General features: G+C 40.1%; 1 long non-coding RNA gene across 1 annotated transcript; it reads left to right on the top strand.

The window, feature by feature from the left end:
* Window positions 1-30,460: 30,460 nt before the first annotated feature.
* On the top strand, window positions 30,461-86,478 carry LOC309672919. Its single transcript, XR_014269271.1, has 3 exons — window positions 30,461-30,512; window positions 70,190-70,620; window positions 86,446-86,478. It is a non-coding gene; the product is annotated as an uncharacterized lncRNA (long non-coding RNA).
* The last annotated feature ends 57,701 nt before the right edge of the window (window positions 86,479-144,179 follow it).

Raw genomic sequence — 144,179 nt, 5'->3', positions numbered from 1 at the left:
CACCTTGAAGTGTTTAAAAAATATGGCTCCATAACATGCTGAAGGATTTATGGGATAGAGCAATTAGAAGAACTGGAGAAACCTGTGGACAGATGCGAGAACTACACCACATTGTTGTTCCTCCAAACCCAAGAAACAGAACCTCATGTCTTTGATGCTTAGCTATCTTCTTATGTATTTGAACATGTGGGGCCAGACTCTGAACTAGAAACTGAAAGTACCTTCTCTGATGTGCAGCAGCAGTCTTGATGCTTCAGTTTGGAGTGTTTAAAACTTCTTCTGCCACATCAACTGCTGTATTTTTCTCCAGTATCTAAGCACAGTAGTTTCTGGCTTGTTAGCTGCCAGTATTCTACTCAGAGTAGGATATTCTGAGGAAGGGTACCTTGATATACTCATATATTATCTTCTTTTGAAACTTTTTAACAAACAAACAAAACCAAAATAGCTAGACAAGCATGAATGGAAGACTCCCCAGATCCCCATTTCACCTCTCATTGAAAAGTCATTAAAGTTGTGCCTAGTCAGCAAATCCAAAATCTCGCACCTGTTTGCCAGATAGAAACCAGCTGCACTGTATGTATATTATTTAACCCATCTGCAATTTGCATACCATATGCAGTACCAGTTGTTTAAGTTGCTTTGCTTAAGGTGCTTTGGGATATTATGTTTTCATTGAAGATGAAAGGTCGATGCAATAGAGCAAAACTTGTAGTAAGGCTTTGTGATATCCGTATCTTGAAGTCATGAGATTATATAAGGGTAGAATTTTTGACTTGCAGAGGTTTTATTTCTTTATTTTTCATTTCAACAATCCAACCCACTTTTTTGGTCTAAAAATATATTTCACCTCTTAGCTTATTTCTTCATTGCCTTTGATTAGGTCATGACTGATTGAAGCAAAATGAATTCTTCTTGTTTTTCTTTCAAAATAATTAGAAAAAGACAAGTTCCCTAGGCAGGACAGTCTTTTGGAATCCTCTTCATTTAATGCACATGGGACATTCCTGTGATATGAGTTCATTTTGAAAATGTTTCTCTTCCTTCAAAACAGAGCTGCCATGTAAAACCACTTTCCCTTTTTGTGAAAATTATTGTCCTCTGAAGTGTCTGGAATCCTGAAGCTGAAGACACAGAAAACTGTTCTTAGAATCATAGAATCATAGAATCAGTGAGGTTGGAAGGGACCTTTAAGATCATCAAGTCCAACCATTAACCTACCCTGATAAAAACACCACCACTTCTAAACCATGTCCCTAAGCACCTCATCTACCCTTTTCTTAAACACCTCCAGGGATGGTGAATCCACCACCTCTCTGGGCAGCTTATTCCAATGTTTAATAACCTTTTCAGTGAAAAAATGCTTCCTAATATCCAATCTAAACCTGCCCTGACATAACTTGAACCCGTTTCCTCTCGTCCTATCACTTGTCGCCAGGGAGAAGAGGTCAGCTCCCATCTCTCTAAAACCTCCTTTCAGGTAGTTGTAGAGGGTGATAAGGTCTCCCCTCAGCCTCCTCTTCTCCAGGCTAAACAACCCCAGATCCCTCAGTCGTTCCTCATAAGGTTTGTCCTCCAGACCCCTCACCAGCTTCTTGTCTGCAGTCAGCCTACTGGCATTTTCTGCCGCCCTCCATTTTGTTCACATACATTGGCGAGGCTACTATAGAGCTTTTCACAGCCTGTCAGGTAAGATCAGATTTACTGCAGTGACAATCTGAAATGGCACGAAAATATGGACAGTGCTAGAGAAGTTACATCCTAGGCCTCTAGTACACAACAGGAAAGGAGCGGAGTTCAAGCTGAATTTCATACTGGATAGCACAATACTTGACACTCCTCATTATATCTAATATTATCTTCAGCAAAGTTTTCATTAAGCTGTAAAAAGTACTGATTATAAAATAGTACATTTATTTGTGAGATACAATCAAAAAGGAAGGGTGAACTGTGAGGTTGGTAGACTTCGATTCAGGTTTTGGTTCTGCTCTAGATTTACTCTGTATTCTTGGGGAAGTTGCTTATTTTCTGTGTGGCTATTTTTCATACTGTAAAAAAGTAGAAACAGGAATACTTGTTTTCTCTTTACACTTACCCACCATGACCAAACTGGTGATACTCTGTTACTTACCCTGTATGTATGATGCAGCTGTAATCTTTAGTCTATGGCTTGAGGTTATCTGTCAAACTGTAGAAAAATAGCAGAAGCTAATCTTGGAGATTCTGAGTGTTTCCTAACACCGCCAATTCCATATCACTACTGTGGAAATTGGGTTATCTCACAAGATGAGAACATAACTGATAAAATCTTAAGAGATTCAAAGAAATTATACCCCTGGTGCAGTAATTACGATCTGGTGATTCTTAGAAACTTCATATTGTGCTGGCTTTTCCTCTTTCTTTCCTGGTGCTAAATTATGCTGAACAACCATAAATCCTTTCCTGAAATCTGCTTTGCATATAAGGAATTTCTAAGTGATTATTGCAGAGCTGTTTGTCAAGAAGGGAAGAAGCAGGTGATCTGCATAGTAGTGAGTTGGTTCATGTGACAACCCTGGCATTAAATATGGGCTTGGTGATTCAGCACCATTAAACAAATTCCAGTTTATTAATAGGTAATAAGCAATTGCTGGAGGTATGTCTCAGTCAGTATCTTTCTGCAATAGAATAAACTTCATCTCTGAAGTTGCTCAGCTTAGGCAAAAATAAACTCCATTTAAACATTTTGTTTCAAAAAACTCATCCTATTATAATTTACAGCAAATCCTTCTAAAACTTGCGTTAGAAGTAGCAATCATTATTCAATACCTATTATTTTATTTTCACAAGAAAATCTTTGAAAAAGCTTTTCCTATTTAAAAGCCAGTTTCTACTCCATACAGTTTATTCTTGGTCTCCTTGTACAAGCACAGAGTAGTAGCTTCTGCTATGACACTGGTACTTTCTTAGAAAAGACATTTGAGTTAAACAGAAGGGCAAACCAAGGTCACTGGCATTATATATCTACAGCGAGCTTTAAGAAATGAGTCAGACTTACAGATGGAAGGATAGTTTGCCTTGTCATGAGAACACACATCTTCAAAAGGTTCATGCTTTGGAAAAATAAAGTAAAAACCATAAGGAACCACTTAAGGAGGCTGCATAAATAATTTGCCATTTGTGAGCAATATATGCAAAACGATAGGACTGCAAGGACTGTATTTGATGGAAAAGCTTCTAACCATTTAAACTGCCATCCTGGTGTTTATTACCTGAATCACCTCCGGGAGTCTGATAAACACCTGTGATCTGCTGGTAATTCAGGAAAGGAAACAGCACTCTGCATGACCTGCTTTTTTTCTCTCAAGCAGTCATGGTGTAATAAACAGTGTACAGTGATTCTGAACATGCAAAGAATATATTTAGACAAGTTAAAGCTACTATTCTTGGTCTAATGCTTAACAAAGCTAACAGCAGAAAGTAAATGGTTTAGCACCTTAATATGGTATACACAGAAATGTAAGGAGAGAGCAAAAGACAATAGGAGTTAGTGGTACTTGGAAGGCAATTCAGTCATTTGTTTTAAAAATGAGAGTAAATGGTAAAAACCTTAAAGAGAAATAGGGAAGAAGCAGGGCTTTCTTTTAACCTATGCATTTTAAAAGTTACTACCTGACCAGTAAAGTAATAATTTCCTGGAAAGCAATATTTAAATATATCCATCATCATTTAGATCTTGGACACATACTTAAATATTATTGATTATTTGCAATTGTGTGCATCCATGTGTAGGTATATTAAACAAAAAAGAAGTAATGGTAGCATGTCAGTGATTGGGATAAAGTGCAAAAGTGGAACTGGAGTGTCTAATTACTAGTTCTTTGTGCTTTTTTCTTTTTTAATTAAGAAAGCCGCAAGCAAATTATAGACACCCAGTTTATAGCATTGCAATCTTACAGGCTTGCTCTCATGAATATGGTAATTTTTTATTTTATGCCCTCTTGAGATGTCTTGTTAAAAACATTTTATTGGTGATCCTAAAATTCAGTAAATTTGAAGCCCTTGGCACCCTGAAGATAGTTAAAGTTCTTCAAAAAATGTCAGCAATAAATATTTGGCAAATATAAAGAATATGCACATTTTCCCCAAGTGGGTGATATATTTTTTTCCCAGTTCTTATAGTCAAGTGATGACACTGCAGTTCAGAATATAAGTGCATATTGATATTTTCTTCCAGAAACTGCATGTGTTGCTTAGAGAGTGCTTCTTCCACAGAGTTATTTTTGTGCAGACACCTGGAAGTGGTTACATACTTGCTCCAGCTTGCAGACTAGTTTTGGACAGTCAGGTGTATATATGAGCAAGTGGTCTTTATTTGGAGCAATTAAAACTCTAACATTCTCTTCTCTTGACATGCAATTACTAGGGCTCTGCTGTTCCCACTAATTGCTCTTGCTGGGGACATTGGTGAGGAGCCAATGATTTTGATGGGTAGTGGATTATCATTTTTACTCTGCTACCTGAGAAAAAAATCATTTGCAAAATCCCATGTGTAATTAGCAAGACTCATGATTAATTGTCCTGCAAAATTAGCTTCACTGTTGCTTTTATTTTACTGCTTCAAATATTAATTAATGTTAACTCCTTTCCTTCAGTTCTAGCTTTTGAATATTCAACGTGGCTTTGAAAAATTAGTCAGGGCTTCTACTTGCATTAACATGCTGGTGCTTTGATTTCTGAATAAGTATTCTGATTTAAAAGATCACACTTGGGTCATAAATAATTTTTATAGGAGGACAAACAAAGCATCAAAGCATCATGGGAAGGCATTCATGCACTAACTGAAAGTAAATTGTTTCAGTAATGATTCATTCCCCCAGTGCTTTTGGGGAAACATCAGCAAATATGCAAAACACTGCATTGTGTGGGGCAAAACAATTATTTAATGACAGCAATCAATGTATATATTTTCAAATAAGTAGCACAGTGAAAGAGGTAAAAATAATGGTGGAGTAATACCATTTTAGTACCAAATTGTCCTTTAAACTTTGGGTGGTTGCAGTATTTACTCTCTGCATTTCTATGAATTACACGTTCTTCTGTTTGATGGTGTAAGGTGGAAAATGCCAAGTGTCTATACTTCAACACTACCTGTCTTAGTGCTCTCAAAACTCTCATGTGCTGGGTGTTATGACTCTGACAGGGTCAGAAAGCACAGAAAGGACCTAGTGAAGACTGTTCTTGGGTCACTGTAACGCTGACAGATTGAATTCATGGGACAGCTCATTAAAACCAGCAGTAAGATGTCCCAAGACCCCAGAGAGACTTGGCTTCTGTTTTAGCCGTGTTTTCATTATGCCAGGTTAGCTCACACAACTCCTCACAACAGAGCTCTTTGCCAAGAACTACCAGTTCCTCCCAGTACAGCTGTAGCACTATCTGTAGAGCACTCCTGCATAGCAGTTATAAGCTTAATTTTGCCCCTGCATCGGTCTTTGCTGTATTTCTTCTCTGTTTTCAACATGAGCTAGATGAGTTTCTTCATAATTCATCAGAAGACCCCTTGCCCTCCTAGATATTCTTCTCAATATGCAATAATCTCACTGTAATCTTGTCATAAAACTCAAAGTTGGTCACTGGAGAGAGCAGTAGGGGTGAAGGTGACAGCATGGTGTATTGGGCAACATACCTGGCTTTGTTATCAAACGTAACAGGAGAATCAAATTTGGGAAAATCCGGTTCACTCGCTCTTCTCATTAAAGTGTACAGCTCTTCTGGCAGCTTTTGTCAGACTTTTGTAATGAAGTGCAAGACCTAGGAAGCTATAGCTATCTTTTATTTCGTTTTTTGTTACTTCAGACTTCTGTAACTGAGGACTGATTTTTAGCCTTGTATGCCTGTAATATGACATTACAGCCAGTTTGCCTGTTTTCTCTACAGCAGTTCTGTTCTCCACATCCCCACGTATGAAATAACCAAAGAAACTGCTTTCTCATTGCTTGAAAATCAGTGCTTGCCCAAAAGCTATGCTGGTAGTTACACCATTGAGCATTTTGCTGTTTGCAGAAACTGCCTCTAGTCTTGTCATGCCACCTGTTTCCGATGACATGGCTTGTTCATGTGGGAGTGTGTGTATCACAAGGAGAGCAGCATTCTTCCATTAAACCATGTGGTTGATTTTACTTGCCTTTACTTGATCAAGTGAATGAGTTCTTTTAACTGTTTTTCTAATATTGACCTAGGAGATCAATGACAGAAAAATAGTGTTACCTTTATGGCTGAAATTAATTAAAAATCAGACCTGAATCTGACCTTTGTCTTGGTCACACTGTCCACAAATAACGATTCTAGAATTCTTTACAAGGTCATTAAAGAGCTTGTGTCATCCTTCACAAAACTTTTTTTATACTCTTTTCAAGTCTCAGCTTTAATGATGGGCTTCGGTGTACAAGCCTCTTGCCCCTCTTAATAAGCTCAGACATGTCCTTCTCTTCCCTAAGCTAAAAAGGTAGGCATATTAATTCAGAATTTCTGTAGAGCCTGAGAATGTCTTCATAAATAAGTGAAAAACAAGAAATAGATTCCAGTCTGGATCCAAACAGCAACAAAAGTTTCACATTTTACTTGGATCTTTGGGGATCTTTGAACAAATAAAAGGCTCTGTGAGTCTTCTAATGTTCATCTGTAATTGCTTAGTCAGACTAAGGTGCAACCATGAAGCCAAAATCGATTCACATGCTTTTCTAATTTCAGCAGAAACAGTTATGTATAGTAGTGGTTGGAAAGAAGGAAACAGGAACACTTGCAGATGTGTATGTATAGGATGCTTGCTAGCAAAATTCTAATTTTGTCTCTGTCATGTGCTCTAAGAAGCCTTTTCTAGACGGAAAAGTACTGTCACCTATTCTGATAAGAACACATCGTTCTTCCTGTGCAATCATAGCTATATGGACAATGTTTTCTGAAGTAGTAAATGGCCTTTTGCTCTTAAATACACTATTTTAAAAAGTCACTTACTAACTGCGTTATAGCCCCTCAAACACTGATAACATGCTGCAGTGCTCTACCTGAGAATAACTGAGGGATCTGGATCACAGGTAGGGTCTGAGGGAAGGGGGCTCATTTGGGAATTTAAATTCAGATTTGGTCCTTTAGAAAAATGAAGGCTTTTGTCTACTAAACTGATAGAAATTAATGAAACGCAAAAGAGAAGCTGAGATACAGAAATTATAAAGGTTGAGACCTTTCTGTTTCCACAACTATCACATTTACTGGTCAAGTGTCCCCAGGGGCAATTCTCCAGGGGCAACTGGTTTTGCTGCAAACTTGAAACAGAAGAAAGAAGAGAGATCAGTTAATCTTCAACCTTAAAATGGAGCAAGTAGTGCAATGCTGGCACAATCTTCCATATATGAAAGATTTCATAAGTCTCCTGCATCAACAGACTGCCATGTTGAAGTTCTAGACTGTATGTGATGCTGCACTCTTCATCTTCCAGTGATGCCCACCACCCCTCAAAGGCAAAAACTATACACTCATTGGGTTTTCTGAAATGCCTGTACACTAATGCGTGCAGCATGAGGAATAAACAAGAGGAGTTAGAGATCTGTGTGCGGTCACAGGACCATGATCTCATTGCAATTACTGAGACGGGGTGGGATAGCTCACATGACTGCAACACTGTCATGGAGGGCTACGTTCTCTTTAGGAAAGATAAGCCAGCGGAGCGAAGTGGTGGAGTCGCTCTTTATGTGAGAGAGCAACTGGAATGTATTGAGCTCTCCCTGGGAGCAGACGAAGAGCAAGTTGAGAGCTTGTGGGTAAGGATTAAGGGGCAGGGTAATATGAGAGACACTGTTGTGGGTGTCTATTACAGGCCACCTTATCAGGATGGGGAAGTTGATTAGGCCTTCTACAGACAGGTGAGAATCGCCTCACAATTGCAGGCCTTGATTCTCTTGGGGGACTTCAGATGCCCTGGTATCTGCTGGGAAGGCCACACAGCTGGGCATGTATAGTCCAGGACGTTCCTCCAGTGCATTGATGATAACTTTTTGACTCAGGTGTTGGAGGAGCACAGCAGAAGAGGTGTACTACTGGACCTAGTATTGACAAACAAAGAAGGACTAAGGGAGGATGTTAAAGTTGGGGGCAGACTGGGATGCAGTGATCATGAGAAGACAGAGTTCAGGATTAAGTGCAGTATACACAAAATGACAAGTAGGGTTGAAACTTTAAACTTCAGAAGGGCTAACTTTGATTGCTTCAAGGAATTGCTTGGACAAATCCCATGGCAGAGGGCTCTAGAGGGTAAGGGGGCTTAAGAGAGCTGGCTGCTATTTAAGCATCGCTTCCTCCAAGCTCAGGATTGGTGCATCCCGAAGAGCAAGAAATCAGGCAAGGGAAGAAGGAGACTTGCATGGCTGAGTAGGGAACTTCTGAAAAAGCTCAGGTGGAAGAAGAGAGTTTACCATAGGTGGAAGAAGGGGCTGACCGCTTGGAAAGAGTATAAGAATGCTGTCAGGGTATGCAAGGATGAAACAAGGAAAGCCAAGGCAGCCTTGGAATTGAACCTGGCAAGGGATGTCAAAGCCAATAGGAAGGGTTTCTTTACGTATATAGGAGACAAAAGGAAAACTAGGGAAAATGTGGGCCCGCTGTTGAATGAGACAGGTGCTGTGGTGACAGATGATGCAGGGAAGGCGGGGTTGCTGAATGCCTTCTTTGCTTCTGTCTTCACTGTTTGGGCCAGTCCTCGGGAGACCCAGATTTTGCGGGTAACAGAGAAAGTCTGGAGGAAGCAAGACTTTCCCTTGGTTGATGAGGAACAAGTTAGAGATCAGTTAGATAAACTGGATATCCACAAGTCCATGGGGCCTGATGGAATGCACCCTCGAGTGCTGAGTGAGCTGGGGGAAGTCATTGCTGGGCCGCACTCTCCATCATCTTTGAAAGGTCCTGGAGAACAGGTGAGGCGCCTGAGGACTGGAGGAGAGCCAATGTCACTCCAGTCTTCAAAAAGGGCAAGAAGGAGGACCTGGGGAACTACAGGCCAGTCAGCCTCACCTCCATCCCTGGAAAGATGATGGAACAGCTTGTTCTGGGTGTCATCTCAAAGCACCTGGAAGAAAAGAAGGTTATCAGAAATAGTCAACATGGATTCACCAAGGGGAAGTCATGTCTGACAAATCTGATAGCCTTCTATGATGGTGTGACTGGATGGGCAGATGAGGGGAGGGCAGTGGATGTTGTCTACCTTGACTTCAGCAAGGCTTTCGACACTGTCTCCCACATCATCCTCACAGGCAAGCTTAGGAAGTGTGGGTTAGATGAATGGACAGTGGGGTGGATTGAGAACTGGCTGACAGATAGAGCTCAGAGGGTTGTGGTTAGTGGTGCAGAGTCTAGTTGGAGGTCAGTGACGAGTGGTGTCCCTCAGGGGTCAGTACTGGGTCCAGTCCTGTTCAATATCAATGACCTGGATGAAGGGATAGAGTGTACCATCAGCAAGTTTGCTGATGACACAAAACTGGGAGGAGTGGCTGACACGCCAGAAGGCTGTGCTGCCTTACAGCGTGACCTGGACAGGCTGGAGAGTTGGGCAGAGAGAAACGTTATGAAATTCAACAAGGGCAAGTGTAGGATACTGCATCTGGGGAGGAATAACCCCATGCATCAGTACAGGTTGGGGGCTGACCTCCTGGAGAGCAGCTCTGTGGAGAGGGACCTGGGAGTCCTGGTGGACGACAGGATGACCATGAGCCAGCAATGTGCCCTGGTGGCCAAGAAGGCCAATGGCATCCTGGGGTGCATCAAGAAGAGTGTGGCCAGCAGGTCAAGGGAGGTCATACTCCCGCTCTACTCTGCCCTGGTGAGGCCACATCTGGAGTACTGTGTCCAGTTCTGGGCTCCCCAGTTCAAGAAAGGCAGGGATCTGCTGGAGACGGTCCAGCAAAGGGCTACAAAGGTGATTAGGGGATTAGAACATCTCTCTTATGAGGAAAGACTGAGGGACTTTGGTCTTTTTAGTCTAGAGAAAAGAAGATTGAGGGGGGATCTTATTAATGCTTAGAAATACTTAAAGGGAGAGTGCCAGGAGGATGGGAAGTCTTTTTTCAGTGGTGCCCACTGATAGGACAAGAGGTAACGGGCACAAACTTGAACAAGTTCCATCTTAACATGAGGAGGAATTTCTTTACTTTGAGGGTGGCGGAGCACTGGAACAGGCTGCCCAGAGAGGTGGTAGAGTCTCCCACTCTGGAGACATTCAAAACCCTCCTGGACGCCGTCGTGTGCAACTTGCTGTAGGTAACCCTGCTCTGGTGGGGGGTTTGGACTAGATGATCTCTAGAGGTACCTTCCAACCCTGACCATTCTGTGATTCTGTGATTTGAACATGAAATTCTACAGGAGCAAGTGGCTTCAAGTTTAGAATCATAGGCACACTAGTCATTATCCAAGTTTCTGTATTAGCAGACAAATGTTTTGAGAGACTGAATAACTGATTTTGCAAGGATCTGTGTAACTACAGCTGCTTAGGGAAATTTAAGGGCTGGCAGAATCTGGCTTTAAAAAAAAAAAGTAAAAAAGTTCAATGCCTCAATAGTCTTTCACTATATTAATATTTTTTTTTCCCATGTTTGCATATAACATCCATTTCACCGAGTGGGGATTTGCTTTGGTGATTATTCTGTTGTTTGAAGGCCAGATTCCATTCTTAGTTACTTTTTTTGGTTTGTTTCACATGAGAATGTAACTTTAATAGCTGTGGGTTTGGCTGTGCTATATAAAAACACAGGTTTTTGAGAAGGGTAACCATAACCCTATGTTGTGGAGGGTGTGCAGAGTTCCAGCAGGCACAACGCTGTCTCTGAGCCGCCTGCTGCATTACAAACTCACTGAGTAGCCAAACCAACCTATCGGCAGAGAATCATGACCTTGGCTTTCTCTTCTGAACAAGTATCCCTTTAGCTTTTTCCACTGATTAGCACTCTGCTAGATACTAGCCAGAAATACAAGTGTTTCAAGATTTTTAACAAATAAAAGAAATGACTGTTTGATGTGTGGGGAAGGGCAGAGGGGAAGGAAAGATTTTCACATGTCTCCACCTCTTAGAATTAAATACGGTTTCTTCCTTCAAATTGGCCTCTGCCAGGAGGCTAAAATACCCTGAAGGTTAGCTACAGCACTATCTGCTGCTGAGATGGTATTTACTGGATGATGAATATATTAGTTCAAATTTAAATTGATTCTATGGAAGGGTAATGTTGATACCATATTTACCGCTGTGTTTCAGTAGTGTAGACCAATCATTAGTGTGGAGAGAGTGGGAAGAAAATAACTTAAAGGTGACACTGTCTGAAATGCAGGAAATGAACAGTGCTTTATAAATAATATATTTCTTCTGTTATGTTAATTTTTCAAAATAAACTTAAAGTTAAGTGTAATATTCGATCACTAGGTGCATCTATACTAGCATATTATTAGTCTGTTTAGTCACATCTAGAAATATGTACTTCATATTTGTGGTTGCCAAAGTAAATAGAAATCAATGAAAGCAGCAAAAGTGCTGAAGTAATTTCAATAAGTGAAGTGCTCATTAATTTAAATTTCACACTTGACATTGTTACAGACTAATCATAGAAAATAAGACATTGACTTCTAAATATTGTCTAAGACACGCAACTTTATTTTCAAAGTGGTATTCACATTAGAAGGAAAGACCTCTGACTGCAGCAGTTTAGGCAGATGTTAAGGATATGGTAAACTTTCTCAGAAGCCTGAAGTCCATTCATATGGATGACATAAGCTTGAGGACTTAGCAAGCAAACAATATTGAGACACTGGGACTGAACATGGTCTGAAACATCAAAAAGCTCTTCCTGCCGTTTTCAAACATCTAAAAATATGTGTGAAGCCTGTTCACAATTTAATGGGAGATATACAGAGAGCTGGGGGTGGTTATACAGGAAATTAGAAAAGCCTTATCCCATCAGAGTGAAATAAATATGCCACGGTATAAGAAAAGTAATCGGAGGGGTGTGTCAGTTCTGTTGATGTCAAGCAGGTGTTCATACATCAGAATAAACATTTATAATTGGTATTAGCGACAAGAAAGTGTTTTGAATTATACTGAAGAGAGACATCTAACTTGTCCCTCTCCCTCCTTTTTCCATTTAAAAAGAAGATTGGAAAATGCTATTTCCCCCAGCTATGTTTTCCAGGGTAGACTGATCCTTTGCTCACCTGCTTTTCTGTAATATATACCAAATCACATTTCATAATGCAGGATGCAATAGAAGTAACTCAGAAGGAAGACTACATTGCAGTTACAGTAAGTAGCTTTACTTGTAGATAATGGGAAGCAGGTAGGTGATTGGTGAGTTGGTGATTTCTGATTGATAGGTGGAAGGATACCATCTCATTTCTGTTTGTTGTCTAATCAGTTCCTTAGTCATGAAGAGCTCCCATTCACAGAGAAGGAATGTACTTCCCTCTCCCTCCCTTGAGAACATCCTCTGTGTTACAGTCTTCAAGATAATTCAAAATTCTTTAGCACCCCAGACACAGATGCTGTGAGGGTCATGGCACACAGATCCCTTATTGTCAACCCTTTTAAAAGAGTTAAGTCAATTAACTTTGCTCAGACTTGCTCAGAATGCAAGCCCCTGTCTAGTGTTTAGTCCACTGTAAATAAGATGCTACTAACCGTTGTGGAAATCTTTTCTGATCTGTTATAGGGATCATGACTAGAAGTTTAAATCTTCATCTTGTGGTGCGTCCACAATATATTTGAGAGCACAGGTATTTTTTCCTGTTACGATCTCTTGCTTAACACTGGAAAAAGTCAGTAAGAGTGGTAAGAAAGGGATGAGAACATGGTGTGCATCTGAATGCACTGCTAGGATATCTTAAGTCTAGTATTTACTCAAATCTTTAATAATGGATACAGTATTTCCTGATCAAGAAGCAGAGAACTATAAAAATGTACATGGTGTTTAAGTGCCTTACCACATTACAGCTCTGGGGCCTACTTTTTCACCAGATTTCAGTATAAATTTGGATAAATTATAATGATATCAATATGAATTGGAGACCAAATCTAGCTCAAAATTTCACCATCAAACTAATTTTACTGATTTGGTTCATATTTCTATTGATTTTTGGTTTGACCATTTTGAGTTGACCTTTTCCATAATAAAATTTCAATAGCAATTTTGACATTGGATTTGCATGCTTTTTGAGCTTAAATTTGTGGATAAAACTGTTAGACCCATTAAGCCCATGGTTGTTTTTATCTTTGCTTAGTAGAACTTTAAGTTACTATGTAGAAACTGTCCATTTTACAAGCCTGTTTATTTTCATTCTGTCATGAAATGATAGTAAAATGGGTTTCTTTTGGAAGCGTTCAGACAATATTTCTAACACAAGATTACATTCAGAAAGCAAGCTATTACATCGAATGGAACAGTTCGGAAGGTGGTATGCCAAAGGGCTTAAATCAATGCAAGGTGGTGGTTTGCCTTCCTTTTTGACAAATGTGCCTTTGGGAAATAAGTATGTGTGTGTTATAATTTGCAAGCCACTGTAGTTTTCCTCATAAATATAAAAAAAAAACCTTCCCTTTTTCCCCATGAATTCCTTATCGCTCCTCTTTTTCCTTCAGATTCTTCCAACTAATATTAAAAAGAAAAGCATTTGTAGTAGGAAACCCAGAGACATATCATTCATGGTTTAAATATTATGCCAAAGATGAGATTTATTTTACTGTTATTTTTCATCAGTTAATGTTTCTTTGTGGGAAAAGGCAGAAGAGTCCAGTTCTACCCTTCTGATTGAAGTCGTGGACCTTTTCTGACATTCATGTGGAGTTATATGTGAAACATTGACTGACTGTCCATGTTTACACAAGGGTATGTATTTGAGGCATCTGTCCTCTGCATCCCTGAATAAATGTTCTGGTCTGTGACAGCACTGGGCTTGATGAGGAGGAAGAAGGTTGGAATAAGGGAGCCTTGGTCCTCAAGCCCTGGCGTTACACTACCGCTCTTGTCAGTTAGGTCTAATACTTCAGCGTGAGGTAGTACTTCTATCCCAAAGTTTGGTTCATGAAAACTAGTTTTTGTGCCATGTATCAGCTTTGACAACACATTCTCTTTGTACAAAGTGTGCAACAGCTTCAGTACCCCTAAAATAAGAGTCTGGAATGAAAAGGGGTGATGCAGAGTGGGTAGGAATAGGAGAGGCTTTGGTGGAGACAAGATGATCTGAAACATCTGCAAGTAAAGGTAAGCAAACGGCTACGGGGCAGGGGGACAAGTGGGGAATGTGTTCAATTAGATTCCGCTTCACATTAGGGGACTATCATTTCATTTTATGGCTTTGTTGACAATTCTCTCATTTCTATTGACATCATCAATACTATCAGATGGAAGAACAGTTCACTAACAGATGGCTTTGTACCATTTCCAGTATGGTACCCAGCATATCATGTTACATTTTCCTGCTTTCTGTAGTGTATTTTACCTTGAGGAAGTTGTGTAAGAATGCATTTAACTGGGGATCCTATGTAGCTATCAGTGGGCCATAAGGCAATAAACAAAGCTTGGATAACATTTTGCGAACTAATTAATGAAGAAAATAAATTAATGTGTTTCGAATGTACTTGTTTGTTTATTTTTCATTTACTTTTTCAATTTCCTAGAATGGAAATCATGTCTCTTGATTGGAGCGCAGTTCCAAATGAAACGGGGAAAAGGAAGACCATGCCACTGCATGGTGCGCTAAAGAGTAAGCTAAAGCGCTTCTAAGTCCTTTCTTTCTCCCTTGTAAAACTGCCCAGGCTACTAATGGTGGAGCAGCTAAGGGTGATGTGATTTCAGGGCATGCAGTTTTGCCAAGGTGTTGGTGGAGCTCAAATAGGATGGTGAAGCTCCTGTGTTTCAAGTACAGTTATGGAGAGTCCTCTGGTCATTTAAATTGGTGAATGAATGAAGGCTGTATACATACAAACAACCGAGGTACAAATTCATCAGCCTAGTTAACAAGGACCTGTGGGTTATGGCTGTAAATGGGACACTTGTTCAGTGAACTTAATAGTACTATACTATCCTAATGTCCATGGAATCCTTGGTAATATGTGGGATGCTGGAAACAAGGTCAGACTGCATAATCTGGGAGCAGTGGACATAAAGGAGGTGGAAACCCAGATAGTAGAATGTTTAAAGGGAAATTTAGATATCCATTGAGTTACAGAAAATGTGCAGAATCCCTAAATTACACATTGTGAACTATAATGAAGAATAATGCCTTATTTTCTTTACTAAAATCTCTAGATATTCCAATGAATGAAATGTGGTATATTTTTGCTGACATCGTGCAAAAACTAAACCAATATATTTGTCAGAACTTATTGACATGTTGCTGGATTTAATGGCATGCACTCCTAAGTAAGAAAATATCTGGAGTTAACAAAGCAAGATTTTTTCAGTACTCAGATGACTGCATTCCCTTGTAAATTTTAAATTGATTGAGAGAAGTACATGTTGTTAAGTTCGGAAAGAAGCCACTTTAATAGAAGCCAAAGAAGCTGGAATGTCAGCCCTGAGGAGCTTTATGGAGAAGAGCAGATTAATGGCGCGTGTATCAGAATTCTAAGAAGCACCCCTAGTGCTTTTGGTTTTTTTGGTCATGTTTCAGTCTAGTTCCTAACCAGGTTTTCTTTTTTGCTTGTTTTAAATTTTGTTTTGTTTTGTTGTCCCTGCCAGATGTTTAGACCTGCAGTAAGTCAGGCAGCCTACAAGCTGTGTTAGTGTCTTTCTTCCTCAGCTAGCGCTGATTAGTATCCAACTGGAAGGTTAAAAGGTTGCTGAACCTCTTGAAAAAGGTAGAAGATGTATAGTCATCACCCACTCCACTTGCCAAATACATATCCGAGAATACAATTCTTCTTAAAATAAAACTTTATGGCAAGCTGTGTCTTTTTTAGTATGGGGATCTGAAAATAAAACCACTTAGGCACTTAATATAGGCTTAGGATACTAACTTTAATCATCTTAAAAAGCAGACTTCTAGACTTATTATTTTATTACTGTTTGACTCATCCTTCTGTTAGTGACTTTACAAAGTAATTAATAATGGTTTATAAAGTCATCATTATGATTGTGCCTGGTACTGTGCTATTACTTGCTGATTTCCCTCATTTCCACTCTTTACAACTAGGACAACTAGGATGGGAAGGTATTTTGTTTTCTATTCTTCTGCCAGTTTAATGTTTAAATACTTTTAAATTTATCTGATAATTTATAGGTAATTTTGACACTTAGAGAACACTCTGCTACCTGTATTATCTCACTGTGCAAGTAGGGCTGGAACCTTTCCTGTGAAGGATCTATGCCTGAGATCTGCCCATCACTAAGGTTTTAAGGCCCGATGGTATGCTGAGGTATAATTCTCTCTAGTGGTTTTGGCAGAGGTTGCTGTGGATGGTTCCTCTGGAAATAGATGCTGTGGATGCCCATGAACAGGAGGAAGAGGTTCTGTAAATTTAATGTCTATATTCATAATCTTTGCATTTACTTCCAGTGTGTCACAGTATTTTTATGTCTAAATTAATGTATTCTCCTTATAGATAGTTTTTTCTGCTGTATATCTAGACCTATCACATGTTTTTTTTATGTTCTATGTAAAACCTGGCAATGCACCTGACTGAGTAAAGGCTCATCGGTTGATGACAAAACTAGGCCTGTGGTGCCAGCAGTTTCTGACCATTCTATTCAGCCCGATAATATAGCTAACACTAGCAGCTTCATATACTTGGTCATCTGCACAAAAAAGCCCTCATAGAAGTATGCTGTTCAGTGACACACTCGGCTCCCAAACCTGCAGTACTCGGAATCAGTGAAAATGCTGCTTGAAGGAGGACTGCACACTTGGGCTTTGTGTGAAACAACTAAGAACACTATGATAAGATTAGTAGGATAATAGACTACTAATAGTATGCAGTAGTAGAAACCAAAGGTTGGGGGGTCCCTTATATCCTAGATATCAGATCTTAGGAAATTGTTGCCAGAGGATCTTGTAGTTACTTACAGTTTACAGTGGCTAAAAAAGGGGGTGGAGGTGTCCATGGGAGAGACATTCATTGATGGTTAGTAAACGTGTAAGAACCACCTCTCCTTCAGAATGTCTCCAGTCTGAAAATAGGAGGAGGCTGGAGAATACGGGGGGAAGTATGTTTGTCCTCTTCTTATTCTTCCATAGGCATCTGCTTATGGCCTTGGAGGCAGATTAAAACAGTAGCTGGACCTGCTGAGCCAAAGCAGTATGGCTGTTCTGAAACACAGTGGAGCTCTAATAATTAAACCTTTAAATAGCAACATGCTAATAGGTTTTCTGGTGTACAAAATGAGAAGAAAATCTACCTTGCCCTGTTGTAAGATGGGTTTGGTGCATTTAAGTCACTTTCTCACTGATTTTTACAAGATGATGAACTTACAAGCGGAAATTCTTTTAAGCCATAAATACCATGCATGCTGTCATGCCTAGAAGTACAGATAAAGCCAATGGGATGTTAAAAACAGTTGAGGTGCATTCTTTCTCTACTTGGTTCACTCAGATGGAACTGTCTGCTATCAGTTTGGGCGTACGGTGTTTGACCCTTGCTTGTAGATATAAATGAAATAGAGCTCCTATCACTTAGTCACAACGCACTGAATAACAAATTTGTCCACAGCAGGTGACCTGAGAAGTGGAGGCTTAACCTTACATGGAAGCCTCTGAAGTTTCTTGCATCTGCTTTATCTCTGTAAACAATCTCCAATCCTTCCCCATCTTATTCATTACAGACAAGGCTTCTGGGACTCTATGGTTGCAGACCTGTTCTCGGAATTTTATATTCTGTTACACACTTCTTGATTTTGTGGGTTTTTTTGCATTATGTGGCTCTGGAGAAAAAGGATGACATAACATATGTTGTACTTTGCTTAGGTTTGTGCTACTCTTTTCTTGAGTCAAACAAACCATTTTTTAAAAAATGTAATTTAATGTATTTCAGGATATACATTCTATGCATATTTTTTATCATGCCACAGTATTTGCATTGTTACAATTTTTTAAGATTTTCCCATCGCAAATCTGGGTGATATAGGTAATAAATTGTACTATCTGGTAGTGCCTGATTGAAATACAAAGTTGTGATAATAATATTTAGAAGTGGTATGTACACACATTATCTTTTACTGATCATGAGATCCACAGAGAGATATAAGAAATCACCTCCACAGTGTGAATCCAAAAGTGAAAAACAATTGATAGGCATTCTATTAAATTCCCTGCGTATGGAATTAGCAGGTCACTAACTCTAGTCTTTGCATCATACTGAACAGAAAAACAACTTCTGGAGTCAGTGTCTTCAACCTCGAACCTTAAACATTTACATCCCATTGTGTATAGAAATGCCAATTGTAACACCATGTTCCAAGGATGTGGAAATTCAGGGACAATACACAGTTGATTCTTTTGTAAATTGGGATTATCGATGGAACTCATGCTAGGAGAAAATTGATGGTTTTGCATCTATAACATTATTTATCCTAATATTTTCTATTCACCTGGGTCAAGGAGAGGGGAGGGGTGTAATATAATGTTGTCATTCAGTTCTACTTCATAATTTCATTCTTCGAAATGAGACACTCCCTATTTCATACTTAAATCAAGAGATTAGAATGTTATTGCCTTTCTTACATGTATTCAGGAGAAAGTATTTTTCCTCTATCTGTTTTCTTGCTGTATGCTGTAGATCTTTCTTGGGCATTGGGCAACACTTTAAACTACATCCCGCCAGCTAAAAGAAAAGTATTCCAAGCTAGAAGGCTGAAGAAACTTTGCTTGTTTTGGGCAAGTTCCCGACAAATTTCTGTACTTCCATTGCTCTTCAGTAAGGGAAGAGGTCAACCCTAGTTGTTTCCACAGCTGCTTGTTCAAATTTACAGAGAGAGTAAACAGGCACAGTTATGTTCTTCAGGTCAATTATAGTAGATCTTTCTGCATGATCATGATGAGGAGTTGGAATGGGGACCTGACTGCTTATCTTAAAGTTGCTTTGCTCCTGCCATGCTGCACTGTGTGGAGCAGCTAGGGAAAAGCATACCTGAATTTCTTCAGCAGCTTTTCATTTCTGTGGAACATGGAAAATATATCACTCGGAGGGGAACAGTCCTGTTCTTCTTCCTATGTGTGCTTATGACCATCTTGCACATTTTTATGGCTATTTTGCATGTTTATTAGTGTGATTTATTTACATATAAGAAAAGATGAAAAGGACTGTCTGTACTATATTAGATCAAGGGTCTGTTTTACGCAGGATCATGTCTGTGCCTGGGAAAGACCAAAAGGGCAAATCAAGTATGCAGTGAATATTCCCAGAATATTCTTGCCTGTTGAGCTATGGCTCAACATCATCCATGAGCATATCTGTTCTTTCTGAAAACATGCAAACGTTCTGCAACCATGATGTCATCAGGAATAACTGCATATAAAGACCAGAATTTTGTGTTTACTACAGAAATTACTTAGCTGCTGTCGAAAGTCTGGGCTTTCAAAGCAATACAGTTCTGAATTATGATCCCACTTAGAAAGTTCCGATTTGTCTTCTTGGAGGCTCTATGCTTAAGGTTCAAAGTCCCTGTGGAAGTTAGAATTGATGTACCTGCATCACAGAGACACAGGTCTTACTGTTCTCTTTTCAACTTGACAAGTCACTTTAATGACTTTCAATAAGGTAACGCAGAAGGAGGATCGCATTAGAAATCCCCCTCCATCCCTCCCTCCCTGCAGGCACAAGTCCTTGCCTGAGAAACAAATTCTCTTAGCTTCATCTAGAGAGGATCAAACACCTTCTGCTGTTGTTCACAGGCATTGTTAATTGTTGTTAATTTCCAACACCTCATTAATTATTTGCTATTAAAGATGTGAGTGAGGCAAATGCCCTTCACCCATGGATAGTCACAAGAATGGACCATTAATAACTACAAAAATGTTTTACTTTTGAAGTTGGAAGGGAGCTTGTATGAAAGTCACTTTGTTTGCAAGAAAAGCCTCATGCAGCATCAGGGTGTCATTTCATAAAGAGCTGCATATGAAGAATACCTTAACGTGCAAAAGAAACAAAACAGGGAACAGTGATAAGACTGGAGTTAATGTAATGGACAGAATATAGTGGTTAGAAGTAGCCCCCTCCCCTCCACACCACTTCTTATTTAACTTGTTTTAAAAAATTATAATTTTCATTCAGCAGGATAATTATGATGTATTTGCCATCACAGAAATGTGGTAGGATGACTCACATAGCTATAGTGCTGTCATGGATGGCTATAGGCTCTTCAGGAAGGATAGGCAAGCAAGGAGAGGCGAGGGTGTGGTCCTGTATGTCACAGTATGAATGCTTTGAACTAAATTATGGTGATAATGGGGTTGAGTGTTTATAGGTAGTAATCAGGGGGAGAGCTAACAAGACAGATATCGTAGTAGGAGTCTGTTACATCCCAACCAGGATGAGGAGGCAGATGAAATATTCTATAAACGGCTAGGAGAAGTCTCAAGATCGCAAGCTCTTGTCCTTGTGGGGGACTTCAATTTGCCGGATATCTGCTGGGAATACAATACAGCAGGGAGGGAACAGTCTAGCAGATTCCTGGAATGTACTGGGGATAACTTCCTGACACAGCTGGTGAGAGAGCCAACTAGAGAAGGTGCCTTGCTGTATCTGGTGTTTGTAAACAGGGAAGGTCTTCTGGAGGATGTGACGGTTGGAGGCTGTCTTGGGAACAGTGATCATGAAATGGTAGAGTTTTTGATTCTGGGAGAAGCAAGGAGTGGGGTCAGCAGAATTGCTACCTTGGACTTCTGGAGGGCGGACTTTGGGCTTTTCAGGAGCCCGGTTGACAAAGGACTAAGGATAATCTCTGTCCTCTAGTGTATGGGGCCAGTAACATAGTGACCGCAGATGAGGAAAAGGCTGAGGTACTTAATGCCATCTTTGCCTCAGTCTTCAGCAGTAAGACCAGTGGTTCCCTGAGTACCCAGACCCCTGAGCTAGAAGACAGGGATGGGGAGCAGAATGAAGCCCCTGTAATCCAAAGGGAAATGGTGAGGGACCTGCTTCAGCACCTGGAGGTGCACAAATCTATGGGGCCAGATGGGATCCACCCAAGGGTACTGAAGGAGCTAGTGGAAGTGCTCACCAGGCCACTTTGCATCATTTATGAGCAGTCCTGGATAACTGGGGAGGTCCCAGCTGACTGGAGGTTGGCAAATGTGACACTCATCCACAAGAACGGCCGGAAGGAGGATCCAGGGAACTACACGCCAGTCAGTCTGACCTCGGTGCCTGGGAAGGTCACGGAACAGATCATCCTCAGTGCCATTACCCAGCACATGCAGGAGAACAGCGTGATCAGGCCCAGTCAGCATGGGTTTGTGAAAGGCAGGTCATGCCTGACAAACCTGATCTCCTTCTATGATAAGGTGACCCACTTAGTGGATGAGGGAAAAGCTGTGGATGTTATCTACCTGGATTTTTGCAAAGCTTTTGACACTGTTTCCCACAGCATTCTCCTGGAGAAACTGGCTGCTCATGGCCTGGACAGGTATACTCTTCGCTGGGTAAAAACTGGCTGGATGGCCATGCCCAGAGAGTGGTGGTGAATGGAGTTAAATCCAGTTGGCGGCCAGTCACAAGTGGTGTCCCCCAGGGCTCGGTGCTGGGGTCTGTTCTCTTTAATATCTTTATCAATGATCTGGATGAGGGGATCGAATGCACCCTCAGTAAGTTCACAGACGACACCAAGTTGGGCGGGTGTGTTGATCTGCTTGAGGGTAGGATGGCTCTGCAGAGGGATCTGTACAGGCTGGATCAATGGGCTGAGGTCAATGGTATGAGGTTCAACAAGGCCAAGTGCCGGGTCCTGCACTTGGGTCACAACAACCCCATGCAGCGCTACAGGCTTGGGGTGGAGTGGCTCGAAAGCTGCCCGGCAGAAAAGGACCTGGGGGTATTAGTGGATGGCCGTCTGAATATGGCCAGGTCCCAAAAAGGCCAGCGGCATCCTAGCCTGTATCAGGAATATTGTGGTGAGCAGGACTAGGGAAGTGATCATCCCCCTGTACTCGGCACTGGTGAGGCCCCACCTCGAGTATTGCGTTCAGTTTTGAGGCCCTCACTACAAGGTGAGGTGTTGGAGCGTGTCCAGAGAAGGGCTACAAAGCTGGTGAGGGGTCTGGAGGACAAATCTTACGAGGAACGACTGAGGGAACTGGGGTTGTTTAGCCTGGAGAAGAGGAGGCCGAGGGGAGACCTTATCACCCTCTACAACTACCTGAAAGGAGGTTTTAGAGAGGTGGGGGCTGACCTCTTCTCCCTGGTGACAAGTGATAGGACAAGAGGAAATGGCTTTAAGTTATGTCAGGGGATGTTTAGATTGGATATTAGGAAACATTTTTTCACTGAAAGGGTTATTAAACATTGGAATAGGCTGCTCAGGGAGGTGGTGGATTCGCCATCCCTGGAGGTGTTTAAAAAAAAGGTAGATGTGGTACTTAGGGACATGGTTTAGAAGTGGTTTTTGTCAGGGTAGGTTAATGATTGGACTTGATGATCCAACTTGATGAGGTTGAAGGTCCCTTCCAACCTCAGCAATTCTATGATTCTACGATTCAGTACATTCTGATTATACTTCTCATATCTAAAAGTTTTAAATCCTATAAAAAACTCACAGTAAGCTTTATTCTTTAGCACACAAAGCAGTACATTAAGCTAAAATTCTTATTATTGTTAAGTCTGAGAAGCCTCAGTCAGCACTGAGACTACATAATATTAACAAAAGTAGTAGTATGACACAGCCTCCAATCAAGGAATGCATGGCTTAGACAGACAAGTGGATGAAGGGAGCTTGACCGTTCCTCAGACGTACAAATGTGTTTCCTAAGGTGATGCTCAGGAATTGTCCTGTATCCTAGGAGGTGGGTAAGGATGCTTATCATTTTCATGACTGAAGCATAACAGAAAATTAATTTCTTCTGCCCCTTCTCAGCTTATTTTCAAAGCTGAGCCTGTCAGAATGGATTCCACAAAAGCAAGGTTTCACAGAATCATAGAATCATGGAACGGTTTGGGATGGAAGGGACTTTAAAGACCACCTAGTTCCAACCCCCCTGCCATGGGCATGGACACCTTCCACTAGACCAGGTTGCTCAAAGGCCCATCCAAGCTGGCCTTGAACATTTCAAGGAATGGGACATTCACAGCTTCCCTGGGCAACCTGTTCCAGTGTCTCACCACCCTCAGGGTAAAGAATTTCTTCCTAATATTTAATCTAAATCTCCCCTCTTTCAGTTTGAAACCGTTACCCCTCATCCTGTCACTACACTGACAAAGAGTCCCTCCCCATCTTTCCTGTAGGCCCCCTTTAGGTACTGGAAGGCCGCAAAAAGGTCTCCATGGAGTCTTCTCTTCTCCAGGCTGAAAACCCCCAAATCCCTCAGCCTGTCTTCATCGGAGAGGTGCTCCAGCCCTTTGATCATCTTTGTGGCCTTCCTCTGCACTCGTTCTAAAAGGTCCATGTCCTTCTTCTGTTGGGAGCCCCAGAGCTGGACACGGTATTCCAGGTGGGGTTTCACCAGAGTGGAGTAGAGGGGAAGAATCACCTCTGTCAACCTGCTGGCCATGCTTCTTTTGATGCAGTCCAGGATATGGTTGGCTTTCTGGGCTGCAAGTGCACATTGGTGGCTCATGTTGAGCTTCTCATCCACCAACACCCTGAAGTCCTTCTCCTGAGAGCTGTTCTCAATCCATTCTCTGCCCAGCCTGTATTTGTGCTTGGGATTGCCCTGACCCACGTGCAGGATCTTGCACTTGGCCGTGTTGAACTTCATGAGGTTCACACGGGCCCACCTCTCAACCCTGTCCAGGTCGCTCTGGATGGCATCCCTTCCTTCCAGCATGTCAACCGCTCCACACAGCTTGGTGTTTATGGGAAACTCGCTGACAGTGCATTCAATCACATTGTCCATGTCACTGACAGAAATGTTAAACAGAGCTGACCCAAATACCAACCCCTAAGGAACGCCACTCATCACTGGTCTCCACCTGGACATCAAGCTGTTGACAACTCTTTGAATGTTACCATCCAGACAATTCCTTATCCACCCAGTGCTCCATCCATTAAATCCACGTTTCTCCAATTTAGAGACATTCTTAGACAAAATTTTGACTAAATCTACAGGTAATGCCCAATAACCTCTTCACTGTTGGCTTTGACTTGTGGGTCTTCTTTACCATAGCCATACAGCTGCTGTCAGAAATCCATCAGACAGTATTTCAGACTTGCTTGTCTTTCGCTGTTGGTGCCTGATACTTGGGTAAGGTGGTAAGCTTTAAGGCTGTTCTTTCACCACTTTCTCTGTTCTGGAAAAGGTGCTATCAAGTTAATCTTAAAATATGTCCATTCTGTAGCTTCTCTTTCTCTTTTTACCTCTGTCAGCTTTCACTTTTATCTGGAATATTCGGTCACTCACTGCACAGATATTTGGTAATGACAGCTCCATGGCTGGCTGAAAATCAGTTTTAGACTATAGCCTGAAAACCAGAATTAGATTATAGGTTGGTCATCTTTCACCGCTTTAGCTGCAGGGACTGAGCAACTGCCAAAGAGGGGCAGTAACTTCTTCCGCTGCTGCAGCCAAGTCCAAGTAGGGTTGTGAATCAAAGCCTTCATTTGCCGTTGTTCACAGCCTGGTATATTCACTTCAATTTAACTTTAAAAAAAATATAAATTGATATTCATATGCAAGGCCATGAATTGCAACAGCTGGGAAGTTTGCACACCACCCTTCTGTGCTTCTGTTATAGGCTCCACACATTCTTCAGGGAGTGGGTGGGTTGTAGTTTCAATATCTTCTATAGAGTTTTAATTTCTTTTGCTGCTGCAGCTTATTCCAAAAGGGATTGTGAAGCAGAGCCAACAGTCATCTGGGCAAAGACTGAAGAATCCTGTTCTCTTAAGCCAAGTTACTTCTAGAAATAGTTCCATATATTATCCGTTGCACAGGAAATCTGAAGCAGAGCCAGGAAACGTATCCATGTCTTCTGAGCTATGTTACACCTTTTTAATACCAGAGCTATCTTCCAAAGCCAGACTTGAATTCAATGAGTTGAGCCAGAATTTAAAATTCTCTGATGTCCAGCTTACTAACTAGTCAGTGTAAGGGAGTTCGGACTGCTCCATAGCTCTTACTGCAGTCCCCCTGATGCTGCAGAAGCTCCTGTTCTCTCCTCTGAGAGGAGGATGGGCATTCATAATGTTGTTGGATCTCAGCTAATTAGGGTAGTACCTAAATAGCACTGCTTTTGTCTTTTTTTTTCCTTTGCTCCATGATGTGAAATAATGAAGAAAATAACACAGACAAATCTTTTCTTCTCTAAAAACCTTCTGTGCATATTATATATCTAAATGGTGTTAGCCTTGAAGGCTGAAAATGGCCATTAGATCTTTTGTTTGTTTCTATAGATTGTAAAATTTTGGCCCTCCTGACATTGTCTCACACCTTTTACTGGACCATAGGATCTTCTCCATAGGCCTCCAGCCTTGCTTTGGAGAGATCAAAAGGCAAGACATCCATCATTGTCCTGATTATTTTGCCCCTATAGCTGATAAGCCTCACCGATTAACCATTCAGTAGTCAAAACCAAATGTTTTATGTAAAAAATACACTGGTTTTGCAAACAATTAAATGTTATCCTCAAAAATATGCAACATATATTGCAAACTCAGAGTTAGATTAAAACACTGGATTATATACCATAGTCTCGTCTTGAGTTTCACTAGAGAACAGATGAAACCTTCACAGGAAGTATTTTCACCAGATGCCAGATCTGTATTTGTTTTAGAAGAGTTGAAGTATAATGAAGTACCTGACTTAAGACTTTACAAAATAAGAAGTGCCTGGTTGGTGCTAAAGCTTCAATTTTAATTCACTCTTTGTTATGGGAGTTGTTCTTTCTGGGAGTCTGAGCTGTGATCAGGAGCACAGCCAGGACAGTGTCCCGGTTTGAGGCACATCAATCAACCCTGCCCTGAAAGCTGACAAACTAGCATAGCTAAGCAGTCGCTTATACTGGGGACAGATCTCTTTCAGGCAGTAGTTCAAGCTGAATTTATTCCCAGTCACCTCCAAGAAAGACTTGCTAAAAATGGAATGCACCACAATGATATATAACTTTTAAAAGTTTGTAATATATGTGCCTACAGGTTACTGTCAGGAGGTAGTAAGAAAAGGGGAAAGGACAAGTCCTTCCTCTACACATGCGCATACCAACATGTACATGTGCTAATACAGACATAAGAACTTATATGTGTGTATATAATGATAATTCCATATTACAGTGGATTTTAGACTTAATCAACCAAAATCCCAAATCAGCTGGGTTTAATGAATTAGAGAAAATGAAACCCAGCAAAGCCATGAAACTGCATAGGCATTCACTTTAACATGTTTTGATGGGAAAACTTCATATTTAGTTTGAAAATTAATTTTGCAATCCCAGTTTTGGTATTTATAAGCTGTGCTGTGATAATTGTTTTCTTGGTTTTCATAATGACCGACATGTACTCATAAGCGTTTTGTGTTTACTTTGCTTGTATTGCAATGCAGTTTCTTTGGGAAGGAAACAATGCGCCATTGCGTTGTTATGTCTTTGTCCAGTACCTAGCATGGTGGTCCCAAGTGCTCCTATGTATTACTTCAGTATAATTAATGTATGGTCATGATGTTTCTACTTCTCTGTTTCTCTTTGTGCTGGAAACTGAATTAATCCATGTCTCCTGTAAAGTTGATGAAAATTTAATATTAGGCAGTCCTGAGCCTGAAATTTGTGTTTATTTTTACCTCCTGGGCTTGGATCCTGTAGGTGATATACTACTTTATCAGAGAGTAATAGAAAATCTTGCCTTTCTATATTGAAGGGAGACCAAGACTAAGAAAACAAACAAACAAACAAAGCCCCAAACAAACCAAAAAAAGGAAGCAAGTTTTCTGGAGATGAGGCACAGCAATCAGGTCTTTAAATGGAGATATTTGCATATGAAATACAATAGCTGTGTCTCCAAGCAGTATATACAAAAATGTGCATCTGTAAATGAGAAGCTTGGTTGTGATGGACCAAAGATGTGGTTCTTCATGTTTTATGGAGGTATTCTTTTTTATGTTGAGGGTGTGTTTAGCTTTGATCTGACCAGAGAGGGTGAAGTTTATTTTTTAATTATCAGCATAAGATTTTTTAATTCTTTAGTTGTAAGCTAAACCCTTTTTTCCATTGCAAAACAAAAGCAGAAATCTTGAAAACAGTGTATTTATCTCTCTTCAGGGGCTGGGGCTTAATATCCAATAGCTCATAACATCTTTATTATAATGCATTTATAATGATTTACTGGGATGATTCTGTAGCTAAGTATCTAATGTCAAAGACTAGATTTGGCATGGTGGAAAATGTCGTATCCTTGGGTAGCTCTAGGGAAAATAAGACCTCAGCCAGTGCTTTCTGTGTAATTCTACAAACTATAATAAGGATAGGGGTAATCGCATTAATGTCAATTAAGCTATTAATAATGCCCATCTTGTCATTCCTAAATATAGCAGTCACTCATACATATTACTGTCGCCTGTAAAGACTGTACATAAATGAGGCCATGGCTTATTTATGCTTTGAAATCTGGCTGACAGCCAGTCTTGTATCTTTTGTATCTCACCAAAATAACTATTATTTTGGAGAGAAACAACCTACACTACTTGAAGAGGCCATGCCCTGTAACTGTGATGATGATCACCCCATACTAAATACACAACTCCTGTATAATAGGCAGACTTACAGAGATGCCATCATGGCAGTTTGTGTCACTTCCATTCATGCCAGAGGAAGTTTTGTCATGACTGACAAAGAAGATCTTCAGAATAATGCTTGCAACATCCCTGTGCACCTGAAGAAATGTCATCTCTCTTGATGACTTCTGGTTTCCTGTAGGATAGGCCATAACTAACGGTGCAACTGCCCTTACTAACCATTTATTGTGGGTGCCAGTATTTTGGCTGCATTTGTGAAATGAAATTCTGTTTCCAATGCCATTTAGAGATTTTTAATTTGTCTTAAGTAGGATTATCACTAGACAGTTTAAAGACAGAGCCCTGGAATAATGCAAATGGACATGCAATCTCCATAAAACATGCACAGATCTATATTTAATAAAACAGTTGCTGGAAATTGATGCAATAGTTTCACAAAATGAAAGGCCAGTTGGTATATTGTGCAGTGCTTCAAAGATGGTGGTTAAATGTTCAATATCATCAGCTGCAGTGCACAGAAAACCATCGTTAGCAAATTTCAAGCGTTACCAAAAGGGTCACTCAGAATTGGGCAGTCCTTCAGGCAAGAGGAGAGAAAAATATGAGAGGAACCTTTCAGTCAGAGCTCATGACAAATGGGAGGCTGTGGCCAGTTCCCACAGGAAGACCGAGAGAAGTACCATGATCTGCCTACATCAAGGAGCAGGAAAGGAGGCAACAGATGATACGTATGCATTAAGGGCAAGAGCGGAAAGGGAAGTGAGAATGACACTGGAATTGTTTATGAACACTGCTGATATTCTAATGCTAGTCAGCCCCCTACCATCTCCAGAGAGCCCTGGGTAAAGTTATAATAGGTGAAGTCATTTTTGTAATAAAGTTGCCTGTAGCTCTAGGCCATAAATCACAGGTTCAAGTGCTCAAACTTATTATACATTTCTCTCTTGCCTCACACTCTCTTTCTATTAATACGCTGCTTTGGATGAAAATTTTCACTGAATACGAACTCAGGAAGAGTGAATAATTATTTCATCCCTATAGAGAAGAATACGTTTACATATGACTATTAGGATTATTTTCTGAAAAGTAACATTCAGTTTTCTTCTACCAAAGGAAAATATAATTTCAATGAACCTGCTGCTGTTTCCATCTTACTTGAACTGACTTCCTACCACAAGGTTTTAATGAGTCTACAGATGCTGTGAGTAGTAGCCATGAGGTGGACTGCCCTCTGCAAGTTTGTATCCTGTGTAGCTGAATCTTACTCCTGACTCAGCTTTTACTTATTCCTTCCTTATTCATTTATTCCTTGTTTCAGGGAAGCTAAAATGTCCCCAGTAATGCTCCATGTCTCAAAACTATATATAAAAGAAAATAAACTAGCATCTTTGCAATTATTATAATTTTAAGAACAGCTTGATGCATTGATACCTCTGTGTCCATTTTTCTCCCTTTTGACTCAAAACTTTGTTGCCTTTGTTAACTAGGCATATTTGAAACAGCTGTTTAAACCCTCTTACCTCATTTTAATTTCTTTCATAAGTTCTCCCTTTAAGTACAGGTCCAGTAAAAAATGGCTTCTCCTTTTAAATAAGGTTCCAATGCAGAATGAGAATGAATGTTGTCATATGAAGTGCATTTCAAATGTAATAAAGCAGAAAGGAGTTCCTGGCCCCTGTGTCAGTTGTAAGAGGGTGCATAGTGCGATCACTATAGCTCAGTGGCTGCAAAGCAGAAAATGAAGATTGTAAAAACGTCACATAAAGAAAAAATGCACAGTGGATTCGTTTTGCGATGCTCATAATTCAGTAATGCCTTTAAGTAGCTAGAAGAAATATAATAAATGTTTTTCCACAACATTGATCATACTGTATCAGAGGAAATATTAGTGTGCAGGGAGCCATGATTATGCTGGTAGTAATTCTCGGAGCAGAAAACTCCTAGAAGATGGGACCCTTTATAGGCTGAACTTTTATTGGCTGCAGTTATTTACCTTTAAGAATACGCCTAATACACTGTCCTATAGCTAAATATTTTTGTGAAAACTCAAATGAGCAACTGTCAGTAAATCAGAAACCCTGCTACCATTTTATAGGATTTATGTTTTTCCTATGGACACTCTGATAGGGTCTGAGATACAAAAAATGACCAATTGACCATGTAAAACAAATTTTCCTGCTGTGTTCTAAAATCTGGATTTGGTCAGGCAGGTTTATTGTGCATGACCCCATCAAACCATTGCCTGTAAGTATAAAGTATCCTTAAGAAATTTAATGCAATATTAGATTAGGCAATAGAATAAAGTATGCGGTTATCTGAAGGTTATAAGCAAACATACATGGACCACCACGGACTTCTTGCCATACTGAAAAACCCACCGTAAGCCACCAAAACACGTCTGGGCTTTGGGATGTCACGAGAAGGACAGTATTGATTCCTAGCGCCGGTCTCTTGCACCTCAAGGTGGCAGGACATGGTAGTGCTGGGGAGCGGCTTGGTCCAGCCCCGCGGGAGGGGACCACCCGGCACCGCCGGCGGGATGGGGACGGAGGGGACCAAGGGGAGGCCAGCCCAGCCGTGCCCTGCTCCAGGGATGGCACACCAGCGCCTGAGCTGAAGGAAGGAGAGCAGAGGTTGAGGTGAGGAAAGTGGAGGGCACCAAAATGTTCTGCCATGGAGGCGGAGATGGCCCTTCCCCTGTGCTGGAGGGGAAGGAGAGGCTGAAAGTGATGTGTGGAGGGCTTGTGTGCCAAATCGTGTGCTACGGGCTTCTGGTCTCTGAAATACCCTGTTCTATCTAGAGAAGGCGCTAAAATATTCATGTTCATTTATCATTAGGCACCCTTTCAAAAGAATGGTTGAACGAGGTTATAACTTTAAGCAAGGAACTATGCCTACATACTTCTAAAGTGTTGCTCACGAGTCTGAAGCAGCACCCCTGCAACATGATTTGCTGGGCCAGGGCCTAAATGAGCAAGTTTTCTCTGCTGATCACTAGCTTGAGCCCTGCAGAGCATCTGGTCTCTGAAGATAGGGGTTGGTTTTGTTTCTTTGATAGAGAGGCGAAGAGTTTAATGTGAATGTTCCCCTGAGCAGATGCTCCCTCAACCTTGAAATTTTAACTGGTTTGGTTTGGGGTGGGTTTTTTTCCCAAAAAAAACACACTCTATGATTTTTCTTACAATTAAAATAACAGATTTTTTTTTTCTCACTTTGGAGAAAAAAGACAACCAGCCTGCCTTTATCTGTCATGGGCTGGTAGCTTGGGTTAGAGACTAAAGGTCAGTCCTGCATGATCTGTCCTTGGCTATATCAATGCTTTGTGGCATAATCTTGGGCAAGTAATTTAAACTTTCTGTGGTTTATTCTATCCATCCTTAAGGTGATTAAAATAATAGGCACATCTGCCAGCAGTTATCACGTGGGATGTAAATAGTTAAAGGCCTTTGGCAAGGTTGTGTCAAAACAAGGAAATTGTGCAAGGCTGAGAATTAATCAAATGCACAAATTCTCTTGTGCACCTTCATATATCTTTTTTGAAAGAAATGAGGGGTATTTAATGTTCTTTGTCAATTAATTACTATGGCAATACTTTGTTCTGTATAGTTCTCTATACAATGCATACAAGTATATTGGTTTGGGGGGTGTTTATTTGCTTATGAATATTAGACAGAAGAGTTTTAAATGCGGCAATCAAGAGCATTACCTTGGTACAAAATACAGCTGTTGCTAACACTTGAAAGACACTCAGTGCCATACAGGACACGGGGGGGTGGGATTTTAGGGTCCTAAACCAGCAGCCCTAAATGCCAATCGCTGCCAAGATTAGTCACAGAGGTGAATTCACACTTCAGGTAAGACATAACCTAGTACCATTATACTCTAAAAGCTTCTAAGCCTGGAGCTCAGTGCTCTCCTCCACACAGGTGGCTGCCCCAACCTCTGCACGGCCCCCCCATCACACACACAAAAGCTCACTCTGGTTTGTACGGTTAAAATCCGCCAATGGATACAGTAAGAGGATTTTATAGCAACTGAAGATGTATTGCTCTGATGCTCTCTAGTTTGCATTTAATCTGAACACAGCTTGCTACCTTCCAGGAAAAAAATGTTTATTTTATTTTAAATAATAATTTTGTTGGATTCCCAGGGATTATACAAGTGTGAGTGGGCTGAGCTGCCACTGGATGGCACTGTTGCATATAGCTGGCTGGAAAAAAATTGGCTTTTAACGCCCACAGTTTGAAAATGAGGTTTGGGGTAGTTACACATATCCATGGGTACAGGATTACCGGCCAAGCAAACTGTACCATAATGCTACAGTCACATAGAGAGACAGGAGATGTCAAAACATGTGTCTTAAAAAATGACTAATATTGTAATACTCCCTAGTAGCTGTCCTAGCACTTGCATGTTCTCTTGCTACAAAAAAAAGAATGCATGTCTTATAATAGATTTTGGGTTATTTAATTAATTTAATTTAATTTAATTTAATTTTTTGTGCAAAATGAAATGCCAGCAAACCCAAATATTTTAGTTCCTCTACACACTTTTTTCTGCCCTCAAGAACGATGAGGATGTTGGCTTTAGATTGACTCATTGTCAGTAGGTCCTAATTTAAAACCAACTAGACCAAACGATTTTTATTTTCATTACAAATATAACTGGGATGGCAAGTTTTGAAAATAATTTGTTCCTTTAAAACTTTTTACTTCTTTAAATCATAGATGAAAGTTTGCATTTAAGTTGATTGGCTACTGTATTTGTATTGGCTACTGTATTTTAGGAAACAATAGAAAATGGGAAGGTTGTTTTTTTCCCCAATTATAGAACAAATATGAGGCAGATATTGTCTGTCCTTGTTCCGTTCAGTCCTTTACCTCTGAATTGTTATACTTCTAAGAGAATGTGCATTTGATATCGGAGGAAAAAAAGAGTTATAATTATATTGAGAAATTGGGCATCGGTATGAATTCAACTGGACCTCTGTGTTCTTTATTCCCTTCTTTTTCTTGAATGTTAGAGTACATAAATTGTAGAACAGTCACAGGCCTAGATTCTAGCTATGGGATTTCTTTCTGTTCATGTAAATTATCACAAAATTATGTTGCCTGCCATCTATAGGATGCTTTGATCCAAAATTTCTGTCATTGTTTCCACATTTAGGGGCTGGAATGAACATCAAAGAAATGGGTGTACTGAATTTACTGAATGCCAAAGCAGTACAATAACATGCAAAGGATATAAGCAAATCCCAAAGGTAAAATGTGCTGCCAAATCTTGCACATAATAGAAGCTCTAAAGTGACAGTCTATCTTTGACAAATGCATAATGATATCAATGCCAAGGGAAGGAACTAGCATGCTGAAAGGTGAATAAAAGAGTTGGGAACAATTCACTGCATTTACACGTTTCCTCAGCGTGTTTTCACACAACAAGGAAAGCAGATGAGACAAATGTATTAGGTAATCATTGGAGAAGACCATAAACCTACTAAGGTCTTTTACTAATCTGGATATTTCCTTGGCTTGTAATGAGTATTTCAAAACAAAATGTGGTTAGAAACAATTCATATTCTGAAAGAAAAAAATACAGGCCATGAGGAATGTAAAAAATGGTTTATTCTTTCTTCCTTTGACAAGTTCACATTTAATGCCCATATGGTACTTGCAATATGCTGCTCTCTTTCCTGGTTGATGAATTCCTAAATGCTTCAAATAGTTGCAAAGGCAAGTTAAGGGTTCCATATGTATTCACCAGGTTTTCCACCACTGTGGACTAACAGGGTAATTTAAATGGGTGCTGTAATGTAAAAACATGAGAATCACTGCAAAAACCTATCGATTTATCTTGTAAAAATCTGAAACCTACTTGTTAAATTAATTTTGTTTTCCTTTCCTTGAAAACAAAACAAAACCCAAAGCAAATAATAGCTGTAAAACCTTTAACAAAAGCTTCCTTTCCCAGTATGTACAACACTTAGCAGAGGCTAGTCTCAGGTTATTTAGCAGATCCTAATGTGCTCTGGAGTACAGAGGATTTTCCAAGCCTGTATGTTAATGTTCATCAGAGGGAGTTTGACAGAGGCCCGCTGAAGTGCAGCACTCCTGCTGCAGCCAGTGGAATATTCCGAAGGAAGTTCTGCTGTAATAAAACTTCAAAGAGAAAGCGATCGAGGACCTGCTCTTCCCCCGTTAGTTTTCTGCCCTTATCTCTGGCAGCTGAATAGTCACCACCAGTTTACACAGGGCAAGAAAACTGCCTCTCTTGACTCCTCCCATTTGGTGACTGCCACATGTCAAGAATGCTGCTCAGGTGATAGGTATGTATCCTGCCAGCCAGCAGCTTGGCCAGGTGATGGCCATATTCTGGTCATATGATAAAAAGGACTACTTCATCTTTGACAAAGAGAGTGTCAGCCGCCTTCAGGAAAAAACGGCATATTCTTACCTGGGCTGTGGTTCCTGTACTCCAGCTGCAGAGGTCTAAGCAGCAGTTTAATAGATCTAGGCAGGGTAACATTCCTCCTGCTCAGTAACTGAAGAAAAAGCTTCTGACTGGCATGGGGCTATGTTGAGACTGGAGGGAGTGTTTCCATTGCCTAATTACGTGGATTTTCAGTTGCTGTTGGCTTTGGGGCAGCCCATTAACACCTCAGGGTGCACCATAACTTAGTTACTTGGGCTCTTGAAGCGTCCCCCAGAGGCACATATATGGTTTAAAGCTGCCTCTGTCTTGCTCTTCCTCCCCCTTTTCCCTTCCACCCTGAAACTACAGGTTTTCTACTATGTTTTGGTGAAGTGCAGCAAATAATGTAATTCTTTATACATATAACATCCTGGTTTGTGCAAGCAATTAGGAAACTGAATGCCATGCCCAGATGGGGACCTGATCCTGTATGCCTTGGCTCCAGTCCTGCATTAGATTTGTAGGGAGTGTGACCTACATTCTCTTCCAAAGAAGGCCGGGTAGGAAAGGACATCTGGTTTGGATTGTGGTTGCTAGTAAAATCTCTTATGAAGCAGGGAAGGGAGCTGCAAGTGGTCAGGGAGGGATGCGTCTGTTATCATAAAACAGGATACATACCATCACCGCTGAAGAAAATAGACAAATCGATGATGTAAACGAGATTAGGTGATGTCCAGTAATGAAGGAGGGAATGTCTAGTCTATTGCATTTTGTAGGCAAAGTGTCTGAGCCCACGTCAGCCACCTGCTAACATTGAGAAGGGACCTGTTCTGACCACAGTAAGATTGAGTGCCTCGGTGATAATAAGGGAAAGGCTGAAACCATCAAGAACTGTGATGTTCATGGACAGGCAGCCACTTTCCCAAAAGGGAAAAAAGTTGGTGGCAAATAAGTCCCATCACCTTCAAAACAGCGTTAACATCTCCTGACTGTCTCTAAAGACATACTGCTTCCCAGAAATCTGGGTCAAAGTGTCACTGTTTCTGCAACTCATCTGCCTCATTGATCTCTGTTGCATCTTCCTGTCCTGTCACAGAGTTACTGCTGGAAGCGATGCTGGGCAGATCAAAAGATCTGCAGAAAGGGGGCAGAGATATGGAGATCAGAAACTCAGGTGGGACTCCTGTGAAAGCTCCCATTTGACAGTCAAGCCGCAGCCTGAAGATGAATGCATAGCTATGCCTATAACACTGGAAGGATGTTAGTTTACCTTGACTATTAGTGATACTCTGTAAGTTGCTGGGCAAATATTGAACCCACAGTAAAAGAAGGAAAACATCTTTGAATAGTCATTTGCTAACCTGGAAATAATGGCTTTAATCTAAGAGTTGAGGGTAGAGCTGGCAAAACCCCATATACTAAAGCAAACACCACCAATGTGCACAAGGGTCAAAAAGCTACAAGTAGCAGAGAGGTGTTTATTCATAATAAAGTCACAAGGACAAGAAACAAAACAGCAAGTCAGTCACGAGTACCTTTAAGGGTCATACTAATGGAAAATATATAAAGAATAAACAAGAAAACCTGAAAGTCTTAGTAATTGATCATGATTACAGCTGAACTGGCATAACAGAGACTTGGTGGGAGAATTCATATGGCTGGGATATTAATATAAAGGATATAGATTGTTCAGGAAGTAGAAGCAGGTTAAAAGCAAGGAAGGGTATCTTGTGCTCTGATGTCTAAAACGGAGCTCAAAGCATATGCATGATGATAAAGAAGAAAGCGACACAGGCAATCTCACAGTTAGGGCCTACTACAAAGCATTAAATCTGGAAGATCAAGTGAAGGATATTTTTTATAATGAAGTAGCAGAGTCTTCTAAGGGCCTGTACTCTATGTGCTTTTAACTCTCAAACTGTGGGCAAGGGCATACTGTGGAACATGTTGGTCAGCAAATTCCTGGTTGATGCTAGTTGAAAGTGAAGAACTGAAGGCGAATCAGTCTTCCAAAAGAGTTGAGGATTTTTTTCCCTGGAGGCTGTTTTCCAATTTTTAAGAGACTTCCTCAGATATTCACTTACTGGCTTCCCCTTGGCAAAAGGTTAACTTCAGGATCTTTTGGACTTGCTGAACAGGTCTCAGGCATCCTCTCAGGTCTGATGATATCTGTGCTTTGCTTGAAGCAAGAGCAGCAAAGACAGCAGGGAATTCACCTTCCCTAGCACTGTTGTACTGAATAATGAAAATGTAGGGACCATGTTTAAAGCTCAATGAAGAACAGGCTCATTTTAACCTGGATTCAGCTTAGCTGCAGAGTCCTTCTGTTTGGGCTTTGAATTCAAAACCAGATTTCTTTTGGTTTTTGCCTTCGTTGGAGAAATTATTGTTGTCAGATATCTTTTCAGCCCTGTGACTGACTAGACCTCTCAGCCAGGACTAGATAAGTCACAACTCATCTTTCTCAATTTGCTGGTTGGGGGTCTATCCCACATTACTTCCTTATTTCTGCTCACATTTGCAGGCTGCCTTCATAAATACTGTACACTGTGATCAGGGGTGCACATTGGGATGGTGCCTTGACTCTTTAAAATCCTGAAAGGGAGGCAAAGAATGGACTTCATTGTGAAGCAGTCAATTCTGAGTCCTTTTAAGTTCCTGTTTCACTCGTTCCAGTAGTGTTTGTTTCTGATTTTTATGGACCTGAAAGGACCTGAGCAAATGTTCCATACTTTCCTCTGTGTAAATGGTAAGAAACTGAGTTCTGAAGGACGTACGTACATTATGACACCACTCCATTGCAGGACACCAAGGGCAACATCACTTGGGTGATGTGATAGTCATAGAACTCACAATGCATAGGAAGGGAAGAAGGTAAAGCAGCAAAAGTAAAACAATAGCCTTCAGGAAGACAGACTTTTCTGAAGTTAGACAATTGGGAAGTAAGCTCAAGAGAAAAGGATATATGGTGCTGTGACAGCTGAAATATTTTGTACCTTTTATTGGATCAAACTCTACTAAATGCATCAGTTGTAGCAGCTGGCTAGTGTAATTAACACCAGCTAAAAAGGGTAAAACCTCCACCTAGAACAAAAGAAGGGCAGGACAAATGTTTTTAATTTTTTGACACACTTGTTAATTATCCCAGAATGAAGTTCATCATGGCCACATCAAATTTACTACCAATTGTTTTGGAGGACACAGGGAAGACCAAGAGAAAATTTGTAAAAAGTCAAATGTAATACCAGTTCTTTCAGAAAGGGAGAGGAAGAGCAAAGAAATTCTGGCTAGCTACATGCATATTTATCCAAAGATTTTTTCCATAATTCAGAATGAATTTTTAAGCCCCAAAAGATGAGAAGGAAATAAGTAGCAGGCAATATGAATTTGTGAAATTTATCTACTTGATGAATAGGAATTTATCTGTAACTAATCATGTCAAATCAGTTTCCCTTCCTCTTAAAACAGGGTAACTGGCCACAAGTAAAGTGGAAAAGTGATAGGTCACAGATATTCTGACACCATGTTACATTGTCTTGAACAACCATCTCAGCACTGTTTAAGGCCTGAGCTGGTATATTGTGTCAGGTTTGGGGGCATCAAACTCCTAGAAAGACACAAAGTATTTAGAGTCCAAGGAAGAGTAACCAGGTCACAACAACATGACACATATAAAAAATTGGAAGAGGTGTATTGTATTTCTTTCTCTAAAATAAAGACTGATGGGCCATGAGAACAGCCTTTGATTTTATTTACAACAGCCTTTTACGGGAATTATTTGTTCTTTCTGGTAGATAGAGCAAATTTGCTCTGGCAAATTCAAATTAGGCCTTAGGAAAAAGCTTTCTGACTCTAAAGATGGAAAAAATGATTTTTTTTTTTTTTTTTTGAGAGGGCTATGGAGTCTTCATCACTGAAAATGTTTAAGAATGGGTTTAAGAAGAACATGTCTCATAAATTAAACCTGCCCAGAGAGAGGGCAGAGACTTCCCAGGGGAGTCTTATTTTCCAGTGATTCCCAGACACAAAGTCAAATGTCTGTAAGCTGCAGTTTCTATGCCATCCAAGGTAGGAGGTGTGTTTACAGCACGAGAGAGTATCCATGCTTTACCCACCACGGGTAGCAGCAGCAACAATGGTAATACACCATTGGGTTAGAAGCTGAAGTGTCTAGCCAGGATTCCTGGTATGCTCTGTTTTTACTCACGCTAACTAACATTATTCTTTGTCAGCTGTGCTGCAGTCAATATCCTCCTGTGGAAATGCAGATTGGTATTAAAACTTTTTTTTTTTTTACCAAGTCCTTTACTATCCTTGTGTTTTCTCCATTCATGTGCAGCTTTCTAAGGTTGATAGAGAGTAATGATGAAATTTAGCTTAGCAGAAAGTTTTGCCTGAATATATAATCTTTTCAAATTGTGATTGGTGTTTCCAGAGTCCCAGGTAAATTAGAGCATTTGGCTTTTCCGTTGTTTCAGAACTTATTATTGAAGTATCTAAATGTTCAAGAGTATAAAAATGTACAAATGGGTGTTAGTTGAATGGATGTAGTAAGATTTTTCTGGCATGAAAAGCACAGTATTTATGAGTTAATTTAATCGGAGAAGAAAAATATTGAGTAGGTGACGAAGTAAAAATGATGACTGTGTATTATGTTTTTGCCATGCAGCTGAATAAACACATTCAATGACAGACTTTGGCAGGAGCTGCAAAGATGTTCTTGACAATGGCATGAATAAATATTAGGTGCTGTACACAATTCGCTGCATTCCAGGCCTTGAGCAAAACCAGGTGAGCTTTGCCTGGAAAATGTGGAAGAAACAATGTAAGCATGTTGGGAAAATGTAAACATCTACAGTATTCTCCCCAGCTGCTTTGCTGTAACATTTTCATTTGCATCAGCAACAACTCTGTCATTTTTTATCTGCTCTACTTTCATTGCACTTCTAGGAATCAATTAAACTCCCAGCTGCTTTAGACTTCATGGTAGGCACTTCAATAATATTGCCTAAATGAAGGACTTTATACCTGCTAAACAAAATATACTGATCAGGCTTCCATTTCTGTTGCTGCAACTGATTTACAAAAATATAAAGGAAAATAAATACTTTGAGATTCTTGGTGGTCAATACAGAAGCAGAGAGGATGTCTCCTAATAATTTAAGATGGAAATTAAAGGAAATTAGAGAGAGGCTATAGAACATGGATGTGGGCTATGATAAATAACTAGTAGTAAGACAAAAGCCTGCCAATATATCGATTAAAAGAATGAGTTTGACAATATGGAGGAGAATCTCCTTTTCCAGATTATTTTTTCTTCAAAGCTGGTTTACAGCTGTAGTCTCTTGCTAGAACCTACAGCAGTATTGGTAGCTCAAGCACAGTTGACTGTTTGCTGAGGAAAAAAGAGAGATGGGAACATTCTGCAGAAGGTCTCCACCCTTTATACTGACTCCACTGAGTAAAATTTAATACAAAGTTGATCTTCACATCTTCAGTGTCAACAGTACTGCTTTTTCATCTTCATTTTTGTAATTTGAGAATATTCCTATTTAGTCTTGCAATAATAGTTTCCACTGACAAATAAAAATTAGGCTAAATGCTGAATTTTCTCTCATTAGTTCTATTTTCTACTGGTCTTATTTGCAAGTGCGCAATGTTCATTTCAGAAGTAGTGTTCTTAAGTGTATTCCTCCTTCTGTGTCACTCCAGAAAGCCATGGGGACAGTCTACATAGACTCTTAAAGGCAAAGCTGATGTGGTCTGATGTTTCTACAAGGGATAACAATGTCTCTCCTTTAGAACACAGGTTTGTGTGCCTGGGATTCTTCAGGGGCTCCCAATAAGAATAAGCCTGCAACAGAGAAGTCATTGGTATAGCTGGGAAGGAGAGAGACAGTTTATGTCACTTGGACAGTTCCTTTTCTGGAAAGCTAAGAATTGAGCTTTCTTAAAAAACTGGCATATACTTTGGGAATTCTAGTCTTAATTACAATTTTTGTGAAAAGCTTGAAAATTTGGGCCCCAGAATCCTAATCAGATAATATAAAGTTCGTTTCATTTGTTACATTAGCTCTGTCTAGAGATCCATCACTTGTGTCATATCTCACTAGGTTCTTGACAACAGAGATAGCAGTTTGGCAACATCAGCAGCACGTGCATGGCATCGGTGATTGTCACATGCAAAAAGTTGGACACACACAAAGACTGGACACACACAAAAAGTGTTGCTTTGAGCTACCTCTTTGGTGATATTTTACATGCTTCTCCTACCTGTTGTTATGCAGTAGGTCTAAGCATACCCAATCTGAAAGAATCCCTCACTAAGAGGGGACTTTTCTGCTTCTGTGTAGGGTCACTATTGTGAATCAGCTACAGGAAAAACACTGAAATGTTCCCATGTATGAATCTTGGGGGAAAGGTTGCTATCCTATTTTATAAATGATAACTATTGTAAATGAAACATTATTTTAAAATAAGACATCACTAGCAAGTTAGCCAGTTCCAAATCTTGAATATTGACTTGCAGATCTTTTCCTTTATCCTGTAGTTCTTAATTGCAGAACTTAACAGCATCCAGAGGCAAAATTTTGAACAAATAGAACTATGGTTCAGCATATGAATGTTTTCAGGGCTTCAAAGTGTTCTCAGTGTAAAACCAACATCAATTTTTATTGATCACGAAAGCTATGTTGGTAAGTTAAAGTGGAAGTGGATTGAGTGAATAGGAGCAACTCTGAATCTGACGTAAGAGCAGAATAAGTGAGCGCTTTGATCAGAGTAGATATGAATACCCTCAGGACATGAAAGTGGCAAGGGACAATTTCTCAATCCTTTTGCCAAACTTACATCTACTCATGCAGTCCACTTGCTCCTGGACACATTGCTTAGGCATCTGATTTTGTTTCTTGCATATCATCTATGACAACACTTGAATAAAGTTAGTAGGAAAATAGATGCTTTGTCTCTAATCTTATGGTTATACTACTAGGCTCAAGTGATTATGGAGAAAACAATTTTTAGTTATTTTTGATCAAATATCACAGAACAGTTTCTGAAAGCCCTTAAGTGTAGTTATTTAAATAGTTTTAGCTATTGCATCTGCAGGTACATAACTTTTTCCAATGGCATAGCCATGTTTTGAAAGATTGTGGAAGTTAATTCTTTATTTCATTGCAAGGTATTTAAAATTACAGTTAATACTTGTAATGAAGACCGCTCCTTTGATTAACTTTGGTTCTCACTGGCATTTAAGTGTGATTACACTGCCAGAAAGAAAAGTTCTTGACTTTGTATGGTTCCTCTTTATTTCTACAGAGTTAGAGAAATGGTTCAATTACTGAAAATATTAGGACAACTGCTGACCTATGTTCAAGTCTTTGCTCTTCTATCCTGCATATTTTTGTGGTGAAGGATTTTGTTGAGTCAATTATTGCATTGAGTTAAATGAACTGATTATACTTTATAGTTAATTTGGGCTCATATTTACAAAACTCCTGTAGAAACGATTGTTTTGTAGATATTGTTCAGGAATATTACATACATAAGCATTAGTAATTACTTTAATTTGTGGTTAGTTAATAATACATGGCTGATCACAGTACTGGAAGGGCTATCTCTTTGTCTTTCTCTTGCGCTCTTTAAGAGGTACACAAGCACATAAGAGCTCATAGCTGACAGAGTGTGAGCTGTATGAATGGAGAAGGAATGTTAGTGATATAAAAACAATTCTGGTCCCATTATTCCGTTCACGCCTCTTTCAGGATTTTAGTCTGGAAAATTATTCTGTGTTCCCTTTAGTATTAAATAGATTAAATCCAAATTTTCGTTTCCAAGACATTAATTTTACAAAACCTGTGGACTCACAATTTCATAAGCTCCCACAATGGTCCAGACTCCCAAGCCATAGAAAAAAGCACTCCATTTCCCTAAGGTACTGTACAGTTTCTTGGCAGCTGATGATAAACAGATAGTGTTTGTTAGGAAATCTGTCTTCCTTTTTCTTTTTCTTATTTTGGATGTAATCTGGAATGAAAACCAATGCTGTCATCATACAGTCCCCCAAAATAACAAATAGAATAGTATTTATAATATAACTTGGGATGTAATATTAGATTAAACCTTTAGTCTTAGCCTTATTGCAGCAAAAGGTGTAACTTAAGTCTTCCAACTCCAAGAGATAATGGCAAAAAAAAATAATTCAGACTCCAGGCATCGTTTCCCTCCTGCCCATTTGCTCCTGGATGAGAACAGAAGCTGCTTTCTAAACCCAAGTACTTTGAAGCTACTGTGATACATGGCAATGTGAAACTCTAAGACAGCTCTGGCTCTCCATCTCAGATCCTTGTAGATTTAATAAGCAGAGAAGGGAAGTATGATTTCTTACTTGTCTGAGTAAAGACAGGGCACTGCCCTTTATGAGAGCTGGAACCAGCTGAATAGGAGCTTGAAGTCAAACTGAAACGTTTATGAACCTTCACCCTTCTCTTGTTAAGTTGGAAGACATTAACACCATCAAACCCAACCTATGGATATCAACAGACATATTTAAAAAGAGAGAGAAGCTGATATTTGAGCTGAATTGCAATGCTCTGTAAAAACGAAGCCCTAGAGACTCCAATCACAAATATAGATTCTAGGAAAATTGTTTCATAGTCAGCTATGTTAGCAAAGAAAAACCAGCAGACAAGGAAAGATGCAGGCAGACACTAAGAAAGATCTCAGAATCAGAACGCCTTGGGGCAGAGAACTGAGTGGAAGGCCAGATAAGGAAAATGTGCACAAAGAGAGTATTTGTTCTTATTCGGCTGATTTTGCATTAATTCTTCATAAACGTGACTGTCTGGAACAATATATTCTGAATTTTATCAATTCCTCCCTTTGACAGAAATAACCCTACAGGTTCCTAAATGTCAGACAATTTTAGCTACTGTTTTACTCATTGGGAGAATTTCAACCAGATTGAGTGTCTGAACACCATTAATTTAAAATTTCACCAGAATTTGATAGCGATTTTGTGTTCCAGTTGAAAGAAGTGGATAAAGGAACTGGTAAAATGATGTTTTCCATGCTCTGGAAAAAAAAAATATTCTGTATTCTGAAGTAAGGAAAATATTCACCAAATCCACAAGCCACTTCTTTGTTGCTACCTTGGAGTCTAACACTCCTATGAAGTTTCCTAGAAGGACATTAGATATTTTAAGAAGTGGCAAAACATAGATTTAAACTTTGAAAATAAGGCGTAAACAGCTAAGTGATTATTGATTAATATAAAATTCATTATCATTATTATTCAATTCTGTGTAAAAATCCTAAATACACTGTTCTATAAGGAGCCAAGTTCTGAGAATTTTGAGTAAATCATTAATTAACTGTGAAATAAAATGTGTCAGCATTTGAACCGTATTTTCTTACTGATAATTAATCTTGAAGAATGATGGAAAACTGCGGAAGCAGCAAAAGATCTTCTCAGTAGACCAGGATCTTCCAGGAAAACCTTTGCTCTCTGCCAAAAGTTTCCCATAGAACTATTTTCATCCTTCTTTAAAGGATATATTGTGTTCTTATCTTGAAGTACAATTCAATGTACATTTTCTCCAAGAAAAGTGACTTAGACAGTTACAAGTGGGTAATTCTGTCATGCAACAATATTTTTTTTGGGGGGGGGGAAACATCCTTCAAACCAAAAAAAGCAAAAAATCGTGTTACTGTACTGTAGCAAAAACCTATAATCAATAAAACTGAAGAGTGAAACAGTCACCTGCAGGCCTTAAACCAAATAAAGTCTCCAGGAAAATAACATTAAAAATAGTAATTAGTTGAAAGGTACTCCCTGTTCCTGCAGTGCCTTTGTTTAACACATGCATTCCAAACATCAGTGGCACACTCGAAGATTGACTTGATCTCTGTGTTGCTTTGTAGTTAATGGCAAACAGGACTTTAACCTTGCCTCCCAAGCTCTATCTTACTTCTTCTTTAACTACCTAAATAAATACCTGGTACAGTTTAACCGTGCAGTTTCACAGTTTTCTTTTTCAGCAACGATGTTTGAAGAGTTTCTGTCCTCAGCTGGTTTTTCCTGACCCACACCTGCCTCTCGACTTTTGATACAAAACTTTTTAAAGAGGTATAGGAAAATCTGTGAGGGACCAGGTTCAGATTAAAATATTCCTCTGCTTTTGTCATGTTTTTAGTGCTATCTTAAATTGAAACTCAGTTTCTTGAACCAGTTCCTGTGTGCCCTTACAAACAACCATGTCAGTACAGTGGGAAGGATGGGGCAGAGCAAGAATGAGGGTTGGGAGCAGGGGGAGAGGATGTTCCTTACACGGGAATTGCCACCAAAAATCAGTAGCGATTATAGCTATATAGCCATCTAAAGCAGAAAAAAGACTTGGCACCAGAAACTTAGTTTAAAAAGATAAGAAAAAGAAGAGAGCAATGATTAATTCACTAGAAGTACAGTAAGGTAAAAACAGCTCGCATCAATGCACCTGTTCCCCACTTTTTGGCACAGCGTAAGAGATTAAATCTTTCTGTCTATATATATATTATGTGGTGATGCATGTGTGTGAGAACACACATATGCAAGCAGGCACATGTGCAAGTCTTTTTTCCCTCCTGGCTATGGTGCTTGGCATGGGAACTGAGCAGAGAGGCCTGGAAGCAGGAAGCAGAGGTGGCTGCTAATGTGTAAGATGCTGCTGGATCAACAGCTGCTGGATCCACAGCCACTCCTGGCAACAGCAGCTGGAGAAGGAGATTGCTAGAGACGAGAGCTTGGGTGTGGTTTTGATTTAAGATATGTATCTGAATAATTAAGCTGAGAAAAATGTATTCATTTGGGGAAATGGAAGTGTGACAAGTTCTATCAACTTCGATTCTATCTGTATAATTTTTTGAGATAATGTTTTTAAACAGGGATGTAAACTTGTAAAGTGGCCTAACCCCCTTTCCTTCTGTGGTCTGCATATTGCAAGCAGCCACTAAGAAACACAAAGATCTCACTCTAGATTTCCCAAAATGGAATTGGAAATATTTAGATTATAATTATTTTCTGTGTGTTCATGTGACAACCTGATATGATTTTTACATGAATGGCTTCCTAAAGTTTTAATTATGTCATTTATTTAAGGTTATATTCATTTCTTTCTAAGTCTTGAAAGTAAAAGGTTGATTTAATTGGTTTTCAAGGAGCTGTTCAGTTCATTTGTGATTGTTATGAGGCATGTATCATCTCCCATTTAATTATTTTTGTCTGAGCACAAAAAATATTGTCTGTTTTCTGTGGTAGCTCCTATCCTTCTCTTATAGCTGCATGTGGTATTACTGTAACCTTGACTGGAGGACGCCTTTTTAGTGTCAGTAGATTTATCTAAATTTCTATGTGGGGTTGTGTGAATATAGTAGGGAACAGAAATCCGACCTGTACTTTTTTAAAATGCTATTATTTATTTTAAAAAGAATTTATTTGTCAAGTCATGGGCTTGGCTGGATTCTGCAAGGATGCTCATGTGAGAAACACCTCTTCTCAGCTTGGCTCCCAGCATCCCCAGATGTCCTTTGGAGGATGTGTCTCATGCTGGCCCAGGCAGCTGCCCTGCCTGGTGGAGGCAGGCGAGCAGCAGATCTTCCACGGCCGCTCTCTATCCAAAACGGCCGGATGCCCACTGGGATCCCAAAGCTTGCTCAGGTCTTCTCTACCAGCTACTTACCCCTCTGAATCTCCCAGCTTTGTCCTGTCTGTCCTGTGCTTTGTAAACATGTGCCAGGAGTAATGGACGTCTGCAACAACCCAGTTCTTTTCAATACTGACCAAGCGAGGGACTATTCCTGTGAGCTGCTGAGCTGGTGGTAACGGTGAGCCGGAAGAGTTGGGTGACAGTAAGCAGCTTTGATGGAGTAAAATTGCTGGTGAGGCAACAGCTGTTTGAGGATGTGTGATCCAGCCCTGGGTGTGCTGTGTAGGGGATGGAGCTGCAGATTATTTGTCCTCAGATGTTTCCTTCCATGTGGGCTAAACGGGCAGGCAGCCTCATATGGGTGATGTGAAACCATTGGTGGATTCACAAAATAAGCTTTTCTCACCGATGCTTTCCACAGGGCAACTGTATTATTTCTGCTGGCCACTGGCCTTAGTGAGGAATTTTCTAATTGTTTTTCATCTTAACCAGCCCTGTACTGCTCTAGAAATTTCCTCAGCAGTTTTGCCGGATGCTTTAGTTGTGTCTCAGCAACGCTGTACTATCTTACGTGAAGTCTATTAGCCCTGTTTCAATTCTGTTTGTTTATTGTCATGTTAATTATTTTTTCCAGAACTGTCCATGTTTTCAATAATACACTAGATTTTCTATGTGTCAGCTCTTTGGGCAAAGAAGTCCATTTGATTAGCCCTTAGTCTTTTCTTTATTCATCAGCCACTCTTTTTTCTGCCAATTTCCAAACTGGCAAAAAATAAATGGGTTCAGAAGTATCACATTGAAGTCCATCAGTGTTGGATTCAGAGTTGAATAAGTGAAGACAGACTTCATAATTCCTAGACAGAGTGACAAGGTAGAAAGTAGCTGATAAATGGCTGTTATTGGGCTCTTTTTAGTCACAGAAGACAGAAATCATTTTCTCTAAATGCACTGATATTATTATTAAGCTATTTAAAAAACAGAATCTTTTCTCCCAAGTTTGAGATGATACCTTCTGTTGGGTTATCATTTTATGTGTATGTATGAACTGCAGGTGACTATTCAATAAATCCATTTTTCTTGTCATTAATATTAGAAGATTTCCAACTTCCACTTGCATGCTTTATTTATGATCAAGTTCTTGCAATCAGAAATGTGATCTTTAATAAAATGAAATGTATGTGTCTTATAGAAAGAAGCATTAATCATGCAGAAAGCAACCAATACACATTTATTTCTTTTTGCCATATTGTCACATTGTATTTCCATGGGTTAATCATGATTTGTAAGTAATATGTAAACATATTTTCAAAGAAGTACTTTCTTTTAATGCACTGTGAGTCCAAACAAACAAGAGTATGTTCAGTTCCCTCTCCCGTTCAGAGAGCGGGGCAATCCAATGTCCATTTACCTCTACTTTGCTTCTAGGTATTTCTACTATCTTGCATGTTGTGGATACCAAACTGATAGACCTGCAGTTCCTCAGAGGATACATTTTAAACATCAATACCACAGTGAAGTGATTCCATTTTTCCATAACATTACTGAAAGTTAGCCCATTCTTTGTAATAATCATTAGTGCTCTCTTGAATGTATATAGATGATCGGTATTGATATTTCATTTATTTACACTATTCCGTCATATTTAAAAGCCGCCTCCTGCAAAACAACTAATCTGCGAGTTTGTTAATATTCTGCTTGTGGCAGCTTGGGATGTTTATTTAGCAGTAAACTCATTTTAGAATTTATTCTTTTGGCAAAGAACATGTTCAGACCACAAACCTTTCTATTGAGTGAACTGTACTGTATTTAAATCATACAAATATGAATCACATAAATGAAAAAAGTGTATTCATGGCAGAGAAGAAGATGTGAATGAAAAATGACTGAAAAAAATTTTTGAATAGTTGCATTAGTTTCTACAGGAATTAATTGCAGTTATCGTTATATCCCTTTTGTGCTCGCTGTCATCAACAGCCGCTAATCAGTTGAATCTCACAGGCCCACACATAAATGTAAAATGACCTGCGCAGTCTTCTGTCCTAGGCTCAATTTGGCACTGCTATGCAGAGCTGACTAGGGCTGGCCGTTCAAGAAGCAGAAAAAGCGTAACGGATTCTGTCATGTCTAGGCAGTGCAGCTCAGCCCTTAAACGCTGAGCAGTTTGTGTTATCTAAACAGATGCAAAAACTAAAATCAGGCAAAGAACTGCTATGTGTCACTGATGGAGTGTTGTCAGGCAGACACAAAGGCTTTCAGGGCTGGATGTGTATGCCAGCCACTGGGTGGGTAAAACAGAGGTATTCCTACCACCTCTTCTTCCTGCTGGTACAGTGGCTGCTGCACGCACCGTAACATCACCTGAATGTCGGAGAAAGCTGCAGAATAATGGGGTAGTCCTGGTGCTGGAGACCCTGCGGGGCTTCGGCACATCATTGGTTTTAATGTGCTGAGCACAAGCAATGGTGAATCCTTCTGAGTATGGCCAGAACTTTAGGCACAAGTAAGCCTGAAAGCTTAGGCACCCTGAGGTTTTGATGGTTGTGAGATTGTGTGTGGGTAACGGAGGATCTAAATTTTGAACTTGGATGCCTACAATGGCAACTGGCTACTGTATTAACCCGAATCCCATCCTTAGCCCTCAGTGAGTTGAAACATTGTTTCTATGGGAAAAGCCCTGAAGACAAGATCCTTAATAGTTGGAGATTGGCATAGTACCACTGAATGTATTGACGTTCACGTAATTTACACTACAGGAGGACTTGGCGCTCTGTCTTTAGTTGGAGTGTTCTGTAGTCAAATCAGCAAGTAGCGGGTATTAGAGGCAGCTCATTGTGACGGAGCCATATTCAGCCATGTTCTCTCTCTGGGAGGTCTTGCTCTTGTTCTTCCATGTTTTCGGTAGCTGGACCAATGAAGAACAGAGGTCACTGCCTCTTAGAAAATAAGGTAGCTTTTTAGACTGAAGGTACATGACAGAAGTTCTGGCTGATGAGGCTTCTGTCTGGGCTGAGGGCTGTGTGTGTGGGGGAGGAGAGGTTTGCAAAGTTATGCAGCTGGCCAGGGACAGTATCTGTGCAAGCTAAGGATCTTTCTCTTCCCTTCTTTTTATTTCTCCCTTCCTCACATTTATTTTCTTCGTCTCTTCCTTTCTTGCTTAGCTAAAGAACTGTTCCTATTCAGCAGCCTATTCAAGATCCATTCAGGACTGTCACTTAGTGAAATACAGAGCTGCAGACATAGCAGGACAAGCAGAGCTTTTGAATAACTGGTGGTTGAAAGGCACTATTTGGCAGTGCTAATTGTACACAGAGTATTGCTCAACTGCACTGCTCTATTTAATGACTTGCCATTGTATATATTTTATAACCCTTTGTTAGCCTTGAGAATTTGCTTAGGCTGATACCCAAAACTCAAAGTCGGTGCCACAATTCTAATTTAAGTATGAAAATATTCCAAACCCCTGCTTCATCTCAATAGTGACTGTGGCAAATTCCCTGCAATTAAGAAAACTCCCAAGTGATCTTCTCAAAATGCTGCTGCATATTGCTTCAAATTATGAACCAGAAGTTTTGCATGATTTTATGCAGTAGACGTACTCTCAGGGGAAGGACACTGGTGAAGTAACTTGTTTACTTCAGAGACAATCCCATAAAATTTTCCCATCATTTTCCTGGCTTTTGATAATAGCAAGAAATTTCAAAAGTGTTGAGGAGGGGGTTAGAAACAGCCATATTTTGAGACTATTTAGACATAAGCAAAAAACTCAGAGAGTGAGTTTGCCTTGAACACAAGTTAGTTTTGCCTGCATTTTGCACGTGAGGCTACTGTTGTGAGTTTTAAGTGACACTTTGCTTTTGCCATCAATATCCATCTTCTATGGCATATACAGCTGACAACAAACTTCAGTGGGAATTTGGTACGTCATGTCTGCATTTATGCATCTCTTCTCCATCTAGAATTCAATAATTACAAGAAGCTGGGAAGGTGAGTTTAGTGTACCCGTGTTACTGTACTTCTGTGGCTTTTGGAATTGGTGTAGAATAACCCAAATAAGGCACTTATTGGAGGGGTAGCACTGAAATGTATTGTTTATACTGATATAACTAAAGTGATATAATTATACCAGTATAGTAATATAAGTAAATTTTCTTGTTTAAGCAAGCCTCAAGTCAAACCCTTAAATTTATTAAATTGTAGTTTTGCAGTATGAACAATAATAGTATGCAGAGTTTCATAGATTAGAAATAGTTAGTCTATCCACAGGGGGCCAGAACAGGATTATATCCTTAGAGTGTATTAGTGCTTTGTTTCTTCTAATTTTAAATGTCTCAAGGGAATGGAGTTTTCACTATTTCCATAGAGACACTATTTCACAGCCCATAGATCTTTCTGTCAGGAATATTCACCTTACAGTCTCTCAAATTTTTCCTTTTGTGCAAGTTTGGTAGCATTTTTAACTCCCTTGGGTAGCTTTATATGAGAGGGGTGAAAGGAGAGGAATTAGAGAGATAACAAAAACAGTGAAGTCTGAGGAAAGGTCTAAATGATTTCCTCATTAAAAAAAAAGTCACAGCCCCACAGATTGTATGTTGCTCTCTTCAGCACCTTTAACAGTTTCAATGCTGCTACGATAAATGTAAACTTTAAAAGATCTTAATGTCAAATGGAGCAGGAATTTTGCAAAAACAAGCAAAAATTCTTCTAGAGATGAGAGATAAGTAAAATATCACTTTGATTCACTCTAGTAGATTTCCTCACATAATCTAATATATCTACTTTAAACCTCGAGGAACTTGTGCTGGTTTATAGAGAGTGAGACCTTGCAATGAAACGGAGAAGTGGGAGTTAACTTTAAAAACATACTGGCTTTCTCCCAAGCAGTGAGTGCTGACAAGTATAACCATATTACTAAAATCGCATCAGCAACATGATATATTAAATAAAAACATGATCGTCTACAGCCAAAGTAGTTTGTATTTTGTCCGTGGAAAAGCATTGTGTTACATCAATCTGTCCAAAAAATGGGGCACATCAGAAAACAATGTTAAGAAGGCTTTTAAAACACATCATTGAGATTACAGCACCTTTAAAAATAAACAGCACTGAATACCAACACAGGTAAAATGTCATTGTGAAACCCAGATCCGAAATTCAACGGCATGCTTTATAGCTTTCCAGTGTGTGATAAAATCTGTTCACCAGATGTACTATCTGTCTCCTGTGTAGCATACTTGAGCATCGTCTAGGCCTGAGGCCCATTTATTTCATGTAATTGCCTTCCCTGTGCACACCTTAGGGCACCCTAATTCTCCATTTTATTTCAGGCACTGTACAGGGTACCATCTGGTAGTGTTAAGCTCATCTCATTTTATTGCTCTATTGCAGTGGCTATATGCAGCCCTATAGCATTCTTTCAATGAAGAGAGAGTTCAGGTACTGCCAGCTATTTATTTTTGCCAGAAATAAAGTAGTTTTTAACTATACCCATGCAGAGTTCACATGTATATCAGTCTCACCTGAAACGCAGGTCACTGCTTTTCACCCCACGTGGTTAAAAATAAGTAAAGAAATGGTGACTTGCTGATATTCAGGTTCAGCAGCAGTGCCAGGATAGCGTTCTCTTCTTTTAAGAGTAGATCTAAAGTGTCCTTACTCTTCCAAGTAATTATGTCTTTTTAATATCTCATTTTTATTATTTCTATTAAAATGAGCAAAAAATATTATATCACACGTTAAAAAGGGACCTTACAGGAATAGCTTAATATTTAAAGGTAGCAATATACCTCTCGACTATACTTCATTACAAAGTTCATTTGCTATTTTAGGCCCAAATTTACTTGTGTACATCACATTCCTGTTGTTATCCTCTTGTTTATTCTCGTAAATTATTGCATTAAAAAAATAGAACTAATAGAACTTGAAATTGAGAGTGTAGAAAACTTTATCCATTTCTACATTCTTCTTCATTTTCTGCCATTTTTAATCATCTGCCTCCTTTTGAGTCTTTGTCATATATTTTAACGACCTGATTTTTTTTAAAACTCTCTTTTGTGCCAGCAATTTTGTGCTCTTGGTTATTGCTACTTAGATGTCTAACTACCTGCTTGTGCCTACAAACGAGGGAGTTGGAAGTCTAAGTGCCATTAATTGCTCCCACAGTTTTCATGTGCAAAAAGGGAGCCTGGGTTTTCAAATTCTGAATTTTGCTGGCAATATATTTCAAGCACATCAGGTTTGAAAGTGCAACGCTGTTGTCTGCTGTAGAGCCAAATTCTACTTTCCTTTAAACTCTGCTGACTTTAGAATGGTTGCATGCCAGTAAGGCAGACCAGAATTACCTTCACTGGTGCAGCTCTACCACCGTTGGAGAGGGGAAAAAACACCTTTGCTAAATCATGGTGGTAACATCATGTGAAACATATTTGGCACCAACTCAGACACCCTACAACAAAATACACAAGTTTCAGTGTTTCTTAGATGTGTGAAATAGATCCCGTTCCTCATGCCAGTGGCAGCATGAATGAAAAAAACTGTTTTTCTCCCCCAGGCTTTTTAAAAACTATTTAAATCACGTTTTCATTGCATCTCCTTCCACTAATGCTTTCTCCCTAGGCAACTTCAGGACCAGATTAAGGTTATCTGGATGCAGCATTCCCTCCTCACTCCACCTCTATAGTTCTGCCTCCTCTTTGGAGCCATAGCTGGACAGGATATCAGCCTTTTTAGAAGTATCTGTAAGTGTCACTTGGGAGCAATATTTACATTAGGCAACGCTTCCAGACAGAGCTCAGGCAGTGTAGATTTGCCCAGTAATCACAGCTGGGGGTGGCATCTGTCCCTTCTCACCCTGGGCAACAGCAAAAATTCCCTTCTAATGAAAGCCAGAAATGTCCTGCTTCTTTCAAGTGTGGTTCCAAGCTTTCTGCAAACTCTGGCTGATGCTATTTCCCCGATGCCCCTCAGTTCATGCATCGCTCTTCTCAGCTGTGAAAATCCTGGTGAAATATTGATGACTGAATACTCCCAGTAAAAGGCCAGTGTCTGTCTTGATCCATCGCCATACAGGGCAACTGATGAACTGATGAAAGAAACTGGGGGGGGGGGGGGGGGGAGGGCTATGAAGGTGTTGATTTTAGATAAATATTTAAGTTACTTACCTGCCATTCCCAGTGCTGGAAATTACTCTCTTTCTATAATCTGCTGCATATGACAAGCAGGTGACAGTGGACCTTCTCAGAAAATAGCTTGGCACAGCTCTGGTGAGCAGCACAAGCAAACTCATTATAAAAAAACAATCGCTGTTAAAATGCGTTCTCCCCTTTCTCCTGACTTTCTCATTCATTGATTACTAATAGTCACAGCATGGCATTAATAGCTGTGTCTGAAAATGCCACCTTCCAGATAAATAAATTATAGCACAATGAAACTTTAAAAAGATGGAATTATGTTGCTTTGTGTCAATTCTGTATGTTTTGAATTCACTGGCAATAACAAATTTGGGTAGATTCACCTGGATTAGCTGTCTTATTGACGTAAAGGGCGGGTGAATGAAAAGAATAACTATCATTCTTTGTTGTAAGAAGAGTTTATTTTACTGTTTTCAGTCTCAGCTGAAATCGGGAGTACTGGATTGTGACTAGACAAGCTGTGATTCTTAGCAGCCGTACCAAGTACATTTTTCTGATGGTTTTTAAATCAGTGGAAGTCTCTGGTGAAAAAAATAGGTTCATATTTATTTTCCTGGAGACTGCCACCACCTTTAGCTTTCAAGTCACGTCAGTCTGTAAAAATGTTAATGATAGTTTTAGTATTAAGACTTGTTTCTCCCCCTCACCCCATCAAACAAAACATCCTGATAATTCCACATACATTCATCTGTGAAGAGCTGAGTGTTTGAACAAACCACCATAGGCCTTCGAGGAGTCAGAGCTCAGAAATTCTGGTAGATAACGGAGTACTGAGATTTTCCATACACCAAGAAACGATGCTCTAAGGAAGGGAAGAGAACTTCAGAGCTGGCAAGGTGCAATAGGCAGGTGTGGGTGCAGCAGGGTACCAGACGATATGTGCTGAAGGACTGTAGCGTTAAATATAATTAAGACTGTTCATTTGGCATAGCAAAAAGAAAACTCATAGATTTTATTGATAAAAATGCAAATGGGATAATTTGAGCTAAAAGGGGAAATGCAATGGCACACACTCATTCCTACTAAATTTATTTTCCATTAGTAAAATGCTAATTAACCATTAATCATTCGATAATGTATATGTAGCAAAAGCAGCTCAAAAGTCAAATTGTCTAAATAAATAGCACAGTAGCCAGTCAAGGTGAAAAATACCATGCTTCTTTATAAAGAGGAAAAGTAGAAACCATTGTTTCCCCTTACAGAAATTGTAGCTGTGGCATATATACAGCCTTTGTTACAACACCTGAGAGTTATGACCAGCTAGTCAATTTTTTCCTGCAAGTGGCTGCAGTTAAATGGAAACAACACTAAAACAGACTTACCCATCTCTGCAATCAAACTGGGAGAAAACTGTCTCGGGATTCATTGGACAGTGGAATTTGAAAGCATCACATTCTTGCAAAGGTTCCCTCTGAGCCCGAAGGATGGCTTCCTAGCGCTAGTGACTTCTGCTCCGAGCTAATTTCTGCTCCGCTCCCATTGCCCGTTTTTGCATGCATAGGCCCCTGGAGTGCCGTGCAGCCAGACCTGACGGCGTTTCCTGTTTATTTCAGTCTCTGGTGTTATATTGGAAGTAACATCTCAGCCTGGAAGTATATTAAATGAAGTGTGCGTGCAAATTACCAGCAAACTATCTTTTCCATTTTACAGAAGGTTCTTGTTCGATTGGTTCATTTCGCAAGGCTGAATTCTGTAGGATGGGCTAGGCTAAAATCCCTAATAACCAGTCCCACATCTGAGACAGTGAAGATTAAAATCAACCATTGTGTAGTATATGAGAAGTAACTATTTTTCATAGGCTTTTACAGCACATTTGGGATTATGTTTTCATATTATGCAAATGCATTTTATGAAACCATAACACAGAAATGTGTACTATTGTTAATACGCATTTGCAGCCTAGCATGTGAAGTCTCCAAAGAGGCCATTCTGGTGTCTTCTCTCATTGCGTATTACGAATAATAAACAAAATGTAGTTAGACATATTCTGTATTACAGAACAATAATAATAAAATTGCATCCTGTCATTAATATGCATCAACAGCGAGTATCCTGGTATCTCAGAAAGACATCTTAATATGAATGCATGTGAAACAAAACCAAAAAGTTGACTAAGTCATAGCAGGAACAGGACTGTTTGGGACAGGTCTGCTTGTTGTACTTGGAGGGAGGGATGGTAATCAAAATCCTGCTTCTTCTTCATTTCTTTCAGCTTCACAATGGCCTTATCTTTGTCCCTGGAGTCATTGGCTGCATGCTAGTTCTTGTGTATCACAGTCATATTTTACAATATAGTATAATAGCCCTCAAAAAAACAGTTCTTATATTTGTTTTCTAAAGAACTCCAAAGAAGCAATGGGTGTTTGAGCAGCCTAATACTGCAATGCCTTGCTTAGCATGCTAACCTGTTGGCAGCACGACATGCAATGGTTAGGTTGATGAGGCCATTCAGATGTGGAATCACAATTATATATTATTTCTTCTTAAATTAGTAACAAAAAAGGAAGTCATTTGGCAGCTTTCCCACTGCAGCCTGAATTTTGCACTTTAGGTGCAAAAAAAATCCCTTTCAATCTTGCACTTGCAAGTGCAAGGTCCTGCACCTGGGGAGGAAGAATGCTAGGCACCAGTATAGGTTAGGGGCGGACCTGCTGGGAAGTAGCTCAGAGGAGAAGGATCTGGGGGTTGTGGTAGACAGTAAATTATCCATGGCCCAGCAATGTGCCCTTGTTGCCAAAAAGGCCAATGGAATCCTGGGCTGCATAGGGAAGAGTGTGGCCAGTAGGTCGAAGGAGGTCATTCTGCCCCTCTTCTCTGCACTGGTGAGGCCACAACTGGAATACTGTGTCCAGTTTTGGGCTCCCCAGTTCAAGAGGGACAGGGAACTGCTGGAGCGAGTCCAGCGAAGGGCAACTAAGATGATTAAGGGCTTGGAGCATCTGCCTTATGAGGAAAGGCTGAGAGAGCTGGGACTCTTTAGCCTGGAGAAGAGAAGGCTGAGGGGAGACCTTATTATGGCGTACAAGTATCTAAAGGGTGGGTTGAAGGAGGATGGAGCCAGGCTCTTTTCTATGGTTCCAAGTAACAGGATGAGGGGTAACGGGCACAAGTTAGTACACAGGAAGTTCCATTCAAATACACAGAAAAACTTCTTTACGGTGAGGGTGACGGAGCACTGGCACAGGCTGCCCAGGGAGGTTGTGGAGTCCCCTTCTCTGGAGATTTTCAAGACCCGCCTGGATGCAGTCCTGAGTAATGTGCTCTGGGCAATCCTGCTTTAGCAGGGGAGTTGGACTAGATGATCTCTAGAGGTCCCTTCCAACTCTGAAAATTCTGTGATTCTGTGAATCAATGTTCCTGAAAAAATCTCTATCAAGACTGGCTTGTGACTTAAAGGTGTGCTCCCATTTCCACTTATTTCTCAGATCTGCCCGGAGTGTCCGTTTTCCTTTAAGCAGCACACAAGGTCACACTGTCTACTTTTATTCTGATGTAACGTACAGAAGTGCATCTCTTTACCTCTACCTGTTACCATTATTTCCACTGGGTCACAGCATGTCAGCCACAAATCTGTGCCATGTTAATAAAACCAGTACTCGTGTAGTGTCAGTATTTGTGTTTCTGATATTGCACAATGGTATCTGGGGCCTTTTATGTGCTTGCCAAATCTGTAAGAAACAAAAACAAAGGGGAAAAATGGAGCTGTTCTGCTATTCCCGAGATGAAGGCTTTAATAAGGGCACCTTTCCAGTTATTTTGGTTCTGAATTAGGTTTAGTCTATCTGCTGGAGTTGTTTCCAGTGTAATCTTGCCCATATAAACTGAAATATTACAAAGGCTTTAAATGTCTTTTGTAGGTTGAGTTGACCACAGGTTCTGGGTATTACTACTTGAATATAGTTATGTGAGATTTAATTAGAACTTTATGGTAACAATCTCTCTGCTTGCAAAGCTGGAAAAAGATTAACATAATACTACAGTTCAGTAGGAAAAGCCAAGAGGAATGATCTCTAGAAAAATATTACTTTAATTCACACATCTGTATTTTGAAGATTCCTACAGGTATCAATTTTAAAAGATTCTATGCCTGGATTGCATTAAAAGCATGATACCTAAACGTGAGGAGATAAACACTTGAAATTCTTGCGTTCTGTACAGTAAAAATTGCCTACCTATAAAGGTCTTTTTCTTTTTTTCTCTGCTGCAAAAAATATTTGTAAAGGTAATTTCACAAGACATTTAGAGACTTTGAAGTGCTTTCCTATCCATATGGTTCTTTATGAATAGGTAATTTTTATCTGTGCTCTACTCAACTGAATGTTTATAAGACTGTCTAGTCTCAAAGATGCCCACTAGAAAATTACAACTGCCTTAAAATGACTAAAATAAGATTTATTCATTTACCCTTTAAGTACTTTGCAACTTATTTCCATTTTTCTCCCTCTAATTTTGCCTCTAGTAAAATCCTAAATTTTTCTAATTTGCTGTGCTATTTTAATTAGTCAATTTTCCCTCATTTGTACAAGCAAGCAGTCTTATAAGTTTGAGACTGTAAATCATTCATCCATTAAAAACTCTATTTCCTCATATCGCAAGTTCGATTCATTTAGAAAAGAAAAAACCTTGGTGTGGAACAGAATTATGCAATGTCATGGACACATTAACATTTGGATCAAAATTTTACATTGTGTCAGCCAGTAAACAGTATAAATGGTGCAGATTTGCAATAAATAATTGTCTATTAATACCTTGGCGTGGTGTAGCAAATTAAAGTCTCACTTCAGTAAGCACAGATGTAGGTAAGAGCTGGGGCCTAAAGAAAGCAACTGCCATGCAGCATTAGAAGAGAAAGAGAGCATCATGAAGCGTTACTGTATCTTTCCAGCAAGGAGGATAATGTATACAGATTTAAACAGCAATAGAGAAACATAGGGGGGGAGGTAGGCTGTAGGTACATTTAAGTCTAATCAGGCAAGATTTAAAACCATTTGTTTTAGATGCTCTGGCAGACGCTTCCCTTGCAGAAGATTAAGAGAAGCATTTTAAAATACAGCACCGCGTGCTCTTGCATACAGAGCAGAGCCCATAATTCAGGACTATCGGGACATACGATACTCAGGGACCTGCTGGGTCATTACGTGGGGTTCGTTCCTGTGGTAGTCGAACACCCCTAAAAATCTTATCTGTACACTGCTTTTGTGAAACTGCCATTTTTTGCAGGTTGTTGCCAGTTGTTTTGAGGTTTTCACAAATTTATTCGCTAACTGAAATTTTGTCAGATTACTTCAGTAACTTCCTGCCCCACAGACTCTGAGCAGATGGTCCTGAACACTCAGGATCTGAAACTCAAAGTTCAGTTTCTTAATGTGGGTTATTGCTGTGAATGTTTTAACAAGTGGACATGCCATTACTTCAGCTGTGGAAATTCAACACAAATAAAAGCATGAAAAGAGATTAATTTTCAAATTCAAATATAAATGAACAATTAGGTGTTAATAATTATTTAGAGAGCTCCAGTTCATAATATTGTCTCTCAGCTGTCTCTAGTGGTGTCGCCTAGGAACCATAATTGTTGTTACTGCAGTTTTGAGCATGTTTTTTCTTTTGCGTTACCAACTCAGCCCATAATCCTGTAACACAATCTAGCTTGTCCATACGCTAATGGGAAGGCATTAATCAAAACATTGTTCTCCGTTACATTAACTATAGAGCAATATCTCCTTATTTTGTATTTCTTAATGGTTTCTTTGTCCAAGTCTGTTTAAAAACACAGCCTCAGTGTGCTGGACTACAAGTCTTCCGTGGTCTATGCTTGATTGGCTGAGTAATCTCTCTCATTTTCTTTGGCACTTTGTGTTCATGTCCTTGGTGTCTGGAGCGCGACTCAGTGGGTTTTTAAGCAGAGTACAAGGTCTGTGTTTTGTAGGCAAGATGGCTTATTTAAAGTAGATCTGAAGCTGGTCCTGTTAGCTGCACAAGGCAAGGGCTTAAAAATCTTCCTCCGCTGTCTGGCTGTTTACAAGCCAAACAAAATTTAATGCTTGCTCTGAGGGAACACAAGAACAATCTGCTTTGTGCATTGCCTTGTGCAGTGGGACTAGTTAAAAGTGATATAAATGTACCCACGAGAGCCAATGCCTCTGTGCTTGGGAGCTCCTTGGATAGGCTTGAGAGCTTCTTCCTTAGCTCCTCCAGCAGTGTTATGGCTCTGCTCCAAAGCTCTGAGGCTATTAATAAAAACCTGAAAATCATCCATCTAATAAAACTTATGTTACTCCTTGAAACATTCAGACCTCTTCAGCTTACCGATGATTTACTCCGTTTGTGCACCGTACTCTGTTGACTTGAGTCCTTGCGTAGTTACTGTGAAATAATGCATATTATTACATGGTTAACCACACAGTAACATCACTGGAAGCAACGGTAATTACAGAGTAAGTTGTGTTAATCCTCCTGTGCTATTGTTTGGTAGCTGTGTAATTAGCTCTGGTCACCTGTGCAAATCAAAGTTGCTTGGTAATTTTTCTCTTCTCCATTCTTGTAACAATTGCAAGTGCATTAGAACATTGATGGTATCTCAGCTGGGTACGTGGATCCAAGCCTGCCACAGCAATGCATTGCTTTCTATAAGCAACTCCTATTTTTAATGTTATCGGCAGAAAACTGGTTACAGGGAGAGAGATTAAATTTGCCCATATGAACAGCTTTACCTCCATTTTTAGCACTAGCATTGAAATCGAGCTTAATATTACATTGAATAGAGTTCATTCCCACCTAGTTGCTGTTTAGGGACTTGTGAAATGAATTAAGCGTCCTCAGTTCACTCCCACTCTGATGGATTATGAATTTTGAGCAAGAAAGACACAAGTTTGGTGAAACAGTGAAAGACTAGAGCAGGTTTTGAAGAAGGTCGTGGCTGAGGCATCCCATAGCAATCAAAAGACAGCCAGAAGCCACGGTCAATGTAGCATTTGTTCTGTGGCCAGAGAATCCAAATCACCAGAGATGACAAGGTGTGACTGTTTTGCATAAGCAATAAAGTCTAAACAACCACAGTGTAACACAGAGATAAAAAATGCTAGAGACGTGACCTGACCTGACATGATTTTCTTTAATACTGGCCTGAGTTGCATGTTAGAATATTAATTACATGATACATAACCAGCTCCCATCAGTGCTCCAGCAATCTGTGAAGCACTATTTAGGCATGCCTTTCCTGTGACACTTCTTCTGTCTGCAATATATCACACAGCAAACCCAATGTAACAGAGGCACACATATCAATGTGAACAATATCATCCTGGTGCAGAAATTTTCACAGTTAATTAAAAAAATCAAATATAAGCAGTCCAGCTCCTTACTAAACTAATTAAAAATATAAATACAATAAGCCCTGACTGAGCTTTTGACAGGTCATTAAAAACACAAAATTGAGTCAAGTACAAGGACTAGTTTCAATATATAACAGAGTGAAATAAAATGGTGAGGTTGAAGTTAAATTAATGCCGGTTTTGTTTCCATTGTTCTTCACCTGGTGTCGATGGCTGAATTTACACAGTGCAGTTCTCCAAAGGTAAAGGCCTGGGCAGTTTACTATGTGAAGTCGAAGATGCCATTTACCGCTTCCTTCTGGCTTTTAAATCTGCTTCCCTGGCAGGTTTACCAGCAGTGTGTGTTCCATGCAGTGCCTTTTTGATCACAAGTTTTGACGTAATATTCAATCCTCTGAATTTATTTCAGCAATAGACATACACTCTCACCACTCCAAGTGTATCCTTTAGCAATGACTTTGGTTAGAAGTGGAACAGTGTTTTTGGTGCATCAGCTTAGGGTTTCCAAGCAGGACTAAGATCTAGGAAGCATTCTCCTTGTAGGAGCTTTAATACTGTGCGATGGGGCTGTACCAGGCTGTGATCCCGGCATCTTCTTTGTTTCACGCTGGACTCCCAGTCCTGAAGATACCTATGCTGTATACAGCTTACTTCATACCCAGGCTCTTTCCTGGGGCAAATAAATACTTCACTTGGTGAATTAGAATAGATCTGACTTCATAATGTTAGTTTGGTGCTTGGCTGAAAAATACCATTCTCCCATTACGTTGGCAATGTGAGCAATTCTCCAATATAACTACAAAACCCAAACAAAACCAAAAAAGCATGGGTGTAGCCACTGTCAATATTTTTCCTGTTGGCCTTGATCTATCAACAGCTCAATGAATGTCCTTGAATTTCCTTTGAAGCTCCCTTTGAGGGGAGCTTCAAGAATATTCCCTATATTGTCTGGAGAAAAGTGGGGGATGCCATTGTGAATGAAAATGTTGCTTCTTAGCATGTTCCAGCTTTCATTTACTGACATCCCACGTACATTCACTTGTATACAACATCCGAGAACAGTGTCTAATATAGTTTCAGCTGAATTGATTTCCAGCACAATTTGGCCTGCCTATAAATTGTCACAAACTCAATTCTTACGGATCTGGATGTGAGGGAGCTTGTTTCGTGGTGTTAGGAAAGGAGACGGGATCAAAGTTATGCTCTTTGCATGGGTGTAGCAAGAGCCCCTATGCTGAGCCAAAAGGATGAGGGAGTATTCTAACAAGAGGTTCCCCAAAGGATGTAGGAGTTTCTGCCTCAGGGCACGTCAGCTTCAGTAGTTCCCCTGCAGCGAGCAGGAAAGTGAACTCAGCACATAGTGTAACACTCCTTGGAGAGGCCACCAAGGGAACTGCTGTGAAGCAGATGAAATGCTGTAGAGTCACATTCTTGCTTGTCGCTTGCTGATTCCCGCTACGCAGAAGTGCCCCCTGAATCTGTCTCCCCAGCACGGAGCCTCCCAGCCCGAAGGAGTCAGGACTATGGACGTTGGTCATTGTTGTTGTGACCCCTAGGATATGCATGGGCTTCAAAAATCCAGAGTCCTGCACCAAGCTGTGCCTCAAAAGAAGGGATTAATGCCTAGAAAATATCTTAGTCAAAGAGTTCAGATAAGGTTTCATGACTTAGTTGATGGTCTAGTACAGAAGAGGCCTGAGAAAACATGGCAAATAAGTATTAAGGCTGGATCCTCCTCATTCTCTATTCTTTTCTACTGCCTCTACATGAGATGGATCTCCTTTTTATCCCTAGCATTAAGTTTTTATCACTTTACTAAAATACTATAAATCAATAAAATAGGACAGAAAATTGCTTTCTTACATCATTGCACCAACATGCTGCTTGTATGGTCTGGAATGACAATGAGACATCTATCTTTCTGTGGACAAAAATGCCAGTTCCAAGTATAAAATGCCAAGTTCTATATGCTAAAAAAATTCCAGGCCAAATATTAGCTTCTGCTGAGATGAGAAGTGCCTCCTTCACTTTTCTAATTTCTTGAAGATCAAGAGAAAATTCTAATTCTCTAAACACAAAATATTATTAATAAATTAATATTTATATTCTGTCCTAAAACTCTTTTCCTAGTCATTCTTCTTCCTGATAATATTTGCTTGAATCTCATGCCAAGACCTTTTTTGATTTTATTTTTTTTTAATTTTTAAATATACTCACTAGGGGGAATGCTCATAAAATTCAGCCTCAGCCACAATCTGGACTATGGTCTGCCAAGCTCCACATAAATAAATCATCAAGTCATTTTGGCATCTTCTGGGCCAGGAGGGATATCTTCAGGGTAGATTTAAAGAGACATTGTCCTGTAAAGTATGTCCTTTGTGGAGAAAACTAAACAGTAGCTTAAAGGCTACTTTTGAAAATCAGATATTTGAATTTTTGCAAGTAACCAGTGCAACAAAATACAATGAAGGACTTTTTAATTCCAAAATTACAACTGTATTAGTTAGTCTTCCCTGCTGCTATCCTAGTAGAAATGAAATCAAATGCCTGAGATTAAAAAATACTACTACACTCAGGGTAGTGTGAGTGGGTGATACTGGAGATGCTGATTTTGTGCTCAAATGTCTGCAGAATGCACAGCAAGTAGCTGTTTGAGGTATTCTCTTAGCAATCTGAATGCTGAAACAGGGATAAAGCAGCCAAACATTTCTCAGCTTTGCACTTTCTAAAGCCAATCTAAACAGTGAGACACAAGAGGAGCACGCTGGGCTTGGCCTGACAGCTTGTTGGTCTGTCAGCTGGCGTCACCTCATCCCTCTCTCCCTCCCTTACACCCTGGGGAAACAAAACCTGGGGTAAGTTGAAGAGAGCAACAGTCTCCTGCAAGCTCCCCAGGGGTGGCCACTCGGGCAGGAGCACTGCAAAGGACATGTGCAGAGTCAGAGTCATGACTCAGAGCCGAGTCCTGGTCGTGGGACCTCCATGCTGGCCAGGAATGGTCTCTGTAGCCAGCTGTGAAATGGAGCTTTGTTCACCTACCCCTCGTGGGGGGCATCTAAAACAAGGATATGTAATTCAGATAATAATCAAGAGAAAGCAAGCTGTAGCTGGTTTGTCAAGAGGAGACCTTGGGCCAGAGTCCTCTCTGCCATTCACAGGTCACTGAAATCAATGGAGTTGTGCCTGCAATTACACCGCAGGGAATCTGGATCATTTTATTTTGACTGTGGGAAGTTACTGAACAGTAACAACACCACAGAGGAAAATTGCCTCATTTCAGGTTTTATTAAAATCCCCAACTTGGACCATGTTCATCGGAAGGTTCTAAGCCATCACTGTGCCGGAGACCATTGGAGAGGTTTGGGTGGGAAGCAGGAACAAGCCAGGCAAAAATGAGTATCTTCAGCTGAGGTTTTCTTGTTGTTCATGCATCCATAAGAACTGCAAACAGACAGGAGGAGATTGAACTTCCTGAGATCATTTGGAGAGTGAAACGAACATTTATGGGTGCACAGTGGATGTGCTTATGGTGGAACCAGAAATGGAGTGACAAATCCAGAATGGCATCCATGCATAAGTCATCAGGAAAAGAATGAGTTGCAGCTGGGCCACTGACTGAAGGAAATTCCCTGTCTGTCTTAATTAATTTCTGAAATGCAGAGGAGAATCTTAGCTGCAAAAAAAAATGAATTTTACGAATGATCAAATCCTAGAAGCTGTGATTTGGCCCATTGTAAGTAACAATGACCTCCTGAAAAAAAAAAAAAGAAAGCTGAAAATCAAATCAAAAAGTCAGGGAGTTTCATCTCATGCCTTCTCACAAAAATATTGTACTAAAACTATGCTTACAGCCAATGATAATGACTAGAGATATTTTAAGTGACCTTTTAAAGATCATTTACCTATTTTGAGTGGTCTAATATTATTGAAAATGCAGCAGTGGAAAGAAGCATCAGATACTCTTTCTGGATTGTACTGAAATGAAATCTTTGGGGTTTGGAACAGTGGCACAAGGTAATTAACATACGTGCTGTTGGCACCATATTCTTTGTATATATTTCTGAATTGAAAAGAGGCACTGAGAAATGCATACCAGGCAGTTACAGGTTAAGGATCATTTACATAAATTAGCAAATTTGCAAATGAATTCATCTAGTGAAAAGTAAGACACGGGACACTGCATTTTAATAATTGACATTCCACATGAAATGCAATGTTCTTGAGGAGGAAATTGAGCTCCAGGTTGCTATTAGAACCAGCGGAGCAGCAAGAGCTGGAAAGAAATGCCATCTCATATTATGCGAGCTACTGCTCCTGCATAACAACTATCTTCTATTCAGATAGACTTTATTTTAATAAAAGTAGTACTACGGTTTTTACAGAAGAAAAATCCAGTCATCAAAAACACTGGTCAGAAAACAAAAATGCAAGAAATCTTTGTGATCTGGTTCTAACAGTCAACTAGTAAGTCATGCGCTAAAGTAATCTTTCTTCTTCTGTTTTATTTGGCAGCCAAATCTCCTTACTTTTTAGTTATACCAAGTAGTTACATGCTTACCCCAAAGTATGCAAAACTGACAGAAAATTATAAATTATCTAATTTTTTTGTTCCCTGTCACAACATAGGTTAAATTGCAAAATAAAGATAAGTGATCCACTTAGCCACTTCCTGCTGTCCTGATCAGTTTAAGAACACATTATGTTACAAATATTGTTCTTGATACAAAAGTAATGACTTTCATAAGGTGCTAGTCAGTCATTCAAAGTCACATTACTTTCATTGTATGCCATAAATACAAATTATAGGATCACAGACAACTGAAAGCAAATCTGTCCCTAATGTTTCTTAGCATAATTTAAAGATTAACTTAAAGTGAACCAAATAATTCTCTCCGTGATACACTTTTTCCAAGATCACATAGAGTAAGTGTGTCATTTCAGTGAAAGCCAGTAAAATTTCTGCTCTTCTAATACTCCTAAATAGTGACGAGAGAGTGTTTGTCCTTAATCTGACTACAACTCTGACATCATCCATAGGGAATACTGAGCTAAACTTCCTGAACTGAAAAGATAAAGGAACAAACTTCTGCTACCTGCATACTGTGTTTGACATTTGGTTGTCCTAACATCCTTTTCACTTCTTTTTTTATACAATCTGTGGCAGCAAGATGGACAAGCTAAATAATCTTTGTTTCCCTCCCTTGTTTTAGGAACCTGAGACATTTTCATTCCTGAACAGGTTGAGAAGTCCTTCCAAATGAATCAGCTGCATTAGTAATATTTATTTTGGCAAAGGATTCAGCTGCTTGAAATACAGACAACAAGATTCTTACCTATAGTGAGCTCAGGTTCAGTAAATGGGTAGGCTGACATCCTTCATCTTCAGTATTTTGATACACGCTGCAGTGCATATATACATACAGGTGGAGCAAGTACATTTACAGATTGCAATGATGCCCTGATAAGGAAAACTCACTGCCCTTACTGGTACAGGAGCAAATTTCTGTAACTCTTATGCCCTTTGGTATGAGGTCTTACTGAGAAGTATTCTCCTGTACTGATTAACAGACTGAATGAAGAAAGCTTCCATTTTTAACTTCATTCTTTATGACACAAAAATAACTGTGACATATTAATGGGAACAATCATGTGGTAGAATTATTTTACAATAAAGAAGAAAGAAAGCAGCTCTTGGACATTTTTCCCAACTCAGAATATTCCTTCCCCGCCAAAACAGCACTGAAACCTAAGTCAGATAGTTCCCTGCACTGTATCCTATATAGAATAGTCAATAGGCTTTGCAGAAGTCCATAGCTTCATCAAATACGACTTTACCTTTGAGAGTGCAGTAACAGTGTGAATGCCTTTTCACCAGGGTGTCACTGATGGATCTGAGCAGCTTTTCATGTATGCGTGCTGCAAACTCTTTATATTTTTACATTCTAATAACAGTGAACAGCATAAATTATCTCTAATTCTTGATTCTGCGAGGAAGCAGCCATCTGGTCTAATACCACTGTGACAGTGATATAGGACTGAACACTCTGTGCTTGGTCTGCTGCACAGAAAAGGACAATAGGACATATTTTAAAATGTCAGGATACATCAGAACCATATTCAGGAAAGTTTGCATTTATGAAAATTGATAGTATTGGAGATATATCATGATGCAGATCTAATCATGGCTGCTGGTATGGTGAATTAAATTAAGAGCTGATTTGAATTTTTCTAATTAAAGATGTGTTATTCCTTCTCCCCTCGTGTTCTCTCTTTTGGTAAAAGAAGCTTATTAAACAATTTTCAGGAAAGCTTTGTGATTCAAAGGGTTAAAGCTTAAGCAAAAAACCTGCTTTCAGTGGTAGTTTGATTGTCTTGGTGCAGTATTCAATGGGCATTTGTTTGTAGTCCAAAATCATCATTGATGTTTGCGTAATTGTTATTGTTTGAACTAGATAGACTTGGTAATAGGCATACCCAGGTACTGCAGGGTAGCATGGCATGTAGGCACAGCAGCTTAGCAGAGCTAAGCAGAGCTGTACAAAGTGTTCTGCGTGCTCTTTCCAGCCCTAGTGAGCTCTCTCATCTGCTGCTTTCAATGTCTAAAATACACGCGTAAAGGAAAGGCAAAAAAAAAAAAAAAGAAATTTGACTTAGGGGGGAGTAAGCACACTTCAAAGGTAAGCTAACATGAATTAGATCAAACCCTGGATCAACTTGTGATTTGCCCCAACAAATTAACTTCAGCTTTGCTGTAGTGCTTACTTATGTAAGTAGCTTGTTTATGTAACTTCTCTTGTTTGAAGGTTTTTTAATAACACCAAATATTTTTCAAGACTTCAAGACATCAGTAAGTAAAGAGTATCATTTATAGGTGTCACATAGAATGTTATTTCCACTGTTAGCCTTAATGGCTTTAAGGAACTTACTGTATGATTTAAAAAATAAACGTGAAATAGTTCTTTTCACAGCATGAATAGTAGTTAACCTACAGAGGTCAAAGAGTTAAATACTGTAATGGGATTTTTAAAGGGACTTCTTAATTTTATGACCAATAATATCATTTGTCATTTTATGTACTAGGAGGGGCCATCAAATTCATACTGCAGGGTGTTAGGTGATCACAGGGATAAGAAACAGTCCTCTCATCCCCTTTTACCATGTAGGACATAGTGTAATTAGACAGCTGTTTTCTTTGAAGCACCTAACACAGGCCACTGGCGAAGGCAGAATTCCGAGCTTGACGGATAATTGATCCAATCTGGCTTGGTAACAATGTTCACTTGTCTACTCTTAAAATTAATATTCTTCCCATCAAAGATAGGGCATTTTTGAGTTTTTCATTTTGCTTTCTGTTTACAAATGTGCCAGAGGCATACATTCCATGAGTTCTTTCAGAAAGTGGTCCTTCTGGAGCTTGTGTTGGTATATTTACTAGTCAGAATTCTCCAGTAAGGCTGTATAGCAGGGAGAAATACTGCTTGCAGGGCATTCTTCTTAAGGATGCTGTATGCCAGTTTTGCTAACTCAGATTGCCAAATGTTAAGGCATGCTTGTATTGTTCAATCCTTCTTGCCAGCTCACCTTCCCACTACCATAACATCCCTCAACTGCTGGAATGCTGCTTTCAGGGACACTCTTAAAGAGGCAAATGCAAATATAATATTATTCATGAATGGGAAAGGAAGATAAACAAAAGCAAAGGATAGTGATCTTAGCCCAGCTTCTGCCTTTGTAGGGACAATCTCCTGTGATATACTTATGCCTCTATACTTTCTGACAGAAAGGGTCATACACATACTGTAAGCAAAGAAAGCACACCTTCAGAGGTAAGTATGGAAAAGCGGGTAAAGATAGATCTGGCATCATTTTGCATACCAAGTTTTTGAGCAAAAATGCAGGCTCTGGCTAGAAACTTGCATTTGTGTGAAGGAAGAGGAAAGTTTGTGTGTGCCAGGGATGGAAATGGCCAGCACCTGCATGAGTAGTTAGAGGTTTTCCAAATGGGATGGGAAATGAGTTGATTTATCTTTGCTTAAAGCTGTATAGCAAAGCTTGAGGGAAGAAAAAAGGTAACGTTAGCTTACAGTCGTGATATCTGCAGATATTTCGTTTTACCTGTTAACTTTCAGATAGATCACATGAAAGACAGTTTCTAAAGATTCTTTCCTTGTGGGTTTTCTTCTGCTACAATCCCAACTGATTACAATTTTCTAAATTCAAACAGACGCCAAGAAAGCTTACAAATTCAGTTAATTTGTTATTCTATGCCTTAAACATGAGTCAAGAAGCCAACTAACCCATTGGTTTACTCTGCTGTTTCAGAGCCAAAGTAAAATCTGTTAGGATCTGTGAAATCCTAAGCTCAAGCCATTTCCCATTTTTGGCAGAAAAAGCAGAACCAATACTAGTTCCCCAAATCCCTATCAGACGGTTGAAATATAAAAAGCAAAAAAGAAAAAATGCTATCTTGGAAGCTAGGACAGAAATTGGACAGAAATTGGATAAGAACTTGCGCTTGTCTCCCCTCTGTGCATATTCGTTGATACCACCATCAGTGTCCTGTGTGTACATGTTGAAATTAAGTTTTGGAAAGTCTCTGAGTTTTGAGTTTCTTTTATACTCCCATATTTTACACAGGGACCTTCTGTGACCAGTCAGTGCACCCAAAGTTATGCCTGAGCTTTTCTACAGAGCTTTTCTATAGAGCTTTGCTACAGAGAGCCATAGAAGAAGCCATCATCCCTTTCGGGTGCTGCCTCTGCCAGTTTCTGACCGCCCTGTGAGCCCATTCAAAACACTGAACTAGCAGAAAACTAGGTTGGCAAGAAAAAATGGATAATTTTTATTCAGTTTGTAAACTGGATGAGATTACAGAACAAGGAGTGGTGGGAGATGTAACTGGGAGAAATTAGTGGGGCGTACAACAGTCTCTTTTGTTGACAGTAAGATTCATCGTATCGGCCAAAGTGTTTTGCATGACACAAGATGTCTAGAAATGGGGAAAACCAGTTACTGTTAAATGGCATTACTCTTAAGATGTTGTGCTTTGGTCTCATCAGGTTTCTTAAGACAAAGAAGGTCACGCCTGGTCAGACGAGGCCACTCACTTCCCTTTCCTCTTTTCCCTTGAGAAGCCAAAGCTAGTATACTAATTTGTACCGGCACCCTGTGCTGAGATTCCATTCAGTCAGAGAGGCAGCAAATGTGCAACAGTGAGCGTTACTTTTGGATGAGATATCAAGCCAGGGTCTTGACTCTTTAAATAGAATCAAACTATGTCTGGACCAAGACCTTCAGACATCTGTTAATCAGACTCAGGAAATGCTAATGAGATGAGAGTTTAAAACAGTGGTACTGCTAACAGGTTCCTGTGTAACCAAGAGAGATCTCATGTTATTTGTCATCTTCTCTGAACTTTTCTACATCTGGATAGAAGTTGCATGTGTTCATTCGCACAAGTTCACGGATAGTAATAAACTAAAAACTGGCAGTCTTTTCTCTGTCTGGACAGTGAAAAATAGTTTGTATGTGCTGTTAATTAGAATTTCTAGAGGTTTTGTTGCAGAAGCTCAAAGCATGGCCCATATAAAACATGTTATTGAGTAATTTGTGAAATCTGTATATTATAGAGGGCATTTGAACTTTCTCTTTGAAAAGCCATCACTATAGTAGTTGGACTATTAATTCTCATGTGTTATTTCTGTCTTAGAAACATGACAGAACAAGACAGAAAGACAAAAAGACAAAGAAAGAAGGAAAGAAGAAAAGAAGGAAAAAAGAGAAAGAAAGAAAGAAAGAAAGAAAGAAAGAAAGAAAGAAAGAAAGAAAGAAAGAAAGAAAGAAAGAAAGAAAAAAGGAAGGAAGGAAAAGAAAGAGAAAAACAAGAGCAAAAGAAAGAGAGCCAAAAAGAAAGAAAGAAACAAAGTCAGAGAGAAGCACAGAGAGAGAGGGAGGAAAAGGCAATTCCAGTATACTTTTTGGTAGAGTTTTCAGTAAAGGACTCCTTAGGATAGCAGAGGAAACATGTGGAGGATAATTACTTAAGAACAAGCCAAACGATGCAACATTACCATAAGCCAGAGGAAGAAGGCTATGAAATGCTGTGGTCATCTACACACATCAGGACAACTAAGAAGAAAGGTAAGTGACTGTTTGCTGCTATGATACCTATTTCACTTTAAAAGATTGAAACTGGTGGGGGTTTCGAATCAGAAATACAAATGTCATATTTTCCCGTGATACCCTGATGTCCTGCTAGCAAATGTTTTCCGGTCAATCAATCAGTCACTCAAGTAGTCAAAATCTTTAACCACATAAAAATCTATTGAGAACAAGTTTTATTTACAATGGTGACCTGGCCAAGAAAGCTCACAGACAGCGATATGTAACATCACTTACAGACATACAATCACTATTGTATATTACTAGAAAGCTCCCAAACATATCACCAAGCATAAATCAATTATATAAAATACCACAAACATCAAATAAACCAATAAAAGAGGGAAGGTCATAACACCACCAGACATGTCATGAATAACCGCCACGAACATCAGCAAGTGATTCATCCACAGTATGAATAAAAAAACCAAAAGATATACAAGCAATTCCTGTTAGATCCTTTTGTGTTCTGCTAAAAATGTGTTACTGTCTTTTGATGTTGTCTATTTTGCAACATAACTTCTATTTACATGCCGCTAAGGGCTTAAATTATTTTTAAGGTCTGTGCTAATTAAAATTGGGGGTTCTGTTTGATATATAAATGTGCATTTTAGCATGTATGTTTTGCTTAGCAATTCATTGCATATATTTCCATGCTTGCTTGTAATGGGTAATACTTTGCATTTAGTAATATATTTCACAATATTATTATAGTTTGGGCTACTAAAAGAAATTGGACATAGAACACAGTGGGAGGCATAGTTTGGTATCATGGTCATTGTCGTGTGTGTGTGTGTGTCACCTCCACCCCTGCCCTGGATTATGACCATAATTCAAAAACCACTAAGATTTGTAGAACACTACCTCCAGGTAGTCAACATCTCTTAGAATCTGCACCAGTATTTGTATATTAGCAACAAAGAACACATATAAACCCATCATTAAACTTGATCTTTAGACAGTTGAGAGCTTATACAGAGAAGAGTATGTCTGTAATGATTAAATGTAATGATTGCAATCAATTCATTTTTAAATGCCGGATCATGGCTTTCTTAGTGTGTATGTCTGTATGTCTTATTCCCAGAAGCCAATGTCAAATGTTTACCAGTCTAGAGGGGTCCTATTCCTTTGTATTCAGAACTGGAATATGCATTTATATTTTTGCAAGGGCCACAAGAGTTTAACCTTCACAAAATCTGGTTTGTTTGATAGTGTTTGACACATGGTTTTCAGGTTGCATTCAAAGCAGATGTCTCATCTATTTGAATGAAAGTTTACGAAATAAGTAATATAGAATATGCTAAGTTCCACCCTCTGCTTAGTACTCCCAGTTAGTCAACGTTAATATAATGTAAATAAGCATTACCTTCAGTCAAACTGGATAGAAAATTAGGTAGCATGTCTCATCAGAGCCTGTTCTCAAAAGGGACATCTATGAGCAACTCAGAAGGCAGTGATGATATTGTCCACCATTTACACTCCAGTAGTTTTCAGCTGGTGAGACATCAGCAAGACAAACCCGTCTACTAACTTGGCAACAAAAGCATTTTATTGCTGAAAACGAGATTTGCATTTAAAACTCCTTTATAGCTAGACTGAATGTAATTGAATGGAAAAAGTGGGTGAAAACATTTGGTTTATTTATATACATCCTCTCCCAGACATGGAGCTTATTCTGAAATTCAGAATAAATAGATCATCCAGACTCTAATCTAGATCCCCTGCTTTTAAACTGATGATATTGGCTGAAAATCAGACCACCATCATTTCAGATTAGTCATTTTTGCTTCATTGATAACATATGCACTTAGAAGCAAGTTCTGCACATTTAAAAAAAAAATTCCAACCCTTCCATGCATGCATTTTTCAGATATAGACCCAGCTAGTGTATGCTAACGCCAAGCAATTTGTTTTGCAGCATGTCACATAATTCTCTTTTTTTTACACCCAATATCTATGATTAAGAAATGTAATACATACTAAGAAAGTCTTAGATAATTTACACGATGCATTAAAGTGTTTTGCATGAGAATATAGTAAGATGCAGACAGCAGAAGAATTATGTCTTTCATTAAAAGGTTTGCAACTCAGTGTGCTATGATATAACTATAGCAGTTTTTCTGTCTCAGTGAAGGTTTTTTATTTTAAACACTGCCTTGAAAACCAAGGGATGCATATGCAATAGCACTACTTTAGCTATATGTTTTAACTTAATATCACCTCTTAGTAATTACACACTGTCAGTTTACCTGCTGTCCCAGGGTTATGGGTGAACAGCCATGCTGTCACTGTTCTTCATCTCTCTGAATCTTGATGTAAGCAGTAAAATAAGATGGCACTTTTTCATTATTTAGCGTTTTAAAAAAAATCCTAGTTCAAAGCCTATTTGAAGCAGTTGATCAAGGATGATACACATTAAGGTCAGGATTAAAAGAAAACCAATTACATGGAAGAAATATGATTTTTGCCACAGATCCTTTATGTGCAAATTAGGATGTGTATTTGCTGCCAAATTTAGAAAGTACTAAAGGACAACTTACAGGGATGTAGAGCAGCCTTTGGAGGGGTTCAGTGTTTGTGTTTCATGAGGAATTAAAGCAGGCAAGAGGAATGGTGCACTTCACAAGAAGGCTTGTGTTTGGGGTAAATCCTGGTCATTGCTCAGCATGCTTTGCACTGTCTGAAAAAACACTTTAGGTGTAGACCAGCAGCTCGAAAGCTTGGAGTAACCTCCAAATGTGGCAGCGTGCATATAGGCTGTTCTGCATCCTATTCATACCTTCACTGTGTTGCTGACAGAATAAAAGACAGAGCTCTAAGCCAATGCAGCATTTTGATGCTGTCTGACTATAAGAATGGTTTACACAGCAGAAAAGGTTTCAGCTTCTTGCTTTTCAGGGTCTGTTTCAGAGGCACTACAAACCATGCTTAGAGCCTTACAGATGCCTTCCCTCTCCCCCATCCACTGAGGTTAAGATCAACCGGCTGCAATTGTTTCTATATGTTTTCTCTTTCGTACATTGTCTTCTATTCACTTGTCTACTTCATTTTGTGTTCACCGGTTCTTCTTATTTTTATATACTAATTATTCGCTTGGAATATGAAGCTACGAAGCTGTTCTTTCTTTCCACGCCAAAAATCCACTGCTATATTTTCAGGGAAAAAAAGTGGATTGTACTTCTTTGTGACATCATAACTGGCATTTTATCGAGCCTTTATCTCAGCATGTAGGTCAGCATGATAGGTAGTTGCTTCACACCCTCACCAGCTCCATCTAGGTCTAAGCATCTACAACATCAGGGCTAACGGGGGATATTTTGTTCCCTGCTCAATGCACTATTACTTCTGTTTAGCTTGTGGTGCTTTAAATATTAAATATATTTGAGCTGCTGGTGCAGATAAGAATGTTAATACATATCTAAGAATGGTGACTATAAACTAAAATGCAGGAGATGATTGAGTTTCACTTTATAATAATTAATATTAGCTTGTATAATAGCTAATACCATTTTAGCTAAGTGAAAAAAGACTGCAACATCTAGTGCTCAAACATAGGTCCTCTGTTTTGCTGTTTCTGACTAATATAACACAGAGACTTAATAAATCCAAGGCTTTTAAAGGATTTTTCCATAAGATATTGTGTTAGTATGCGGGCTTTGGTGAAATTTGTCAATGTGTATTTAAAAACAAATGGAAGAAGCAGTAAATCTTTTGTTGTTTGGCCAGAGCTTACTTGTACTTTGGTGCAGAAGGAGAATAATGTTCTCCTGTGAGTGCTAAGCTACCAACATGAAGAACCTGTATATCCTCCCAAGACCTTGTTTATAAAGACAAGAAAACTCAGCATGACTTGTCCTGCACTGACACTTCACCTTAAAGGAGTTGTATTTCCTCTGCATCCTCCTCCCTGCAGGCTGTGGCAGGTTGGAATCACAGCCCATAGGACTTGGGCAGTAGAGTGTTCCCAGAGCGGAGGAGAAAACCTCGAGGGACGTAGAGCTGTAACTACCCCCATGCCACACTATGTGCTCAGATTAATGATAGCAATATGCAAATTCTTGACTACTTTAATGGCTTTTAAGGATGTGGACATCTGGGTGCCTTTTAATCTAACAGAACGCTCAACTCAATGATATCATGCATCAAGACACCAATGGTATAGTGCTATTTTTGTCTCTTTCTTCCTGCTAACTGAGCTTAATTCCAGACCCCTGTAGTGAGGTCCATGGCCCTCACTTGCTGCCTAGTTAATAATTTGCTGCATGAATTACAAACCGTCTTCCAAATGCTCTGGGGATCTGAAAAAGTGAGAGCAACACACTCACCCCTTGAAAATGTGGGGCATTGAGCTACGAAGGAAAACTGTTACTATGGCAATTAGCATGTCCTGGGGGCAGGGGAACTCACAATGGGCTGTTGCTACTATTCAAGGAATAGCCTTGTGGAATTTTATTTATTTCATGTCCAGTTAGTTCAGATGCATGCTAAATCTTCAATCTAGTCAATCCTCCTTCAGCTCAGATGTTTGGAGCATGTGAGCCACGGCTGATAGTTCACCTGCTGTAATTCTCCCAAGACAAGGAAGGGCTCCAGACTAGGGCTGTGGCAGAACTGGACTGTATCTGAAATCACTGATGAAAAATTAGGAATTGCAATTAAGGTCAACCAAAGGAAAACTCTCCATGGATCTTCCTGGGTTCATCTCTGCCGTACAATGACTTAGTGACGCCATGTATCTTGCTCTTCAGCAAATTTGCTTGCAGTCAGTAACTCTTATTTGCTGTGACTTTCAGAACTAAAGATTGCTCACAGCAAAAGTCACTGGCAGCTAAATTTTGAATGTATGAAGTCCTACATATTGCCAATCACTCCTCTTCTCACCAAAATTAACCAACTGAAATGAGCAGCCAAATTTGTTGGAATCTTCTAATTTTAATTTCAATCTACCTTAAGTCAATCGCTGGTGAAATAGAGGTAGTAGTGCCTATTTACCTCAGAGACATAATAGGAATATAGGTGCTTCACAGAAAGTGCTGTATTGATAAGGACCACAAGCATTCTACCTGATAAAATGAGGACTTCTCTCTTCAGAATATGCTTTGAATAGTATATAGGAAATAATTCATGGGACCATACACTGCAATAAGGAAAAAAATGGTGATTCAAGAGCTTCTGATTTAGCGGTCACTGCTCATCCTGTATATTAAGTATTACCACATCCTGAAACTTGAGTAAAATGTTGTGGAACTTGTGGAAAAAATAGCATGTAGTCATGTAACTAAAGGTTTTGGTTAGGTGCGTACATGCAAGAGGTTTGAATTAGTTTTGTACAGACTTCCATTATTCTAGCGTTTCTTAATTTTGGCATGCTTGGCTTTGTAACCCTATTAATGTTCTTTCAGAATAGTAGTGGTGCAAAATTATAGGAATCATTAATCTGAGAGAAAAAGATGCTTGAGATATATAATCTATCAAATTTTTCAGACCAAATATTTCAGACCAAATTTATATGTTGGTATTTGCCATCCAAGGCAATAAGTATAGAGTCCAATAAAAACAGTTGTCAAAGTAGATATCTAAATGAGTATGAAAAAAACTTTGTACATTTTCTCAATATCAGAGAGTCTTGCATATGTGATCGGGAATTTTTTTTTGAGTTTTTGTTTGTTTATACTGACACACACAACTTCTAGTGGCCTGTCTTCTCTACTCTAACATGACAAAAATTTAGAAGTGAGATGAGGGTGGGAACAACCCAAAGGATACCTCAGGGTTACTAGCCTGCATACTAGGGGCCCAAAACAGGACACTTCTCTTCAGAACATCTGTCCTTTCCTTGTGTAAAGACTTACATCTTTAGGAGATGCTGTTTATCCATAAGCAACCATCTTCCATAAGAAGCTTTATGTGTTCTTATAACACAGTATAGGTATATACTGAAACACCTGCCCTGTGAAAAAATTGTGATGAAGTGGCACTTCATTTGAAAAAACATAATGAAGTGCCACTCAAATTACACCAGGAGAAGGTTAAGGTCTTCTGTGTGTACCATCAGTGACATGCTGTTTACATCCTCAGGAAAACATTCCATAAAATTAAAATATGAAATGTTAGAGATTTCCTTTCTTATCCAGTTAACAGAAAGTATACGTGATACAATGTACACAGATATCGCTGAATGTAGAGGCCTGTTACCTCTGCCTAGTGCCAGCAACACCCGCAGACTTCAATTGATATTGCAAGTGGTTTTCTCCTTAAAGCTGCAGGCCATTATGAAATGTCAGGCTTCCTGCTGGTGCTTTGAGACGGGAACCAGTTGCAGAGACTGGAACAAGTAATATGGCTAGCCTAGCTTACAGCAGCACCACCAGAAGTGTTTCCTTTTATTTACTAAGCATTAGTCACTAAGTTCACCTAAATCCAGTTTCAGTCATCAGTGAAATGCTGAATCAGAGAAGATCAAGTGAAGAGACAGCTTCTCTAAGATTTCCGAGTTAATACATTAGTTAAATGGAATGTGTCCAATGATATTCTAATTTAAAATAATCTAACCCAAAGCGATTCAAGTTTTTAGTGTTGCTTATTGTCATTCAGCTGGTGCAGAGATGTCACTGTCACTGTGTGGCAAGTAGGTGCTCAGCAATAGTTTTGCTCTGTACGTCTCTTCATTGCTATCAAGCTTCTACACACGAACAGCAGAATAGGTTTTTAGTTTGCCTTTGTGTCTAGAATTTACGTATTATTTTGAGCTGAGAATTATAGAAACATGCAAATTGTACAGTATAAAACCATTAGATACACTGAGTTCCACAGCTTCCAATTACCTTAGTTCATGTAAACAGAAAAACTATTTTTAAGTGTCAGAGAAAATTATCAACTGTCTCAAAAACTGAGTATTATGTCTTCAAGGAGCAGTTAGCAAGAGCACTAAAGGACACGGGAAGCTCCGTTCTTTGATTATATCAACCGCTTTTGAAAATTATTTGCAGTATCTCCGGATATCATGACAGAAGAAAGAAAATGGTCTGTTTCTGACAGTTAGCAATGTCTCTTGGACCTTGAGTTCTGTACTCTCAGGTCCTGAAGGTTCTTAAGGTCTCTTAATGTACTTGGCTAGTTTGAAAAGTGGAATAGAAAAGATTTCTAATATAATACTTCTAACTCCTCAGCTTTGCATCTTGTACATGAATTTGTATGCTCTCCTAAGAGTTGCCTTACACCCCCAAGGAACTCAAAATATACTGTTAGTATTTGGTTCCCTATTTACAAGTAAGACATTTTCATAATCTCAGGAATTAATAAGATGCTCTCTAAAAATGTAAATAAAAAATTTTGACCAATGCTTATTGCTAAGATTTAAATTCACATAAACAAAGGTAGAGAAAGGCTCTATTTTATGTTACCATCTTTTTTCCAATGATATTACAGGGAATGTAATATCATGTGAATGTAGCTATGTGATCATGCATAAACATCACTCTTTTAAAGCCAATGGGAGGAGTCTTTGACATCAATAACCTGATGATGTTAATTACTTTAGCAGAAATTAAGTGCTTTGTTAAAGATTTGTTTTTAAAAAATTAATCCTTACTTTTGGGACATTTTGTTGATATTTCCAAAACTACCCATTTTACCACGTGAGCTGAGAAGGTATCATAGCAACACAAAGTATTTGAGTCCTACAACAGGAGCTTCATCTTAGAAGTGCAAGCCCAAGTTAACAACTCCTGGAAACTAAGGAAAGTACGGTTCTAATAACTACTCTGGCAGTTCCACAGGTTCCTGTTGGCTGAGGAACATGACCTTAGACTACTGAGGTTGAATATAATTTTCTATTACTGCAGAAATAAAATTCCAGAATTAGTGTCTTGCATTCCTTAAGGTGGATAGCAAAATTCCCACAAAGTTCGTCAGAGTCAAGGATTTATCCAGATACTTAATTTCCAAATGGGAGTTTAACTGTAGTCTCTGACATCATCTGCAGAGATGAAAAGTACCTCAGAGTGCAATCCATACTTTTTTGCCATATACTTTATATATATATAACTTTATATATATATATAACTTTATGCAAAGCATACTGATCATAATTGAAATATGTTCTTTTATAAATTGATTTTACCCCACTACCATTTATGCATCTGTTTCAACAGCAATGTACAGACCCATTACATAATAAACAATCTCTAGGCACCCTGTAATAAATTTTACACATTTCTAATCTTTTAACATTTATGGCACTGCTATCTTTAATTTTGAGAAAAACGAGATTTGCCCGTAATTTAAAATAGCATTGCTAATTTACTAAATGTGTAGAATGAACAACGCTTATTGTTAGGAATTAAATTTACTTAAACAAGGGCAGAGAAAGACTCTATTTTATGTTAGCATCTTTTTTTCCAATGATATTACAGGGTACTGAATGTAGCTATGTGATCATGCATAATCACGACCCTTCCGAAAGAGGCTGCTGGGCTTAGAAGCAGTTCTTACTAGTGAAATTATAGAAGCTTGGATGGCCAACAGTATCAAGAAATAATTGCAACTTTATCAGGCTGTTCTCAAGTAAGTGCTGTCACTGCCTGAATCTAGTGATAAATTGCATTGATCATGTAGGTTACAGAACCCCTATCAGTATCAAAGGAAAGACATTATAGTTTGACAGTGGTGTCTCCATTGTCAACTTCTGGAGGTATCGTACTGCACTATGTTGAATGGCTCATTTAATAACTGTTTATAAATTAAACAAGCAGAAAAAAATTATTCCTAGCAACTTAAAATGCTTGGGAGAATTTTTAGAACACTTAATTTTTAGAGACACTTCAAATTAGGTAAGAGTTTGAACTCTGGATATTGCAATAACGTTGGCCAATGTTATTGCAATAACGTTGGCCAATGTTATTGGAAATAACTCATTGGTGAACGTGCACTCTAGAAGGCAACATCAGGCTTATTTTGGGGGGAATACCCATTTGTATGGGAGGGTAACGTGCTGTATATATCACGGTCAGTTCATGGGAGCTACAGAGGAGTTTCCACAAGCTGTGTGGAAAGCCTGGCTTCAAAACTGACAGGAGTTTTTCATATTATAACAAGGTTCTGATTCTGTATTCACTTCTTAGCTGTGAGTGTTTTAGGATTGCTATAAAGCTTTGAGATTGAACCCGCAGTTCTAATATTTAATTTGAATGGTATAGCAGCAGGCTGTCACGCTGGATGATGGTATATACAGGTAAAAAGTTATGTGAGGGTACTTTATTAATTTTAAACAAAAGGTGGAATTCACAGTAAAGTCAAATCTGCCCCATGGGCCAGACAGGTAATGTTATGAAGCCTAAGAAAATCTTCTGTCCCACCTTCTGGCTTGAGCAGCTAGCCAAAATTTTGATTTTTTTAAGTTATTCTTAGGAGGAAAATTAATAATCAAGTCAGAAATTTCAATTTAGAAACTTCTACTTTCTTAATATGAAAATATAATTTGTAAGAAGATGGTGGAAAAAGAGTTATAGTTTAAAAGTAGCATGAAGTGAGGATAGGTATTGCCATTAGTCTAGCAACATTTTTTTCTTCTGGACTCGGTATCGACGCATACAGAATAGACAGTTATGCGCCCAAATATGTGACTAGAAATTGACTCTTCATAGGGAAAAATCCGTTATCCATTTCCTTGTGCTTCTTGTGCCTAATAAACAGAAAAGGTTTGGTGCATTTTGATACAGCTTCCCTCCACCCCCTTTTTTAATTGATTCTGCTCCAGATCTTAAGAAATGTGTGGCTTGGTCCTTGGCCCCATCTTCAACGAGAAGAGCTAGGAATTCAAAATAAAGTGTCTCATAGGTTATGTCTGCTAACAAATTTCCACTAATTGACATCAAACTGGTTAATTTCCATATAATAAGTGTTGATTGATTCAAGGGCTTGACTCAACTGGCCAAGACTGTCCTTACAATGATCACTTATGGGCTACCTTTTTGGAACACAGTGGAATATTTAAGTTCTTGCCAGATTTCAAGGATGCTGGGAGTTGGAACAATGTTTTTAATCTTGGCTACTAATTACGTGGCAAAGGTATAAACTGGGCTTTGCAAATCATTATTTCCATTAGAAAGGTGTTGGAAGCAATTCCACTGAGGGCTTCCCTCCTATTTATGCAGCTGTTATTCCCACGGGAGGAGGCCATTGCAGTCCTGGCTGAAACATGGGCTTCTGTTCTGTTTCCACAGCACTTGGAAGAAAAACAAAACAGGACTAATGAAAAACACACACGGGAAATGCTTTATTATTTCATCATCCTCACCTACTGAGATCTGGCACCACTCTGTGTTTAGGAAGAACTTCTCCCGCCCTCTCTCTCGCGCGCGCAGTGTGGTTGTATAAGGCTGACACTCTGTCATTTCCTGTCAGATCATTTCAGAGGAATTTGCTCTTATTTCCTCCCAGCCTCATCCCCTCCTCCGGCCTCAGCCTTGGCTGCATGCCCCAGCAGCCATGCTGTGTTTACTTAACCGCATGGAGCGCTGGGCTGCCTCGGCTGGAAACGCTGGGGCAACACGCACACACGCACATCGTGAGCTCGCTCGCAGGAGTTCACGTTCACACTCAGGAAACAGACAACAATTCTTTTGTAAAGAAAGCGTGCAAGGTCCAAAGCCAAACCTTATGCAGGGTCTTTGTAGGATCTAGGTAGGCGAGTTCTAAACTTTTTCTCTAGATGTGAACAAAAAGCATGGACTTTTTGGCCCACGAGTCTCTAAGTAAATTTCTCTTGGAAGATGCATTTTTGATCATTTCACATGTTCAAATTAAGGCATATTCTGAACTTCTCTGTGTATCACGGGATTCATAGTATGTGACTAACGGTTAATTCGACATTCAGATAATGCGTTTAGGATTAGCCAAACATGTCTGGCTCCAATATATGTACCTACAGCACTGCATATCTACATGGTTACTACTATTATTTTTGTACTTTGGCATACCTGTAACAGACTGGATAGATTAGCTAAAATGTCCATGCCTTATAAATGGTGTAAAACTATTTTAGCACCCAACAATGGTGTGAAAACAAACCATGCAGAAACAGGACATTTATACTTGAATGATGTGTGAGCTTTTCAGTGGGTGAAGTGGTCACAGTTCATTGTTTAAAAAAAAGTAGTCTTAAGTCACTAATAATCTCCACAACAAGATTTATGGCAATGGAGAAAAAGAACGAAGTAAACTATCTGACTGAGAAGTCATTTCTTCCTTCCCTGGCAGCGCAGGATTGTTTAAACGCTGTTAGGAGAAGCCTAATTAAAATAATTTTGCCAGAAGTCTGGGAGATTGCTAAACCCCACACCAGCTCAGTGCTCTTAATCTGGAATGACAACTTGTTCCTAATATAAACTAGAAGTTTCTTAGTGATACAGACAATTAGAAGTCAGAGAGAGAAATACCTCCCTCTGACATAGCTATAACAATAACCATTATTTTGAGTAGCAGTCATAAAATAAATGATAGTTGACATTTTATGACAACATTTAAGTTTTATTTAATATTATTGCTGATATTTATTTCATTTAAAGCTAATGGGCTCTAATGGGCTATCTGCCAGGCCGGAGCAAGAATGAATAGTTTCCATTCCACTTATGACAGACTTTTCTTGTCCAGAATACTGTCAGAGTTTAGAGAAAAATCATGCAATCACAATCTGTATAAGAAATTCTTTTGTCTCGTTAGCTGGAATTAGCGTTTAATCCATGTCCTCTCATAAACTGGTACAATATCAGGCAAACAATTGCAGTTTTTCACTTTATTATTCATATCCTTTTTGCCTTCTCAGTTCCATTGTACATTTAGTAGAGAGAAAGAACTGATACAAACAAGAAAATAGAAGGACTTATTCCCATTTGTTAAATATCCACAGTATTGAGTCTTAAAATCTAACATTAACACAACTTTTAGAATTTTCCAGTTTAAATTTATGAAAAGGGAGTTAGAGAAATCCTCAATTCCCAAGCTAAAATAAACTCACAGTATTAGAAACTTTGCCCATATGTCTGGAAGTGTGCTATTAATTTTGCGAAGTAGATGTGTCAGGTAGGCACAGGTCTTTCTTCAGTAAACTGATCTACCAAATAAGATACCTTAATTTTAATTTTTTAAGATACTTTTGTTAAGTCAGAGGTACTCTCATGTACGGTTGTTAGTTTGTTTTCAGGATGATCACTATACGCTTTTAGCTTTCTTGGGTTTCTTTATATTCCTGTATTTCTAGGTCCTTCATAATGATGACCGCCCAAACAATAAGCAACCTCAGTGGAGATATTTCAAATCAAAAAGAGCATTTAGTGTTGTTTATCTCTGATTTTTTTTTTTTTCAAAAAAAGAGAAAACCTAAGGGATGCAAGAGTAGCTTGCTATTTATAGTAAAATAGTATGGAAAATTTATCGCAAATGCTAACATCTCACCTGAACATGATCCTGCTCGCAACCACCAACAATAAAGATTTTCCTAAATTTTACTCATTACTTGAATGTATTCAGGAATTCTTTTTAACTCTGGTGAATTTACTATGAAGAATTTCCTGCTAGTATTCATTACATGATACTCTGAAGTCTGAGCTGTGTTTCTTAGAGATGATTGTGCAGGGCGTAATATTAGCCTTGACATTTTATGAATTCTGTCGTGGACTGTATGGTCTCACTGTCTCCTTTTGAAATACTGTTTTTCTTGCTGGAGCAATCTGTGAGAAGGAAGAAAACTGGTTATTGGTGCTGGGAGCTGGTCAAAGCTATTACAACACAGAAAACTAGGGTGTTTGAATCCACCGTCCTACCGCAAAGCAGGGGTATCCATGTCATTTTTAACAGATACTTGTCTAATCTGTTCTTAAATGCTTGTGGGGATGGAAATTCCTTATCTGGAGATTATATAAAAGCCTAAAAGCCTATTCAATGTCTATAAGATACAGTATTATTTAAATATCAGTTTTTGGAAGAAGAGAAGAATTGACGTTTTCCAGACAGATTCCACTTGAGAATTTGCTGAAGTTGCCAGGACAGGACTCGCACTAGCCACCAGTGACTAGGGCCTCAGAAACTATAGGAAAGTGAGCAAAAGGGAAGGTGGGATGGAAACCTAGTACTGAAGATCAATAATAAAGTAGTTTCTAGTAAGTGTATTCAGAAAGAAAAAAAATAATAATTCCGAGGCAATAAGCCCAGAAAAAGAGATCTAGCCTAGGACTGTGATGACTCTTATTCCTCTGAAGCCTCTGAAGAGCACAGTTATGATGAAAGAGGATCTACTGCAACTTTCTATAGTAACTTCTCACATGGTAGTTTTTTTCTATTCTGGGAACTATAACTAAAACTATTTTGGCAGAAAAGACATACACACTTATCATGACAGGCTTTATGACAGGCTTATGACTTATTAACCAGAAGCAACAGAATGACTGAGACAGCATCTACAGCAGCAGAAAAAATGGAAGATTGCTCTACTAGGAATACTTTTTGTGATCTAGTATTTTCCAAAGGAATGCTATGAGACAGAGGGATGAATTTCCTATCTATTTTGATGCACAGTCTGTAGATGAAATCTGAGATTGTACTGCTATATTACAAGTATTTATTATGATTCTAAAAACCTCAGTCAGTATATATCTGCATGTATAGGGAACAAAGTAACTCTACCAGCAATTGTTCACCAAAGGGTGACCTAAGAGTCCAAAGAATTTCTCTTCTGAAGTCACGTACATAAATAAGTGAGGCTGTTATACTTGACAGTAAATGATCAGAACACAGAAGCAGAAATATTTTTAAAATGCACGCTTTTACAAAGATTTAAAGGAAGTGAAAATGCATATTCAGGCAGTAATGTTGAGGTTATATCATATGCAGCTGGGAAGAAAATATGAAAACTGTTCGCTCCTGCAAAGATAACGCCAAACGTATTAAAGTTCCTGGAAAACAAAGCAATATGATGACTTTAATAGTGCACTCCAGGTCAAATCATCAAGCTGAGCTCTGCTCCATAGATGTGCTGAGATCCTCCTGTAAGCATAATAGTGGCCAGCTGGAGGAGGAGTAGAGTGTTCCCATCATGAATAGTGCCAGTGGGAACAAGGTATGACTGGAGATGGAGATAACTGTTGGGATGGTGAGGAGCATCATACCTATGTGGATGAGGTCCCACATACTCTCAGAATGATTTTGTCTGAATAAACTGGGCTTATCCGCCTCAGCACTCCTAAGGAACGTACTTAAAAACACATTTCTATAAGCCTCAAGGAGATATAGGTAAAGTAGCACAGAATATGGAGCACAAAACCGGGGATCATGAGATAAATCAGTCCACAGAAGGAAAGGCCACCTATACTGCTACCAAAACACTTACAGAGACAATGTTCTGTCTTGGAGAACATGCATGCACGTAAAACTTTCTCTCTGACCCTTATAGAGAATTATAGGACGTATGATAACTTAACGGTGAGTTTAATCAAGGTATGGCATTTTTGCAAGTAGAAGTTCTGGATGGGCACATGGCAGCATTTATATTTGAGGATTCTGCCAATGCCACCTCACTTTGAAGAGAACGTCTCTGGAGCAAGGAGGCCCGGTGAAGATGATGTGCTATCAAAAACTGGGGGGAGGAGTGACCCAGGCTCTAAGTCAGGAGAGATGCGTCTGTCTAATTCATTCTCTTCAAATAAGTATTCACAACATTTTGCCAAAACTGAATATCAGAATTTGAATTATATATTTTTATTTGTAAGTGCTGACAGTGTGCTAAGTACCACAAAAGAGAGAGCCCCTGTTTTGAGAGGCTTCCAAAATAAATATCATCAATTTTTTTTCCTGGAGTTTGGCCCAATGCCCATTAGTAGCCAAACTGCAATACAGTCCTAGACATAAAGACATACTGTGCTCGTTTTCCTATGAGAAAGATGACTGATGATAATGCTTACACGGAATTTCAGCTCTATTACATGGGGACACATATATGCACAGACTGCAGGACCACATGTCATTTGGGAAACAAGCATGCATTCAGTCTTTTTCGATGTTGAGGTACTTGTGTTAATGACTTGACTTTTGCTGGTAATATTCACGTGTGTAAAACTCACCAGGAAATAATTAGGAACGCAAGATAAAATCTTGATCCGGTTGGAGTTAAGAGGAATTTTCCTTTGGATTTAGAAGTTTACAATACTTCCATTTTGCTAGGTAAAGAGCAGTCAGCTTTTTGTTCTGCTTTTGTCCTGCCTATGTCCAAAACCTACAGCTGTAGTATGTAATTCTCTTCTGTTAACTCACTAAAAATAAGCTCCAAAAAGAAACCTTATCATAACTGTTATATAACCTAAAACTGCACATTATTTCTTGATCTGATTTTTTTGAGTTTGAACTGATCTTTTTAATTAACAAATTATATCACAATTTTACTGTTCAAAAAATATGAAAAGGTCCTCCTTCTTCTGTCTCATAAATTGGCAGTTTAAATCCAATTCCACAAAAATCAACGGAATTATATCATTGTAGGTAATAGAGAATGAGAATCCAGATTCAAGCATTTACAGGAAATTCAGTTACATACTTATCTTTATGTGATATAGTAAACTGCTATTACCTTACCTAGTAAAACTTTTAGCACACATAAGCAGGTATGTTTCATCCATGCCTTTAACAGAGAAAAGTAGTGGATACTTTTAACGGATTTGAATAGGGTCTTGTTTTTGTGAAATCTGGCTTGAATCCAAGTTAAAACATTGTTTGCTTTATTTTTTTGTCTTCCTGTCCTTAACTATTCCTTTGCAGTGTGAAAATACCACAGCCTATGGTCGATGTCTCCATCACAGTGGAATGCTTTTAAACTTAATGAAGAGTTGCAATAAATCAGTACACTTCATTCTGCTTTCTATCATCAACACATACATACTTTCTTAGGTATTAATCCCCTCAGAGATTATTAGAAGTCCGTAAGACGTGTTAAAAATAATTACTATTAACTTTGAAAAGGATTGTACCTGGCATCATAGCTGGTAGCTATCTTGTCTCCAATGAAATCACATTTGTACATTATCCATCTATGAATTCCTCAGAAGAAACAAAAAAATAATTTCATAGCTTATGGCATTTAGCCACAGCCGTGTTTTAGGATGCTGAAGTTAAGCATGTGCATTTTGTGCAGAACTGGGGCCTTGACTGGATGACCTGTCTAAGCAAGGACTTTCTGCCATCCTGTGTTTGCTTGGCACCTCCTACAAAGCACTCGGGTACTGCAGGGCTCTATAATGATCATAAAAATATCATGTTGATTTTGATTTTTCTGATGATTCTTCATTCTAGATGTGGTGAAATACTCCAAGGGTAGGGCTTTTCCCCCCTTCGGTTAATGGTTTGAAACTTTTTACCCAAACCCCACAGTCCGTCAGGGCCACGAGAGCACTGAAGGGCCTGCCTGTCCCTGGCCAGCCCCCAGCCCAAGGACACCATGTCAGCCTCCTGGGGCCAGCAGCCCCAGCAATGACGCAGCAGGACCAGTCTCCAGCTCCCCACGTGTCCCACCCTGCCAGGCCCACATCGCAGCACAGCCTCCGCCTGTCCCTGGCCCACAGGGGTGCCCGAAGTCCATGGCTCGGGCTGCCCCCCCCCAGCTGCCCTGCACCTGGTCTCTTTGAAGTAATTATGTTTAAGCGTGGCTGTGGACCAGCAGGCTCTGGAGGTCAGTCTGAGAAAGACCGCTTTCAAGAAGGGGGCTCCACATCTCATCTCATCAGGTACAACAAATGGGCGCAAATAGTTGAAACCAAACCCTGCCATTTACTTCCCTGAACTTGGGGGACTTTTGATACAAATCATAATTTTTCAGTCTTCTCTCTATGGGTGTGCAAAACCCAATCAAGTGGATCTGTCTTTTCTGAGCTGCAAGCTTTGCAAAACCTGAAAGCTGGACCTGATGGAGCAGGGAGCTGGGCGAGCAATTCTGCCACCGGTGTTAACTCCCAAATTTGCAGGTTTAATATTCTTGAAAAGGCTTTGGAACTTTTCTGGGCAAACACAGAAGTCAATTCCTTTACTATTTGAGTTTGGTAATGCTTTTTTTTTTTTTTCTACCAACATAGTTAAATGCTAATTAAATGTACTGTACTTGGAAAGCCTTTTTAAATACTGAGAGCAATGGGTAGGGCAGGTTGTTGTATTTTGCTTCAGGTTTTGCTTCTTAAAGATAATAAGGAAAATAAGAAAGGAGCAAGATATTTATGAAAGCAACACAAAAAGCCAAACAGTGAGAGTGTATTCATTATGACTGAGAAATTTTTACAATAGAGTTGCTTATAGGTTTGTCCCTAACCAAGGTTACTAGCTTATTAAGGAGGTTACTATGGAAACAGTGAAACAGGGTTTCACAGGTTTCTTGATTGCCCTTCTCAGTTAGGCTTCATTATATTCCTTGTTGAAAAATAAACGATGCAATGTCTACAAATAAACAAGTCTCTCTTTGTGTGCAATAGGTATTTAAGATCGTAAATAACTTCTTGACATCTTACATGTTAGAAGTCCATCTAATGTTTTATGTTCCATGAGGATACAACATATTTTATGAGATTTTTTGGTCTAGAAACAAGTTTAATGCCACCTTTATTGGTGGCATTATTATATTATAAATATATATACACTATGTAATGAACAATATATATAGTATATATAAATTATATCATATCATATCATGTTATGTTATATCATATTATGTTATGTTGTTATGTTATATTACATTACTTGACATTACATTACATTATATTATAATATATTGTAATATGTTATAATATATTATAATATATTATATTATTGTCCCTGAGGATGACACTGGAGCAATATCCACAGGACATGTTCCACCCATGAAATGGGTGACCCTCAGCAGATACTGCAGGAGTTCAGCTAATGTCCAGACACTGCTGTGCTTTCTTCACTGGAGGCAGAGATCAGATCAGATTAAGGCCTAAATCAGTAACTTTATGCTTTGGCTCTGAAGTGGTCGCCTTAGAATTTAAGTTAATTGGAAACAACTCTTTCTAGCTCTCCTGGTTAAGAAGAAATGCTCAAAATATGAATTTGCAGCAACAAATATAGTTTGCTTAAGTGTTGAGACAACCTCTACCAAAAGCCATAGTTTATTGTTGTATTCGCAATCTGAGCAGACTTTGTGCCTTCTTTCATGGAAATAAAATCCAGACTGCAGAACGTGCAGGGTTGGCCTTTCCTCAGTGGGGTTTGGAGGCAGTTTGTGAAATTAGACATTTTGTCTAGCACTGTTCCCTACAGTGGCTCTGGATTTACATGGCATCAGGACAGTCAAGCAGTGGAGTAGGTGGGCCAGACATAGTGTAGGCTCCATCCATGGAGGTTTCAAAACCAGACCGTATATAGCCCTGAATAACTTGGTCTGACCTCAGAATTGATGCTGCTTTGAGCAGAAGTTTGCTCTAGAGTCCTTCTGAGGTCTCTTTCAACCCTTCATTATCTTATGATCCTATATTTCTGGAGGAAACCCTCCTAAACTACACATAAGCAGGATATCAAGCTACAGCTTCACAGAGACTATTCAGATGTCTGGTCCACTCACTTTTTCCCTACTTTGATGTCAAACATCTTCTAAAAGATGGTTAGACCTTTGGGTATAACAGGAGCAGGTCGCTCCTCTCAGTACTTTTGAGTACTGCTGCAGAAAAGAAGTCCTTTGAGATGTGAAAAGTAGCAGTATGTTGGATTAGACAAGCAATGTTTCAGGGGTTTTTGTCAGCCATGGAAGTTCCTTGTAACTGTAAATGGAAGTTGAGAAAGATTGCTGAATTTCGAACAGATTGGATCTGCACTACAGCCATTTTGGAACTTCTCAGTGGGTTAATATTACTTTAATGATAATTGTGAGGCATGTCATCTGCCCTGTACAGCACACTGGAATTGAAAACACTTTTTCATATAAGGAAATACTCAGCAAAAGGTTTCCCATAATAGTCTTAGCTTTGAAATATCTACCTACTAATCTTTCTTTTGCAGAGGTACAATCTAATATATAGGCTAAAAGATTTCCAATTGTCTCTGCTATTAGTATATGCCAACTATTAATTATGTTTTGCTTTGGGCTTAACCGGTTTTCTCTAAAATACATCCAAGGCTGATAGTCAACATCTGAGTTCATTTGGGGGATGGGAGGTTTATACTTTATATATGCTAACTTAGAGATAGGCTGGTTACCTAAAAGTTTTACAATTAGAGCTTGACTGTCTTTCTGTGGGCACTGAACCAGATCAGCTGCATTGGTTCACTGGCCAGTAGCTTTCACACTGAAATACACAAGTGGTGTGTTCATAAAAGAGATGAGACAACAATCTGCTGGCTTTGTGTAAATTCACTATCAATTTACATTGAAACGTGGGACTTTGCTGCTAGCTTGCTATTTGTTTTTGTACAGAATGTCATGATTTAGGCCAAATAGGCTACTGGGGACCTGGGGGACCCCAGATGGGACCAACAGATGCTCCCCTCTACCCCTCTTCAAAGAGAGAAGCAGAGGAGGAAGACTTAGGAGTTTAGAAGGAACTAAACTACTTCAATGAAATATTAATAATAAAATAAAAAGAAATAATGAAAAATAGATACAAAACTCTATCAAGCTCCCAAGATGACAATCACATCACCAACTGGGACTGGGGCGGAGTCCCAAACTGGACTCAGTGACGGACGGGAACTGGATTCCAGATCTGGATTCAGGACTGGGATCACGGGCAGACAGAGTCCTCCTCAGACATTGGCCATTGAAGGAAGAGAGCTGACCCCTTGATCCGTCAGCTTTTATACTGAGCATGAGGCAGAGGGGATGGAATACCCTGTTGGTCAGTTTTGGGTCACCTGTCCTGTCCGCTCCTCCCTGTAGGTGGGACCCCACTATGCTTTTCCGCTTCCGACCCTCCAACCGGGCAAATAACAGAGTTGGTTGGCCTTGGGGGTTATAGCAATAAGTATAAGCAGGAGCCTCTCTGCATACCGTGCCTGGGCATCAGCTATGAACAATTGGACTTATCACTCTGAGAGAGTGAACACTGTCTGCACAATATGCAGTTAATTTCAGTAGTTAGAAAAGGCCCAGCTAAGAAGCGAAGTTACCGAACGAAATTGGTTCTGTTTTACCTCAAACCAGGACACAGAGATAGTGGTGTGTCTAACTGCTGACTATACTGAACAATTGCATTATTGTAATGGTTAAATTGCTCCTAGAGGCCTATTTTAGCCTGATAAAAATTATAAATGAATAAATTAAACTGTGTTTCAATATTCAGCATTTTACTACTGCTAATAATTTAAGAGTTGATTTCCTTTGCCTATTTTATTAAAGTATTTATAGTACACAAGGAATATGCGGAGGTTTAATTACTTTCCAGTGCTTACAGAAATTAAAATTCTTCACTGGACCAAATTCAGTTCTCAGAACAGGACGTAACTTAAGACTTACCCTTAGTGGTGACTGCAGGGAAAGGGTTCGAGCCTACTGTGATGGTCCGTCCTGTTTTCTTATTTTGCTTTAAAAGTCTTTTAAGAAGCTGAACTGAAAAATGTTAAGTATTAAGTAATCCTTCAGGGTGTCTAGCAGAATCTAAACAGCTTTTTGAGGAATACAGATAAGCAAAAATATCTCAAAAATTTATTAGGTGTAGACACTCTTTTAGACAGGTGCAAAAAAGACAGAACTAAAAAAGAAACAGTCAATTTGTCAAAACCAGCCTGGTTTGAAATATAGGCAATGCAAACTGCAGAAACTTCTTGTGTTACAGAGGAGAATAAATGCCGAACAGAAAAGGTTAGCTCTTATCACAGACATCATTTAAACCCATCTTTTATAGTGCCATTGGTACACACTTTACACACTTTACAGGGTTATAAAAAGTCAAGGTGCTTACCCTGGTGGGTTTACAACCCACAACCACGTGCTTAAGTGCTGTGATGGATCAGGCCCTTAACAAGAACCAACTCACAGTGAGATGAGGTAGGAATGATATTGAGGGAGGACTGAATTGAGGTCATTAAATGGGAAGCAACGTCACTGTATATGTACACTGAGTGAGAGTGGGTCTCTGCCCCAGAGGCCCACATCTGGGGGACAGTCCTGCAGAGTACACGGTGTACTGCAGGTGCTCCAGACACACCTTTTTCTTTCAAGTATCTTATTGCTGTTGAACAGTGAGGGGCGTTTAGGAAGAAGCATACATCAAATGCAAAGGGAAAAGAAGTTTTTTCTGTGAACAGGGAAATACCTGGCTCAAGCAGAAGGTTAAGCACTGCAGAAATAGGAAAACTAGACTTAGCTGAAAGGGAAAAAGCCACTAAAATTACATATTTAGTGTTTTTTTCAGATATTAGTGGGCAGAACTAACGCACACCCAGTATAGCTTTTCATGAAACAGACTGAAAAATTGAAAATAGGGGGTTTGCACAGGTTGCAAAGGGGAAACAACAGGGCATTTTTAACCTGTGCTTCCACACACAGTATCACACTTTTCAACCATGGTCTCTGTCTTCCAATCTGGTTTTCATCCAAGTAAAATAAAAGACCAAATACAAGAGTGAAGGGGGAAGTTAATAATCACCGAGAAAGACTTGTTCCCTGTGTGCCATGACAGCCATAGCATGAATCATGTGCTGCCCAGCACTTCCCCACACTGGGGGAAAATAATGTTCCAAACAGCAAATGGGCTTTTCAAGGATGTGCTCTCTAACCAGATCTGCATCTTTCCAACTTCATCCTTCTGAAATCAGAACACTGATATCAGATGTATCTGTTTCTTGGTATAATTCCTGCCTTAGCAATGAACGGTAAAGACACTAACATTTGGATGAAATTATTTTGCAACTGTTTTCTCTGGCTGGCAATTAATCTCCTGGGATTGCTCAGGTAACACCTTGAGAACAATAGGAATGTCTCTTTTTTTTTTTATGATAAAGGTGTGTAATACAACGGGGCTGATCTGTGATGGAGATTTCCACATGTGCCTAAATAAATCAAAGTGAAGAATAAAAATTACAACATGCTTCACTATACAGACCTTCAGGCATCCAAAACCTACATGTGACCAGTCCCTTATGCTGTCACCCACATGAGAGCTGAGGATCCAGGACTGTTGGAACAGCCTCTACAAGTACATTATAGAAAAGTAAGAAAGTAGGAAAACTAGCATAATCAAATCATGTGCACTGCGTGTCATACCACCAGAACAAAAAGTACTTTCGGTCACACAGATAGTGAATGATGGAAGTGCGTATTGGACCTTGTCAGGATCCTGTGGCTGCCTACAGAGCCATTAACCAATTTGCTAGTTGAAACCATAGCTGCTGAAGTAAAGCCTTAATTCAAAGCAAATTAATTCCCAAATTCTCTGGCTGTAAGTCCCAGAGGGGTGACTATCTCTTAATAACAGAAAAGATCTGGTGTCTAGATATTTTAAGTTAATACCTTGAGGAAACACAGGAGACTGAAATGGCTAGCTGTCCAACGTAACTCTTCCTCCCAAACACTCCTGGCCCTGCGGGTACCTGATCTTCTCTAATATAGGGAACTTACATGCATCTCAACTATTCATTGTTTTGAAAGAATGTTACTTAACATAAAAGCGATTCAGAGATTGTAATGGCCCTAGCACAAGTAATAAAGATCGTTGACTCATGACTGGAGCATTTTCGGATCTCCAAGCCTGGCAGTTTGCCAAAAGAAGAGACTGCCCAGTTACATGGAAACCAAGAGCAAAGGAAAACCTTAATGTGCAACCTGATTGGCAACCCAGTGTATGACTGAACCTCCTAGAGCATGTAAAATTATGCTAAGAGATAAGGGGGCAAGAAAAATATCCTATTCCTAACCGCAGTCTTGCAACATCCATGGACTGTTTAGACCTCAAGGCAGGCCTAACAGATATGCCTGCCAAGCCCAAACCATTGCCCTTCAGAAGTTAAGATGTGTTGGCTATATCAACCAGTGTTTCATTAAGATTCTTCCCATTAAATCAAGGTATATCTCATAAAGGTGATGATGAACTATTCTTTGATAGCCACAGTCAGAGAGAAAAGGTGTAAATCCAGCTTTTCTACATTGTTGTGAAGGTTTGCACGGACACACACCACAGAGGTTCTCAGGCCAGCCTAAGTGACATTGGTGACGTTCAACAGTGCAGTGCACAAGATGAACACAACTTTCAACCTGTGGCAAACTTGCAGGGGGTTGAAATGTGAGACTCAGCTACACAAGGGGAGAAAGAGGTAGTAGCTGCCAGGAAAACAGCACTATCAGAAGAGTACACGATAAAGCAAAGTATCCCCAAATGTTCTAGCATCATCTGTAGGACCAAATTCAGCGCTGGCAGCTCTGTCTGCATTCATTGTACATGTTGATTATCACAGACCTGTAACTCTGAGTTGCTAGATCAGCTGAAGGACAGATTGATGTTAATTGTTGATTATTTTATTTACTTTATTCTCAATACTTATTTTAATATTTTTTTCTGAGGCTATATTTAACCCCCCTGTATCATTTAGGGAAAATGGCCACAAAGCTGCCTCCTACCGAGGTTTATTCCTTGCCATGTCATTGCAAGAGACATTTGTGAAAAGCTCTTGGTTCTGTAGTTGCTCTCTGACAGCCTCTTAGCACTTGTGTCCTTTCTCAGTTGCATCTCTGACCAGATCATTTGCACTCTTTAAGACAGTTTTCAAATAGCAGGTTCCCAAGATTTGTTAACCCCCGCACCCCATTTGCTGAAGTGTCCAAGAGGCCTAATACTTCCAGCACATTCATCAAATGATGCAGAAGGATTTTCAGGTGGTTCTTATTCCTAAGAAAGGTGCAGAATTTCACAGAAGCAGCAGGCAATTTAGATAAATTAAAATAAAAGATCTTTTATGAATGATATCCAGTAGAGGAAATTCACATGGTGAATGGAAAGCAGAAAGAAAACAGATTTAATATCTCTTTGCCAGCAGAGCACTGTAACTTCAAACCTTAATTAAACTAAATGCATGACTGAATTAAATATATTGTTCTGAATGATCCTCCAGGTCAATGAAATTATTAACTGATTGATCTGCAAAGTAGGACAGGTGATGAATCAACCCAAATTTACTCAGTTTTCACCCCACCCCCCCAGTGTAATTTGTTCTCGACAAACTGGGTAAGTAGATAAAAATGGATAAGTCAATCTGCTGATAGCCTGCAAAAGTGCTCCTTCTGTTTGTGCTAGTAGTGCCTAGGTGTTTCTTAGATTAATACCAGGACCTTTTTTTTTCCCATGTATGTTTTGGGGATGCTGGGGGGAGAGGAAGAGTGCAAACAACTGCAAGAAAAATAAGTAGATCCCAGGCATTTTATTCGGCTAACCTAACCTGTAAACTGCAAATAAGGGGATGGTTACAGGGCAAATGTCCTGGATTTCAGCATACTGTAGGTTAATAGCCCATTCAGTTAGTTACTATTCAGGCATTCGGAAGCTCTTTCAGAGAATCCAATATTGTATGACTATACTTTTAATAGTGAATCAAGCCAAAAAGAAACCCAAGCAAGCCCCTAAACCAAATATTCCTACACACCCTGAAAAAGATAAGAGACACAAAGGAGAGCTAAATCTATATTTGCAATATTTCCATTGCTTTTCTGCTAGCCACAATTACATTTCTGTAATCAAATAGAAGGTGAAAGAAAACGTATAGCAATGCCTGATGCTATAAATAATGCATGAGTGGCTGTCTGAAACAGTGAAAAACAGTTAACAAACAGGCCAGTTTTGTGAAATGTAGTCCTGTAATGCTGCCAAAGACAACGTCTGCCTGGATTATCTGTGTTGTAAGGGTTGACTGTGTAAACTAAAGTCACCTGGGGACAGGTTAAATTGTACTCTTGAAGGTCTTAAAAATGTTCAAATGCTTTTGATCATAAATCAGCATCTTTTGATCACTTATTTCCCTACTTTCTTGGTCTCTGAGCTTGCCAAATTTCAAAAGGAAAATGAAAGAACTTTTAAGTAAGGCATAGCCCAGAAATGATTACTTTTGTGAGTTTTGTTCTTCCCTGTGAATTGACAGAAAATGACAATTAATTAGGGAGAATTGTAAAATGCAACTAGTGGTGTCATTCTCTAGATTGAGGTTTAAGGCCACTGGGGTCACTTATGATCTCAGATTTATTTTCAAAATGACAGAGTGATTTAACAATGTTGTGTTTTATTTTCAAAAGTGACTTTCTCCTGTAATGAGGTTTAGGTTCCAAGATCTCTTGAAAACATACTTACACACTTTACTGCATTTTAGGGTACATAAATGTAGGTTTCATATCTTTAAAGCATAGTGAATTTAGGTGCCAAAATGCCTTCAAATATTTCACTCTATCTAGCTCGAGACCAGAAATTTAAGCTCCCAAGTGACTTCTTTTTTAAGGATTTTCCCTCACTTCACATCCTTCTGAGAGGATTAATTCCCAGTTAAAAACTAAATACATATTACAACCATCATGAATACTCAGTGTAATTCTTTGTGTGTATTAACACAGCTAAACAAGTTCATTTTCAAGTTTTACATCCTACAGATTTTACTCTGCAGGAAAATGCAACAAAGAAACTCTCCTTATATTTTCTTTGAAGAATAATCAGTCACATTTACTTCCTTTGGAAAACTTATTTAATAATACTGCTTGTCTACTGAGGCAGGGGATGGTGCACGCTGAACATGAGTCCATACTAGATGAAAGCCAGTGCTCGGCTATTGGTACCTTATAATAAATCGGGCACAGCAAAGAAAACAACTTTAATTCCTGTTGCTTCCTGGTGGCATCAAAAGCCTGCTTGTTCCTGTGATGGAGACAAGACAGCCTTGGCCACAAACCTGCCCACCTGCCTGGGCAGGGCCCTCCATCCCATATCCTGCAGTGCATCATTTGACAAAAGGTTAGCAATTAAATCATCTGTGCTTCTCAGTGACAGAAGCAGAGGACATGAGTGGCAAGTGTCTGTGAATTGCCGGCAGCTGAGCGGGCAGGAGCCACAGGGCGAGGGCCAGGGAGGCTGCTGCTCTCCAGACAGGAGACACTACAAACACTGCTGATGTGAGACTTGTGTAGGTAAACCATCAGGATTTGACCTATGAGTACTGAATGCTCGGCTGTGTTCATAACAGCCCTTAGACTGTTGCAAAATGTATGAAATATATGATGAAAAATTTAACAATGTACCAAAGCTGAAAACTGTGCTTGGCCCCTGGAAAACTGCAATTTACTCATTGAGGGGGAAAAAAAGTCTTAAAAACTAATCAGTCCTACTTTTTGCTTTGCTTAAAAACTCAGGTTGAGTATAGGAAGTCCAGTGTTTTTTCTTTATTTATTTTTTATAATTCCCCATTTCTCTGCTGTTAGACGATAGCCTTAAAATGTTTCTTGAAGGCAGTGTTTTAGCAGTTAAGTTAGAAACAAAATAGAAATGCACTGCTTTTTCTGGGCAACTCATGAAAACTGATCTCACACTGGTAAGGGTTTCAGAAATTGGTCCTGCTCCTTGGTGTGTGTACACAAACTGCCTCTTGGTGAAAAGGGCTGTGTGACATTTAGTTAAATGAGATTGATTGCATTAGATTATACAGATTCAATTAAATCATCTGTTATTCTGAAAGCAACAAATTCACACTGTTCATTAGGAATGTGAAAAACGGATGTTGTATCTGCCTTCCTTTATAACTTGCTCTGTTATAGTCTACCAGGACGTGCTGAGCTGTAGCATAGTACATTGGTTTGGATTACATCAAACACTAAAATTCATCTTTATCCGTTCTGTTTTTCTATGGAGATTTAGGCCCTTCCACAGCATTCTTGCAAAGCCAGAATGCTAAGGAGGCGGATTTATTTTGTTGGTTTTCCTTACCTACCATCCTTTGCATCTGCAAGCGAAAATTTCAAGGGAAAACTCTTGTTCCAACAACCGCTAGAAACAACATTTCAGAAATCGGAAAAGACCCATGCAATTGTCTCTCATTCCAGTCCAAATTGCTTTGCTCGATCTTCCCAAATGCCAGCATGGGGACCAAAAGGAGCAAACAACAGTCATTTAGTCACCAGTACAACATCCTCAGTAATGCTGATGATATCGAGGTAAAGCAAAGCCTACAAAGCCACACAAGGGTAGAATGGGGCTGCGAACTTGACTTTATTCCTGCAGCAAACTGACCAGTACCAGAAATTAATCCCCGTGGTGGATCTTGGGGTCTTTTACAACCATGCGAGCATTCCAGAAATACACATTATCACAAAGAAAATATGATTCTTTTGTCTGATACAAAATCATCTTCCGTATCCAGTAGACAGTTCTTTCCTGTATGGATTCAATGGGCTAAAATCATCTATAGTGGAATTTTATGAATCATTTAAAGGAAAAATATCTCTTCTCTTTGCCTTTCAGAGTCGTGTAAGTGATCCTTCTGGGGGACTGCCGCTAATATGTTTCCTTCTGTTGTATGTGATTGTGGAATGCATAAGGTCCAGCCAGCGTCTGCTCAGAGGCATAACCTGAATCTTTGAAATAAGCGTTTCTTTGTACTGTAGATAAAGTAATTGCGAATGCCTTGATGAGGAAGGTAATTGTAGCTGTGACTGAGCATACTGCTGGTAGCTCTTTATTAAGCAATAGGACAGCACGCTAATCCCCGTTTAATCTTGAATAAACTCTACACTTATTTTCCTGGTGATGGTAACAATCATTTCAGTGTCATAGTCCAAATAGGAAATCAATTAACTCTTTGCTTTGATGGTAGTATTTAAGTCTATATTATTAATTTAAACCTTACTGACTGTGGATTGCCACACACAGTTAGCTTTAAGATGCATGCTGAATCAGGCTCCAACAAGTACACAGGCTGAGTTCCCTTAATATTTGCAGCTTTAATGCAGTCAATTAAAATGTGATCAAACGATAAATCAGATTCACACATTTTGTTTACTTTTCTATGAAAAAAAGGGCAACAGCTTGAATTTATGAATCAGACGATCCTTCTAGGGATTAGGTAACTCAGAGTCTTGAAATCAAATCTTGATCATATTTTTAGGGCAATGAATATAAATTATTAATCTATCTTTTCTTCCTTTTTTTTTTCAGCCCAGTTCCTTAGAATAAATGCTCAGTATAGTAAAATGGAGCTCTGATGTTTAGAGCCCTGGTGTATATCAACTCTTACTACCTTTTCATATAATGTGAAGTGCAGCAATCATTCTGTGGTGTCAAAAACTGTTTGGGCTGTAAGACAGATGGGACTTTCAAAATGAAATGTACCTACGACTGTTTGCTACTATATATATAAAACGTCTCATTTAGTCTCATCTGTGATTTTCCAAGAGGAAAATGTTACCACAAGTAATTTATCTCAGTCCTACAGGTTCGGATCATTGAATGACCAACTCCAAACAGGTCAAGCAATTGTGTTTCTATTTTTTTGAATTAAACTTTGGCTTTTTGTCAAATTTATCATGAACAATTTTGCGCTCTTTTAGAAACAAACACACACAATTAAAATAAGTATCTCATAACAGAAACAAACAAATATTTCCTTTTTATTCCAGGTTTTGTTGGTTGGTGGGAGTTTTTTTTCAGACCTTAGTTTAGCAAGGGGTATATGTAATCTTAAACCCTGGAGTCAAGTTAATCAATGTAATGCACGTCCTTCTCTCTGGACTTACCATTGTGCTTTGTATTTCAGGATGTAATTTTTTCTGTGTTTTTGTATTTAAACAGAAGTTTAAATACCTTTTTCCACATATTTGTTTAATTATTGTGTGAAACTTTCCTCCTATGTTGATACTTTCTCTTAGAATTTTAAATGCAATAATGCCTTTTTAACACTGTGAGGGCAGAAGAGGGTCTGACTATAAAAGTATCTTTGCTATTACTGGGGGAAAAAACTGTTCCTGGAAGATACCTAAGAGGAAAAGAACAGCAGTCCCCAAGAGCTAATTAAGGAATATGTCCTACTCTCTATCTCCAACTGCCAGCCCCAGCCGCTTATGCTCATGGAAAGCCACACTCCAATTACAGCGGGAACACCAGCATGCCGACAGGGCTAACACTGCATGAACAGGGTGAGGCATTGCTCTGAGAGCACTGGATGAAGAGTGGGGTGTTGAGAGCTCTGCTGCCAGGTCTGTCAGTAATTTACTGGTACAAAACTACCATTGGGGCCAGTTGTAGAGGGCTGGAGCTGAAACGACAAGGCACCAAGGGGAAAAAATCAATTTACAAATGACAGTTGCGAGTGGTAGGAAAATAGAAGGTTCTCAAATAGTGATTAAAAGCTGGAAATAATGCTACAGAGCCAAAGGAACAAGAACAACAGTGCTTTCTTTACTTCTTTATGGTACAAGTTTTTCTAAGTACCACCTTGGAAAAGGGTATTTTAAAACCGTTAAGCCACAATCAAACTTCAATCAAAATAATTTCAGGCCGATTAGTGAATTTCTGGCTTGAGGAAGCATGGCCGTACAGAAACACAGACTACTTCATGTCATGCCCCTTCCCCTTTGCTGGTTTTCTCTGGTTCCTGAGCTCTACTTCTTTCTCTTTGCCTTTGAGGCCCCGGCCCCTGCACTGTGCACGCGCCCCACCACGAAGCATCGTTCGTTACAGGCCAAGGTCACGTTTCTGCAGAGGTCGCAGGGTCACCAGAATTCACATTTCTTTCTAGCCACATGTCATTTCTCTCCTGGCATGGAAAAAGTAATTAGCTTTCCCCATACACCCCCATACTGAGAACAGAGTTCTTCATTTCCTTTGAGAGGAAGGGTGCCGCTTCCTTTCTTTACTGGGTGAACATCAGCAAATGAAAATCATTACTGGGTTCACTCAATATATTTGTCAGGAGATATTTTAGCTGATTTTTTTTAAGTGAAGGGAAATTCCTTTCACAGGACATTGCCTCAATCTGATGTTCAGAGGGAAAATGAAGCTGAAATTCATGGTTTTCACCCAGTAGAGGTAGGAACCTTTCTAAGGCCAGATTCTATAAGAAGGGGGGGCATTTCCATTACATGGGTAGTTCCGTTTATTTTTGCACAAATGTCTGTATGCGGTAACCTACAGACCAAGGCTAAAGCCTTTTCCACTGCTTTCAGCCAAAACCATTATCCAGACTTCTTTCCCTTTCTCTAGGACCTACCATTCCAGTCATCTTCTGTTCCTACCAAACCAGTCATCTTCCATTGCCATCTCAACCTCCTACAGACTGGATGAATTTGGAAGCGAAAATCCTGGTTCTTCCCAGCTCTAGCCATTATCCCATGTCTTACCAGAAGTGTTCAGCTCTATGTAAATGGTAATGGGCATGTTCCTACACACAGCCCTCAAACAAGGGCTGTTCATTAATGACCTCAACCTACCTTTGGTATTCTTATAGTATGACAGTGTAACTACATCCACTCCATAGTATTAACAGATTATCAGCAGAGAGATAAACTTTCTCTGACTCAGACATTTCCTCCTTCTTTACTGGAACAATGTGAGAGTCTCTAAATCTATGCACATGCAGATGAACATAACAAGTCATTAATGGTACGTCCTTGCCATAAATTTCAGAAGGATCAGGAATTCACCCTATGCCTCTTTCTTATTTTCTTTGACTAGTTGCCTTCTTTATTTCCTTGCGATGGTCTTCACTAGAGTAATATTACATATAATAAAGACAAATTTACATCACTGAAGAGTACTAAAGAGTTTAATTACACGTTTAGGATGAAAGGCACGGAATCCATATTGTTGTATTATGCTAACAATTTATTATGAATGTTTTCTGGCACTGCCATACGATACCTTTTGTCATTTGAACAGTGCAACAGACTTTCACAGATAACTGGGATGTTTTCTTCCATTAATTGAAAGGCCATCACTTCCCATCTCAGCTACTACTTGTCATTTGAGATACGGCTATTCTCACCTTTCAGGGATGGCCTTCTCTTTAGCCCTAATAAGACAGGATACTGTTCGTCCAGCTTTTACTAAGAAACTCAAGGTAGTGTCATCAACCAAAATTCTTAGCTCAGTTACTCCACTAAATTTACTTCTTTTCCTTGAACAGACCTAATCTAATTTACACCACAGACCAGAATTGATCACATTCACTGTTTGTGCTATTAACTCAGAGCTTTCAAAAGCTCTAGTCAGAGCCCTGTTGTGCTTGATGCTTCTTATCACACAGATGGCATAGCCCCTGATTCACAGCAACTTAGTAGTAAAGTTTCTGATGAAGCGGGCTGGTACACCTGCACTAAATTTATCGCTTCCTAGGTAAAATCGTTGTGCCTAGTTCCACAGGCAAAGTTGAGCAAGCACTCATTTGCCTGAAGCTGCTCATGGGTTAGTGGCTGTCGGGCAAGAAGAGGATGATCAGCACATCAGTGGTGAAATGATACACCTGTATGCCTTAATCAGATGGTAAGTAAGCATCAGTGGTGACTTCTCAATAAAAGGCTGTACTGACATTCCTACAGATCAGGGAAAAATATCTTTGTCTTAGACTTTAAAAACTTAATTTAGTCTTCATATTTATTACAACAGCTTTCTAAAGGAAAGATTCAGGTTTTTAATGTGCATTTTCCTGTAATGAGGGAACATTTAACACTACAAGTACAGTACAACTAGAGAGATTTCCCTTCTTTCTGACTATAATTTTACTGTTGAGACTTCTTACTTACTCAAAGAAATGGATATTTTCAGCAAGATTACCGATTTCACTCCTCTCCTTCCCTTCACTTGTGCACTGATATAAAGATTTAAACTTCACAGGACCATATCCTGGCTGGTGTTTTTAGACTATGCCTGATCAATAATTGCTTTAGTGAGGTGTTTGTGAGGTTGCACTGCATCAAAAACACAGACGTGCTGGAACAAACATACTAATCACCTATTAGGAATTGCAGTAAGAAATGGACTGAAAGCTGTTGATTTAATTCATTAATTCCCAAAAATCCTGATCCTACTATGTCCCTGTCCTCCATTATTTGGTTTCTATAAAACAGGTTTAGCAGGACAGAGAATCTGGCATCTCCTAAGTTATGAAATAAGTCAGGAATAATTTAAATGAAGTCAATAGTTCTGTGGTCTAGAAGCATGAGCAGAATAAAACTGTGACAGTTTGTGCTCTTTGGTGTGCCAATGTAGACTTGAAGAATATTTAAGGAAGTTAGTGCAGTGTAAAATCATCTTTGCCATGTATTTGTCTGCAATGTTGAAAATCTACGTGGAAAAATAAAATCAAGCAGCACTATACTGAGAATTATTAACTTCAATAACTTCAGATCTATTATTTCAGATCCAGATATCACCAGGCTTCCAGGAGCTGAAAGTAATTAATTTTCTATAGCTTACCATGAAGTAAGTCCCTCTGGAGACGGGCTTTTTACAAGGGCATGTAGTGATAGGACGAGGGGTAATGGCTTCAAAGTGGAAGAGGAGAGACTTAGAAGAGATATTAGGAAGAAATTTTTCACTCTGAGGGTGGTGAGGCACTGGAACAAATTGTCCAGGGAAAGTGGATGCGCCACCCCTGGAAGCGTTCAAGTCCAGGCTGGATGGGGCTTTGAGCAACCTGGTCTAGTGGGAGGTGTCCCTGCCCATGGCAGGGCGGTTGGAACTCGGATGATCTCTAAGGTCCTTTCCAACCTAAACCATTCTATGATTCTATGATTCTGCATTTGCTGCATCTTAGGTTGTAAGGACAGCTTCATTGCCAAGAACAGAAGAGCTAAAGCCAGATTTAGGCATGTTTCTTCATACTGAGTGTTATCCCCCCTTCCCAAGTAATTTCATTGATTTCAGAAAGGAAGAATTGTGGAGGGAAATGCTGCTTGGCATTAACAAGGAGAGTGGAACCTGACTTTCTAGATCCTGTGCTTTTAATAGAGCTACTTAATTTTGTCTTATACAACTATTTTTTTTTAATTCTGACAGCTGCGCTTTGCCTTATGTGTCTTTCAAAAGGCAGAGTGCTAAGCTAGCCGAAAAAAAAATGCTTCACAAATCTGACATGTTCAAACTATCCGCATCAAAAGATAACTTTTTTATCTTCAATTTATTCTGCAAAAAGACTCTGGGGGGTTTATTTCAAAAAATGAAAAATGGGCCAGCAGAAACGGTGGTGTACAGCTCCTATTTATCTGTTTTACAGCTATCAGTTTGATTGCTAGAGTAGCACTGGAGAAACTAGATGCTTTCTTGAGCATGGTATAACAAACATTCTATTAATACAAAGTGAAAATAAGTTTAAAACAGAAAGAGAAGCCTGAGATGCCAGATATTATATTTTATTTTATGGACAGTAAAGGATTTGACTCCTGGGCTCTCTTGAATTTAGCTGCAGAGGATACTGCTCCTGTAACAAGGAAAGCAGAGTGGGCTTTCAGTCGCTGTAGCTCACACCTAGATATATTAATGTAACCTGCAGTTGATTTTGGTGTGCCTCCATGCAGCTGGCTGTGCATTGTTGGGGCAGAGGAGTGGGCACGCCGCTCGCCCTGCTGCCCAGGAACAGCAGCCCCGGCAGGGGCAGGCAGTGGGGGACAGCCACTGCTCACACAGGAGTGCTCTCTCTTTTCCCAAACTTCCGTAGGCTAAATCAAATACACTTTCTAATGGACTGTTACCTGAATTATCTCACAGAAAATTCAATGTGTTCTAGGCACCAGAAGCACAATTAAAAAGTCTTCTCTAATAGGAAATCAGGTATTTTTAACAGCCCATTTCTTTGATCACAACAGTTAATTTAACCAATGCTGTCTGCTTCACGTGGGCTGTGATCATTGAAGCTGTTCTATTTTCTGAGCAAAATGGGAAGTGCGTGTAGGTACCTCTGCTTCTGTTACAGACACGTTGGAACAGCTTGGAGAGAATTCAGATCTGTCTGATCATCAACTTACAAACCAGCAATAACAGGATAAAGAAACACATTTGATGCGTTATTGCAGTCAAGTGAGAGCAAGGGCAGTCATTAGAAGTCATGTGTATCCCGTCCTGCTACAGCTTTTAGAAAAATCAGAGGTCACTTAAAGTTTGTAAGACAACTAATTTCTTTTTAATGGTTTTTTTCCAACACTACTTGTGTTTAAGGGATTGCTATCAGAAACAATCAGTGGAGACTTAAACAAACTCCAAAAGCAGCAAGTAAAACAGGACTTTTATGATATTTGAAAATTTCTCCTTTGTGGTAGAAACTCTAGACTGCACACATGGTGCCTTCAGGACACCAACTGAGAATAAAGCTGCTTTCAGAGGCAGTAAGTGATTTCATTCTATTAATGTCCAGGTGATTTGTGGTGCCCATTACAGCATCACTAATGTGATGGCAAACATTTCCTGGGCATGCCATGTTTTCAATGTTCTGCAGAACATAGTCAGCTCAAGTGCTTGTACAGTGCCTGATTGGAAAAGACAGCCCCTGGGGTTCATTCTTTTCATCAGTCGAATACTAATTCTGAAACAAAAGGGGATCTTTTCATTTCCAGAGATGCTGAAATAAACCTGGTGTAAGGGAGCAGAAGGACAGAATAAAAGAACGTACAGAGCAGGTGTATAAGTCAATAGAAACGGTCACAGACATTTTCTATATACGACTCCTTTCATATAACTTTTGTCATATGTTTGTTCCTTATTCTTCCTAGTTGAAAAAGCAAGTCGGTATTTAAACTATGTGTATGTATGTGTGTCACTATTTGATTATGTTAGAAAAGGCAAGGGCAAAAGAAGGAGGCTTATACTTTGAGTGGAAAATGGAGATCCTCCAGGCAAATACAAACAAATATGCCCACGGCAGACAAAGCCTTCAAGGATCTTACTTGACCACTGCCCTCCTCCCGGAAAAGCTTTATCTGTCTAAAGCTGAATAAAACATGGGGCTAACTGATCAAAATGCATCTCTTCCTCATTGTTTTGCTCCATGGAGAGCGCAAGGAAGCTATGCCCTGCCAGACTGGAAAGAGGCAGCTGGCTGTCTGAATCACAGCCTTCTCCACATCTCCCAGCTCCAGCAAGCACTGGGACCCCCTGCGTGATGGCACCTCATCGCTGTCCATCACTGGCAGAAGCCTGGGCAAGGGCAGCAGATCTGAAGAGCGGGCACTCTCTGCGGCTCAGAGTCTTCACGCACAAAAGTGTTAATGCTAAGGAAAGTGGCATGGCATCTGCAGGAGATGATAACTGGGTGCGCATTGGCTTGAGAAGTCACAATTCAGAGGCAGCAGCTACAGCTCCTGAGAGCACTGTACAGCTGGAAAAGCCTGATTGTGCGGAGCAGCAGACGGGAGAGACAGATCCCTTGCACCTGCGTGTGATGCACAGAGCTGATGCAGAAGGCTCTGTTTCCCAGGAGGACTGTATAGTGAAAGCTCCGCATAGGTCATCAGTGTGTAGCATTTCCTGAGGTTGCTCTCCAGGGCGTTGGAGTGTAGGCTGCAACTGCAGATGAGACACAGACTCTATGATACAGTGAATGAAGCTCTGGAGCACAATGAAAACGTGTAAAGTGATGAGCACAACTGCAGGTCACTGAACAATCCTGCTAATTAACTGTCTTTCTCCTACTGCCTTACACTACACTTGCTTCCTACTAACAAAGACAGTGAGGTTTGGGTTGTCTTTTTAGTGGTGTAGCAGAAGTAGCTATTGAGGAGCTGGAATAATTATCTAAAAGAATATGATTTTAGAATGAAAATATTATCACTTTATAAACTCACTCAAGATTTGAATCCTATGTAAACCAAGAGAAACTTTAAAAAGGATGATAGGGTAAAATCAATATTGATTATTAGGAGTAAAAGTGCTATAATTGAGGCCATAAAACCTTTTAAGATCCAGCTAAAATTTTCCAGTAAAGCTACTATAAATTATTCCTAAAGAAGTAGAATATTTGCATGAAATTCAATGTCATTATATCAGAGACTGCTTAATGAAAATAAAAAGAGAGAGTATTACTAATTCTGGCACGAAGGCTATTATAAGAGGAGGGTTAGTGCAGTTATTCTGGCAAGTTACCTTTTTCTACTACTATTTCATTGCATTCTACAGGAATCTACTTTTAAAATCTACATGGTTTTAAGATCTCACTTTTCATTACTGCTTGTTTTTTTGCTTCTTAGACCTTTCAAATATGACATACTAGCTCCCTTATAGCTCAGCAAGAACAAGCCCTTTTAATTTATGGAGGACCCTAATTTTTATAATCTGATATCAGTACAGGCTGTAAATCTTTTTAATGATAAAATAAATGGAAATCTAACATGGCATTTTTGTCATCACTTCTTTAATAGTTTCTATCTAGGTTTTTTTAGACTTGTGATAACTAGACTTATGCAAAGGAATAAAATCAAATAATATTATGAATCTACATTTACAGTGTTGGGTAAGAGACTCGTGCATTATTCCAGTTTTACCCCAAAATAACTTGAAGGTCACGGGTTTAACTGATGGCATGTACTGGTTCTTTGTTGTTCAGTGGAAGTATATCCCAAAACTTTCAACTGCTATCAAATGAGGAAGCATCCAGAACTAAGTCAGCTTATATTTTTCACTTACATACAGTCAAAAGTTTGCGATTGCTACCACAAACACAGACTTTTTTGATTATGCTTGCTTCAAAATCAGATCATGCAAAATCAGATCTTCCAGACATGGAGGGGAAATTATCCAGGAATAGAAGCTGAAGGAGAGCGCTGAATTTTGGTGGTTCAGGGATGCTTTGTGCTGCAAACTGACCACTGACCTATAAGGGGTATCTGTAGGTTTCTATGTGAAAATAAGGGCTTTGCTTTTAACCTAGAAAGCTCCATGCTGCCTAAGATCCAAATGTCTGAAAGACTGTTTCTCCTACCTTTGTGCTGGTAAGATCAGTGAAATCTCCTCTGTACAAAAGAAAAGAGGCTGCAGGCTGACCAGAACATGACTTCTGAACCTTCACATCTATGTCTCGCCTGAAATAGTTTCATTCTGATGGGCTTCGTAGGACTGGCCAAAGCTCTTTTCTTCAGGATGAGCTGTTGATGTTGTTAGATGAGCTGCTAGTTTAGTTGTCAGGAATTACCCTGCTTTTGCAAGCTGTGCTTAGAAATATTATTTGATGCGGGCTTTCTCTTGTTACAGTATGTAGATCATATGATTAATATTTACATTCATTTCATTGAATTCCACTGTGCAAAGGTAATTATCACAGTGGTCGTTTTATGTTGCATTAAACTTCAGATGTACAACAATCCTCTGAAGAAGCCTCTGAAGAAGGGGAGACCCTATAGAAGCCTTCCAGTACTTAAAGGGGGCCTACAGGAAAGATGGGGAGGGACTCGTTATGAGGGAGTGTAGTGATAGGACAAGGGGTAACAGTTTTAAACTGAAAGAGGGTAGATTTAGATTAGATATTAGGAAGAAATCCTTTACTCTGAGGCTGGTGAGACACTGGAACAGGTTGCCCAGGGAAGTTGTGGACGTCCCATCCCTAGAGACCAGGTTGGATGGGGCTTTAAGCAACCTGGTCTGGTGTAAGATCTCCCTGTCCATGGCAGGGGGGTTGGAACTAGATGACCTTTAAGGTCCCTTCCAACTCTAACCATTCTATGATTATATGATTCAACCTCCCAGCGCACCCATGAAAGCCTTTCCTTGTATGCTGCTCTCTGCCTAAAGAGCAGCACCTATCCTGCTCTCCTAGATGTCTCAGTGATGAGCGGCAACTTCCAAAATGTGCAGAGTGATCTGGGAATGGAGGTACTCGTCACCATGCAGGCACGGTCTCCTCTAGGATCATCTGTTGGACTTAACAGTGACGTTTGGGAGAGAAAGGCATTTGTCTGAATGCAGGGTCTTCCTGCAGACGGATCTGCACATGGCAACTTCTCACCACAGCATGCCGAGAGTATGGAATTTTTCACATCGGGTTCTTGTGGTTTCACACCGCGAGGTATGAGCCTAACATGGTTCGGGAAAAAAGTCAGGATGGGAAACTGGTGGGTGGGTTTCATTAAATTAATTGGTGGTAAGACAGCCTTCTGCTCTGCAGCTCCCGCCATCTGGAACAGCCTTTCTTTATCTCTCTACCTCATTGACTCTCAATCTGATTTCAAATCTCAGCTGAAAACATCTCTCTTCTCCTGTGCATTATACCCTGTAATTTCTCTTTCCTGTTATTACTTCTTATTTATCTCTAACATGTTTTCAGATGAAGTGTAAGAGTTACCACACAACGTTAAGTGACACAGGACTGTTATTTTGATCTGCATCAGGCCAAGCAGCAGCAGTGAGCATTTTTCCCACTAGAATATTAATAGATTTAAATTACTCAGATGCATGTCAATTGTGTCACTTAATATGTACATTTCAATTGTTGGTTTAATGAATGATTTTGCAGGAGACTTTTATTACTTTTACTTGCAGTATCCCCTCTTTCCTCAAGAAGTTGCCTTAAAGTAGAAACTATTCTGAGTGTTAAGCACTCCAAATACTACTGGATTTTTTGTGCCACTTGTTTATAACAGTGTACCTCTGCTACAATGAAAAATATCACTTTAGGTCATGCACATATCCCAAAATAGCATTAATCTGACAAATTTAGGTTGCTCAGAGGCTTCAGCTGGCTTCAGCACTCAGTGTAAAGGTACCCCTATAAAGAGGGTCGAGTGGTGTATATGTTGATGATGATGGCACTTATATGCTTCAGAACTTTTCACCCAGAACACATGGGAATTGGGGGTGGAGACGGGAAGGAGGTGAAAACAAGTATTCACATTGTGCCTCATAATAAATCAACTGTCTCACATCCAATCAGGGTATCTGTGGGAAGGCAAATTCCTAATGGGCACTAAAACTGCAATAAACTTTATCATTCCGGTATTAAAAAAGCAAGGACCCAGACTGAAGAACTGTTGCTGTCCAGATAGGCCAAATCCTGAATGGTGGTCATCTGAGTGCTTAATGGCCCTCGCTCTGAAGAGGGTTTGCTGTTACGAATACGTGAAGGAGTCAGAGCACCAAGTTTATAGGGAGAAATGACATTTTATTAGAGCAATTGCCATTACTGAGAAAAAAAGGCATTCAAACTTTTGAGGGCGTAAGCCCTCCTTCTGGTCTGAAATAGAAACTGTAAATGTCAAAGAGTAATAGTTCGTACCAGCCCCACGTTGCTTCTTTCTTGGGAGACTCATGGTGTCTCAAGAGACTACCAGCGTAGAGCCCACAGTGTAGAGATGGCTCCATGAGTTTCCCTTTCCCTGGATCAAGGCTCTCCCTTCCCCATATGACAGGACATGATGTTTTTCTGTGACTGTAACTTCACAGTAGGCAGTTAGTGTTCACCCCTGCCCCTGCGTATTTCAGATCTGCCACACAACTGAGCCATTCAGCATGAGCTAAGGTCTTCCACCTTGGAAGCAAGGACAGAATTGAACGGCTTCTCTAATAACATCAGTGATAGTAGGATTTAGTTGAAAAGAAAGTGTGTGTGTGCAAACCCCACGTGGCTCCCTTGTCTCCCAGAGATAATGGTAACTTCTAGGAAGACCTTTGAAAGTGTCAAGGTATATGAGCTTATTACTGAATGGGCTGTGAACAGATGTTAGGACATTTTGTTATTTCTGTATAAAGTAGTCTTTGTGTGAGACCTATGAATGCGTTTCCTAATCTGGGATTGTCCCAAGCAGTTCAGGACATGTGGTAGGGTAATGTGGAGTGGACTGAAATCACTGATCATAAACCATCTTGAAAAGAAAAATATGTGTGTTTACTGCCAGAGATTACTGAGAGTAAAAACCTGTTTTAAATCAAGAACTGGAGCCATTTCAATTCTTTAAACTAGCTTTGTCTTAGCCTGGAAGTCAGCACTGCTTTTAAATCTAAAGCATCAGATTTAGCCCTCTGTAAAGGCGAAGTAGCATAATAATTGAAGTATAATCTTGTTTATGTACTTTTTAAACATGGCCATTGACACTGTAGGATTATACCTTTTATGTCATATACTTTGCTGAATAAGTTCTTATAACATGCTAATAGCAACTGGGAGCCAGATCCAACCAGATTTTACACATTCCCTGCTCTATTTGAGTTGATTCAAATCGGAATTGAGGGCTCTACCTTGCTAAGCTTCAGGGTCCATTTGCTGCAATTTTCTTCTCTACTGTTCTATTGAACCTTTTATCTGCAGCAGGTAAAAAAAGGACCTCAACAGACAGATGGTCACCTTTAAAGTGCAGTCATCTTGGATGATAGCTCTTCTTTTAAAAATTTGCTGCCTGAACTCTTTAATTATTTCTAAGCATGTCATTTAGATCTCCTTATAGAAGGCAATGGATTTCTGAGAGTACTGCACACAGATCTGTTAATTAGCCTCCTGATTGTCCCCGATCAAGACAACATTGCAAGTTGTATTTTATGGAGCATTATTTTAGTAGTGTTTTGTCATGGTTGGTCATTTCCTAATAGTTAGAAGTGCTTCAGTCAATAACTGTGGGGATATGTCTGCTGTGAAGAGACATCTGTTTACTCAATAGATCTTTTTATTTAATTTTTAATAGAGCTTTTCTAATTTGGCTTGACCATTTGTTGTTAATGCATTTATAATTATTACAGTAGCTATAATTCATATCTAATGATTTTTTCTAAATCTATAAATATTATTTATTAAAAGATAAAAAGTCAATATTTCTTGTAGCAGCCATTACAAAAAAAGTCAGCTGTTGCAAAATGAAATAAATATATTTCACGCCTGTACTGCAACAGATCAAAAAGATAATCCTAAAGAAGCACTTTTGATACCAATGGGTTTCTGTTATCTACTTACTCAAATAATGGAGAGTAGAATTTGATCCTCACTGTACTCTATTGCAGCATGGTTAAATTTCTGCACTGCATATTAAAAAAAACACTAGATTTTAGCAGTTTGTAAAAAAAAATAACCTATAAAAGTGACGCTGATTTTATCAGTTTTATAAAACAATTTGAGACACAAGGAGCCAGATTCTGCTGTCTGCTAGCCTGCTGTAGCTCAGTGATTAGATGACTGATCTATAAGAAGGTATGGGATGAATTCTGCCATCAATTACACATTTGTGCATTTGGAGTAAATCTAAGGAAGTTAGTTTAATTTAAAACTGCAAATAAATATAGGCTCAAAATCAATTTCTTCACTTACCTGCCAAAATTGAGTTCAGGGTTCGACATACACAGCACTTTTTCCACCTAAAGAATTCATAGCGCTTTACAAAGGTGAATTAATATTACCTCCACTTAAAAAGCTGAGAGACTAAGACAGACAAGTGTGTTGGAGAGAATCCATGGCAGACTGGGCTAGAGATTGAAAATGCTGTTTTTTCAGATCCAAGGGACAGATTTGTTTCTTCACTCCTGTACCTGAATTCTGAAGGAACGCTGAGAAGATTAGGAAGAAGTACCTGTAATATGGGGATGTTATTTTTTCTTTCTTAGCATGAAATTTTTTAATCAGTTTTATACAAAGGGAAAATAAGTGTGTTCCTTATTCACCCAAGTAATTTTTTTTGTTTTATAGATAATGCGCCCCAATAGTTATCCCCCAGGTGCTGACCTCACAGCTTCTAGTTGGGCGGTGATGAACTACAGCCCAGTTTGGTAGTAGACTTAATTACTAGGCAGTATGCAGGTAAATGTAGTTTTGCCCTGAGTAAACTTATACTCCTGGGCCCTATTCTGTCAGCAGAACCAGTTAGGATGGAGGCAGCTTGATGGAAGCAGGCAATTTGCTGTGAACTGATGGAAAGTCCAATGGGGCTACTATGTCTTGCTATGTGAGTCCCATAATTTGTCCTCAGGATGTGGTCAGTCTCCTCTGAAAACTGTCAGAAAAAAGCAATCTCACAGTGATTTTTACCCTGTAGAGTACATTTACTTACCTCAGGCCAGTTCTTAGGTGAAGATTTCTCCATCCAGTGTGACATTTTGGTTGGTAGACCTGACTGAAACATTTCTCTCCTTTTTAAAATTCCGAAACTACTATCAGTGACTGAGGCAAACTCTGGCCGCTCCAAACCAGCAGTCTACATGGTTGTGCTGAGTCCATCTATCAAGAGGCCAAACACTAGTAAGTTATAAAGCACAACTTTACAAGACAAGCAGTTCTTGTAGACTAGCATTACAGTTTCATATATCAATACCAATCCACGCGTCAGCATGTAGTATCTTTTATTTTCAGTAATTTCACTTGATAATTTTCTGTATTAGTTAAGCTTTCCCAATAGGGTGCTAATTTGATTATTCCCATATTAAAAAGGACAGCTGCAGGGATTATTTCAATTTATATCAAACAAAGCTGTGAGCCAAACTGCATAGTTTCCGGCCATTGGTGGTCATGCTGTAGAGCAACAACACTGGGGTCCCCATAACCACATCTGAATCGTCCTCAGACAACTTATATGCAATACAAAATGTCTTTTTTCCAATCAGGCTCATATACCAGCCTCAGCAAACCCCACCTGCCCTGACTCAGAGTCACCTATTACCAACACAGATGTTCAGATAGCTTCACCCATCACAGAAAATCTTTAGCAAATATTTTTATCAACTGATTGCTCAAGATTAGTTATAATATAGAGCCACCTCACTGCAAAGAAAATATGCAAATTCAGGCAAGTTCAGGCAAGTTCTGCAATCAGGTGACCACTCAGAAATAGAGTAGTCAGCATTAGATAGCTGCGTATCCAGGGGAAAGAGAATTTACCTTCTGTTTTATTTTAATGCACACTGATAGATGCATTAGAAAATATAACCTAAGATCTAATTGCCTTACGCCTGGAAGAATAAAAACACATACCTGGTATTTCTGAAATTATACTTAAATAAATAAATAATAACAACCTGAAGATAGATAGCCATCGTTGCAGTTGACCAATTAGTTAAGCCATTCTTGCTTAATGTGTGCTACCAAAACATGAAACACAAAAAGAACAAGACACTGAACACGTCTGAGGGCTGCTTTAGGCTGGCGGAGGAGCACTGAATAGTGACTAGCAGGTGATCTAGGAACAGATCTAGGCAGAGGTAAGGCAGAAGAGCAAGCAGGGCAGAAGGAGGGGAGAGGCTTGGTAGGGCCAGAAGGAGCAACAGCAGAGTCTGCGGCAGTGCAAGTTCACAGCTCTGCAAAACGGGCTGAAAGAGGATGCCTTCTGTTGGATGTCTTTTTGTCCATTCATTGGACATCTTTATTAATTCAGCCATGCTCACATCCTTCTGCATTTTCTCCCTGTGATCATTTTTGCATTTGATTTGCCCTGACATGAAGACAGCTGTATGTGCAGACCTTCCTAGTAACTGTGATTCTTTCACACTAGAAGTCAGGGAAAGGATTTGCATTACATGGCATAGTGTTACTAAAGCCAGACACAGCTCAGCTGTTAGTTTCTTGCCGATATTAATCCACAAACCGAAACATTCTTGAAAAATTGCTAAGTCATTACAAGCAATAGATATGACTGCCTGGAATCTAATCGGTGTATGGAACAACCACAAACAGAGAAAAATATTTTGTTTGGGTTTGCTCAGCTGAAGGGGTGAAACAGAACAGAGCATACTGAAGGCAAGACACCGAACGTTGTTCCTGGGGTGGAAATAATTGGTCAAAGTTGTGAGAAAGAAAAATTATTTCAGAAGAACTAAAATCACTCAACAGATTTAATATTGACATCTGATGAGGGTGGTAATTCGAAGAATGAAAAAGCACACATAAAATAAATAAAATAAATAAAATAAAATAAAATAAAATGAAATGAAATAGCTCAGTTGCAAAAGTGAGGGGCAAGATAAAATTCTGGGACACTTTTTGTGATCTTGATTTTTGCCTTTGAATTTGACATAGACCAATAAAACAATGGAAAATGGAGCATGGGCTTTTGTTACTTTGCTAAGGAAGTTATCTGATGTTATCTTTAGTAATCCTAAGAAAATCAAAGTTGATTTTATTTAGCTATTGTTTGTTGCAAGGTTTATGAAATAATATAATTCATCTCTAGACAATAACTAATTATTACTGATTACTAAGAAATAAGTCAACAAAGATATTTTCCTGTTTACATTCTTATCAGACTGTATCAAGACCATCTGTATTTTCAAGTCCTTTATCCCAAGGGATAAATAATTTGTGTTGTTCATTGAGTATACACATGCAAACATGTCATTTGGATTTGATGCACGTTTACGAAGCCAGAGCTAGAGAACTTAAACGGGAAAACAAGCATTAATATACAGGAAGAAAAGCTTAAACGTGCAGTCACAGCAGACAGAAAAGTAAATACTTCAGTGAAACGGTTCTGCAAAACTATTGTACGGATTGTACTGCATCAGTGTTTGTATTCAGAAACTGTTCTAGGTGTTATCATTTCTATTTGCTGTTGATATGTGAGAGATCTGCTTTGCTCACAGCAGTCACAAATTGCCCAAGCTGCAGAATTCAAATCTGGATCTGGGAAGGGAATGAACAGCTGTATAAACTGGACATTGAAAATTTTAGAGCATGTTTATGCATAAAGACCCAAAGCTGATGAACGGCAAATAAGCTTGCTTTCTGTGCCCCCATTGCCGCCAGCAAGCAGTCTGGTCTCACTTCCACTTCTTTCAGTCTCCGCTCTTTCAGACACTGCTCTTTGGTGAACCTTTTGCCACAACTGGAGGGATTTTGTCCTTCCCAGCAGGCTGGGATTCTCAAACTCCGAGCTCATTTCCTCTCTGCCGCTGTTTTCACATCCCACCCTTGTGCCTTTGCTCTCACATATTGCTGGAATGATGGTGGTAATGATGTGAGTACTTTCTAGTGCAGCTCTGGGGTTTTTTTTTTCCCTCCTTTCCTTTCGCTGATTTTCCTGGCTTCAGAAATGGATGGCTCAGGAAAAGGCAGGGCGTGCTGGGGGACAGATGCGCGGGAAGAGGGTTTCCTAACAGAGGCAGGCAGAGCTACCGGGAGACAAGCCTTGCCCCACCTCACGCCAGGCAGGAGCTGCACCTTCCCTGAGCACACAGGACTCTCCCTGCTTCCCCTTAACCTTCGGAAATGACATCCCCATCCTGCAAGTCAGCACAGTGACCAGTCTTCGCTCTACAAAAGACACTGCAAAATAATTTTCAAGCGCTACACTGTTCCCCTCGCAGGAGTCAGAAGTGTGAGAGGTTACTAAGCTTTCCTTTCATTTATTTTTGCTCTGTCTGTGGCTTTACTGTGATCTTTTGTTTTATGGTTACATTTTAAATTTTTCAAAGTCTTCTAGCATAATAGGATCTGCCATCTTTTGGCACTACCCAGTACAAAATAGTAGTTAATAAACTGCTCTGACTGGGCTGGAGACTGTCTGCACGCATGCCTTTGTATATGACAGCCCCCCCGCGTGCCCATGGGGATGCAATCATGGCTCTCTAGGAGCCTGCAGAAATGACTTGTTTGTATCTGCTGATCTTTGGTTTGATGACAGGGTTCGTCTGTTTAATGAAATCACAGTGCCTGTGAAGCTTAGATACAAAATGGCTAAGTATGTCTTTTCACCTTCATAGCGCCCAAAATACAAGAACTGTTCTTGAGTTGTGCCTTACGTGAGCTACTTGATGTTAAAAACACAGCTAATTCAAAATGGAGTGAAATACCCTTTTTAGCTGGTGGAGCAAATATGGCTCAGTTGAGTAAAAACCCTTGGAGGGCTAGTGGGAGATTATGTGTCCTGAAGAAGTAACAGGCTTCCTTGTGGCAGTGAGAGCTAGTGTGCTGATCACTGCAAAGGCTTGATTAATGGAGTGATTAAAGCAGCAGAGGGTTAGTGCTCTGGCAGCTGGGGCATAGGAAATGGGCATGGAAACTACTGGGAGAGGGGAAATACACAGCTCCAGAATCACAGGGCTGACTTGCCCTAGCAAACACTTTGATGTTGGAGGTGGGGAAGGATGAAACACATCAGGCAAAAAGAAAAAAAAAACCCTCCCACCTCCCCTTCCCCCCTTCCCCCTTTCCCAGCCTTATGCTTGCAAGGGAAAGCCCCTGACTTTTGGCTCACTTAGCAGAAGGCAATAAAGCTTCCTATTACGAGGCTTCCTCTGATGTACCGTAACTGGTCTCAGGCTCCAGAAATCTGATCCCTTGGAACAAAACTTACAGTAGATGCTAATAGAGTCTCTAGCCCCGCAATGCTACACACAACGCCCTGCATGGGCCCAGAAAAACTTCTAATTCAGTCACATCCTTTCTTCTTCATCTTTCCAACTCCCTGGCCTGTTTTTTTTTCCTAGGTTACTCCATTTTTAAACAGAGGTGAGCCAAACTCAGACTACTCATGCTCAAGGATTGAATTCCCCCAAAGCTACAGGCTGAGAGCCAACTTCTTTCTTTGGGTCCTTTGCAACAGCAACAAATCGATGTGTGGTTGTTTGAGTTGGTCCCATTAAAGATAAGGATCATCTGCAGAGCTGGAACCTGCATCTGGAGTCAAAATTCCCAAGGCTCAAAGGGTTTAGATCAGATGTCTGGGAATGGAGCCCTCCTTTTTCGCCTTAGACATCTGATCTAAAACAACTTCAAACTTGTAACTCCTTTCAGATTAACCTCAGCTGTGAGAGGCCTGGGGATTCACATTCTTGGCTTAGTAGTATGACTTACTTCTCCATGCCTCACATCACCACAGTTGATTAGAAATACTTTCTGTATTAACTTTCAGCTCCTGTCTCATGCATGAAGGTTAATAGCCAAGAATATTCCTAGAGAAGGTACCTTGTATTTAATAAATGACGACCAGGATGGGGGATGAAAAGGGGAATAAAATTCACCATCAGTCCACTAGAGGGTAGCTCCCCTCACATCACAGCTGAAAGCCTTCAGCCCGGCCCCAGACACAGCGTGCTGGGCTCGCCTCCGCTTCACTTGACGTGACAAAGCGGCATTAATGTTACCCCCAGTGAGCTCCAATTTCTAATTTAATAACCACAACAAAAACATCAAAATTCTGTAATGACTGTCCTAGAGAAAGATAGGAAAATTAGCCCCCAAGAACAGTATGCATCTGAAATTCTTAGACCTTTAAACAATAGACAAATGGCCACTAAACAATGGCATTTTAATATATAACCTGAATTAACAAGTTTAAGTCCCCTAATTTTATATCCCTGGTATATTATTTATGGTATTTGTGGGCTACAAACATTGATACGAAGCAGATAGTTTGTGTGCGTTATGTGGGAAGCATCTACGTTATATATAATGCATAAAGAAATCTACACAGCCTTCAGCATGCCAGCTGTTTCTGTTTATGACACTGAGTTATTCATGAAATCCAGGAAGACATTTTGTAGTAAAATGCGCTACCTGCTTGCTTTTAAACTACTGGAGCTGTCTGTCCAGCTAGCTAAATAATTAAGGGAGCGATGTGAAATTAAATATCACATTTCAATCCACCTTTTCCCTTCATCAATTCTTTCTTGTAAGAGGAACCAGGAACTAGAGAAAAATATGACTCACAGGGGCTGTTTAGGTGTTGCTATCGTATGTACAGAAGGTAAAGAGAATGATAATATGCCTTTCCTGTCTGTAATAGTGTTCACTGTAGCAAACCTTCCTGCTTGTTACAGTAGAGTAAATGGGGTGTTTAATTTGGGATTCAGTGTAGTCTGGAGTCAAGGTGCAGCAGTTTTATTACAGAATACGATTTTATTGGAGGCTGAAGATTTAAATTCCACCATACATACATATATACATGGAAGTTCTGCTTTGCAGCTACAAGGTAACACGCATACACACACACAGAGTTCTTGTATGTTAAATATGCTCTCTGATTTTTGGGGACCCAAGGAATTATGACATATTTCTGCCTTTTCTAATGCACTGAGAAGCCTTGTTAGGATGCAGTCTCCTCCAGCCATCAAGAAAAGAAAACACACGCACACGTTCAAAAGGAGCAAGTGCTATTTTTCATTTCCTCTTTAGATTTTTGACAGTACCCGCAATGTCTCCAGTTCATGACCCCCCAGAAAGAAGCTTTTGGGTTTGGAAAATATTTTCTTTGTTTCGTGTTTTTCTAGCAAACAGCAGCAAACACCACCACCCCCACCCGCTTCCCCCAGAAAGGTGTTTAGATCATGTAATCACTTCTCCTTTATTTGGTCTAAATCTTAAGACAGAAGTCTTTCAATAGAATGATTTTCTGGCAAGGCCACGATATGATGTATATATTTGGAAATCAAATTATTTAGAATTATGACCATGTCATCAAAATAAGCCATTTTGAAATGCAGTGCTAGCTCTCCAAACAGATTGTGTGGGAAAAATTGGATAACACTTGGCTTGAGCGCTTAAAAGTCAGTAAAACCAAAACACTAGGGACTGTTTCATTTCATTTTCGTCAAAATACAAGCCCACCTCCACCCGCGCGGGGGCTGCGGGCAGCGGGGACCCGAGGGGACCCCGAGCCCCGGCCCCGGCCCCGGCCCCGGCCCCGGCCCCGGTCCCGGCCCCGGCCCCGGTCCCGGTCCCGGCCCCGGTCCGCCCCGCCCGGCGCCAGCCGCCAGGTGGTGCCCGCAGTTTAAGGACATCTGTCCGCTCCTTTTTTTTCCCCCCCAAGATTCAGAGAGATAAATAACATCCGAGCAGGAATCCTGGCGCAGACAGGATATTTAACACCCGCAGATCAGAAAACGTCAAGCTTTTACCTACCCCGGTACAATAAACCTGGCTTTAAGAGCCTTGTTATTCCTAGATTTAATAGCTTAGCCGTTTGGGTTTGGTTTTTTTTTTTTTCTGTTTACAACCCTTGCAAACCAAAGAGAGAAAAATAATATTGTTGTGTAGACCATAAATACTGTTGCTGTGATTCTATTTTATCCGGGGAGAAACTACAGATAGACTCTCAAATGCTAGCATATTTGTGTATCATCCGTGGTTACCGGCACGCTGCGAAGCTGCTTTCTCTAAACACACTACACTAGCTGTGTACCTGGGTGAAAGGAAATAATTCTTTCACAGGCAAAAGAGAATGCTCATCCTGCTGTGGGTAATCACAGGCAATTTCCATTTCGTTAGCATTTTCCTAACCTTCTTTTGTGGTGCTCTTTAATACCTAGCTAGTGGTAGCCCAAGGTCACTGCCTGCTTTAGCTGCTATTTTGCCAGCAACATATGTACACTGAAGTGTGGGGTAAACTGTTTGTATCCAACTATTAAAAGAAAATTAGGGTGAACGCATCTCTTACGAAAGAGAGATACTGACAGTCCAAGCATTAACTCCTTTATTCGCATATGCACATAGCTTTAGAATGAGCTAACGCCTAGATCTTGCCAATGACCTCAACCTTGATCTGGAGGGACCATTTATTCATGAGCAAAACATTCATTCTCCATACAAACTGGTCGTGGGACTACTGCCTGTGTGACATTCAGTCCTCTATTAATAAACACACAAGACACAAAATTACTGTGATTTTGTCCTCTCACCATTTGGGGTTGTATGTCATGCACACAGCACTGTGGCTATTCCTCAGGAACTTTAAATTAGAAATCAGCGTTTAGTGGCTTTGTAGATCTCACAGAGGAATTATGGGCGGTCCTGAGGCGACCGAGGGCTGTGAAGGCACAGAGAGAGAGGCACAAAGGCAAGCACCAGAGAGAGAAGCCGGCCTTTTCTTAGCCAGGATGAGGGCATTTTTCACGACCGCACAAGGAGTGTATTGCAGGTCCCTGTTCATCAAAACCATAGGAACCACCATTTTGCAGTCCACACACAACAGCGATAAAATGGTGGTTCAGAAGGGCTAGCACACTTAGCATCAGAGTTCCTCTGCTCACTCAACAGCCCAGCTCTTTTTTTAATTATTATGAAATGGCAATAGGTTTTAGATTAGGAATGAGACAGGAAATGAGGGGAAAATCCTGTGTGCATCTGGAAAACACGCAGGGTAAAAATTAACCTTGAAGCTCAAAGAAAACAACGCCTGTATACATGTGAAAGCAGTCTCTGTATGAATTTTCTAATAACTCTAAGGTGTATCTTCATCTTAAAACTTGTAACTTTAGAAAGATTTAGCGCAATATGTGCTATTGTGGTGCTGCAGAAGCCAATGAAGTATTTTAAAAAATAAACCCATATAGCAGAAATAATTACATTCAACTCTGAGGAGGAATTAGCCTGGCACTGCAAATGATGAACCTTGCTTTATAAGAAGGGGACTTTTTAATATGATGATTTGGCAATTTGGAGGGATGGTTATTTTCATTTTAACAGGCCTCTGCTTAGTGTATGTCCCCTTGGGGATGTAATGAAGGTTAACAACTTACACGTGGGGAGAAGGGATTTTAGTGATTAGGGAAATTGCAGGCTCCAATTTATGTGAGCGTGTATGTGACACAGAGAAAGAGAAAGAGAGAGAGAGAGAGAGAGAGAGAGAGAGATTCCTCCCCATTTCAGACACCGTTGCACAAAATGTGTGTAAATGTGAACCATTTCTGGGGAAAACTCATATGTAATATAGATAGCAGTCCAGCAGGGGCTGAACTGACAAATACTGACCTCTGGACACTTCCCTGGTGTCAGATCAGGTGTCAAAGCACGGGAGAGGCATAGATAGCTTCCAACAGTGCACCAGCATGATCTATCTTACCAAAAGTCTTGCCTTGGCAACACAATGTAGCTCACATATTGGGCTCAGGCAGTGACACGACCGGCAACTTAGAGAGGCAGAACTTACCCCCTTTCTTGTCTCTAATCCGGTAATGTTTTTCTGTCAAACTTCCTATGTACTCCGTGCAAACTGAATTCAGAGCTTAGAAGAGACTCCAGCTGAATTTTTCGCTGCAATGTTTCACTTTATAAGATTTGTTATTAAATTACTTTATAGTTGATTTGGTATTAAACAGCAAATCAGAACTCTGCTTTCAACCAAAACCAGCTGTCCACTTACATTTCTGTGCATTCTTGACCCAGTGTGACAATTACCAGGGGAAAAACATCCCTTTGCAATATTGAATGAAGTCCTGCGCCTGGACATTCAACAATATTCATTGGACTATATAACTTAAACAAGAGCAGTTTGTTAGCCTAATAAATCCAAGATTTGGGCATAGAAATAAAGGTGCTGTCAATAACCCTTTAGTCAGATAATAGAAAGGGGATTATGTGATTATTCTGTCAAAAAATTAGGTTTCATTCTTTTAATTGGCATCATATCCTGTCATGGGTCTGTGGGGTTTAAATCACAGTCCACCATGTTAGAGTGAGAAGGAAACCTAATAGTAAATCCTTTCATCCCAGAGCCTGTAGGGTTTTTATGTGAAGTCCTAATTTCTGTTAAAATACTTCCAAAGAAAGACAACAGGAAACAGTAAACATGGCAACACCACAAATACACTTTTCTGATGCACTATTTCTGTCAGCGTTCAAAGAATAAGTTGTACGGGCTGGAAAGGAAACTGCTGCATCATTAAAAGCCAAGCAGGCTCAAACAGCCACCCTTTTGTAAAATGGCCCCCCTCCCCACCGTCTCTCATAAATCTTGTTTCAAACTGGGCTAAAGCCATGGATTGACTTTGCCTCTCGCAGTAATGGCTTGAAACTGTTGTGCATCACAGTTCCGGGTTCAAAGGGAACCAGGAGTATTTAAAAACAACTTCTGGTGCAGGGTGCAATTATAACTGACAGCCAGATGTCTGCCCTGTCTGGTCCAGCACGCCTAGAAGAGATTGCAAATGGTCTTGAGACCTTTGGATCTAAACAGCGCGTCCGAGTGAGTGATACACAGATAAACAACAATACCACAAATCACTGACACCAGCCGAGGGGTTGCTGGTGCTGATAAAGATTTTAGATGTCGGGGAGAAGCTGACCCTTCCACCCTCCCCTCTCTTATTTTTTACTGTGCCAAAACCAAAGTATGTTAGTGGAAAAGGACTCAGCCCTCAAAGTGTGTTTATATATCCACTGCCAGAAGTTCATCTTTTGAGGAAAGTCCTGTAAGTAACTGTTTAGTTTACAAAAGTTAACTGCACTGTAGTGAAAGATATTTGATATTTTGATTAAATTATATGTCTGGAACATTTGCAGCAAGTTCTATAATGTGGGGTGTTGCCCCCAGGTGTATTACCTACTGAAAACATTTTTAAATGGACTAACACTAATCACCGTCTGAATAGACTGTTAGGCATGCGAGGCACTGCTTTGGTGTCAAAGCATGTTTCTTATAGTACTTGTAGGAATTTTTAGATATTTCTCTCTCTTTACACAGCATCCTGTTTTATGTATCTTTTTAGAAGCATGTACACAGACTTACTGACTTAGTGAGCACAGGCTTATGTGGGAGTACACTGAAAATTGTACAAAGCTTCTGGGAAACCAGCAGAAACCACTTATCTTCATATCCTTTACCAACATTCACTATGAGATCAACCAACTCACAGACTTTAGAAGTACCTGAAAAACTTTCACTGATTTTCCATGGGCAGTGGATCAGGCCCTACCTGGCTCTGGTGGCATTTTTAAAAGAATGTGCTGTTAAACTGACGTATATTCACTGTATCGCAATGTTAGCCCACGGGGAAGTGGCTGAAGAGTGTTTGGACAGTAACGATTTGAAGCAGTGAAGAGATGCAAATAACGTGGACAAAACATAAGCTAATTTTCCAGACACTTTAAAAATAAGTATTGTGTTTGATTTGCCTTTATGATCACCTTCTTCCTGTGATATTGCTAGTCTTTTTAAAATATCTTACTGATAAAAATTTTATCTGCTTTGAATTATCTTGTGTTTTGTAAGGGAATTTTGTAGAATTTATATTTAAAAAAAAGAACAGAAGCTGTCCGGGAAACATCTTTTTCTTACATCCCAGTGAGAAAATTCACTGCATCACTTTATCACAGGTCTTCAGTGTGTCACAAAGACAGGTCTATGCAATATCATTAGAATGAAAGATAAGGGACTCCATAATACAAAGATGTCATCAGTGATGGGAAAATTCCAATTTTGAAAGAGGACCCCATTCCAAATATCAAGCTTGAAGGATTTAGTATCTTGAAACATTTTTCAGGTTGGTTCAATGTCGTTGTGATAAAAAGGATGGCCCTTAAATCACAGCAACCTGATGTGCAAAGTTGTCCTGCCGGATGAATTGCCAAAACTTTTATTCACAGAAGACTCATTTTGATGAGTCTGAAAACTGACCAGACCCTTGCCTGTTCCCTGAGCCAAACTTACTTTATGGACTCTATGGTGAAGAATGACCAAAACCTTTCTTTGTAGCCTCCATTCCCTCGTTGACTCTCTGCCCCTCCTGTTTTCTCCCCTCCTTCTTGACTCTCATTCCCACAACAGGCACTGCTTGTTTGGACATCGCTATTAGGGACTCTACTGCAGTTGACCCATTCCAGGCATACTGCTGTAAACTTTTGACTTTATGGGCAATAATTTTGCAAAACAAAATATTGTTCCTAACCCTAGGGCATGAGAGATTTGAGCTAAGATGTGTGCACAATCTGGGAAACTAGAAACACAGCTTTCCACTGAAGGTTCTGTAAAAGGTAGAGGTACCCCTTTGCCGCGCTCACCCAGCAAAAGTGGCAATTTGCCCTGCGAGGGAGCCGCAGCAGCAAGGCTGGGCAGCGGAGCGCCAGCTCAGGCGCTGCTGCAGCACACCGCAGGCTGCGGCGCAGACGTGCCCTAGCACACCTTCGTGGCAAGAGAAAAAGCCCCAAGCTTGTGGGGCTCTGCACCAAGGAACTGCTTGCGTTAGCAGAAGTGTTAAAGCGTTGCAAACTACATCTGTTTTAAGTGTGAGTGAAGATAAAGGCCCTAGAATTCCCCAAGGAAAATGAAGAGTTGCCAAGAATATGGGTGTGAGAGGAAAGGCTGTCGGGTTTGAATCTTCTATGAAAAGCCAGATCACACAGAGGGAGGGACCTTAGGGCCTAGGGATGGCCGTATTTTGGCTGGCATTGAAAGTCTGTGGAGTAATTCATGAGAGGCTCCGAAAATCCTCTGGAGTCTTCTTTAAATCAAACTAGCACATGAACAAGTGCTGAGTTTTAAGCGTTCCACCCTCTTCTTCAAGTTTGTCGTTTTAATAAGCTTTGAATGGTCACATAGCCCAAATCCATTTCAATGTGTTGAATTTTATTTTGTTTGTAATAATTTTTAAAGCTAATGATTACTGTGTAATATTACGTATGGGACTCTTCTTGGAGACAATCTTTATTTACATGAGAAACTTTTAAAGAGCTATTGCCGGTGCAACATAGTCATTGTTACCACACTTCTAAATGGTATTTTAAGATCCTGGTAATTCTCATCGATACGGGAGGTATAAATATCTCCTCGCCCTTGCCTCAGAGTGCATCAGGGAAGCAACGCACACAGATCAAGAGGGAGAAAAAAGCCTGCAAGTAGTATCAGCCCTCCCTCCCCCCTGCAAACCAACCCAGCAGTGCGGCTGAGACTGCCCAACGAGAGAGGGAGAAGCAATGCGGTCTGAGAGGCCAGGGTGGGCTGCAGACAGTCACCATAACGCTCCCTAAAGGCAGGATTCGGGTCAAAAAACCAATGCTTAAAATTGCAGAGGCTCGTTCCCCACCATGTTGCGTTTTACACAGAAAGGTGCAGGCAGTTTGCTGTAGATTTCATGCCGCCTTACCTACCCTGCCTAAGGGCTAGGCTGGTAACCTGAGGGGTATGAAGGCGTCTTCCTCCTTTGCCATTCAAATCTGTGAAGCCTTAGAGATATCGTTTAAACTCACAAGGCTATTTTAGACAGGTAAGGGTGAAAACAGAAGCCATGCAGATTCTGGGAGAACAGACCACCTACTGGGATTTCCCTAGGGACCTAAATACCTTCAAGCTGAGTGCCTCAGTTTCTCCTCTGGGGAATGGTTATAAAGATAATCCTATACCCAGCAAGTTGCAAGGTGCTGTCCTGCGGTAGTGGCCAGAGCAGCACTTGGGCAACCAGAGACTTCCCAGCTCTGGGAGCACCCTTGCCGTGTTTGTTACTCGTGCCAATGCCTCACACGCAGAATGCACAGGGCAGGTACAGGGTTGTTTAATAGCAAAACAGCCCCTAATCCCTAAATATTCAGCAGGGTGGGCACAGCAGTTTGGTAGGATTTTCCAATATAAGGTGGGAAGTTCTACAGTTGGGTTTGCTGTTTATAATTCCTCCAGCTAAGGACTGAACCTCGGGTTCCTTGTAGTTATTCTGAGTCTGCTGTTTCAAGGCGGTCACATTACACTCTGTTTCTGTATTACTATGGTTACCGGTAATAAAGTTGTCTCCGTAAGTTACCAGGAAACAGAGAGTAAAGAAATGTTAATGTTTTCTTGAGAACTAGTAATGAGGTATAGAGATATATATATGTAGTGCAAATAAAGGAATAGAAAAATGGGACTAAGCCAAAATAATAAAGAACGTGAAATGATTCCATAACTACCACTCAGCTTAAGAACTTAAACGACATTGCATTATAAATGATAACTATGTTCCTAAGCAAGAAAGCAAATCCCAAGCTCTGTCTTGAGAACTGTAAATGCTATTCCCTTCTGGTCTCAGCCATAAAAACCATAGTCTGGAGCTACTGCTTAGTCCCCGGGAAGGGTTTCTGGGCTTTCGAAATTACCACACTCATCAGAGGAATTTGGGAGCCAATTTGTACTTCAGATGGGAGTTCAGAAAGAAAATCCAAGGACGTGGGTAGTATTGAGTTAGATAGGAGTTTCATTGATTGAATAATCTATAGCTGCAGAAAGTACAGCTATTTTTCTACTGAATTTCACTTATCTGACTTTCTTCTGAGGAAAGGTTTTATGGGGTACATCTATCAGTTTGGACACAGAGGCGCAATGCTCATTGGCGTATGTCCATTAAACTATAATAAAACTGCAATGCAGGTAGCATTCCAACTGTCTTATTTTTATATACTTTAAGTTTATATCATTATCTTCACGTACTTTCATCCTTTTATACATCTGCAGTATACTAATCTCTGTAGCAGCTGACTACGTGGGAAAGAAAAGGCTAGAGTTTTGATAGGAATGTGTGTTTTTCTCAATTTAATGACCTCTTCAGGACTTCCAGCCTCACTCCCAAGCCACGAACTTCAGGAACTTTAATAGAAATTCACAAAACAGGTTAATTAAACTTTGCTGTTATTTTCTCCCTTTCCTTGAGCTCCCTGGAGTGCCCTCACTGGAAGACCTATCTTGGACACCCCATCACTTAGGCATTCGGCAATCATTTGGGAGGTGGCAGATGTGGGCTCCAGTCCATGCTTGAATTTGCAGAGAAGGGATTGGCATATGGTCTCCTGAATATCAGGGGAGTATATTAATATCTAATCTATAGGACCCAGGCCTTCCTTCTCAAGTAACAGTAACCAAGCCCTTGGAAATTTTTTCATCACTTTGAGGGACCCATATTTTTTGTTACATTTTCTCCTGATTTGTGAAATGGCAGCTTTCAACAAGCAAATGATTTGCCAACCAAAAAATAGAAATAACAAACAGCCCTGGAAAAGTACCTACCACTTGTTTTGCTAGCAGTTTTGCAACAAGAAAATTAAAGACCTGATTGGAGTTCCCTTAACGGGTTTCAGAAGGGGGTGCGCTTGACTTTGCAGCTTCAACATCAACCTTAACTTTGTTTTCAGACATTTGAATGGGATTTAGCTGCACAAATCCCACCCTAATCCATAGTAGTTCTGTGGCTAAAAGCCAGATGGCTCCCACAGAACATCATGTCTTCTGTAATTATAGACTTCTGGATTGTTTTTCATAATTTATTGTTTTCATAAGCATATTTCATATTGTTTTATAAAAAGGTCTGTTGGCATGTTGCATGTAAATATGCGTATGATAAATTGTTAAACTACTGTTATTCATTCCATCAGTCTATAGCATACCATAGTCCAGCTTTGTGCTTTTGATAGTACAAAGTCATTACAAAGCTCAGGTAAATGCCTATTAATAACTAATTAATCAAGACTGCACTTTTAGTCTCAATAAGGACAATGGCGCAGGTTCCACTGACTTGAATAGGTGTAGGGTTTGGCCCATTAAAATGATTAATATCTATCTTCTCATTTTCAGCAGAGCATCAGTAGATTCAGCAATGTCCTGTGTGCTGGGAGTATGCTGCATTGCACTAGTGCGCCTGCTTGACGGCCTGTTAAAGAGAATAACCAGGCCATAAACAGAGTGTCCACAGATTTCCCCCTGGACCCACGTTCCCCATGTCCCTAATAGCATCTTCTGGCCATCCTCGGTGGAGGGGAGTGTCCCTCCCGCATAACTGACCTGACGGTGCCCGTTGGGGCCTGAGGGACCTCTCCCAGAACTGGCATTTGTGCATGCTGGGGACAGGGCCATCCCTAGCTACTGTCTTAAATCATTCCACCGAGGTTGTCCTCTTTCAGCTAGGACATTCTTGCCAGCCTTGCACACCTCACCTAGGTGCCAGCCTAGGTCCAGTTACTGAATCCTGCCCCTCTGTTTCTGTTTCCATGATGGTGGGAAAGGCATACTTGCTTCCTCAGGCCTTCTCTGATGTTCCTTCTCCGAAGCCCCCAGGAAAGGGTTAAATTAGTTAGATGCTTCATTGATTAAACAATCCGTGGCATGTTTACATATTTATACCAAAGGCATTTCTAAGTTTGCTCTTTCTCTCAAAAGAACAATAGCAAACTCTCCCCTTCCAAGGTTAACAGTTTCCAGTCCATCACTTCTTTCATCACATCATTTCATCCTGCAGGTTTCCAGTTTGATGGCTGTTAAAGGTTTAAGAAGTTTAAATTGACCTTGACCTGCAAACATATGATTTACAGTAGATGATATTGTTCTGGAAAAACAGAACTTCTGTCCTGAAGCTAAACTGCATTTAATGATTTATATGACTTCTCCTGGGCCAGGTTCTGGTGTATTTACTAACACTGTACGTTATTTTAACTCCTCCAGAAGCCCCATTGATTTTGGAGGCACTCTTCCAAGGTGAGGCACATTCACAATAGGAATAAATATACCAACACGTGGTCCACTAATACGTTGTCATGATTCCGAAGATAAATTCTTTGATCACTTCTAACCTTGTCTTCAGGTCTGTTTGTAAAGTCCTTGCAAATTATGGCTATGTATTTTAAAAACACACAGATAGTACCTGTTTTCTTTAAAAGAAATCCCTATTGTCAGTATCACGAGATACCTTGGAATATGCTACATATGTTTGTGCTGGAAGAAAAAAGTCCTCCTTCTATTTTGGAAATTGTGAAATACATTCTCGTTGCAGACTTTAATGGGGCAGGTTTTAAATCACAGCGAATTAAACAATTAATTGTAAAATGATGAAAGAATATCTTTCTGGTGTCCCTGCGAAGCTTAAAAGTTTGGAACAACGTGTGTTAAAGAGACAAGACTGGCATTGAAGTGCTCCTGGTATCAGTGCCGCCTTTTATCTTTTTTGGCATGCTCTTTAGGAAATGGCAGGGAAAGAAAAATATGAAATTGAACACAGCAAATTTAATTATAAAACAAAGCCACCCACCTTGCTTTCAGGGTCAGGAAGTATAATCGCCTCCTTTTGACGCAAGAATGAGTTTAACAACATATGTTAAATGAACAATTATTTAAAATAAAAGGAAATGACCTTAAAACCAGCTGCAGTATCTCAGGCTATAGGACCGACAGCAGTGCGGAAAAACAGCCCATTGTGGAACGAAGGCGCGCGCACAAACGAGAGCGCTCCCGCAACCCTACCCTTGCAAAGACAAAAGCGAAGCGCCATCATTTCACAGAATACTGCAAAATATCTCGCTCGTATTTGATCTCACCAGCTTGTTCTGCCTCTGATTTTTTATTTATGTTTGTTTATTTTGGTCTGTCTTTTTTTCTATTTATTTATTTTGTGGCTGCGAGACCAAATCCTAATGCCCAAAGCCACTCTTTGCTGCACAATGGCACGATGACATTGGGTGTGTTCCAGTAAGTCGTATTTTACCGAATGTGGCAAGCAGTGGAAGCACCAGAGCGAGCGCATCAGCGCGAGATGCGCACCTAAGAAGAATTAAAAAAGCAAAGAGCTTTTCGCGACAGAATAAACCCATTTTTCTCCATGCCGCCCGGCATCACATGACCAAGCCTGGAGCCTTTAGGACAGCGCAGAACCAGCCTGCACAGGGAAAGAAACGAAGCAGGTCTGCCTCCTCCTCGCACACGCTTTTCAGCCTGTCGACGCGTTGCCTGTCCGTATCCCTCACAGCGCATCTGTAGAGCCATTAAATTGGATAATCCCTCTGGCCTTTGATACATTTCTGGACATGATTATTTCATTACTCGCAGTATATCAGTAGGATCATAATAAAAAGGACTTCTGACAACCTGCCAAGAGTTTTGTGGCCTTGTAAACACAAAAGTGCTCTAATAAAATTTTATTAAGTGTTAAAAAGTCATAAAAAGTGAAATAACATAAACTACAAAATTTACTGTCCTCAGCAAATGCTGAAAATATCGTCCATAGTAAAATTAAATTAGCATGTAATAGACAGCGTGGCGGTGTGGAGTGGGTTTAAAAGAGGATCCAGGAAAAAAAAAAAAAAAAGGGGAAAAAAAAATGGGGGGGGGGGAGAAGGTTGCACTTGAACTAAATTTGGGTCACGGGGGTTTAGTTTATAGCGACCCGCGCGTTTTACTGGCGAACCGGCGGGGATGAACGCACGGGCGGGCTACGGGCGGGCTGCGGGCTGCGGGCGGGCCCGGGGCGCGGCGGGAGCGCGGCGGGGGCGCGGCGGGGGTTCGTGGCGGCCGCCAGGCGGCGCTGTGGGAGCGGGAATGCGGCGGACCCCGCGCCGCGACCCCCGGAGCAGCCCCGCAGGCCGCCGGGAGCGCCCCCCCCCACCCCCTGAAACGAGCCGTTTACAGGGATTTTGGCGTTTTCTTGCAAATCCTGAAAAAAAAAAAAATATGGAGCGAGGAAAACAATGCGGGTAGAGCCGGGCTGGAAGGCGCCCGGCGGGGCAGGCAGCGGCGGAGCGGGCTCCCGGAGGCTTCGGCCGCGCCGCTCCCCGCCGCCGCCCCCGCGCCGGGGGCAGGGGCAGCGGCAGGGGCAGGGGGGTGCCAGGCGGCAGAGAGGGGCCGCCGCGGGAGCCAAGTAAGTTCCACCTTTTCCGTTGCCGTCGGTGCTTGCGCAGGGAGAAGGCGCGGCCGGGACGGGGACAGCGGCAGGGACGAGGGAGCGGCACCGCCGCACACGGCCGCGGCGGGGCGGGAGGACACGGCGCGACGGGACGGGACGGGGCGGGCTGCCGCCGCTTCGTCGCGCTCCCCCTGCGCCGTGCCGTGCCGCGCCGTGCCGTGCCGTGCCGGCCGTCGGTGCGGCGGGGAGGGGGCACGGCTTGTACCCGGGCTGGTTTTGGCGCCGGCAGTGCCCGGTGGTGGGGTGCGAGCACTGAGGAAGCGGGTGAGGCGGCGCTGGCAGGTTCTGGAGGCATCACACACCACCACCCCCCCGGGACGTCCGTCCCGCGGGGATGCAGCGGGATTTACCTGCGGTCGGGCGGGAAGGGAAGCGACCACCCGCCCCGTCACATGGAGCCGCTTGGCAGAGCCGCCCGAAACTTACGGCGGGGGTGGAGGGTGGGGGGAGAGAGCGGGGAGAATAAAAATGGTAATAAAACACGGAAATTGACTTCAGATTTCTGGGGAGAAAATATTTCAAGTTTCGTTTTATTCAAGCGAAGAGGATAGCTGATGCTCGTGTGGGCAAGGCAGATGTTCAAGGCCAACTACTGTACGAAAAATCGTGACTTGCTGCCCAAGCCCGGCTTGTCTTTGAGCCTGGGCTGCTGCGCCCTGTGAAAGCGGAGCAGAGCAGCCCCGACGGGGAGAGGGCAGTGGGAGACCTCTAGGCAAAAACTGGCTTAAAGATATACAGTGTATGAGCGGGAACAAAGAGCTTTGTTCTCCCTATGGGGGAAAAAAATAACCACGAAGTTAGTTTTTAGCAGAAATTCTAACAACTCTGTCAGTAAACTCACTTTGGTAAATTTTGCATCTATACACTCTGTATTAAGGTACGGTTACAAAGAAAAACATAAACAGTGTTGTGCTTTATTTTGAGTAGTCGGAATTGATGGAAAAGTTGTAGGTGTAGTGTAAAGCAGCCCTCGCTTTAGCTCAACTGTCTTAAATTAAGACTGGTTTCTAAAAATAGGTGTTTCTGTTTGTACCTAAAGTTGGCTAGACCTGTGCGCATATGCAGACCATACACCCGTAAAATGTATATTTATCTCACTGATTCAAAACTTGTAATGTTTTATATACCCTTATGTTCATCACCTCTCATTAAAAGAATGAGGATATTACTGTGTAATTCATATATATATTTACTGACAAATTACAGAAATAAAATACATTTGAATAAATAGCAAAAAACTTTGCTTTTCTTCCATCTCGGATTTTTATGTAAATCTTCAATAATGTTGCAGTAATGACTGCAACTAGTAATGCTCACAGAAAGAAGTTGCACATTTTAAGCTGAAGAAAATGACCCCATCACACTGTCTACTGCATTTAAAAAAAAATCTAAGCTCTAACCCATCTATGGAAACACACAAGTTTTCAATGAACGCTAAATAATGATTTTCTTTGCCTTCTAATTAAATGTTCAGTCTTCTGTCACCAGATATAATGTAAAGACTGCAAAAATGCAAACAGAAATTGTAGCAGCAGTGTGATCAAAGCTTTGAACTTATATGAATTAAAAAGTCAGCGAAGCATTACAGAATTCCACATACATGTGGCTAAGGTGTGTGCGCACTTACATGACTTTGAAGAGTTTTTAAATGAAATGAAGGGTTTGGGGAGTTAGTTTGTATTGCTGAAAGACTCTTCAGATTCAATTCTAATATTAGTTGGATTTGGGGAACATTCCTAGGAAATCCCTCTTTAGGCAACGGTGTGCAGAGCCACACTGCCTTTATTTTTAAATATGTTCTTTACAAACCTAACTCTGTCATCTGGTTGATCAGCTGTTTGCTATTTTGTGCTGCACTCTGCCCGAGCAAGTACGTGTACAATATCACTGTGTGAACAATCCCAGTTGTTCCGTGGGGTTTATGGACATGAATCAGGGTACGAGCTTATGCCTGCGGGATCTGGGTTTCAGTGGTGAGAGAAACTTATTATCTTTTCCTAAATTTAGTGTTCTAATTTATGGCGGGTAGGTTTGAGTATGCAGCATTACTTTGACAATGGAATTTTTCTATCGGTGTAATGTGATGTAAAATTAAAAAAAAAAGAAATATGATAGGCAACTATAGGTTATGTTTAAATGGACACAATAAAGGCTCAATGGGCAAGTGTCTGACCCTGCGTTGGGCAAGGCTGGAACTCACGTTGTTTACATCCAGCTCCAGCCCCGCTCCTTTCAATATCCGAGACTGTGTCTTGCATCCCCAGCTGCAACAGGCAAACGCTGGAGTCCTGCCTAGGGAAGTTTGCAGTCTGCCTGTCAGAAGGGCCTCAAAGGGTGAGGAAGAAAAGCACAGTTACAGCAGACCCCGATGCTTGCAGCAGGCAGGATAGATATTGTCTGGGCTCAGGGACTGGGGCTGCACATGTGTCACTTCTTTTGCAGGGTTTCTTTAAGCGCTTGCAGAATTTAAAGGCACGCACTATCCAACAGAGGCCTATCTTGCAATACATTAACCAGATCTTTTGGAGTTGATTAATGGCTTCAGGCTTTTGTTGCTAGAATTTTTATTATTTTATTTTTTTTTTACTGTAATACAGCTGGGCCCTGTGCTACAGAAATAGATAACGGATGAAATCTTGGCTCTCCTGAAGTCAGTCACAAAACTCATTGACTTCATTGGAGCCACGTTTTCATCGACTGCATCGTAATATTTTGTATCAGCCATATGGAAGAGATTTAAAATTGACTTTAGAAGAAATACAAAATTAGCTCCTCTACAAATGATTTGCATGGGTTGTTAGCTGTTTTTTTCTCCAGGTAATATAAATGGCAACGCTAAGCATAAACTGCCAAAAAGACAAATAGATGTAGAACATTTTGATTTCCTGTAACTACAGCATAACTCAACTGAAATATTAACTTAAAATCAACAAGTTTGGATTACTGTATGTAAGACCACCAGGTCTGATCTGGACGATGCAAGGGCATGGGAAGACATTCATAGGCACAGTCAGGCTATTTAGTTCACGACACTCTTCAGGATCATAGAGATGTGAAATTGTGCGTCAACGATGCTTTAACACAAGAGGCAGTTAGTTAATCAGGGGAGGCAGTATTAATTCACAGCCCTTGCTTTTGCACATTTAACGTTATTGAATTGTGCTTCCCCTTGATATTTTAAACAGATGCATCATAATGGACTTCTTAAAATCTGATTTAAACCATAACACCAGGAAGTACAATTTTGTCAAAAAAAGGGGGGGGGGGTGAGAAACTGATGGACTCCCAGCCACTCCCACAGTCATCTTTTCACAGTTTTTTTCTGATCCATTAGCCTGCCAGACAAGGATGGCACCTATCCAGTGTAAATATTACATTTTCAACATTTGGATGGTGATTTAAGTAATATTTCTCATCCCCTGAGAAGGTATACTTTATAAATACAATATTATCTGCAACTCAAACCTAGATTATGGTAGGACGTGACTTTATAATGCAAAAGATATTTAAAGAACTCTGTGTATGGACTCACTTATTGTAGAATAAAACTTCTTCCTTTCAGTTATTTTAATTTACAGTGAAAATGACTTAAGCACAGCATCAAACACACTTTTTTTTCAGCAATAGGGAGGATCCAGACATGATTTTGGAGGAATAACTCCATGTGTAGACAAGATCTGTTGCTACTGTTTAGCAGCATAATCTGCACTGTGCATATCTTAAAGTGGAAAGCCACACTAGCATCTTTGGGACCTAATATCCTCATTGGACTAAACTCTTCGCTGTGTATATTCCAGTAATATCCCACTGACAGTGCCAGATGTTGACAGAACTCCACATTGGAAATAATTATGAAAATGAGTTGATCCACATCCATAGCATGTAGTGGAACTTCTTAGGGAAAGAACTCATTCTGAAATTCCCATCTCTATTTTAAGTCCTTCTCTTTCTCGTCAGAGGGGAAATGGGCAGTATTTGAACCGAGCCCAGATAAATTTCTTTTTAGTCATTATTCTTTAAGTAAAAACAACGTAGTTGGTTTGTATAGTCTTGTGTAGGGGAGGAGGAACTGCACCCAGGCATGGCAGTTATATCACAAGCTTCAGGCTGGTGTGGATTTACACGGCTGAACTATATGCCCTGAGATTTGTGTTTACAATGAAAAAAACTGACCTGTCTTTAACTACAGCAGCATTGCTTGGGACTGTTCTAATATATACCAGATACAGTCCATTAAACTGGAACAAATATAATCCTGAAAATACTAGCTTCACATTTTCCTGGTTGTAGGTAATTTTCCATACTCATAATCTGCTGTTTTGAAAGAATGTCCTTATTTCCTGACTTTGAAGTACAGAGCAGTGTTTTTGTCTCTTGCTTAGCTTCCCCGCCTTACCTTCAATTTCTGGCTCATGATACTTTGTGTCTTGGGTCCTTTATTTACCCATCTTCAATAAAACGTTACCGGCTGCTGGGTGATTCTCATTTGCAAGTGGCTGCCTGCGGATATCAAACTCGTAGGTCTGGTAGTACAGTAAAGCCTAGGTCGCGGAGCCTGGGTGAAGAGGGAGCCCGACACCCTCTTGGCTGCGACGGTAAAGAAGAAAAGAAATTGGAGATTTTCGTAAATGAAAAACTGGGTAAGAAAATTCATGGCTTTCAAGCCGGTGGAGGTGTTTTACCATGGACCTGAAGGAGGGACGGGTCAGTGGGACTGGCTGACTCCTGGCTTGCGACCAGAGCTGGAGAGAGTCCCTGAGCTGGGGCAGCCGCGGTTGGTTGTCCCCGAGCCCGTCCGCTGCCCCAGCAGTGCCCCAGCGCGCAGGCAGGCAGCCAGGGCACAGGCAGCGGGGCTGCGCCAGTGCTTTCTGGCAGAGAATCGGGCCTTACGTTTCCAGCCTTTGTCGCTGCAAAAATAACCTGGCACATACAAAGCCTGAGTAAACTAAGGAGCTGGCAGGAAGCTTGAAATAATGGTTCTGAGAAGTGTGAATTGTGCCCATCAAACGTGATACCTTAGAGGCCTGATAACAATGCCTTCAGTGCAAGACAATATTAACTATTAAATGGCAACCCCTGTCAGCACAAATAACGGGCTAAACTGCTTATCCTGCTGGTGGAGTCCATCCATGTGCAGAGGAAATCCAAACTTATCTGGCCTCGTGCATTCCCGGGCAAAGGGAATGTCCCAGTTTGGTACCAGGACATCTCATTCCTGTCACTCTGCTCCCTTGTGTAGCATTGTGTGCTTTGAATCGGCACGTACTCGGTGTGCCCTGTGAGGGAGGTGAGATGGGGAATGAGCAGAAGGAATACAGGTGGGTCTAGTACTTCTGTCTTTCACTGAAGGATCTGGCTTAGGCCCACATCAGAATAAAGCAATGCAGGGTGATATGGAGTGCTGTGGGAAGAAGACAACTGGTATGTTTAGGAGGGTTAAAATTTTGATGATTAGCAAGTGACATACAAAATAAGATACTGAGTGACAGATAGCTGCTTTGGCCTTAATCCTAGTATGAGTAAAGGTGAGACCATTAGTCCCATATTTTTTTTCTGACAGCAACTGGAATATTTTATCAATGGAGAATTTTGTCTGGGAAGGGAATTTTCTTACACAAACCATACAGCCAGTTACATCAGGGTACCTGGCAATCTAAGACAGAAATGAAGCCGAGCGTATGATGTCCTGGTCATTCTGGACAGTAAAGTCCTCTTTTCTTGTGTCACTGTTCCTGTAACAGATGAGCTAAAGAGCTTCTCCTGAAATGCTGTTATATTTGGACCCTGGGAGCAAGGGCTCAGGATGGATCCAGCCACACGGGCTGGAGCCCCTCTGCCACCCTGTGGTTCTGCCTCACTCAGGGCTCTTCTGCAGCACCCACCGAAGCACACACACACCCCTGCTTCATGGTTAACATGTTCAGTCCATTAGCCAGTGAAGCGTCTTGGTCACCTCAAAGCTCCCATGACTGCGGTGTGAGCAAAGCCGGCAGAATTTTGAAATCAAATTGGAAGGCACATCCCTTCTGGTATATACTTACATCAAAACTTTGTCGTCCATTCTCTGCTTACTATTGTTTAGAGCATGCCGCATGTGACAGCCAGAGCCTTCGGAGTAGGAAGAACAGCTGAAATATCTCTAATGACATCCAGTGCTAGAAAGTGCTTTGAAGTTGTATAGCTGCTATTTCTTCTCTATGATTTCCAAATGCAGAAGGGAAAAAAAAAAAAAAGAAATACCAATGTTAAAAGCATCAGTCAGTCTATTTAATTGGACAGTAGTTGTCTGTGTCATTTCTTGTTTCTTATGATGATCTGATGTGAAGAAGAGAAAGCAGAGAATTTTCTTGATGGTTATAAGATATGCATTATTTACTTCTGAGACCAAAAAAAAACCCTGCATAGTATTTGCCAAAGGCCAAAGGCCAACATATATAGGTATTTCAAAAAGTGCATTTTTACCTAGTTATGTATGACTTTTGATGGTGCGCCTGACTGTTACGTGGATCACTGAGGGCCTCTAAACTGCCACCACCATTTTTCATCATCATCCATCCATCAGTGACACTGTTACTTTGAAATCTAACAAAAGTTTGCTGATCTTAATTTTTTCCCATTCCCATCAGATTGCTGTTATCCCCACACAAGACAGGGCCAGAAAGACTATGGGCTTCAGCTTTAATGAACTCACTCCTCAGACCTTGCTAGTACACTGGGCACTGCAAGTTGCCATGCCCCTTCTAGGAAGGCCAGTGTAGTCCTTGGTGAGCTGCTTGGCCAATTTTGCCAGCCAGCATAAGAAAATACCACTTTGGATGAGTTTTAGCTTTCAGAGCTCTGAGGTGTGATGTCGGGACTGGGAGCAGGATGGAAGACCAGGGGTGGCAGATCTGCTTCTACGCTGATTGCTCTGAACATTGCACACAAGCTTCACCTGAAGTAACGCCAACAAATGCTAACACAAGATACCTCTACAACTGATTGCGGACTGTGAACCTGTAACGCTGTGCTTGCTCTCCAATATATTGTGTCTGGACCTTCTAACAGTCATGATGTTCACTTCATGACTATCATTTACTGTGTGTTTTATTGTGCATTTTAGATCGTGACTTACTCCATGGGAAATGGTAAGACTATCTGCCAAAGGCCAGATTCTGCTTTCTTGACTTAAATAAGCAGGTTCTTCAGTTGACTGCAGTAGGAAAGCTACTCCTCAGCACGAGCAGAGACAGGAGAACTTGAAACCCTGGTCCTGTACTTAGTTCTGCAAGCTCTAAAGAACACAGTGTGGCTGTGCGTGGCCACTGGTTCCAATCAAAGGGCTGGGGTAGATATCGGTACGTGTGTTGTAGCTGAAATAATAAGATTCACATACTATTTCACTGGTTTTACTATTTTACTGTTTCAAAGCACTGAACATACTTTGAGGATTTTTTCTGGTATTGTCCCACATTTCCCATTTCTTGTATATAAAAGTGCTAGTTTATAACATTCCGTGCCAGCTAATACATTGGCAATCAAGGGCATATCTGCAGGAACATTTAACAGCAGAGTAGGTGGAAAAGAGCTACAAATCTCACCTGTTACTCTGCCCAGTGACCCAGAGAAAAGAAGGAAAATAGAAAGAAAACTGCTGACAGCTGTATGGCCACATAAAAATGCTAAAATACAAAGCTGCTTCGGAGCTTTTTGTAATAAAATCCTGCCCTGATAATATTTTTTGTTTCACTTTTGTGCTTGTGTGTGAATTTAATGTATCCAAACCATTTTTATTCATTGTAAAGACTTCTTTCCTCTTGTGATTACATCTAGGTACAACAAAATTAAAGCTTTCTAAAATATAATTGCCTGAAAAGGGGAACTGTTGATACACTTTTAAGTATAGCCCCATGACTGACATCTCTAGCATGTTGAAATAAATATACAAATAAAGTTAATCACTACATGGTTTGAACAGTGAAGGAGTTGCTGTAACTTTTATATATGACTGCATTACAATATTTAGATAAATTGCCTGATGTAGGTCAGTAAAGTGGGACCAATTCATTTTTTTCTGTCTTAGAAAGGGCTCAGAAAAACATGATTCCTCATCAAGCATCCACTGAAAGGACAACTCACTCTAATACACTGAGATAAAAAATGGGTTCAGGAGGGAAACATGCTTCTTTATCTGGTGGGTCCTAGTTGTCCTTGACAGCCAATGAAGAGTCACATGAAGTTTACATTAATTGATTTTATTGTTAATCTGCTTGAAATTTTGGCAGCCAAAAGGAAAAAAAAAAAATCTGAGACACACAATCACCCAGTTTATATAGTGTTTAGCTGCACAAAAATGCTGTTCCAGAGAGCTAATCACCAGCAAGCAGCAGAATGCTTTTACAAGTTTTCCACACGCTTTTCTTTAATCTAGAGCCACACAGACTGTCCATATTTTACATTGCCACCTCTAACGTTTATATTTCACCGCCATGGGCTGCAATGTCACGTTACTCTGGTGCTGAGCCCACCCACCCCTAACACCTCCCTTCATGATGCATTTTCACCCAACAGTACTGGAGAGATGGCCTGTAGCATAAAAAAAGCTTTCTCAGTACAGGAAGATGACAACACAGGAGATTTCAGTGCAAAACTACACAAAAAAAGTCCTTACTATTGGCACATGTTTATGTGCGTTTCATTAGCAAAGAGGGAAGTGTGAAGGAAATCTCTGCTCAGAAGGGACTTTGGTAGTTTCCTTAACTTCTTGTCTGGATGACTGGTGTTAGAAGTGGTGTGATTACTGGGCTAAATTCTACCTGATTACCACTTTAACCTTACTCCTCTCCACATATTGCTTTCAATAATATATCCAAATAGTCAGCAGAGTAGGATTTTAGTTCTGTTCTGGAACTAAACATTATCTGCTTAAAAAAGATTTGAGTGATAGGGCATTTCTAACCAGAGGTGGGAAAAATACTTCAGTCAGGTATTTTATCAGATTTTTGCATTAAAAAAGATATTTTTTTTAATTCCCCAAATGAAATAAAACTTTTTTGTCTTTGGATTTGGATTTTGTCTTTCTTTTCTTTTTTGTCTTTGATCCTAAAAGATCAATCAAGGCGCTTCTAATTGTGCAACATTTCTAAATATCTAATACCAATTTCAATGTGTTTGCGGTGTATAGCTAAAGTTGAATTTGCTTGTGCTAATTGTCAAGAATTGAAGTGGTGATTATTTCATCAACAGCAAACTCAGTTTCTGAGTGTTTGATTTGCTGATGAAACTGTTCCACTGTGTTACCCTAACGTCAAAATGGGTTAATGCAGTGTAGGCCATGGCCATCCTTGCTACAAGAGTAACATTTTTAAATGAAAGGTCCTGACAAAGAGAGGGGGATGAAATCCCTTTATAGAAAGGAGCTTTTCTTCGCTGCCTCACATTAAGTTGCCCAGTTCGTCGAGGACAGGCGTTCACTGCGTGCACACATCTGGCCCAGCCTCTCTTCATGTAACATCATTCATCATGACCTGCCATGTTAGCCATGCTGCCCACATTCCCCCAGCACGCCGCAGAAAACTTTCCTCTCTCAGCACCTTACATTTCATTCCCTCGTAGGCATCCTTTGTTCATTCTAACAACAAAATGGTGCCATTGAGGAGCTGTAGCAACATAATTGGTAGTTACACCGCACACTTCTCCGGTCGCTGAGAGGTCTGTGAGTGCATGATCACACTAGGATTGCTGCAGTGTCACGCACTGCTTAAAAAAAAAAAAAAAAGTAAACTAATATTTTCAGGATGTTTTTTGTCCCTGTGATTTCAAGAATGCTTTGTAAATATGCATTCTCTCCACCACATTAGGTGATGCCAATCCAGAGAATGACAAACCAAGGCGATCAGCAGGGAAACTCAAAATTTCTTTGCTTTAATCCGTTACACTTGAGTCTGATAACTTCCAAAAATGCTGATCTCCCCATCCCAGTGATTAAATATTAAACTTTTTATTTGGTGGATGTTAGTAAAAAATTTAGGGAACTTGGAACAAATGAATGAATCTGAAAACAAATGAAATAAGGAAACTGTTGGTTATTTATTGATTGGTAGGGCAACATGCTGGGATACATTAAGTCTCTGTGGAATATGAGAGTAAAAAACATGATTCTACTTGTCTCATTGCTGCTATATAGTTGCTGTGAACCCTGGTGGTCCAAAGCACTATTTCTGGTCTTTGAACATAATTTCAGATTTTTCCACTTCATACTTCAGCCCTGCCAGCGAAGGAGGCCATTCCATTGAAAGTTTATGACTACTGAGACCAGAATCATGCAGACAGAGGTTTCCTGTTGCCTGTGAAAAGGGAGGCTACAAGGGGAATACTTCCCAGGTACGAGCTCCATGGAGGGAGCACAGACAGAACTGTGAGGCAGCCCATCCCTCTGATAAGTTGGGCCACTCCTCAAAAGCTGATATTTTAACTTTTTTTTTATTGCATTTTTGTCTGCTGAGTACCTGTCCTAGGCCATTTATAACAGGCTTCCATCACTTATACTTAGCTCATTATCAGTGAGGACACCAGGAGAAACTCATTTGCGTACTTTAACGCACACTTGAATCAGTCCATGAGTAGGCAGATAAGGGAAATGGGAAGTACTTGCTGTCTCCTAATCCCTTTTACCCCATTGTGATTCTTTGTTTTTTGTTTGTTTGTTTTCTTCTGTTTCCACTCTTCTCTCTTTTTTCAACTTCATCTTCTCCCACTGCCGCCCAAAGCCTGCTTTTTGCCTGTTTGTCTTATCCGGCACGCTTGCCTCTGCTGCTTTCTCTGCTGTCTGCTCTAGATGACTGTTGTTCTCCAAAACAAAAACATGTTGTTTGTTCTCTTAACTTTCTCCATCACATCCCGTCTATCTTCTCAGTCATCTCAACTCTCTTATCTTGTCAGGCTGGAAACCCTGGCACCATCATTAGGTATCTGCTTCTTTTGCCAGTGTCTATTCTGCTACTCAGTACTATAGATAGCCTTTCCCTAGTAAACCTGTTTTCAGCTCTTTCTATACATCATCTTCCCTCTGTCCAAACTCTGGATGACCCAACTCTGTGCAGGCAGCCTTTTCTTCCTCTGGCTCTGTCTATATTTAAATGAGATTCACCTCAAATAGTCATTTAAAAGTAAGGCAAGTGGACAGATAGACCAGTAGGTCTGCCTAGGAGATCAACCTGTGCTCCCAAAGCCGGACACCACTGCAGAATAATGTGGCCTTAATTTGGACAGTGGCAGCTGCGCACACTTAAGCTTTGTGAGAGGCAATGCAATTGCATGCAAAATCTGGGCCAGTATTCCAGCTGTGGTTTTGACCTGCACCCTGGTATGAAACCAAAGGCAAAATGGTTACTGTTCAGAACAGTTCGAAGTGACTTTTATCAGCTACATGTCACCAGAGAAGTGTCCTGTAGGTACATGGTGCAGTTAGATCCTTATGGGTGTAACAGCAAAGCAGGAGAATCCAGGGCCAAAAAAAGAACAAACACAAAGGTTCTGGGAGGAAACTACAGAAACATAATCACCGTTTCAATGTAAGTTCTCCACTTTTCCCAGCATGAGAACATTAGTTTCTGGCAACAGAATGACCAACATCCCTGGCTGTTTGACTGACTGTACCGTACTGAAAGCCCAACACACTGAGCCCATAGTTCATAACTCAGCTCTACTGTCTTATATTCACTGCTACCTCCCCTTTCTTTTTTCCAACTGTTTTATTTAGGCTAGTTTTTCCTTTGTATATCAGCCTGTGAATCACCTCGATCACTCTTGGAGTTGAACAAATAGTAATTAATGCAAAAACAATAAGCTGTTATGGTTTACTAACACAGCACCAGCCAGTTCCACCAGCATTACACTGTAGATGAACAGAGCATTGGTTTATTGACAAACACCAAATTAACCTACATATTTCAGAAGAAAAATGATTTGGTAAGGAACTATGTTCTTTCCTTGGTATTCGACATGCAAAAATGACTGTATCGCCGTGCAGTGAATATCTTGTTGCTGGACTTTGTCACGGTCCACGAGGCACAACGGCTATGAAATGCGGATCCTTCCAAGACATTTTATGCTCGTCAGGTTGGCAACAGATTTGTGCTGGGGATGAGACTTGTCTGAGTTGCTGAGCATTGCAGGCCTGTTTCTGTTTACCTTGCCAGCCCATTTGCAGCCAGCTGTTCTCCAGCAGGAGACAATGTTAAAGCAAACACACACATGGAAATTGTCCGTAATAATTAAGATCCCAAGGTAGCAAGTCCCTTAAACACGTGCTTAACTTTGTTTAATCAGGTAACTAGTCTAAAGCTTCTCCTGAAATGTCTTCTACATTTGTCCAACCTATTAAAATCTCCTCAAGCCGATAAAAATGTCATTATTTTGTTTTTCCATGAATATGTCATCCAATAATGCCCACATGGCTTCAGAGTGGGCATTTTTCTGCAGCTGTCCCAGAATTTCTTTCATATTTTTGATTCCTCTCTCCTGTTGATTCTTTTACAGTACTTCTGCCCAACAAATTCTCAATTTGTTGATAATTCATCCTTCACTCTTTGTATCTTTAGTTATTTAAAAATAGTAGACCATTCATGTTAATAAAACTGTTTATATATCTTATCTCTGTACCCAAGGATTCTAGGACTTGTGTGCTTTATGGGAAAAAAATGTCCTTAATAAATGTGTTCAAATATTATCACCTTGGTCATTATCATCAGCATTTAGGAGACAGGCTTCCCCATATTTTCTTGGTATGCATTACAAGATTAAGAGTTATTGATATACAGAAATGGGAGTGGATATCTGTAGCAACTAATTAATCTTGGAGGCAACCTAGCGATTAGACAGATTATAAATCCTGATGTAATAAAAGGTCTTAAGAGACATGACTTAGAAAGTAGACATAGCCAGTCATGGACTCAAACATTTTTCTGAGGGACAACCCTTGTCAGACCTTTTTTGCTCTTTGTTCTTACAAACTCCCAATTCAGGTCTTCCAGGTGAAGTACTTTGGTAAAAGATTTGCCCCTGTGGAAGAGAGAGGCTTTGGTGGGTTAAGTGGATAAAGCTTCAAGGACACAGAACATAAATGTCAACTCTCGCCAGAAGGGTGTCACATGTCAGGGACACCAGAGCGGAGGTTTGATGCACCCAGGCAAATCTGGTGTGCCTGCAACATGGGCAGGTTCATGCTAACTTTGCTGGAGCTTTCAGACAGCACAACCCTCAGCTCTGGGTAGTTTGCCTTTGTCTAATGCAGAGGCAAGAAAAATCATCAGTGGTTTTAGAGGTGGCATGGTCTAAGAG

Source organism: Vanellus vanellus (assembly GCF_965231255.1).
Source record: "Vanellus vanellus genome assembly, chromosome: 5".
Classification (NCBI taxonomy): Eukaryota; Metazoa; Chordata; class Aves; order Charadriiformes; family Charadriidae; genus Vanellus; species Vanellus vanellus.
This window is presented reverse-complemented; position numbering and strand designations above follow the sequence as displayed.